General features: G+C 33.4%; 16 protein-coding genes and 1 non-coding gene across 23 annotated transcripts; 6 read left to right on the forward strand and 11 right to left on the reverse strand.

The window, feature by feature from the left end:
- The first annotated feature begins 24,638 nt into the window (after positions 1 to 24,638).
- LOC133812869 (L10-interacting MYB domain-containing protein-like) lies at positions 24,639 to 26,750 on the forward strand. 3 transcript variants are annotated; one of them, XM_062246698.1, is made up of 3 exons: positions 24,639 to 24,876; positions 25,639 to 25,995; positions 26,078 to 26,750. In XM_062246698.1, the coding sequence occupies exons 2-3, from the start codon at positions 25,639 to 25,641 to the stop codon at positions 26,624 to 26,626; spliced, it is 906 nt and encodes a 301-aa protein (XP_062102682.1). In that variant the 5' UTR covers positions 24,639 to 24,876; the 3' UTR covers positions 26,627 to 26,750. The 3 variants fall into 3 exon arrangements, with proteins under 3 accessions (XP_062102682.1, XP_062102680.1, XP_062102681.1); XM_062246696.1 differs by having other exon boundaries at positions 24,640 to 24,876; positions 25,631 to 25,995; XM_062246697.1 differs by lacking the exon at positions 24,639 to 24,876 and adding an exon at positions 24,891 to 25,090 and having other exon boundaries at positions 25,631 to 25,995.
- Positions 26,751 to 26,974: 224 nt separating this feature from the next.
- On the reverse strand, positions 26,975 to 31,291 carry LOC133812867 (protein ALTERED PHOSPHATE STARVATION RESPONSE 1). Its single transcript, XM_062246694.1, has 4 exons — positions 29,994 to 31,291; positions 29,691 to 29,911; positions 29,305 to 29,528; positions 26,975 to 28,080 (listed from the first exon to the last, which is right to left on the reverse strand). Exons 1-4 carry the CDS (start codon positions 30,691 to 30,693, stop codon positions 27,300 to 27,302), a joined length of 1,926 nt encoding a protein of 641 aa, XP_062102678.1. The 5' UTR covers positions 30,694 to 31,291; the 3' UTR covers positions 26,975 to 27,299.
- Positions 31,292 to 37,645: 6,354 nt separating this feature from the next.
- LOC133812870 (L-ascorbate peroxidase 3-like) lies at positions 37,646 to 41,331 on the forward strand. The gene is made up of 9 exons (XM_062246699.1): positions 37,646 to 37,855; positions 38,204 to 38,328; positions 38,578 to 38,627; positions 39,112 to 39,177; positions 39,246 to 39,294; positions 39,577 to 39,659; positions 39,749 to 39,828; positions 39,937 to 40,039; positions 40,950 to 41,331. Exons 1-9 carry the CDS (start codon positions 37,740 to 37,742, stop codon positions 41,145 to 41,147), a joined length of 870 nt encoding a protein of 289 aa, XP_062102683.1. The 5' UTR covers positions 37,646 to 37,739; the 3' UTR covers positions 41,148 to 41,331.
- A 154-nt stretch (positions 41,332 to 41,485) lies between these two features.
- Positions 41,486 to 45,239, forward strand: LOC133812872 (L-ascorbate peroxidase 3-like). The gene is made up of 9 exons (XM_062246700.1): positions 41,486 to 41,794; positions 42,316 to 42,440; positions 42,538 to 42,587; positions 42,696 to 42,761; positions 42,981 to 43,029; positions 43,557 to 43,639; positions 43,718 to 43,797; positions 43,890 to 43,992; positions 44,878 to 45,239. The coding sequence occupies exons 1-9, from the start codon at positions 41,682 to 41,684 to the stop codon at positions 45,058 to 45,060; spliced, it is 852 nt and encodes a 283-aa protein (XP_062102684.1). The 5' UTR covers positions 41,486 to 41,681; the 3' UTR covers positions 45,061 to 45,239.
- LOC133812868 (protein POLLENLESS 3-LIKE 2) lies at positions 45,159 to 47,481 on the reverse strand. Its single transcript, XM_062246695.1, has 4 exons — positions 47,180 to 47,481; positions 46,866 to 47,078; positions 46,599 to 46,754; positions 45,159 to 46,496 (listed from the first exon to the last, which is right to left on the reverse strand). Exons 1-4 carry the CDS (start codon positions 47,345 to 47,347, stop codon positions 45,537 to 45,539), a joined length of 1,497 nt encoding a protein of 498 aa, XP_062102679.1. The 5' UTR covers positions 47,348 to 47,481; the 3' UTR covers positions 45,159 to 45,536.
- A 4,009-nt stretch (positions 47,482 to 51,490) lies between these two features.
- LOC133812881 (uncharacterized) lies at positions 51,491 to 53,375 on the reverse strand. Its single transcript, XM_062246713.1, has 3 exons — positions 53,220 to 53,375; positions 52,250 to 52,363; positions 51,491 to 51,979 (listed from the first exon to the last, which is right to left on the reverse strand). Exons 1-3 carry the CDS (start codon positions 53,235 to 53,237, stop codon positions 51,839 to 51,841), a joined length of 273 nt encoding a protein of 90 aa, XP_062102697.1. The 5' UTR covers positions 53,238 to 53,375; the 3' UTR covers positions 51,491 to 51,838.
- A 9-nt stretch (positions 53,376 to 53,384) lies between these two features.
- TRNAI-AAU (transfer RNA isoleucine (anticodon AAU)) lies at positions 53,385 to 53,458 on the forward strand. Its single transcript has one exon. It is a non-coding gene; the product is annotated as a tRNA-Ile (tRNA).
- A 1,157-nt stretch (positions 53,459 to 54,615) lies between these two features.
- LOC133812882 (proteasome subunit alpha type-7) lies at positions 54,616 to 56,870 on the reverse strand. Its single transcript, XM_062246714.1, has 3 exons — positions 56,592 to 56,870; positions 55,569 to 55,983; positions 54,616 to 54,923 (listed from the first exon to the last, which is right to left on the reverse strand). Exons 1-3 carry the CDS (start codon positions 56,762 to 56,764, stop codon positions 54,759 to 54,761), a joined length of 753 nt encoding a protein of 250 aa, XP_062102698.1. The 5' UTR covers positions 56,765 to 56,870; the 3' UTR covers positions 54,616 to 54,758.
- A 1,445-nt stretch (positions 56,871 to 58,315) lies between these two features.
- LOC133812883 (histidine kinase 1) lies at positions 58,316 to 65,195 on the reverse strand. 2 transcript variants are annotated; one of them, XM_062246716.1, is made up of 13 exons: positions 64,746 to 65,195; positions 64,380 to 64,622; positions 63,491 to 64,291; positions 62,868 to 63,115; positions 62,071 to 62,230; positions 61,756 to 61,882; positions 61,589 to 61,678; positions 61,196 to 61,375; positions 61,044 to 61,113; positions 60,891 to 60,933; positions 60,193 to 60,333; positions 58,963 to 60,099; positions 58,316 to 58,857 (listed from the first exon to the last, which is right to left on the reverse strand). In XM_062246716.1, the coding sequence occupies exons 1-13, from the start codon at positions 64,929 to 64,931 to the stop codon at positions 58,618 to 58,620; spliced, it is 3,666 nt and encodes a 1,221-aa protein (XP_062102700.1). In that variant the 5' UTR covers positions 64,932 to 65,195; the 3' UTR covers positions 58,316 to 58,617. The 2 variants fall into 2 exon arrangements, with proteins under 2 accessions (XP_062102700.1, XP_062102699.1); XM_062246715.1 differs by having other exon boundaries at positions 63,491 to 64,294.
- A 4,069-nt stretch (positions 65,196 to 69,264) lies between these two features.
- LOC133812885 (protein EARLY-RESPONSIVE TO DEHYDRATION 7, chloroplastic-like) lies at positions 69,265 to 72,699 on the reverse strand. Its single transcript, XM_062246717.1, has 4 exons — positions 71,629 to 72,699; positions 70,823 to 70,989; positions 69,771 to 69,855; positions 69,265 to 69,606 (listed from the first exon to the last, which is right to left on the reverse strand). Exons 1-4 carry the CDS (start codon positions 72,588 to 72,590, stop codon positions 69,408 to 69,410), a joined length of 1,413 nt encoding a protein of 470 aa, XP_062102701.1. The 5' UTR covers positions 72,591 to 72,699; the 3' UTR covers positions 69,265 to 69,407.
- A 1,235-nt stretch (positions 72,700 to 73,934) lies between these two features.
- Positions 73,935 to 81,518, reverse strand: LOC133812886 (alpha-mannosidase). The gene is made up of 29 exons (XM_062246718.1): positions 80,979 to 81,518; positions 80,808 to 80,891; positions 80,619 to 80,707; positions 80,254 to 80,428; positions 79,732 to 79,851; positions 79,561 to 79,644; positions 79,397 to 79,468; positions 79,116 to 79,229; positions 78,833 to 78,933; positions 78,647 to 78,740; positions 78,180 to 78,347; positions 78,007 to 78,096; positions 77,788 to 77,853; positions 77,643 to 77,699; positions 77,323 to 77,542; positions 77,045 to 77,175; positions 76,748 to 76,816; positions 76,596 to 76,655; positions 76,360 to 76,431; positions 76,108 to 76,155; positions 75,868 to 75,987; positions 75,726 to 75,791; positions 75,461 to 75,573; positions 75,256 to 75,340; positions 75,038 to 75,148; positions 74,855 to 74,950; positions 74,721 to 74,768; positions 74,414 to 74,482; positions 73,935 to 74,284 (listed from the first exon to the last, which is right to left on the reverse strand). Exons 1-29 carry the CDS (start codon positions 81,195 to 81,197, stop codon positions 74,090 to 74,092), a joined length of 3,036 nt encoding a protein of 1,011 aa, XP_062102702.1. The 5' UTR covers positions 81,198 to 81,518; the 3' UTR covers positions 73,935 to 74,089.
- Positions 81,519 to 85,500: 3,982 nt separating this feature from the next.
- LOC133812887 (26S proteasome non-ATPase regulatory subunit 4 homolog) lies at positions 85,501 to 89,242 on the reverse strand. Its single transcript, XM_062246719.1, has 10 exons — positions 89,110 to 89,242; positions 88,840 to 88,953; positions 88,478 to 88,583; positions 87,449 to 87,563; positions 87,156 to 87,365; positions 86,760 to 87,066; positions 86,364 to 86,487; positions 85,887 to 85,990; positions 85,695 to 85,763; positions 85,501 to 85,578 (listed from the first exon to the last, which is right to left on the reverse strand). The coding sequence occupies exons 1-10, from the start codon at positions 89,119 to 89,121 to the stop codon at positions 85,528 to 85,530; spliced, it is 1,212 nt and encodes a 403-aa protein (XP_062102703.1). The 5' UTR covers positions 89,122 to 89,242; the 3' UTR covers positions 85,501 to 85,527.
- A 4,480-nt stretch (positions 89,243 to 93,722) lies between these two features.
- LOC133812888 (MLO-like protein 4) lies at positions 93,723 to 98,096 on the reverse strand. Of its 2 annotated transcripts, XM_062246721.1 has the most exons (15): positions 97,910 to 98,096; positions 97,573 to 97,740; positions 97,429 to 97,486; positions 97,108 to 97,322; positions 96,730 to 96,846; positions 96,590 to 96,650; positions 96,393 to 96,499; positions 96,077 to 96,151; positions 95,841 to 95,926; positions 95,695 to 95,744; positions 95,306 to 95,346; positions 95,029 to 95,199; positions 94,900 to 94,935; positions 94,381 to 94,448; positions 93,723 to 94,291 (listed from the first exon to the last, which is right to left on the reverse strand). In XM_062246721.1, the coding sequence occupies exons 2-15, from the start codon at positions 97,696 to 97,698 to the stop codon at positions 93,841 to 93,843; spliced, it is 1,662 nt and encodes a 553-aa protein (XP_062102705.1). In that variant the 5' UTR covers positions 97,699 to 97,740; positions 97,910 to 98,096; the 3' UTR covers positions 93,723 to 93,840. The 2 variants fall into 2 exon arrangements, with proteins under 2 accessions (XP_062102705.1, XP_062102706.1); XM_062246722.1 differs by lacking the exon at positions 97,910 to 98,096 and having other exon boundaries at positions 97,573 to 97,899.
- A 2,216-nt stretch (positions 98,097 to 100,312) lies between these two features.
- LOC133812889 (thiosulfate sulfurtransferase 18-like) lies at positions 100,313 to 102,224 on the reverse strand. Of its 2 annotated transcripts, XM_062246724.1 has the most exons (6): positions 102,065 to 102,224; positions 101,826 to 101,912; positions 101,637 to 101,716; positions 101,235 to 101,305; positions 101,067 to 101,120; positions 100,313 to 100,603 (listed from the first exon to the last, which is right to left on the reverse strand). In XM_062246724.1, exons 1-6 carry the CDS (start codon positions 102,070 to 102,072, stop codon positions 100,514 to 100,516), a joined length of 390 nt encoding a protein of 129 aa, XP_062102708.1. In that variant the 5' UTR covers positions 102,073 to 102,224; the 3' UTR covers positions 100,313 to 100,513. The 2 variants fall into 2 exon arrangements, with proteins under 2 accessions (XP_062102708.1, XP_062102707.1); XM_062246723.1 differs by lacking the exon at positions 102,065 to 102,224 and having other exon boundaries at positions 101,826 to 102,035.
- Positions 102,225 to 105,227: 3,003 nt separating this feature from the next.
- On the forward strand, positions 105,228 to 107,332 carry LOC133812890 (uncharacterized). Its single transcript, XM_062246725.1, has 3 exons — positions 105,228 to 105,599; positions 106,566 to 106,620; positions 106,909 to 107,332. The coding sequence occupies exons 1-3, from the start codon at positions 105,299 to 105,301 to the stop codon at positions 107,069 to 107,071; spliced, it is 519 nt and encodes a 172-aa protein (XP_062102709.1). The 5' UTR covers positions 105,228 to 105,298; the 3' UTR covers positions 107,072 to 107,332.
- An 898-nt stretch (positions 107,333 to 108,230) lies between these two features.
- Positions 108,231 to 111,541, forward strand: LOC133812892 (rRNA (cytosine-C(5))-methyltransferase NOP2C). Of its 2 annotated transcripts, none has more exons than XM_062246728.1 (9): positions 108,231 to 108,474; positions 108,611 to 108,755; positions 108,906 to 108,996; positions 109,332 to 109,529; positions 109,638 to 109,870; positions 109,946 to 110,077; positions 110,355 to 110,422; positions 110,515 to 110,575; positions 111,154 to 111,541. In XM_062246728.1, exons 1-9 carry the CDS (start codon positions 108,359 to 108,361, stop codon positions 111,286 to 111,288), a joined length of 1,179 nt encoding a protein of 392 aa, XP_062102712.1. In that variant the 5' UTR covers positions 108,231 to 108,358; the 3' UTR covers positions 111,289 to 111,541. The 2 variants fall into 2 exon arrangements, with proteins under 2 accessions (XP_062102712.1, XP_062102711.1); XM_062246727.1 differs by having other exon boundaries at positions 108,232 to 108,474; positions 110,515 to 110,579; positions 111,155 to 111,541.
- Positions 111,542 to 112,981: 1,440 nt separating this feature from the next.
- LOC133812891 (protein ASPARTIC PROTEASE IN GUARD CELL 1-like) lies at positions 112,982 to 114,848 on the reverse strand. The gene has a single exon (XM_062246726.1). The coding sequence runs from the start codon at positions 114,791 to 114,793 to the stop codon at positions 113,312 to 113,314; it is 1,482 nt and encodes a 493-aa protein (XP_062102710.1). The 5' UTR covers positions 114,794 to 114,848; the 3' UTR covers positions 112,982 to 113,311.
- Between the last annotated feature and the right edge of the window lie 25,474 nt (positions 114,849 to 140,322).

Below are 140,322 nucleotides of genomic sequence, written 5' to 3' on the forward strand. Positions count from 1 at the left end.
ACTTTGAAATAAAAAAATGTGGGTAAGATTGGGATGGTGGGGAAATGAGACGAGGGTGTGATTGAGTGAAATATGAGTTTTTTAATTAATTAAATTATAATTTAGGTTTATTTAAAGTTAATTAATAAGATTTTAATCAGTTTTTTTATTTTTTTAATTCCATTTTTTGTTTTTTAATTAATTAAATTTATTTTAAAAATAATTTTGTTTATTAAAATTATTTTAAAGTCTTAATTAAACATTTGTTTTAGGGTAGGTAACCATTTTATACTCTGTGTTTATGTAAAGTATCGTTTTGATATCCTGTGTTTACAATAATGCTCATTTGGTACCTTGTATTTTGAAATCGTACATATTTGGTACCCTGTATTTTAGAATCGTATATATTTAGTGCCCTAAACTTAAATTTAATTAATAACATTTTACCAATTTAATCAAACTGCTCTCAATTATATGAGTTCCAAATTCAAATTTAATTACTTAATTACATATAATTGATGACAGCTTGAGCATATTGATAAAATTTTATTTATCAAATTTGAGTCTGGGTACTAAATATGTATGATTTTAAAATACATGCTACTATATAAGCATTATTGAAAAAAGAAGGTACCGAAATGATACTTTGCAAAAACACAAGATACCAAATGAGTAAATTCCCTTTATTTTATTTTATGAATTTTGAATATATATATATATATATAAATTATTTAAAATAATAAAACAATTGAAAATCAAATAAATCACCAAAAGGAGAGGTATTCTGGGAATATTAAAAATTTAAAACGCACGGAAGGTACCAAACTATGTAACATTTGTAAACAGAGGGTATCGATTGATAATTATCAGAAACGACCAATTTTGTATTTCGATAAAACACAAGGTACCAAATGAGCATATACCCTACTTTTTTCAGGGTAGGTAACCATTTGGTACTCTGTATTTTTTCAAAGTATCATTTTGGTACCCTGTTATTATTATTATTATAATAATAATAATAATATTCATAAAATAAATAATAACTTTAATCCGAGTCCTATTAACTTTTTTTTTTTTTTTGAGAAAAGGGCCTCATTAAAACCTCAAGAGTAAACCCAATGGGATAAACCTCAAGAGGAAAAAGAGTGCCTATAAAATATATTGATCAAGTAATGTCATTCTGAATTACAACATTGATACACTCGGGGTATCCAGGCCACCAAACAAAATCATTAGAAAGAGATAAAGCAAACTTAGCCAAAGAGTGAGCAACACTATTGGCCATTCTAGGACAAAAATTAAAGGAGATACTATGAAAAGAGTTACAATAAGCAAGAATATCCCTAATAATAAATCCTAGATAAGAATGCTCGATCTTGTGACTGTTAATAGCACGGACCACAATGGCACAATCAGATTCAATGACCACCGTATGATACCCAAGTCTTAAGCACAAAAAAATACTGTGATAAACCGCCAAAGCTTCAGCAATAGTAGGGTCCAATAGATGATCCCAAGACCACGTACTAGAGGCAAGGACCACGCCATGAAAGTTACGGAAAACCGCCCTAGCTCCTGCCTTCTTCGCAACATGGTCAAGGCCAGCATCACAATTAATTTTGACAACACCCTCTACTGGTTTCTCCCAACGATGCACTTTCGGGGTTTCCCTCAAGGACTCACTGGCGGGGAAAGAGCCACCATTGGCATTCAAGTGACGATCTAGAAAAGCAAGCTCCAATCAATAACCATCTGATCAGGGAGAGTAGTCTTCTCATTAACAAATATATTACGCCGATACCAAATACGCCATAAACACACAATGAGTTTTCCAAAGTCAGTTACAGATAAAGAATCTAAGCAATTTAACAAAAACTCATAAATGTCCATTCCAGTGTAAGGAGGAACATGCATAATATTACCAACCGCGTGTCTAAAGTTACTCAGTCTATCACAATTCCATAAAGCATGGAGTGTAGTCTCAGGTCCCTTTAGGCAAAAGGGGCATAAGGAAGCAACAGAAATACCTCGATTGCAAAGATTGGAAAAGGTAGGCAGCCAGTTATTTGCACCTCTCCACAAAAATTGCCTCACTTTTCCAGGAATATTTAATTGCCAGATTTTAGTCCATATCACCGAAACTCCATTAGAGCCTGAAGCCTGGCCCATCCCCAACAAACGAATGGCCTGCCAATATCCACTTTTAACGGTATAAAAACCTGAAGACTCAAAATGCCATATAACACAATCAGTAATAGGAAGATGATAGCGAGGGATAGAGAGAATAGCAGTCGCCTCTTGCAAATTAAAAGCCTCATTGATCAAAACAGAGTTCCAATTACCATCAGGGAGAAGAAGGCTAGAGACCATTGCATCTTCAGGAAGAAGATGATTCGAACAAGACCTATCACCATTCATGCGGGGGATCCAGCGGTCATGATACACAGAGACATTTTTTCCATCTTTGATAAGCCACCTAGCCCCTGAGAGAAAAAGCTCTTTACCCCATAAAATTGATCTCCAGATGAAAGAGGATTTTTTTGAGCTAGTGGCAGTGAGCACAGAGGAAGTAGGATAATAGAGTGCTTTCATAACCTTTGCAACGAGAGAATCCGGATTAGAATAAAGTCTTGCGGCCTGCTTAGCTAACAAAGCTTGATTAAATAAGGCAAGGTCTCTAAACCCCATTCCTCCATCTGACTTGTGCCAACAAAGTCTCTCCCAAGTACACCAGTGTAATTTCTGTTTATCCACATTACCTCCCCACCAGAATCTAGCACAGAGCCGATGAATTTCTTTAATGAAACTAGCAGGAAGCTTGAATAAGTTCATAGAATAAGCAGGGATAGATTGGATGACAGATTTAATAAGCACCTCTTTCCCAGCAGCAGAGAAGGACCGAGACTTCCAACTAAACAATTTTATCCAAATACGGTCTTTGAGGGATTGAAAAAGACCTTTCTTACTCTGCCCAGCATAACAGGGAAGACCAAGGTACTTCTCATGGCAAACAACCACACGGACACCAAGAATAGCGGCCATGTCAGCAGCATCACTAGAAGAAATCCGAGAACTAAAACACATGGCAGACTTAGAAAAATTCACAAGTTGACCAGAAGCCTTACCATACCAATTCAGAAGCTGCTTAAAACGGTGACAAGCAAACACTGATGCTTTGAAAAAGAAAAGGCTATCATCAGCGAAAAGGAGATGGGATACCTGGGGACCAGTATGCCCACAAGAGAGACCTGAGAGTGCACCATTCACACAATCACGCTGTACAAGAGCAGACAAACCTTCCGCACAGATCAGAAAAAGAAAGGGTGACAAAGGATCACCTTGTCGAAGACCCCTGCCAGGAATAATTTTACCCAAAATTTCACCATTCAAATTAAAAGCATAGTCAACCGAAGAAATACAAGCCAGAACTAAACTGATCCATTTCTCATGAAAGCCCAGTTTCCTCATAAGGCTGCATAAAAAACTCCATTCAACACGATCATATGCTTTAGACATGTCAAGCTTGAGAGCAAAAGCACCGTTTTTACTTTTAACACGCCGTTTCAGATGGTTAACACACTCAAAGCCAATCATGGCATTATCAGTAATAAGACGTCCAGGGAGGAAAGCACTCTGCTCATCAGAAATCACTGAACCCAGAATCTCACGTAACCGATTAGTCATAGATTTTGCGATAATCTTGTAAAGCACGTTACACAAACTAATAGGACGAAAATCCGAGGCATATTTAGGATCATCAATTTTCGGGATAAGAGTGATAAGAGTAGAATTGATACCTTTAATATGCCCACCCTCATTCAAAAACCGGAGACAAACAGAGCTAACTTCAGGACCAACAGTATCCCAATACTTCTAATAGAAGCCTGTAGACAAACCATCCTTGCCAGGACTTTTAGAAGGATTCATTTGGAAAAGAGCCTTCCTCACGTCCTCGCCAGTATAGGGTCTAGTCAGTTGATCGTTCATACGAGAAGTGACCTTGGGAACAATAGCATTAAGAACAGGATCCATATCAGCACAAGTAGGAGAACCAGACTCGAAAATAGACTGGAAATAGTCTTGAAAGACACCCGCAAGGTTCTCTTGCCCGAACACTTCAGTATCATTCTTATCAAAAAGAGAGCCAATAAAGTTTCTTTTTTTCCGAGCAGTGGCACTCTTATGAAAATAAGCAGTGTTGTGGTCACCCAGCTTGAGCCAATTCTGCTTAGAGCGGGGTACCCAATATTTTTCTTCTTTATAATGAAGCACATCCAATTCCTTCTCAAGAGACACATAATCTTTCAAATTAGCAGCTGAGAGAGAAGCATCCAGAATTTTTAATTGCTTTTGTTTTTTCTTAATATCCTGATGATGCCTTTTAAACACAGTAGTGTTCCAATGACCAAGATTAGTGGCAACATTAGCAATTTTAGTAGCCAAAGTCTCAAAGTTATACCCCACACCGCTATTCCAAGCTGAAGAGACAATATTCACACATTCCTCATCCTCCTCCCAAGCAGTCTCATAATGAAACCGAGACTTAAGCAAAACATGCCCCTTAATGCCCTCATTAGTATGATTAAATTGGACATGAAGAGGTCGATGATCAGAACCCCAAAAGCTAAGATGGGACACAGAAAAACTAGGGAATAAATCGAACCAATTCGGGTTACCAAGCATGCGGTCAAGACGTACCTGAGTGAACGTGCTATCTTTGTGCCGATTGCACCAAGTAAACTTCGGGCCCGAGTGTAACGCCCCAACTCCTGGGACCGTTACGGTGTGCCTTGTAAACAGTGCAAAACTCACTAATCGAGTCATTTGGCCAAAATCGTGAACTATGCATGATTAGCGGTTTAGGGATTAAAACTTTGGTTAGGATGTAACGTTTCACTAGAACGTTTAGCATATACATTGGGATCCCGAAAATATAATTTCAGAGTTTATTACAGAAAATATTTACAACAGGCCGTACTAAGCGGCAAAACAGGGTTCAACCCTAGTTCCATTTTAAACCTCGGCCGTGGCGGACGAGCAGCTGCATATGTACACGTCATCACCTAAGCTCTCCAACTCAAGGATGGTCCAGCTTCCTCTTGCCTTTACCTGCACCACGTAGCACCCGTGAGCCGAAGCCCAGCAAGAAAACACAATATAACATGATATGATATCAACTATAACCATGGTAACCATTTGGAACCAACGGTCTATCCAGATAGGTGACAATAGCCAAAAAGTCACAATAATGAGCATCACTCCTTCTAGCCATGTGACGATAGGGTCACCAGGGCTTAACCGACAAGTGATCCTTTCATAAGTTTGATTAGGACAGGTGCATGGTGAATGGTCACCAACATAACCTTCCTCCCGACCCTAGAGTCGTGCAATGGACAGCGTCCCTTGGCCATGTGACAAACAGTCACCGGGGTCATATACCTTGGCCATAAACATCTGGTCATAGACCAGGCAAGCGCTTATAGTTCTCATTGACCTTCCGGTCGGTCCAGCATTAATACCCCATATGAGTCATTCAATGCCGACCTCGATTAGATCTAATCTTTAATCGGCCCGGCGTTCGCTACGCTCTGCCACTTTCGACCCTTGGGTCGGTAAAACACGACCAGTGCTCAGCCCGTGGTGAACTCAACTAATAAGTCACAGCTTCACAGATGGATCTGACACCATTGTCGATTCTGACTAATAAGTCAGCGCCATACACAGGTAAGCCATGCCACCAAACATATATCACATGTCCAATATCCATAGACAAGGTATTTAGCATGCTTTCTAAACAGATGCAAATACAATTAGGACCATTTACAACCACAGAGGCTCAAGCTCTGAACAATATCATACCCAGTATACAAAGCATGTCCTAATCACATGTTTCTTATGCATCATATGCAGTATATTCAACGAACCAACATGCACCAAGAATAGCCATGCATGTCATACTCATTAATCAACCAACATGCATCATAATAACCACGCATGTCTCATATACACAGGGTGCAGTTTTCTTACCTCAAAGTCGAGCTAGAACTATTAAAAGATCGACCCTTGAGAACGATCAACCTTTAGTCCTTTAGCGGTCACCTAGTCATAACCAAATATAGGGTTTCATCAATAAAAATGATCAACATAAGTTCCCAAATCAATATCTAGCCTCCGGGACATCAACCCCTACTTAACCGGGTACTAGGATCAACCCCGAGGCCTATGGCTTGAATCCCCAAGCTAAAAACCCCATTTTTAGCAAAATTGACCTTAAGGGCCGCGGCCCTCCCCTGCTGCGCCGCGGCGCGCCCTCAAACAGAGAGGGCTCTCCCTCTGCCAGACGCCAAGGGCCGCGGCGCACCCCTGTTGCGCCGCGGCGCTTAGCCCAGACCAGCAACCGACCATACACGAACCAGAATTTCCCCTGTGCTATTTCCTCTCAAACCAGTCATTCTAATCATCATAAAACCCCTTCCTAACATATAATTAAACCCCCATACATCACCCATAACCTTTCATCATCAAAACCCAATCATACCATCAATCAAAACCCCTTTAAATCCATACTTCCATCAAGGATCAAAGGCTGAGAATTTAAAGATCAAAACAGAGCATAACCTGAAACAAGTGACTAAAACTCACCTTGCAACCAGTTTGAACCTTCCTTAATAGCTTAACCAGGTCCACAACTTTAGCCTTTTGAATTCCTAGCTCAAAACCTCAAGATGGCCTCAAGAACACCAAAGAAGGATGAAGGGAAGGTAGTGTACGGGAAAGGAAGTGGATAGCCTCTGTTTTTGTTCTGTCCTTCTACAGCCCTCCTATGTTATATATATCCAAAACCTTAAATGACCAAAATGCCCTTAAGCCACCAAAAGCCTCTAAAATCACTTCAAGGGTAAAATTGTCCTTTCCAACCTATACCGTTAATCATAATTAACGCTCTCCAATTCCCGCTAATCTCAATATCCTCAAACACCAATAATTCATATCCTGTTACCCTAAAATCCCCGGTAACGCCATAACCATAAATATCATCCCGAGACTCACCCCGAGCCCCGAGCTTAAACCCGTTATGACCAGACCGAACACTTACATCTCATGATCGTCTCATGTCGAATAGCTCGAACCAATCCACCTTATAATGTGGCTATATTAATTAATCACAATCATGCACCCAAAATATACAATTACGCCCACAGTGGCCAAATTACCAAAATACCCTCACAATAATAAATTCTCCCATATGCATGCATTCACCATCATATAATAATATAATTCACGTAAATATCCATATAATCATTAAATATTATAATAAATCAATTATGGCCCTCCCGGCCTCCTAATCAAGGTCCTAAACCTTATTAGGAAATTTGGGGCATTACACCGAGAAACCCAAATCAATAAGATCACAATCAGATAGAGCTTGTTTGAAGTTCCTCATGAGGTAATTGGGCCTAGATGCCGCACCATCTTTCTCACTAGCAACAAGAATTTCATTCAAATCACCCCCACATAACCAAGGCCCATCATAAGACGAAGCCAACATACCCAAGAAACGCCAGAAATCCTTCCTAAGGCTAGCATCAGGCTGACCATACAACCCCGTAAAACGCCAAGATGGGGAACCAACAACATGGATGAACACATCAATATGAAACTTAGAGAAATGGATAAGCTCAACATCAACGGAGTCCCTCCACATAAGACAGAGACCACCGCTACGACCAAATTTCTCAACGACAATCTTACCGCAAAATCCAAGACGAACTCGAAGAACTTCCAATTGAGACTGCGAGCTAAGAGTTTCAGACAGAAAAACAAAGTCTGGCTTCAACATCTTAACGTGGCCAAGCAAAGCTTGGAACGTCCGGTCCTGGCCTAGACCTTGAACGTTCCACACGAGGCAATTCATAATGATCGGCGGCCTAGCTCCACCGCTAGGTCCGCCGTTGAGGTAGTATCAATAGCTTCGTCATCAACCACTTCCGGTAAAACATCCGAAGCAACAGGAAGAGGGACCAAGACCTCATCAACCAAAGAGCTCAAGAGTTGAGGTTCCGCTTGACTCTTTAATTTACGTTTAACCACACGGGGTGGTTTTTGAACTGATAGAAAATCACCACGGGATCCCATATGAGTACCAGCTTTGCGTCCCCGGCGACTACGAGAAGCAGCGGCAGCTCCAAAGGAAGCAGGGAGTATTCGTCTCTTACTTCCAGCGGCAAAGGAAGGGGGAGAAGGAGAGCTGGTCTGTGCTGTGGAGCCAAAAACGACAGCACTGTTTGACTTCTCATTGGGGGTAGTCTCATGCACGGTGGAGTAATCTTCATGCAAGCTATTATCACGTGAGGAGGGGTCCCCGTTCAAATTCAAAGCTACATCACTATTGATTAGTGAGTTAAAACTAGATACACCATCTGTCTTGTCAAGTGGAATAGGCCCATGCATGTAGTATTCCTTCCCATGCAAATTAAAATCACGTGAGGAGGAGTCTCCACTCAAGTCCAACACACCATCATTATTTTTAAATGGGTTAAAAGCCAAAGGAAGACTTTCAACGGTGGGGTCCACACTAATAACATGAGAATCAATCAAACTTTTGCCAATATTTAGAATTAATGCCCGAGCAGATTGAAGGACATAAAGGAGGAGAAACATCAAGAGTTACTTCTTTAAGAGCCACACAATCAGCATTGTCCCCATTGATATTATCTTTTTTAGTAACAGATTTTTTGCCACAGTCAATCACGGGTATACTATCCTTATTAATAATAATACCGTTATGGAGAGAAGAAATCGGGGTAGTTACAGCTTTGACAGCAGGTTCCGAGATCATAGCCTTCCCCTTCCTAGAGTGTCGGCGCAAATCGGGGCGTGGCTGGCGTACGTTACCAGTCGGAATTTTCTCCTTCCAAAACGGTTCAGTAGCAGCCCTTGCCGTCACACCACTGGGTTCCGAACCAGAACCACGATTATCGACCATACGTGAACGTTTAACGGGGGCATAATTTTTCACAGAGGGCAAGGCTTTGATCCATTCTCCATACTTGAAGCAAGGTTTCCCATTCACACTAAAAACCTTAGCTTTACATTCTCTAATCGGGTGCCCAATAATACCACAATTAAAACAAAGATCCGGGAGGTGTTCAAATTTCAAAGCAACGAGACTTTTATCCATACCAGAGATTAAACCAACCTTAACGGCACGGGGAAGGGGTTTAGTGATGTCGATGGAAATCCGAACACGGAGAAAACGACCCAAATGGTCCCCAAAAGAACCAGTCGCCACCTCAATCACAGGGCCAATGAGCGCACCAACTTCGTATCCAACCTCAGTTGAAAGACAGCAGATCGGTAAGTTATGCAACTGAATCCAGAAAGAAACATAATTAAAACACAGATCCGAGTAGTTACCAATCCCAGTTGGTTCAGCCAAAACCAACAAGGAGTGCTCCACTATCCACGGTCCGCCTCTAAGAACACGGAGACGATCGTCGTCAAGGACGAACTTAAAGAGAAACAGATTAGGCTTGAGAAAATCAACCTCAAACGTCCCCTTCAACTTCCACATATTATTAGTGGAAATCAAAACAGCCTCACGGGGAATATTACGTGCCGAAATGATACATCCGACAAGAGAACGAGCGACCTTCTCTAAACCTTTAGAGATAACGTTCACATCGAGATCACCTTGACTAGTTTCATCAGAAATATCAACATCTAAGGCGTATTGAAGCGCAGCTAACTCATCGGAATCCATAACAAAATACGACCAAGAGACCACAATCACCACTTCAGACTCAACCACTAACGGTGACAGAACTTCAAAGGAGAAGAAGGACAACCGAGAGAGAGAGCGAAAACTTAGCAATAGTTACACTTGCATTCTCCTTTTTTCCGAGTCCTATTAACTTGTATATGTATATATGATAGATTTGGAATACTTAGTATATATACACTTTTTTTACTTATTGCATACGAGAACTATTTTCTTTTTTTAATCTATGACAAACATAATATTGATGCATTCTATATATTATGATTCTCTGGTTTTTGACCGGCAAATCTTTTGTGACTTTTCTGCTTGATGATTTTTCATGAAGTGTTAAATTTGGTGAACAATTTTGCTATACTGCTTCTTAATCAAAATTAAGATGTTGTGATAATTTTGACAGTATAATAGTGTATTTTATTAAATATTTTTTTTTCTATTTTCATTTTTGATTATGTATCACATAACGACTTATTTTGTCTAGTGAATAAAAAAGAAATATATAAAAAAAATCTTATAATGATTTTGGCAGCACAACAATCCATTTTATCAAGATTTTTATTTTATTATTTAATTATGCTTCACATATTGACTAATTCTGTAACGCCCCGGATAGTCAACGCTGTACAGGACTTGCTAATCAAGTCATTTAGCTAAAAACGTGTCACTGAAATCATTAATAAACTAGGATTAAAAGGTTTTGGTCACAAAAGACACATTTCATATAATTAAACATTTTGTACAAGGGATCCCAAAAGAAACAGTGTTTAAAAGTCAGTTTACAAAACTGACAGAGTACAAACAACCACTAGTCACTCTAAGGGCAAAACAGACATTTGTGATCCTCATGTTCCTGTCACCCTTCAACCATGGCGGGCGAGCAGTGATCATGTACATTCAGTCTTTAGAGCTTTTCGGTTCAGGGCTGATCAAGCTTGCCCTTGCCTTTACTTGCACCACGTAGCACCCGTGAGCCAAGGTCCAGCAAAAAAATATAACGTTATAGTACAAACAATGATAACAATTGAAAATCCTTAAAGCATGTTCATATACTTAGCATACCACATTAATCACACAGTCCACATAAATTACCAGAAAATCAACAAACCAACACTCAGCTATTCAGCATAACAAATTCATCAATCAATAATAACAGTAAAATCACATGATACTCAGGGTCGACGCCCATAGGTCGCACCCTCTGTTTACCCCACTGACTCTGGTTTGCTTAAATCGAGCTCAGTGAATAATAAGCTGTCCTCAGCTACCAGTGGCTGAGCCGCGCCCTGTGCGCCAACGTAAACTCCGGCACTCTTAGGCCGTTCATTCACTATTTACATGGCATAATACCATCCTTCATAAAGCATTTAGAACAGGGAACCCTTAGTCCATTATAAATTCACAACCGGGTGCAATTTTCTTACCTATGTACCGAGCTTCTTGAGCACAGAAATCTCAAGCACGATCATCTAACTCGAGCCTCGCCGAATACCTAGTCACAACACATACATTGCATCCTCATTACTAACCAATTCATATTCATCTCCCGGAACCAATCCCGAGCTCTCGGGACCTCCCGTTTCCCCACGCAAGGTGGCGGAAGCGTCCCCCGAGCCCCCTGAGCCAAAACCCTAAAAACTCAAATTCCCCTGTCCTGAAATTAGCCTAGCGCCACGGCATAGCCCTATAAGGACCGCGGCGCCCAGAGGGGTCCCCATCTCCTGATTCAACTTAGCGTCGCAGCACGGAAGAACAGGGTCTCGGCGCTCATATGCGAACCCAGAAAAACCACCATTTTTAACACTCAAACCTCACTCAAAACCACCCAAAACCATCCTAATTCCACAACCCAATTGTCACAAACTTCTAGCATGTTCCCAGCAACATAATCCAACAAAAACTTAGCCTAGAAACTCACCAAAATCCCACTTCAATTTCTAAACCTCAAAAGCTTAAAAACATGAAAACCAGTCAAGAAAACACCAAGATTCAAACATTAAATCACAAATTCGAGTTTACCTTTACTGAAGCACCAATTCTCCAAGGAATTTCTGAGCTAACTCCTAGGTTCCTAGCTTCAATTCAGTCTTCAATTTCAAAACTCAAAAACCTCTTAGAACTCAATCAAAACCACATATTTTAAATACCCAAAAGTGTAATTCAAGTCTTACCTCAATCCTAGTTGAACTCCCTAACTGAATACTAGATTAATCTTCAAAACTTCAACTCAATTCACTGAGTTCACAACTGAATTTCTTAAGTTTCAATGGTTTTTCTTTGAGAGAAAAGAGAGGAAAGAGGAGAGACAAAACAGAGAGAAGGAGAGGGTCGGTTTAAGTTTTTTTCTACTGTTTTCTCAACTTTACTTAGTCTAACCTTAGTTAATTAAGTCAATCCCGAGGCTCGGGGTACCAAAACGTCCCCGAGGGCAAAAATAGCAAAATTCCCCAGTATTCCCATCTAAGTTTCCTAACCTCAAATATATCTCCAGTTATTTATTTCTATAACGCGATAACTCAAATAACCATCTAATACCCAAAATATCCCTTGACTTATCTCAAGTCAAGTATTAGGTCCCGTTGTGACTTTTCCGCTAACTAGCTCCCTAAGATCGCCTCAAGTCGCATCCTGCAGATTTACCCAATAATAATGTGGTCCTCATAGTTATCACATATAATCATATTTACGCTCTCAACAGGCTAAAATTACAAATATACCCTTTTAAGCTAAACGGGGCCTACATGCATACTAACACCTGTAGACATGCATTTCATATATATTCATATAATCACACAAGCATACTTATCATAAAATCGTGCATTAAGCTAGTAAATTCACACATAAACCAATCGTGCCCTCCCGACACAATAATCAAGGCCCTTAAGCCTTATTAGTGATTTTGGGTCGTTACAAATTCTGTCTAGTGAATCAAAGAGACAATTAAAAATTTATGGTAATGATTTCAGCAACATAACAATAAGAAAATCATAGTCTCTTCCTTTCCTCTTATGCCACTTATATTGACTCATTTTTTCTGGTGAACAAAAGAGGATTGGAGAGATTCTACCAAAGAAAAGTAGAGAGAATGCAAATTTACTTACCCTTGTAGACATTAAAAAAGAAGAACTTTGCAAATATGTAATTTTTTCTAATTGTTTTCTTTTTTCTTCTGTTTTCTCTTGTTTGCCCAAAAATCAATCATCTTTCTCGTTCTTCTTCCCTGCCCTTTTATAAGCTGATTTATTTATTTATGAATCGAAATCAACATTACTATTGAATGGTTTCAAGGCTGCTAGTAGTTGAAGAAGTTGTAGTAGTAATGTTGATTTCGATTCATAAAGCAAAGCCTTTTTCTCTCATGTAAATATGCTCTTACATTTTATTCTCTTAACCATGTGATTATGTTTTAAGGAAAAATGTTTTGATGACACAGTGACAAGGACTTATACAGTGACAAGGAACATGTATCACATAGAGTACATTAATAAAGCATACCATCTAGTTAAGAAATAGTTTATCATTGCCTTAAAAAAATTAATATATGAAATGTATCCACTTATCCTAAAACTAAACAAAAAAATTAGTTGTATAGTGACTAGCTAAATGTATGCATGATCTTGAAGTGATATTTCCTAGATATAACTAGCTTTTGGATTTGCTGAAGCATAGGTAGCCATAAATATATTACATAACAGTGTATAATGTAGTTATATAGGACTTTCCATAAATTTTCAAGAAATTCTGAGTAATTTAGGATGCCTAAGTTAAGATTCAACAGCTTATTGCACGCGTGCTTGTTTCAATATTTATACGCGCATGCAATAAGCTATTTAAATCATAATTTCGACATCCTAAATTATTCGGAATTTCCTAAAAATTTGTGACGGGTCTCTTGTAACTACATTGTATGTCGTCATATAAAAAAAATAGTTACAACTTATCCATACACCGAAAATACTAAAAATACCTATCGATAGTGATATTAAACAATCACTACTCAAAAAACTTCTACATATATATATTTATGTTAATGTCAGTTTTAGAACCTGCTTTTGTTTGATAAAAGTTATGTATCTTGTTCTGTCTGTCTTGTGGTCTATTTTATCTCAATATTATGAGTTGTACACATTAAATTGATGGGATAGTGGTTTAGTTTAACTGACATTGTTTTCTCGAGCTTGCAGTTCACACGTGACTATGTGATGTTACTTGGTCCTGTCATACTTACTATAAATAAAATATTGAGCTGATCAAATCTAACTAACTCTAATAGAAAATCCTAGATTTCAGTTTTTGGTCTTAGCCTCTTTGTTGCAGGTGCAAGAGAAAATGTTGAAGAAGAAGCTGAGGAAATCTGGCTGGGTTTTGAAGATCAAAGAGGAAGCAAAAGCTTGGATTAGACAGTAACTGAAAGGATTTCAGTCAGGTCTTTAAAGAGTGTTCAAAGTGAGTGTTCTGTCAAAGTTTTTGGAATTGTTCTTTTACTGTTCTTTTCTAATTCTTGATTTTGTTATACAATCTGAATAGATAATTTACTTTAGATTGTACAAGTTTTGCTAATGTATATTTTCAGATCTATGATAATCTTTCGTGAGTTTAGAAATTGATGTTACTTTGTTTTAATACTTACATTCATAGTGATTAAGTTTCTTTCATTACCCATAAGTAATATGAATTTGTCATTAAAGTAGCAAATCCAACTTTAATTTATATGACATCACTACTTGTATTTGATATTCCTCAATAGAAAATAAAATTGGAACGACCGATCAATTTTTCTGGCTGAGTCGCGGACAAAGTCGCTATCTTTAAGACGTTTCACGGCTCTGCCCTAAGTGTGCACGGCAGTCTATCAACCACGCACCGAGAAGATCGTTCTTGTATTTTTGAAAAATAAACGTTTTAAGATTAATTTAATTAATAAAATAATAAACGTTTAGTAACCTTTGTTGAAAAAATTAAAAATACAACACCACACCACCCAGCTCGGCTCGGTCGGCGGCACGCGTGTGTGGTGGTCAAGTGTGTGAGTCCTCACCCATGCGCACAAAACTGGGTACCCCTTGGGGCACACTCCAAGACATAGAATTTGCAACTTATATACACTCGTTGAAGAGTGTTTCAACTCCATGTGTGGTGGTCAACTATTTTTTTTTTCAACTTTTAGCAATTCACAAAAGAAAGTTCCAACAGTATTTAGGTGAAGAACAAGTGTAGCTTTTTTCTTATGGAGCTACATTCATCATTTTCTATGCATGCATTGTACTTTAGGGTTATATATTAATCATAAAACTGCAACCTCAAATATAAATTCATACAATCCAATGTAGTCTCAAATGCAACTAAATCAGCTTAAGCAACCTCATTATGCAACTTAATTATCTTAATGCAACTCATGCAATCTACTATAACATCAAATACAAATCTATCCAACCTCATGCAATCCACTGCAATTGTAATATCCAACATTTTCATAATACATTTATTTATTATAAATCAAAGTTTTAATACATAAAATGTACAACTTTACAAATTTAAGAAATAGTAATGGAAAAATAGTGTTTAAAATATGATTTTATGTTTTTAATGAGATTAAAGAAAGAGAAACTTGAGTAGTCAAGTATTGGACCCAAATGTCATATAATTTTAATTGGGGATTTTTATAAAATTAAGAAAGTTTGGCTAAAGGGCTTATTTGAAAAGAATTTTAGTATTTTGGGTCCAAGTGTAATTTTTAAAAATAAATAAATAAATAAATAAATAAAATAAAATAAAATAAAAGGCTTCAGCCTTTCATTTTACCCGAGCCCCTCTCTCTCTCTCCTCAGAAAACCCCTCTCTCTCTCTCTCTCTCTCTCTCTCTCTCTCTCTCTCTCCTCTACGTATCACTGTTGCCGACGACGCAGGAGTACTTTCCGGCCACCATTTTTAGCCACGCGCCGGACCGTTGGATTCAGAGGCCTCCGAACTATCGACCAACGCGGGAATCTAGAGCTCACTCGCCGATTAAATGCCTCAACCACTCGATTTAAGTTCGGCCACCCCGCGACTTTAAAGTTGCGATTCGGCCACCTCGGGCATCCGTTTTCCTATCCGTCACCACCATCGTGCTCCTCGTGTTGTGGGCTTCAAAACCCAATAACTTGTTCCTACATATACCATAGTTGGGTGGTGGGCCCACCACGAGCCACCGCGATCCACCGTAGACCGACGGTCGAAACTTAGTGTTCGAGGTTCCGAAGTACGTTTTGAGTCTCAGAAAATCATCGTTTGACTTATTGTGGAACCCGATCATTTTGGTATAATTTCTTTAACCTATATATTTTGATTTAATTGTGATTGATTAGAGTAATTGTTATTATGTGTATTTATGGTATATAATTATATATTATTGATATATGGAATATTTTCTGTAATTTACTGGCTGTCTGGGATTATATATATTTTTGATACAGGTTTTGATTTTGGAATTGTCCACTTTATAGCCGTTGTGCTGTCTAATTTTCTAGAAAATATTAGATATTAAATCAAGTATAAAAATACATATTTAATTGATTTTATATTAATATGGAAATTATTATGATTAAGTAATTTTAATTATTATTGTTATTATTTTGTTAAGTAAATCAAGAATACAGATTCATATATATATATATATATGAAAAGTATGATTTATAGTAAACCTATTATCTAACCATTATTATTGTATATTAATATTTGAATATTAAAATAATATCAAATATTAGTTTCCTACAGTTATTGATATTTGTAAGACCAGTGAAGTTTGGAGAAAGTATATTTATTATATCACTGGAATTGATATTATGACTAACTAATAATAATATAAATATTTATATTTATATTATTATCATTATATTGATTATTACAACTTTATGTTACAAATATGATTTCTTTTATAAAATGACTATTTGAATATATACATCCATATACGTATTGCTATTGAAGTATTTTGTTATTAATATCGAAATAAGTTTAATTATAGACGATAATTATTATTGTTGTTAGGATTATAATTATTATTATCATTTATATAGTTTCTGGTATGATTAATATACACTATTAATAGTGTATATTTACGGATTAGATAGAATTTAATAAATTATGTGCCTTGAATAAGATTTGTATGGATTTGATTGATTGACTCTTGGTGAGCCGTTTTAAAATAAGCTAAGGACCTAAGGTAAGTAAATCTCACCTTTTGTGCTTAAGTGTAAGATGCATGACTACATTGATTGTGTACATCTGATGAGTTAAGTATGGTATGATGATGATGCATATGATAAGTATGTGAAGAATGGTTATATGAACACCATAAGGGTGTTGTGTGATATGTAATTGATGAATTCTGTGATATGTGAAAGATGTCTTACTTGGTTAAGAATGATATGAATTATGTGCAAGTATGTGTTCTTATGTTGATGGATATGTGGATTACTCTATGTTCATGATTTGTTATATGTTATGATATATGAAGCGTTTAAGTTTTTAGGCTGGAAACCTTAGACCTGAGCCATAGCTCTACGTTAAGGTATAACAACGCCACCAACCCAAAGCTTCATGTATTATGACTAAAGATGTTTTGAGTTATATGAGATGTGATACAATGCCTTGATTGAATACCATCAACATCAGTCATGAACACGAACATTGGCATTTCAGCATCAGCATGTATGCATGGCATGTACATTTATGTGATACATTATTATGTGATATAAGACCATGCATATGGATATGAGAAAAGTTATGAAATGTCTTGAAAAGTCTTATGTAAAGTTAAACATTTTAATGACACAAGGCTTAAGCAAAGTGATAATAAGATGTTTAAAAAGGGTGCCACTGTTTTGATGAAGCAATCAAGTAAGTTCAGTAAAGAAGACGGAAGTCTATAAGACTTATAGTGGCTGCCCACTAGTGTGGGCTAGGTCAGAGTTGACCATTCAGATATGTTTGCCATGTTTCCGTCTTTCTCCTCCATATGTGTAATAAGTATGGCAGCTATGGCAACGATGAAATGAGTGTTATGATGAGCCTAGCTGAGATGATGGCTAGCCGGAGGAGAACCCATGGGATTCTATATGATATGTGTAACAAGCCCTGCAGGCATTGGCTGAATCAAACAGTGTGCACAAGTGATATTGGGCCCATAAAAAAATGTGAAACTAAAAGAAAGAGCATAAAAGTAAAGTTTGAAAGTGCATGAGCAATAAATGAAATGCATAAGTATATAAGTCAGCATATTAGTATATGTGCACTACAAACTCACGACATTCATGTGTATGTGTATGCATGAGATTTGCTTACTGAGCGTTAGCTCATTATGTTATTTTCCAACATTTTTCCAGGTGTGGCTTTAGCTGTTGAGCAACTTGTGGAGCACGGACTCAGTAGCAATGCAATAATGGTTTAGAGTTTTCATATGGCTGCCTTAAATTTAAAGTATTCATACGTGTAATAATTTCTTCTAATAAGTTTATATAAAAGTTTTAAATTTTTCTGTATTTCTTCGTATCATTTTATTTAATTCTTTTGGTCAAGTGCCTTACCTACTCGTAAACCCTAGAATTACGAGTATGTGGCAGACGTACCCTACCTTAGGGACGTTACAAATGGTATCAGAGCTTTGAGTTTGTAGATGCCGTGTACTCGTTATGTTATTAGATTTTGGGATCTGAAATGCTACTGAGTTCCGCCACAAGACAAGCCACACGTTAATGGTTAGTATAATTTATCCATATTTTAGTTAATGTATGTTAATGATGTTGTATAATTGTATTAGAAACTCATTGTGTGTTTGAGTTTCCATGATATAAGTATGAGTTTGGATTAAATGAATATTCTCATGCACGGTAGAGAAATTGAAGTTTGTTATTTATCTGAATGCATGCCTTTATTATTGATGTGATAAATAATTGATGATTTATCGATGTCGATGTTTGGATTGTTAATTGATATTCTCAAGCTTTGAAAGTGATCTATCAGTTCAGTTAGTGTGTTAAGGGTTAATATGTCAGGTTAGTGTTTTGGAGAGCAAAGTTTTAGGTTGTTGCTGAGAGCACACACGATAAGAGACTTTAGTGAAACAGTAGTAATATATAGATAAAAAAAAAAAAAAAAATACATAATCTATTAAGGATTGGGGTTTTGGACACGTTCTACCTCGTCAATCAACTTTTGTTGTTCAACTCTAAGGGTCTCCCCAGTAGTTTGCAGTGTCTGAAATTTTTCCTTCATATCGACTGAGTAGTTAGCAAGAAGTGTAGTTAAAGTCCCATTCTCCTTAACCAACTTCTCCTTCTCTCGAGTCAATGCCTTGTTGGCATTTCTAATGGTTATCATCTCTTGTTTTTGTGTTTCTATATACCTTTTCAAGTGGTCAACCTCTTGTTCTCTTGCAAGAACCCGTTGGCCTAGGTTTGAGACCGATGCTGCCGCCTGAGTGGTAAGAACTAAGGAATCTTTTACAGCTTGTAGGTCTGACCTATGGGATAAAATTATTTGGTCTTTAGGGGTGAGTATGCTTTGACCTATACTAATGGCCACCTTTTTATCGAGCATAGCTGAATCCTCCACTGTGACAAGGCCAGTATCAGAATAAAATTTGGGAAGCCAAACTCTGGGAAATTGAGTATTTCGTTCTGGGATGTGTACTGTAGGATACACCATTAGCTGTGGTAGGGGTGCAGAAATTTGTGGTGAAGATTCGATAGTGGGAAGATTTGGCTCAGGTAAAGCTAAAGTTAGGTCTAAGTTCAGCTGAGATGATGAGGATGCCATGGGTTGCTTAGCTTGAGTAATGGACGGAAGTAATAATGATTTGGTTTTCAAAAGCTTGAGATTGATTGTGTTTTAGTGTGTATGTGATGAATTTTATTTATAGAAAAATGTGTTGAACTGTTGGGTCATTGGATCCTTGAATTTGTTTGTTTTCAAGATAGATATCACAGATTTTATCTTGTTCAATGTGTTACGCTATCCTCTTTGATGATGAAAGTCAAACTTATTAGATGTTGTCGACATGGAAATCACTTCTATTGATTTTGCGATCCTGATTTGAACATGGAAACAATTTGTAAATTGTTGAATGAATCGAGGTGATAAATGTTATTTACTGAATTACTCTGTAGTGTGAATTACTTTCGGCGATTAAATTATAGTATATTAGCTGTTTTATCCCGAAAGTAAGATAATGTATTACTTATGTGAAGTGATGACTGAGTATTATTGGTATAGGTGTTGAAATGAGACATGTCTAACTTATTAGACATGTGAGAATTATTCGTTTTCGTAGATGAAGTGGTGGATTGGTCAGTCAAGACTTATCCCATGTTTTATTCAATGAAGGGATACTAAGCTAAGTGTGTGAATTTCCGAGTGGCCACGGTTATTTGCATTCTAGCATAGTATCAATATGCCCTTTATTATTTTATACATTTGGAAACAATTTTGATTTTTAAATGTTTTCTTAGAGAAAGAATGAGAGTCAGGCTTTTCTGAACTGGTACCTAATGAATGGCCTATCTCACTATTTCTCATTCAGGGCAAGAAGTCGGTTTTGACAACGAAAGGGTTTCACAGAGACTTGGTTTTAAAGAATAATCTTCATCGGCTATATAATTGTTTTCTAGTTATCCAATTTTTTTTTATGCCGAAAAACTTTCTATTGAACAAACTTGTTGCTCAATTTAGCATCTATTATCAAGGTATAACCAGTCAATTGCATCTGCTTAAAAAAAAAAAAAAAAAAAAAAAATTGACTGTAAGACATGAAGATCAAGGATGTTTTCATGATGATGGTCATTTTCTCTTCTTACGTTATGTGGTTTGTGTTCAAAAGTATGGATGATGAGGATTCGTTTGTATTTTCGTATACATTCATTGTAATTTATACTATTGTTATAGCTTATTTCCTTTCTATCTATATTGTAGTCCTCATGTGAGGTGTTTACACATCCTCGCCTTTTTATATATGATAAGGATTACAAGAAGTCAGGAATAAGTTTTGTTTTCGGGGTGAAAGTAAGTGTTGTGTATAAAATCTTATGCTGTGAAATGTTGTTCTGTTTATTTGTAATGGTAGTTCTTGTCTCCGATTATCAAATTTTAGTTTGAAATTTCGAGGACGAAATTATTTTAACGGGGGAAGGATTGTAATATCCAACATTTTCATAATACATTTATTTATTATAAATCAAAGTTTTAATACATAAAATGTACAACTTTACAAATTTAAGAAATAGTAATGGAAAAATAGTGTTTAAAATATGATTTTATGTTTTTAATGAGATTAAAGAAAGAGAAACTTGAGTAGTCAAGTATTGGACCCAAATGTCATATAATTTTAATTGGGGATTTTTATAAAATTAAGAAAGTTTGGCTAAAGGGCTTATTTGAAAAGAATTTTAGTATTTTGGGTCCAAGTGTAATTTTTAAAAATAAATAAATAAATAAATAAATAAAATAAAATAAAATAAAAGGCTTCAGCCTTTCATTTTACCCGAGCCCCTCTCTCTCTCTCCTCAGAAAACCCCTCTCTCTCTCTCTCTCTCTCTCTCTCTCCTCTACGTATCACTGTTGCCGACGACGCAGGAGTACTTTCCGGCCACCATTTTTAGCCACGCGCTGGACCGTTGGATTCAGAGGCCTCCGAACTATCGACCAACGCGGGAATCTAGAGCTCACTCGCCGATTAAACGCCTCAACCACTCGATTTAAGTTCGGCCACCCCGCGACTTTAAAGTTGCGATTCGGCCACCTCGGGCATCCGTTTTCCGATCCGTCACCACCATCGTGCTCCTCGTGTTGTGGGCTTCAAAACCCAATAACTTGTTCCTACATCTACCATAGTTGGGTGGTGGGCCCACCACGAGCCACCGCGATCCACCGTAGACCGACGGTCGAAACTTAGTGTTCGAGGTTCCGAAGTACGTTTTGAGTCTCAGAAAATCATCGTTTGACTTATTGTGGAACCCGATCATTTTGGTATAATTTCTTTAACCTATATATTTTGATTTAATTGTGATTGATTAGAGTAATTGTTATTATGTGTATTTATGGTATATAATTATATATTATTGATATATGGAATATTTTCTGTAATTTACTGGCTGTCTGGGATTATATATATTTTTGATACAGGTTTTGATTTTGGAATTGTCCACTTTATAGCCGTTGTGCTGTCTAATTTTCTAGAAAATATTAGATATTAAATCAAGTATAAAAATACATATTTAATTGATTTTATATTAATATGGAAATTATTATGATTAAGTAATTTTAATTATTATTGTTATTATTTTGTTAAGTAAATCAAGAATACAGATTCATATATATATATATATATATGAAAAGTATGATTTATAGTAAACCTATTATCTAACCATTATTATTGTATATTAATATTTGAATATTAAAATAATATCAAATATTAGTTTCCTACAGTTATTGATATTTGTAAGACCAGTGAAGTTTGGAGAAAGTATATTTATTATATCACTGGAATTGATATTATGACTAACTAATAATAATATAAATATTTATATTTATATTATTATCATTATATTGATTATTACAACTTTATGTTACAAATATGATTTCTTTTATAAAATGACTATTTGAATATATACATCCATATACGTATTGCTATTGAAGTATTTTGTTATTAATATCGAAATAAGTTTAATTATAGACGATAATTATTATTGTTGTTAGGATTATAATTATTATTATCATTTATATAGTTTCTGGTATGATTAATATACACTATTAATAGTGTATATTTACGGATTAGATAGAATTTAATAAATTATGTGCCTTGAATAAGATTTGTATGGATTTGATTGATTGACTCTTGGTGAGCCGTTTTAAAATAAGCTAAGGACCTAAGGTAAGTAAATCTCACCTTTTGTGCTTAAGTGTAAGATGCATGACTACATTGATTGTGTACATCTGATGAGTTAAGTATGGTATGATGATGATGCATATGATAAGTATGTGAAGAATGGTTATATGAACACCATAAGGGTGTTGTGTGATATGTAATTGATGAATTCTGTGATATGTGAAAGATGTCTTACTTGGTTAAGAATGATATGAATTATGTGCAAGTATGTGTTCTTATGTTGATGGATATGTGGATTACTCTATGTTCATGATTTGTTATATGTTATGATATATGAAGCGTTTAAGTTTTTAGGCTAGAAACCTTAGATCTGAGCCATAGCTCTACGTTAAGGTATAACAACGCCACCAACCCAAAGCTTCATGTATTATGACTAAAGATGTTTTGAGTTATATGAGATGTGATATAATGCCTTGATTGAATACCATCAACATCAGTCATGAACACGAACATTGGCATTTCAGCATCAGCATGTATGCATGGCATGTACATTTATGTGATACATTATTATGTGATATAAGACCATGCATATGGATATGAGAAAAGTTATGAAATGTCTTGAAAAGTCTTATGTAAAGTTAAACATTTTAATGACACAAGGCTTAAGCAAAGTGATAATAAGATGTTTAAAAAGGGTGCCACTGTTTTGATGAAGCAATCAAGTAAGTTCAGTAAAGAAGACGGAAGTCTATAAGACTTATAGTGGCTGCCCACTAGTGTGGGCTAGGTCAGAGTTGACCATTCAGATATGTTTGCCATGTTTCCGTCTTTCTCCTCCATATGTGTAATAAGTATGGCAGCTATGGCAACGATGAAATGAGTGTTATGATGAGCCTAGCTGAGATGATGGCTAGCCGGAGGAGAACCCATGGGATTCTATATGATATGTGTAACAAGCCCTGCAGGCATTGGCTGAATCAAACAGTGTGCACAAGTGATATTGGGCCCATAAAAAAATGTGAAACTAAAAGAAAGAGCATAAAAGTAAAGTTTGAAAGTGCATGAGCAATAAATGAAATGCATAAGTATATAAGTCAGCATATTAGTATATGTGCACTACAAACTCACGACATTCATGTGTATGTGTATGCATGAGATTTGCTTACTGAGCGTTAGCTCATTATGTTATTTTCCAACATTTTTCCAGGTGTGGCTTTAGCTGTTGAGCAACTTGTGGAGCACGGACTCAGTAGCAATGCCATAATGGTTTAGAGTTTTCATATGGCTGCCTTAAATTTAAAGTATTCATACGTGTAATAATTTCTTCTAATAAGTTTATATAAAAGTTTTAAATTTTTCTGTATTTCTTCGTATCATTTTATTTAATTCTTTTGGTCAAGTGCCTTACCTACTCGTAAACCCTAGAATTACGAGTATGTGGCAGACGTACCCTACCTTAGGGACGTTACAGCAATAACCACAAACAGAAGTTTATGCAACTAAATACAATCTCAACCAACTCATTGCAACCTCAATGAAGCCCAGTTTAACATAAAACTTTATATTTATATACTTTCTATTATGATATATGCTTTATATAATATCTCTATATTATAATTCATATAATATATATTTTTTAATTTTAAATTAAATAATTTCTATTAGGTTAAAAAGTGTATAAATTTTAATAAAATAAGTATTCAAAATATATGAAATTATAAACTTAATATTTTTCTAATTAAAAATTACACATAAATATATAAACAATGAAATAAAAAATTTACTTTAGAAATTTTAAGCAAAATAATTTTTTTTAAAAATTATTATATAAAAAGAATTAGAACCCCTTATCTTAATTCCTAATTCTCTCGACATCTTTTCTTATTTTACCCTCCAAATTATAATTTAACTTTATATTTTGCCATGTATATTTGAGCATCATAATTTACAAGTCAACCAACGACATGTGAAATGTATGGTAAAACGACATGTCGTTTTCAGTTAGAAATAGACCCCAACTGTTAGAGCATCTCAGGCTCCGAGAATGACCCTTTCTTCTCCTGCTTCCTGTAAATGTAGCTCTTTTTTCTTCGATTCATCCATTCATTCCTATCTCCTTTACCTTTTTCTTATAAAGAATTTAACTTTTGGATTGAATCAATCGACTTCATGATCTCCAATCGGAGAATCATTCCAAAATGTAGTTTTTATCGACGATTCACTCCTCAGCGCAGAGCTTCTGTTCTGGGTTTTCTTTTGGCAGGTATATTGGATCTTTTTCTCTAATTTTTTTTTTAGGGTTTGAAACTGATTGCAATTCGACCCAAATGTGCCACTCACGTTTAGTTTTTCCATCGAATCTTCGCCTCAATGGTTTGAATCAGCTTAATTCTGTTCACCGGAGATTTTACTTTCACCCATTTTTACGAATGAATGCGTATACATACGCTTTGACGCTTCCTATTTCAGATTTTCTTGTGGGTATTTCTCTCCCATATTTTCATTTTATTGATAAAGTTTGTATTTTGTATTTTTTCAAAAAAAGTTTCGATAATTCTTTCCCTTGATTATTTTTTGAATAAATAAAATTAACATCAAGAGCTGCTTTGTTTCAAATACTGTGATTCTATGCAGATATGAACCCAATTAGTCTTTCATTAGTAGTTTCATATAATAATTTGCCCATGATTGATTTTGTAAGTGAACAGAAGGCTAATTGAGAGGTCATTTTAGGGTATATTGCAGTTTCAACTTCTGTTGTGATGATGTTATATTGTATTTAAGATCTTAATCTACGTAATAACTTCATAGATTGGTTGTCTATGCTTTTTAAATGGAGAGGAAACTCATTTGGCTATTCGTGTATATCATTCTGATTTTCTTCTATGAATAAAACTCATTGCCAATATATAAATATTATAAGCTGATTGCCATGAACTCTTTGAAATGGTCATATTTTCTATGTCTTTATTCACTAACATACACAGGAAAACCTTTTTACCTTGGTTCTTGTCTAGTTGTATAGATGGCAACCCGAGTTACTAGGTCGAAGAGAGAACAATCCCAGCAGCAGGAACAACAAAATAGAGCTAGATGGACATCATATCTTACTAAAATACTTGCAGACTTGATGGTTGAACAAGTTTACAAAGGGAATAGGCAAAACAATTCTTTTGGCAAGAAATCTTGGAAGTACATGTGTGATGATTTTTATAGGAAAACAGGTCTCAAATGGGATAAGGAGCAACTGAAGAACCGATATGCAGTCTTGAGGAGGCAATATGCTGCTGTAAAAACCCTTCTTGATCGAGGGGATTTCACTTGGGATGAATCCACAGGAACTATTATTGCCAGTGAGAAAGCATGGACAGAAATCATCAGGGTATGTCTCACTATCTGATGTTTTGTATGCAAAAAAGAAAATTCTAAACCTGCCTTATGTGGAGGAATCTTTTCTTAAGCAGGAACATCCTGATGTCGAGCCTTTGAAAGCCAGTGGCTGCTCAATTTATAAAAAGCTATGCACTATATTCTCAGAATCAGCAACTAATAATGGGAAGCATGATCAGTCAGCTGAACTCGGGGAAAGGACTCGATCAAACATCGGTCAAACGACGCCCTTGTGCCTGCAGCAGGAGTCCTCATCTGAATCTGAAGAAACTGATGATGTTGTAGAAATTCAAGACACAGGTCAGCCTTCCACGCCTAGGACTGGTGTTCGAAAAAGAGGGCGGAAGGGAATTGATGATGCCATTGCTGAAGCTATATTTGAGATGGCAGCCGCATCAAAGATGAGGACAACAGCCATACAGCAATGTAATGCCACCAAATATAGTGTAACAAAATGTATCAAACTATTGGATGAGATGCAAGGTGTTGATGAGAAACTCTACTTGGCTGCTCTCGACATGTTCAACAAGCCTTCATCGAGGGAGACATTTATGTCTCTAACAGGTGACAAGCGCTTGACTTGGCTGCGTTGCAAAGTGCATGGCGCAGCCCACTTACCTTAGGTTGACAGAGAAGGAACTAGACATGTTTGCTCAGTTCAGGCCACATTGTTATGAGACGAGTTAACAACTTGATTATTGACTTTGTAAATATCTAGTTGGATAATGTTACTACAATTTTCTTTGACTTCTAGTTTGTTGAAGGATCTGCTTCAAAGCTAGGCATTTGAAAATTGAAATTGTTAGAATAGTATGTGCCGAACCCGTTTTGGCCATTTCAAATTGAAATTGTTAGAATAGTTTCTGCCACTTAATTTCTACATATCAAGATACAGAGGCAGCAGTTTATTCGAGCTGTTCATGAGAGAATTCTTAATTTGCAAACAAATAATACTAATATGAAACCATCAGTTAAAACCAAGTTTAACTTATCATTTGAGGAAAAAAAAACAAGGGGGTAAACGAAAATTAGATAACAAAGCACTACAATATCAAATGTTCTGCGACCAAAGTATAAAGTAATTCGAAACTCGTAGCTCTAGTGCATTCCAAATCGTCAACAGATAACCGCTATGAACAAAATCAGGTCAACCTGATTCTCAGCTAGAAGAGAGAAATGTTGCAACTTTGTGTTGATATTTATCTCCATGAGTCTGCTCTGCTCTGCCTACCAAAAACGAGGAACAATCTATGTACAAGAATTTGACCATTCTTCCTAAAATTTAAAAAACAATTCTTACTGTAGTAACCTTTTAACATCAACCTCCTGACCAGAACTCTTGGTGTGGTTGTATACTGACTCGAACGCGTGCATACATACGCTTGAAAACCCCACCATTCCCTCAAAGACATGAGGTAATCCCATCTGCAAGTTATTTAGGGTCATCGCCCTTGTCACGCTCACTGACTTTTCATGCTTCGTCTTCTCCTCCTCTGCCTTAGCTCGCAACATTTCCACCTTTAATCGCTTCTCTGCAACTGGGTTCCTTCTAGAAACACCAGAGGATTCAGGCATGGAGTACGGGCCATACTTGCATTCCAGTGATCTAAGGTTCACCACCTTCTTCTCGAGTTCTTTAAACACAGCTTCTGATTTCTTCTTTTGTTTATGCTCCTCCGCTTGTTGAACAACAATGGCATGGATTACCGTCAAGAAGCTCTTGATTCCTTCTGACGCTACTTTGTCAGGAATGCGATCAACTGCAAGGTGCCATTCATCACAAAGAGAGTAGATTTTCGATTCTTGACCAGTTCTCGACAGTGGATTTTTATTAAATTGGAAAAGGCTAAGCCGGAGCCAGCCTGTGAGGGACTGGATATAATCTTGTTGGGCTTTAACCATGTTGCAAAAGGACATATGCCATTGCTGTACTTCAAGCTCAAGCTGAAGAGTTGATTGCCTGTGAATCTCAGAAGTCGGTTCGGCAGAAGGGATGGCGTTGAGGTATTTGAGCTGTTGAACGATATGCTTCTGAACCTGGTGGCACTCATACATGCTCCTCCACATGCACATTAATCTGCAAACCAAGTAAAGTATTGTAATAGCCTTACAATTTTTTTTTCTCGAAAACTAGGCTCCCCTACCTAACCCTACAATATTCGGGGATTGCTTAGAACACAAAAGACTCAAACCTCAGCAAATCACATGTCCCACCACTTGAGCTACCCCTAATAAATAGCCTTACAATTTGACCTGAGACAACTTCTCAAACCATAATTCCCCAGGGCTTTACTAACTTTATATCATTAACAAAAAACCTAGTAACTTGAGTGTCACAAACTCATGTTCCAGGGCAGGTTGAAAAGTGAGAAAGTGTAAATTAGTTGGCAACAACAGGTATTGAACACTAGGATTGTGCTTTCATCCCAATCCTGCTGTATAGCAGTGCTCGATTTTTTACGTTGAGTGGATATGGAAATTATAGAAAATTTCGTTCTTACGCGATAATGTTTAACTATTCACTTCCTAGAATCAACTTAAGAACACTGAGCTTTTTTTTTGGTTTATTTTGATAGGTGAGTGGTGAGGGATTCTAGTCCCTATAATGTTAAAAAAAAAAAAAGGGTCTCTCTTAGAAACACTCAAAAAACAGAAGAAATCAACAAGAGATCTGGTAACTGTGATTGTGAGATATGTTTGCAAAGAAAGCAAAGAGACAAGGAGACATGAAACAACAAAGATAAAAGCAGTCAAAAAGCAAATTTCTCCACTGTACATTTCAGCATCATTTTCTGAGTCTTTGACTCAGAATATAAAGTTAACTTTTACTCTGATAAGCCAGATAACTACATTTTTTGGTCATTAATTTGATACATAAAACTTTCTACTTCCTAACAACAAAAATATAAATTAGGACTCCCCCAAAAAAAAAGTAATAGGGCCCTAAAAACCATTACCTAACGTTATAAGGTACCTTGTCAATGACACTCCAAGAGAAGTATGAAAAATTAGAAAAAGGGGTGTGAGTGTGACTAAAGATTCTCAAAGAGAGTAAGAGACCAATTTTTCCACCAAAAATTCTTTGGTTTCTAATAGTTCCATTAAAATGGCTTACCCTTCAAAACAAGCTAAAAAAACACTATTGTAAAACCCCAAAATTATCCATTTTCACACTAACTTCACAAACAAGAAAAGAAGCCTACTAGTGCTTTGTGATCAGAATGTACGGTAATACATAATAATACATGGTACAAAACAAAGTGAGAATTGACCAAAATTAATAAATAAAAGACTAACTAACCCTTTGACTAGGTCAATAAGCTGTGGATGTAATTCTGTCTCTCTCAATTTGATGATTTCAGTAGATGTTGACTCAATGGCTTGAGAAGCAACCATCATTTCTGACTCCAACTTCTCCACTTCTTTCTTGGTCTTCTCAGTCTTCATATAATCGGCTCTCTTCAACTCTAGCTTCTTCAACGTTGACATCTTTTTTCCATGTTCTATCTTTATGGTCTCCACACCCTATAAAAATTCAAATTCAACAAAATCACTAAGATGGTCCAGCAAATTCTCAAGCCATAAAATGTCATTCTTGGGGTTCCCAAAAGGGAGAAAAGAAACTAATGTGAACACAAAAACAAAACAAAACAAAACACAATCACATGATCATAATAATCTTCTTACCTTGACCTCTTCAAATAGTTTCTTTTCCCAAGCATAAAGCCTCTCAACGGTAGAACAATGACTACCATTGATGTTATTATTATTATTAACACTTCCACTACGATTGAATATACTACTTTGGACCACTTCATTACCCATCTTCCCAAAACCGTTTAGCTTGGGACTCGAACCCCATGACCATGAAGATGGACTCAAGCTCCAACCATAGTTATAAACCTTACCTGAAACAAACAGTAGTGAGTAATCACAGTAAAAACACTTACCATATTTTAATTTTTCTTTAAATAAATAAATAAAAATTACCTCCATTGCTACTCTGAGTAGAAAAACCAGAGCTTGGAACTTCTAACAGTAATGAAAGCTGAGCACCAGCATCGGCAGCTTTGAGTAAATACTCATCAAGCTCTTTAATAATCTCAACTAGATCTTTAGTGTTCCTTGACACCACCATGGCGAGCTCACTCGAACTGTCTTTGGAAAATCCGCTGACCACCGAAGGTGGTGCGGCAGTACTAGCTGCTCCAGTGACGGTGACGGCCACTGGTTCGGAGACTGTAGTGGTGCCCTCTTCCCATTCCTCCTCGGTCACCGACCTTGACGAAGAAGGCACAAAAGGGTCCCAGAAATCCCATGTGGAAGAAGGAGGAGGCGGCGGTGGCGGCGGCGGAAGAGCTGGGGAGGCTGTGATTGACGTCCATGTGTCTGAACTCGGGCTCATTGGGACTGGTGGAGGTGGGGGCCGAGGTGGGGTTTGCGGCGGCGGAGAAGGGTGGAGTGGCGGAAGATGGTGGTGAGCCCGGTGGTGGTGGTGGAGATGGAGATTAGCTTCGGCATTGGCGAACTGAAGCAAAGCTGAGCCGGTGCTTCGGAGTGAGCGAAGGTACATGGTGTGAGCTGCGGACATGGCTTGACGAGCTTGGACGAGCTGTTTCATGTACCTCTTGCGAGATTTACATCTCGACACAGTTTCTTCTCTCTCAACTCGTGAGTAACAGCAACCCATCTTTAGATTTTCTCACTCACAGTTGATCAAGCTGAAGAAGAAGAAGAAGAAACAGAAGAAAATGCTTTTGAAAAGGAGAAAAGAACCAAACTTTTTCTTTTTTCTTCTTCTTTGGTTGGGAAAAAGAAGTGACCCTTTAGCCAGTGGTTGATGATGATGATGATGATGAAGCTTTCATTAATGGCAGAAGAGGGTTTCCCATGTTGGCGTTTGTGCTTCTGTTCAAGCTAAAAGCTGGGTTTCTAAAGTCACTCTCTTTAAGTGCACATTTTAACGCAAATTTTGAAAATTTAAAAGAAAAAAGACTTCTTTGGGGTTTGGAGTAAAACTCTTAACCCAAGTTAATAGAACCATGAAAAGACTGAGACTTTATTTTTCAGAAAATGACAGAGCTTGGACCATCTTCATCTTCATCTTCATCTTCTTCTTCAATTACTACTAGTTATTCTTCTGGTTATGGTTATGGATAAAGAAGATCTGTACTACATTGATCTGAAAGTTGAAGAAGTGGGTTTGAGTTTGTGTTTGGAATGTGGTGAAGAAGAGCATAGCTCCATAGGACAGGTTTGAGAAGTTGCTGGGACAAATGTATTGTACTTTGGGCAGAGAGCCACTATTCCTATATATCATTTTTTTTTTATAATCTATGTTCTTAAATGCCAAAATTACCCTAATCTCATAACTTTTAATCAACATCCTAAGATTAATTAATTATTTATTTTTATATTATAAAAATTATTATTTTAATTTGACAAAATAATATGTAGCTCCCTATTATTTTGTTGTTATTTACCATTTAATATATTTTCTATTTAAAAAAAATTATTTGCAAGTCACATCACCTAAAATTGAAAAATGAATATCAATGCCAAACAATTTTTATTTGTAATGACATTTATGTGTCATTGTAATTTTATCAAAAAGAAAAAGAGTTGAAAAAATAATTATTTGACAAAAATCTAAAACTCCAAACCTGTAGTTTTTTTTTGTTTTTTTAAAGAAAAATAAACCTATAAATTTTAAATAAAGATATATTAGGAAACACTCGTTTATTTTGGTTGTAGTTAAAAAAATTGCACATAGATATTGGTATTTTATTTTAATCATATTTTAAGTTTTTAAATCAAAAGTATATTTATTTGTTATATTAAAATTTGAAATTATATTATTACTCTATATTATTTATAAATTAAAATCTAAAATTATAACATTACCAACCTGTTTTTTTTTTCTTTTTCTTGGAGATAAGAACTAATTAACAGCCTTGGGAACTTAACATGGAAATCTGAGAAGTAAAAAAAAAATTAAGAATGGTCATACATTAATGGTTTTAATTTTATTTTTTGAAAAAGACAAACATATAAAATATAAATAGTGGTTGAAGGACAACTCTTAAGTATATCATCTGCAATTTGGATTCTTAAATAAAAAATTAAAAAATATTAAAGTTACACACAAAGTATATTCTCCTACACATATTTTAATTTCTTTAATACCTTCTAATAAAACATAGGATACACATATATATATATATGTCATATAATAAGTATTTACAAAAAAAATTAAATAATACTTCTTTTTAGGAAACTGTGAATCTGTGATGGTGGAATCTGTTTGTCACAGAACATCACAGGTTGGTAATATTTCAAAATGACCAATAATGCCCTTCTTCTTCTTCTTCATAAATATTCATCTTTTTACCCCTTGTGTGTATTTTTTTACTGTGCACCAATTTTCAAAACTAGTTATCAGATTTTACCACCCTTTATTATTTTTGAAAGTGTTTTATTACCATTTATTATTGACAGAGCACTATTCACATAACTCAAATTTATGAGAATCATATTATTCATTTATTATCAATCATTTTTAATAATTATTATAAAAAATTTAATGATTCATTCTATAAAAAAATCTTAGAAGCAATACAACCTTTTAACATGTGAATAATGTTATTAATTTATAAATATCGTAATATTTGATTTTTTTATAGTAAAATAGTAAAAATAAATCATCTAAAATATTATTTTTATAAACAATTTATTAATATAAGCTATTTTTCAAAACATTATTTTTAAAAAATAAATAAAAAAATACTAGTTTACAAAGTTTTCCATTTATTACATTTTTAGGCCTTATATTTTGTCTAATTACCTATTTGAATCTTGTATTTTGACAAATTACTTTTTAGACTCTGTATTTTCTAAAATAGTTTAAATAGATCTCTAAACCCGATTTTGATGAAATTTTTTATAACTAAAATCACAAATAATTCATCAAACTAACAACTCAGAACACAAATATAGTCATTTTGCCTAAGAACTATGATGTTATATTCAATTTTTTGTTCATCAAAATCAGGTTTTTGGGCATATTTGAACCATTTTACAAGACACAGAATCCAAAAATTAATTTATCAAAAACAAGGTCCAAACAAGTAATGAGCTTGGTCCAAAAAATATAAACCCTTTCTAATTTTATTACAACTTTATTTGTGTGAAATATTGGTGGAAAAAAAAAACAAAACTTAAGTGAAAAATTGCCTAGGTGAGTTATACAAAATGGAGCTGGATCAATAAATAAAGACATCAAAACTTTATGAGCTTGGTCATTTTGGTGAACATAAGTGAGTTCATTCAAGTGGTACAATAATACACTAATGGCAAAGTCATTAAAATAGAACAAATTACAATAGTGATACTACATTATATAATAGGGGCATTATATTTTAAGTTATTTAAATATTTAAGTTATATATAATTTACATATATTTTTTAGAATATGAAAAGGAAGAAAAATAGAAAAATGTGAGTATAAATTGATAAAAAAAAAATTATATTATATATTATTTTTTTAATAAAAATAGTCTCTTAATCAAATTTTGAGGTACAAATATAATGTCCTTATATAATATTAGGGTATTTCTACGATGCAACTCACAAAAGAGGTGCAGTTTGCACCCTGTGAACAGTTTTTGGCGCAAATTTTTTTTATGATTGTATATATTGTAGTTATTTAGAGCATCCTGCAAATTTTCATAAAATTTTAAATAATTTACAGTACCGAAAACAAGGTTAAACATGTTGTTGCACTCGTCACTATTTTTTTTTATACACGTGGAAAACAACATGTTTGAACATTATTTTCGGTACTCTAAATTATTTGGAATTTTCTGAAAATTTACAAGATGCTCTAAATAACTATAATATACACGGTCATAAAAAAATCGCGGCGAAAACTGTTCTCGCTTAGCAAACAAAAAAAGGTGCACCAGTGTGCCTCTTTTTGTGAGTTGCACCAAATAAATTCCATATAATATTATAGGACAATTCTTCTATAGATGCTTCACTTTAAGCCCTACCGGTAGGGCTTTCAGTGTTTCTTAACCCGTAAACAGTTTTCGACGCGACTTTTTTATGACCATGTATATTGTAGCTATTTAGACCATCCTGCAAATTTTCAGAAAATTCCGAATAGTTTACAGTACTGAAAACTAGGTTCAAACATGTTGTAATCCACGCACATAAAAAAAATTAGTCACGCGTGCAATAACGTGTTTGAACATAGTTTTCGGTACTGCAAACTATTCAGAATTTTCTGAAAATTTGCAAGATGCTCTAAATAGCTACAATATACACGATCATAAAAAAAAATCACGTCAAAAACTGTTCACGGGTTATAAACACTGAGAGCTCTACCGATAAGGCTCACAGTAAAACCCCATAATTCCCCTAATATTATATATGTATACTTTTTAATAAATATTATTTGGAAGGATATAGTATTCATTCACTATTTATTTACAACTAACTACTATTCAAGTATATATTTTATGTACATGTGAAAGATACTAAACAATTCTTCTCCTTTTGGTGTGGCAGCCTGGCCCAGGCAGGAGTGCAAGATTGAGTGCTCTATTCCACATATGTATAGACATTTATTTTACCTATTTTTTATAATAAAAAATTCATGCAGCTTTTTATAGGTTCTTTTTAACTAGATCACCATTTATTTAATGTGGGCATTTCTATGGTATAATACACTTATTTTTATAAGAAAAAATGAAGGTATTTTCAAGTTTCCAACCAGTGTTGTTTAAATTTTTTACTAGTGTTATAAATAAAATTGAAAGAAAACCTTATTCATACTCTTAATTTTATATATATTTATATTTAGAAAGCTAACTAACACTTTTGGAAGTGGAAAAAGTATTATTTTAATATCACAATAAATAATAAAAATCGATAGATAATTAGCGAAAAAGTCGTAGGGGAATGATCACATGACATGATAAATTAGATACTCTTATGACATGTTTATTAACATGTAATCGGAATCATAATAAGTCAGTAGAAAAATAAATGAGAATAAAATATGAAATAATTAGAATTATTATTTGTATTATATTATTTATTAAAATTATTCGAAAAGATAATTTAAATTATTTTTTATAAAAAGTAAAACAACAAAAATAAAAACTATTACTCTTAATGACATTCCTTTGATAATTGGAGAGAATCATTCTCGTTCATATTTTATTTATTCCACAAGTTTTCTCATTTTTTGTAATTTAATAAATATGTGATTGATAATGATGGGAATGTGGTAGACCAAAAAGTGATATTTATAAAAATATGTACACATTTATTATTCTTATTAGATTGATTACAGTGACTAATTTGATCTCACATCTCAGTTGATTACTTTTTATATTTAGTTTATTTATAAATAATACTATATATCTTCTTCAATTTATAGCTGATGCATTGTGGGGTCAATACAAACTTCAATATTTTCATAATAATTATATATAAAATAGTATATATATTTTAATTGGGAGGCTATTATATATATATATATTTATGATAATGTGGTAACATAGTAACTTGGTATAGCAAGTCACCAATAGATAATATTTTTTTTTACATTAATTTCGAATTTAATTTTTTTTTTGTCATAATTAATATTGTTTCCAACTAATAAGAAACACTAGCTATATTTAGAAATTGACATGTATTTGAAAAATGAAAAGTTTATAATATTATATTTTCATAATAAATACACTTTTTTCATCATGTAACTCTTCTAAAAATTTGAAAAAATCAAAATTTAATTTTAAAAATATTAACTAACAACTATAATATAGATCATTGATCTTAATTTAACGATTAATATTAAAGGGAATATACTCATTTGGTACCCTGTGTTTTTGCAAAGTATCATTTTGGTACCTTCTGTTTTCAATAATGCTCATATGGTACCCTGTATTTTAAAATCCTACATATTTGGTACCCTAAACTCATATTTGATAGATAAAATTTTGTTAATATGATCAAACTATCATCAGTTATATGTAATTATGTAATTAAATTTAAATTTATAACTTACATAATTGACAACGGTTTGATTAAATTGACAAAATTTTATCTATCAGAACTGAGTTTAGGGTACCAAATATGTACGATTTTAAAATACAGGGTACCATATGAGCATTATTAAAAACAGAGAGTACCAAAATGATACTTTGCAAAAACATAGGATACCGAATAAGTATATTCCCAATATTAAATTACTATCAATATATATATAAAAAAAAAACTTTATTTTAAAATCCTTTTGACTAGAGGCCAAAAAACACAGATGGATTTTCCTCAGCATATACGAGTGAAGATTGGTCCCATTATTGCTATTGGATTTTTTTCACCTAATTTTGAATGTTTTTTTTTCTTTGTTTCGGATTTATTCTTAGATTTACTGGTTTAGTTATGTTACAGTTGTGTTTGGTTTGTGTGTTGTCTTTTTCCTTTTGGATTATTACCATGTGTAAATGTTGAGGTAAAAATTAAGCTTCAATTGGAGTTATCTAAAATAGAAACATTCAATTTGAGTTATCTAAAATATAGGATTTATTCTTAGGCAGTTTTTTTCCAAACAAATATAGAATTTACTTAATTAGGTGAGAAAATAAAATCAGATCTAAACAAACAAATCTAAATTAATAACTAGTTACATTTAGATATATATATATATATAAAAAGATATGAATAAAAAAAATCATATGTCAGAACAGTTCGTGACTATAATCGGTTATAGTTACATTTAAAAAGAAAAAAATTAAATATGAATTGCAAAATCAGATTTGAAATGACAAAACCAAATATAAAAAAGAAGGATAACAAAGAGAATGTAAATAAAACTAGAGAAAAAGAAGAAGAAGATCCAGATGGGCGAAGGTACGTCGCCGTTAAGGGTGGGGGCGAAGGTGCGTCATCGTCTTCGGAGCAGAGGTAGCATCGTCGGCGGAGGACTAAGATGAGAGAACCAAATGAGGGAGAAGATAGGAAAAAGGATAAAAAGATAGAGAAATATCGCGAGGGAGAGAAAAGAGAAAGTGAGAGATAATTTTGTGTATTTATGATTATGGTAATATATTTTTTATATTCTATAAAATTACTATGTTTAATTTTTTTTTTCAAAAATTACCATATTTTATATAATTATTTTTTATTTTTCCCATATTTACCTAAACTTCTCTTATTTTTAAAGCCATAAAATTTGACAGATCCTAAATTGGGCCGAAGAAAATGGCAAAGCCTTTTAACCCGATCACGGATCTTCAAAAGAATCGGCCCAATATTAAGAAGTGGGCCCAATTCAACCATAACGTACGACGAATCAGTTCGTTAATCCGTTCTTACACTCACAGACCAGACTCATCACACACAGGCACGAACACCAATAAAGATAAGGAACCAGCCAACTACACGCGCTTCCACCACTACACCCGTCACGCTCCATTAGCATATCTCATTCCATCACCTTATCACTCTCTCCAAAGAAAGTTCAATCCACGCGCTTTAATTGCGTAGATCCATCATCAATAAGAGATATTGTCATATATCCAAACACATACCAATATTTTCGATATAAATTTAGTCCTCAAAACCGCTCATATCGTATAAATAGCGACTTGACTTGTTCTCGATTCTTCTTCTTCTTCTTCGTTTTCTTCTCAGAGAAGCTTGTGAGGAACGAAACGTGTTTTAATGGCGGAAGCACTCGTGGTAGATGGAGATTACCTCAAGGAGGTGGAGAAAGCTCGTCGAGACCTTCGCGCTTTGATCTCCAGCAAGAATTGTGCTCCTATCATGCTTCGTTTGGCGTAAGTTCTACTGTCTTCTCTCTATAGTTTTTCTTTTCTTGGCTGATGACAGAGCTCGATGGAAGAATCTCATGTGTAACTGTGTTTTCTTGCTTCGATGACTCGGTTTCTCTTTTTCAGTTAAAATTTTCTCGGTGACCAAACAGAGTAATATCGAGTGTGTGTAGAGCTAAGATAGTAAGATTTATTGTTACTGCTTCGCAGAGATATGAGTGTTTATTTACACAAACTGTACTACTCTTAAATTTGAGAGTAGGCTTAAAGGATTTATGTTTATGTAGAGATTAGTGAGGTGTGAAGTTTAGTGACAGAGATGGTGATATTAGTGGTGTTGAAATCTTTGGTCAGGTGGCATGATGCAGGAACTTATGATGTTCATACCAAAACTGGAGGTCCCAATGGCTCAATCAGGAATGAGCATGAATTAGGCCATGGAGCAAATAGTGGCTTGAAAATTGCCATTAACTTATGTGGTGAGCTTTTCCATTTCGATCTAATTTTTTTCAGAAGCAAATTTTGTTATAGTAATCTTGTTATTATGAACACTTAGAATCTTGTGCAACTGGGATATCTGACTGAAACTAATCTAGATTTTCTGATGTTTTGACAACACTAATTAACAATTGATGATTTTAAAACATTGGACAACATGATGGATATCAAAGCACCAAAATTTCCCCCCTAATTTTTCTTACTGTTTCCTGGTTGTGTTTTGATAACAGAGGAAGTGAAGTCCAAACATCCAAAGATTACCTATGCTGATCTTTACCAGGTGATTATCGTTTGTGTTTAGAGGCTCTGTCTGTCTGGGGCAATAATAATCATTATTCTAAGAAAAAAAAATTGTGTTAGTTGAACAATAATTTGTTATGAATATGATTAATAGATAGGTGCTACCCTCTATATCTTTACAGACCTTGGATAAGATGGTATGCTGTAAAATGCTACAATTTATCTTCAACAGTCATCTTTGCTGTATGTGACATTTTCTATTAATAATTTAGAACCATTCCAATTGTAAGAATGTGGCATAGTTATTATCCCCTTATATTTTCTAAAGTTGGACCATATATGGGTAGTTATAATTAGTGTAAATTTTATGTGACCCTAGCATATATTTTTTCTTAGTTTCTTAAATTGTTTGTAGATGTGCATATAGCTTCAGCTGGTCACTCTAGCCTCTCTATAAATTGACATCGATATTTCCATTTTATAGAGTTATTCAATTAAGTTATATTCTGTTATGTTTGGTTTAGCTTGCTGGGGTTGTTGCCGTTGAGGTCACTGGAGGTCCAACTATTGACTTTGTTCCAGGAAGAAAGGTATGTTGATAAAGCTTCTTAAGTTTCATAATCACCCTTTTAGTAACTTTTTTACATATCTGTATCAGGATTCTCTGGAATCTCCTGAAGAAGGACGTCTTCCAGATGCTAAACAAGGTATTAACCACGTTCAAATTTCAGTTTTTCCAACAAGGTTACCTATTATCTAATACACAATAGTGAAACTTAATTATTGCTTATGGTTTTTGAGATTGTCTCGACCAAGTGATCGTACTAGTCAATGACCAAGTTAGAACTAGGAGGCCTAAAATAGAAACCAAAACTAGGGGATAGTGATAGAGTTTTGTGACAAAACACATCCCAAAAAAGCAAAAAGAAAAAGAGAGCTAAAGTAATTTTTGCCTAATTAATGTTTTTTTCTTTTTGAATTTCTTGCAGGAGTATCACACCTAAAGGACATCTTTTATCGCATGGGACTATCTGACAAGGACATTGTGGCACTTTCTGGAGGCCACACATTGGTAACTCTTTTTGTACTATAGGGTATCATATTGATTCATAGAAGTTAAACACACGCGTAAATGATCATGTTTTAATTTGATTTCTTTAGGGCAAAGCACATCCGGACCGATCAGGCTTTGATGGCCCTTGGACAAGTGAGCCTTTGAAGTTCGACAATTCATACTTTGTGTAAGAAAATGAATAAAAACTTCTCCTAATTCTGTAGCACTTTCATTCTCTTAAACATACAAGTACTTATTAACAAGTATATATGCTAATCAACAATATAATCTGCAGGGAGCTACTGAAAGGAGAATCAGTAGGACTATTGAAACTTCCCACAGACATTGCTTTACTAGATGATCCGGCATTCCGAGGCTACGTTGAGCTATATGCCAAGGTGATAATGTTAGAATTTCTAATACAGTCAAATAATATAAACAAACAATAATCTTCAACATATAATAAAAAATCATGTCATTATAAATGCATAAATGAGAAGTTTTAAATCATAATTCTATAGATCTTTTGCATTTCTAATACAGTCAAATAACATGAACAAACAATAATCTTCAACATATAATAAAAAATCATGTCATTATAAATGCATAAATGAAAAGTTTTAAATCATAATTCTATAGATCTTTTGCTAAATTAAAGAAAAAGATTAACACGAGAGCGGAAGCACTAACCTGAAACTATTGTTGGAGATTGTACAAAGGGATTAGATATTTCTATATAATAGGTATCTATTTGAGATAATAGTCTCTCTTTTCTTATTAATGGTATGACAAATAGAATAGAATAAAATGATACATATATATAGGAGACCACATCCTTAATTTATAATTAGTAATTTCCAATTTTACACATTGTAAAATTAAAAATTCACTTTCCTATTTCTACACATTAAATTCATGATACTTTAATACCCTATGATATTTATAACATAATTGGTCACTTAATTTTATATCACATTTTATAATAGCATTATACATTATATATATGTGCCGATAAAATAGAATTTTAATCCAACAAATATAGCTCACCAATTCTCTCATATAAGTTTGAAGTTTCCTCATGCAAATAACTTAGTTTAAAAATTGTGCATCTCTAACTTGTCTTTAAGGGAAATTTAGAACATTGTTATGAGACATCAATATGGTGTCCAACACCATTTAATGTTTCTATTTTAAATAACACCGATCATCGTATGTCGCATCAAGAGATTTGCAATATTGTTAAATTTAAGTGGGTGAAGAGTGTTTTGTGGGATTTTTAATCTGATGATCTAAAATTTTTTACGGCAGGATGAGGATGCGTTCTTCAAAGATTATGCGGAATCACACAAAAAGCTCTCAGAGCTAGGCTTCAGTCCACTTCCCCCTGGCCCCAAGGAAGTTACAAAGTGTGGTGTAATAATTGCACAAAGTGCCGTGGGAGTGGCTGTTGCTGCAGCTGTGGTGATCCTGAGTTACTTCTATGAAGTTCATAGAAAAATCAAGTGAATAATATGAATGAATAATAATAATAATAATAGTATTGGTCTAAGTAGTGGAAACATTGAAGATCATTAAAGCATATTTTAATCAAATAAGTCCTCATTTTATGATGTTGTAGTCTTGACCATATAAAACAACTCTGGCTTTTGTTCTAATTTTAATATAATACACAATGAGGTCATTATAAACATATATATATATATATATTCTCATGTAGTTATCTTAGTTATTTCGGATTATATCAGGTGTGATCTTATTTGTTCCAATAGTAATATGGGTAATATTTTATTTGCACACAATATATCAAAGACACGTTAGAGAAGGTAAGAAAGGAAGAAAACGAATAAGCAAACGAAGCTTTTTTTTTACTTTGTTCTTCCTTTCTTCCTCGAAGAGCAAATAATTAATTCCTTTCTTAATATGTTCCATTGAAAAACATTCTTCTCTTCAAATACACACACACACATATATATATATATATATATCTAATCTTAATTGTGTTCATGAAAAGTGTACTTGACATAATTTGGGAAAGCTCTCATGGCTTCATCAAGTAACAACAGAGAATATGCCAAGGAAATTGAGAAAGCTCGGCGAGACCTTCGCGCTCTTATCTCAAGCAATAATTGTGCTCCTATCATGCTTCGTTTGGCGTAAATAATCTTCTTTCTTTTCTGAAATTTTTATATACAAAATCTCTATCACTATACAAATATATATAGTGTTATTATAATCACTATTTTTTTTTTTGTATATACTCGTGTGTCTTTCCTTATGTTTTATTAAAATACATATTTAGTAGCACGTGTTTTCAATAATTCTGATATGTTATACTATAATTTAAAATCGTACATACTTAGTACCGTAGACTCAAATTTAATTAGTAAAATTTTATTATTATGATCAAATTGTTCTCAATCATATGTAATTAATTTATTAAATTTTAAGGCATGTCATATTAATAAAATTCTATTGACAACATAAGTTATCAAGTTTGAAATTTCAATAAAACACAATATATTAAATGAGTATTTACCTTATTATTATTATTATTATTATTATTATTATTATTATAAAATATGTAAAAATCAAAAAGTAGAGTTAGGGTGTATGTAATTTTCTCTTTTGTTATTTTTAAAGTCAAAATATATATACATATAAACCTCTTTTACAGGTGGCATGATGCTGGAACATACGATGCTAAATCAAAGACTGGAGGTCCTAATGGCTCTATCAGGCTACCAGAAGAGTTAAAACACAAAGCAAACAATGGTTTGAAATTTGCAGTTGATCTTTGTGGTGAGTTTACAGTACTAATTTATACAGTTTAAAGTTAATTTGTTATATAGCAAGAAAGTAATTATTATTATTATTTTTTTGGTTTGTTTATTTGCAGAGCAAGTGAAGACCAAACATCCAATAATCACATATGCAGATCTTTACCAGGTGAATATTATACTTTTTTATACACATATCATGACAATTTATGTCACATATTTGAATAACTATTATATGATTTCAATTATATATATAAACTTTTGGTATGCTTCTCAGCTTGCTGGTGTTGTTGCTGTTGAGATAACTGGAGGTCCAGCTATCGACTTTGTTTATGGTAGAAAGGTATATATATATATAAACATAGATATAAGAAAAAGAAAAAAAACTGATTATTTGAGCTCAATTTTGTCATCACTACAAGCAAATATATGCATTTTACATTGAAAAATGATGAATATTATGATCCAAATGTTAATAATCATTATTGATAGGTGACAAAAGGTATTAGGGTTAAGATCCAAAAATATTACTTATACCAACTTTTGATTGTTTCTAACTCAGGATTCAGATAAACCTGTTGAAGAAGGGCGCCTTCCAAATGCCACTCAAGGTAGTGTTTTAGACTTTAGTTGTTGTCAAATTCTCATTAAAACTTGGGAACATTAGTAAAATTATAAAGTAAATAAACAAGAAGAGATTTAATAGTACTTATATTTTTGATAGCATAAATACATAATATTTATTTTTTGTTACAAGAGTTACTTTTTCTCGTTAAGTAACAAATATTAAACTTTTTAAATATAGATATTGATGGCATAAATACATAAGTTTACGTCACTGTTGTACTTAAATACTTAAAAAAAATTAGTTTTAAAAAAGAAAATATTTATCATTTATGTTACAAATATTAAAATTTATGTATTTAAGTGCAACAATTACATAAACTTATGTATTAATGTCGCCAGTATCACTAATTAAAAAGTTTGGTATTTTTCTGTTAACGAAAAAAGTAACGGTTGCAACAAAAAATAAATATTAAATATATTTATACTGTCAAAAAAATAAGTGAAATAAGTATTTATACCGCCAATTTCCCATAATAATATTTGTTATTATTTTGATAACATGTAATTGCAGGTGTATCACATTTAAGAGATGTATTTTACCGCATGTGTTTAACTGACAAGGACATTGTAGCACTTTCTGGTGGCCATACATTGGTATGTATAAAATTTCTGTGGTGAACCACCAAAACTTTTTTTTAACCATTAAGTTTATTATCTCCTTTTGTAATGTAGGGAAGGGCACATCAAGAAAGATCAGGTTTTGATGGAGCATGGACAAAAGACCCTTTGAAGTTTGATAACTCATATTTCATGTAAGATAACATAAAAAGCTTTAACTACTTACCATAGTAGTACTCTTGTGATTTGAATAATAATAATAATGTTTCTTTGATTTGGGGTACAGAGAACTTTTGAATGGGAATTCCCGAGGACTCTTGAAACTTCCTACTGATAAGGCTTTAGTTGAGGATCTCGAGTTTCGCCGTTATGTCGAACATTATGCAAAGGTGATTGAAATTTTCTAAGATTTAAGATCTCGTTTGGCTAAGCTTTTTCTCTGTTTTTCCTAAATAGGCCCTTAATAATCTTATTTTTCATAAAATTTTCTAAGAACTAAGGTCTTGTTTGGCTAAGTTTTTTCTCTACTTTTCCTAAATAGGCCCTTAATAATCTTCTTTTTCATAAAATTTTCTAAGAACTAAGGTCTCGTTTAGCTAAGTTTTTTCTTTGTTTTTCCTAAGTGGGCTCTTAATAATCTTCATTTTCATAAAATTTTCTAAGAACTAAGGTCTCGTTTAGCTAAGTTTTTTCTCTGTTTTTCCTAAGTGGGCTCTTAATAATCTTCATTTTCATAAAATTTTCTAAGAACTAAGGTCTCGTTTGACTAAGCTTTTTCTGTGTTTTTCCTAAACGGGCTCTTAATAATCTTCATTTTCATAAAATTTTCTAAGAACTAAAGTCTCGTTTGACTAAGCTTTTTCTGTGTTTTTCCTAAACGGGCTCTTAATAATCTTCATTTTCATAAAATTTTCTAAGAACTAAAGTCTCGTTTGACTAAGCTTTTTCTCTGTTTTTCCTAAATGGGCTCTTAATAATCTTCATTTTCATAAAATTTTCTAAGATCTAAGGTCTCGTTTGACTAAGTTTTTTCTTTGCTTTTCCTAAATGGGCCCTTAATATCTTCTTTTTCATAAAATTTTCTAAAAACTAAGGTCTTGTTTGACTAAGCTTTTTCCCTGTTTTTCCTAAATGGGCTCTTAATAATTTTCTTTTTCATAAAATTTTCTAAGATCTAAGGTCTCTTTTCTAAATGGGCCCTTAATAATCTTCTTTTTCATAAGAATTCTAATCTCCTTTTACTGAGTTCACTAAAAGGAATAAATTTGTGGCAGAATGAGGATTCATTCTTTGAAGACTATGCTGCATCACATAAGAAGCTATCAGAGCTAGGCTTCAAGCAAAGTGGTGGAATGAAAGCAAAAGCAATTGGAGTAGCAGTTGTTGTTTCAATTGGTGTTGCCTTACTTGCCACTCTACTCCATAAAGGACAGTACCATATCATACCTCAAATTTGAATTATATTAATCTGTGCTTGAACATGTAAATAATATAATAAATAAATGTAAAAAAAAGTCAATAATAAAGGACAGCCTTTGTGCAGAGAAAAATAATGAGACATCAGATTATTGTTATTTTTTTATTAATAATCAGCCTGATTAAAGAGGCAAACATGAATAAAATAGAGATTAAAGAAGCTTCCTCCCTTAGTGGAATTATAATACTAATCTCTCTCTCTCTCAAAGTACTCTACTCTCTAGTACTTGTTACACAGTCATACAAAGTAGAACACTGATGATCTCTACAACAACAAATTCATCCTCTACAGGATCCTCGAAATCAAAGGAGAACAAGTATATCTCCCTGCCTAAAAACTATTTTAGCTTCAGAAATTAAATTAGTTAAAAATAATAATAATAATAAGTAAAAAGAATAGAGGAATGATCTCTCTCTCTCTCTTTCTCTCTCTATTTCTCTCTCAGAGTCGGGATTTTTAGGCCCTTGGACTGAGTGAGAGTGTGATGTCTTGAAAGACCTTAAGTCTCTTTTCAATCTTCCTTTCAATCACTTTCCCATTTTCACTTGATGGGCCTCCTAAAACAGCTGCAAGAATTGCCTCTTCAAAGTCCTTGTTATCAGGCAAGGACAACATTTCAGTCTTCTTCTGAGCTGCTGGTTCTTCTTCACTAGTGTTAGACAGTCGTCTAGTCTTGTTATTCTCTGGGATGTCTACCAATCCGGATGAAACCGCTGCAGCAACTGGCTTTGTGTTCTCACTACTTGCTTTTGTTACTCCCATTGAACTAGCTGCATTTCCTGACCTTGTTCTCTTGAGGGTCTCAGGAAATTGAGTTGAAATTGGAGGTTGTAGTGGATCTCTTGTGAATTTAGCCGAGTAAAATGGCTGTGCAGCAATATTCAGTGAGTTCAAAATACTAGGAGTAAGCTGCTGCTGTTGCTGATGCTGCTGCTTTGTTATTTTTGGCTGTGGAAGACTCAGTTCCTGAGCTACTAATATGTTAGAATTGGCATTCTCATCAGCGAAATCGTCTTGTGAGAGGGTCTTGATTGAATCTGTTGGTGGAAAAGTGACATGATCTTTGCAAGGCTGAGGCTGCCAGATTGATGATGAGCCGAGGAAAGCATCGAAAAGGCGGCTTTGTTCGACTCTGTCACCTCCCTTGTTCAACATCTCAGACTCAAGATCTTTGAGCATCTGCTGTGCCCTCTCATAGGCTTTGAGATGGGAATCAGTGCCTCTTGGACCATCTGCAATGGCAGGTTTAACACGGCGGAGATTCTCTTTGGCCTCGGTTATTCGGCCTTGTTTCATCAAGCAGATACCAAGGTTGCACATTTTGTTGTTGTCTGGTGAAATTGCCAGTGCTCTGCGATAGGCATCTTCAGCTTCAATGTAGTTGTTTTGCTGCATCAATGCCCACCCTAGATTCCCCTGAAAGAAACAAAACACAGAACACAAAAATCAGCATTATTACACATTGATTCACATAACATCTTGGAACTCAAACTAATGAGAATGACAATTCTTTCTTACAAGTAATCTAGTAGCCTCTTGCTCCACAGAGACCTGAAATTTCTTTCCTTGAGATCGAGCTGTCTTAGTTCGTTTTCCATTGAATGCTAGACCTTGCTGAATCAAGTACAACTTATGTCTCAACAGTGCTATTTGGTCATCCAATCTACCACATCTCTGCCAGAAAAGAATGATAAATTTAAAAAAAGGAAGACAATTGAAGATAAACCCAGTTTTTAGAATATGAATTAGTATGCAGTAAAGAGATCTAAGAGCTTTGTAATGAACCTTATAAAGATCCAAAAGAATGTTATCAAGAGACTCTTGAGCTTGATCTGAACACCTATGTCTTAACGACTTAATAGCTTCAATGGCTTCTTCAGCCCGATTCTGTTGCTTCATCACTATAGCCATGTCTTTAAGAGCACTATCCACTCTATCTCCAGAATTAATGGCTGCCCAGAACAGCGGAATAGCTTTCTCTGGATCCTTATCCACCAACTGAAACCAAACAAAAGGACCAAAACCCAAATGTCAGAACATAAATCAAAGCAAGAAAAAGCAGTCTTCTTCCAAAAACACACAACCCCATATAAACTTACTTGAACATTTTTGGCTCTGACATAAGGAGAATCTCCAACTGGTACCTTGTGAGTCACATGAAACGACTCGGACCGAGTTCTGGAAACTCCAAGAGGCTTGGCTGGGGACGAAGGAGCCGACTTGGTCGGTCTGAAACCAGGAGGAGCATTCCACATATCCTGCAACATCTTCTTCTGCTTCTTTTTTTTTTTTGATAAATTATTTGCAGAGATATGAGAAGACCTTCTTCCAATACGAAAATGAAAGTAGAAGAAGATGAAGAAGAAGATATGGGAGGAGAGTGTGATGAGGAAGACGGAGGAAGAAGATGAAGAAAAGAGTAGTATAATACGAGAGATTAAAAGGAAGTTTAAATTTTTCGACCGTTGGGGTTACCGTTTTAGGAACTAGCCGTTGTGAGTTTTTTTTTTTAGTTAAGCACTAGGGGAAACAAACACTATTGTTCTCCATAATTGCACTATGGCACAAACTTTTGTGTAATTTCACTATGGCCCAAGTTTGTATTATTACAGAATCTTTCCATCAGATTTTTTTAATGTACTAATAGATTCATCACAAGTATAATTAGGGAAAATAATTAAGTAATAGACAAATAAATAAGATTATTACCAAAAAAATCTTGTCTCAAATTTATACATTAGACGAATATAATTTTATTGAATGAAAATAAAGGGAATTTTGTTGTTTGGTTGTTTTTTAATTTTGGATTTATAGAAAAGAAGGCAAATGGAAAATTTACATCTCATGTGGTGTTTTGCATTTTAATTCGAAAAATCACCAATGATATTTTATTTACATAAATATTGTGCCATAATATAAAAAAAATATTGGATTTATAAAATAATATACATGCAATGAAAAATTTATGAAATCCCAATTTTTTTTTTTTTTTCAAAAGTAACATTTTGGTTGCTTAAGATACTGGTTTATTACATTTTCATAAAAAACTTTATTTTTTAGATTATATTATGGGTGCTTTGGCAAAATGACTTATTTTTTAAAGTCATTTTGCACTCTAGCTTAGTTTTAATACATTGCAAAATTGTCTCTCATAATTTAGATAGCTAGTCGAAAATTTAGACAGATGGTCGAAAAATTCAAACAGTCAGTCGAAAATTTAAGACAACTGGTCGAAAAATTTAGACAACTGGTCGAATTTTAGACAGAGTCTATTTTGCAAAAAATTATCAAAAGTAGGCCAGAGTATAAAATCACTTAAAAAATAATGTCATTTTCATCAATTTCTTTTATATTATTAAAAGTGTATTGAAACTTTTTATTTAAAAGTCAATATGTAGTATACTAAAAGTAAATTTTGCTAATAGATTATACGATAACTTGTTATACTTTATTGTTACTCATTATTTTCTAATATAAGCTTTAAAGTAACCTAAAAGTATCTTAAATAATAAAAAACTATAATATAACCTAAAAATGATTATTTGGTATATTTAGATAACAATTTTTATACAAATAAGTTTTTGAGATAACCAAAATGTATATGAAATAATATGGTCTATAAATGAAGCTTTTTGTAAAAAAAGTAACCAATCGGTATCTTATCAGCATCATAAGTAACCAAAATGTTACTTTGGAAAATCGAGAAAATGGAATTTCAAGATTGTGTGAACTTTTTCTTTTCAAGTATATTATTTTTAAAATCTGATATTTTTTTATGACGTAGGAAGACATCTTTGTAAATAAAAAGTTATATGTGATTTTTGTAATTATTTTATATTATATATATATAGAGAAATTGGTGAAAATAGCCTCTTCTTTTAAGTGATTTTGCACTCTGGTCTATATTTGATAATTTTTTGCAAAATAGCCTCTGTCTAAAATTCGACCAGTTGTCAAAATTTTTCGACCAGTTGTCTAAATTTTTCGACCAGCTGTCAAAATTTTCGACCGCCTGTCTAAATTTTTCGACCACCTGTCTAAATTTTCGACTACTTGTCTAAATTATGAGAGGTCATTTTACAAAGAATTATTAAAACTAGGCTAGAGTGCAAAATGACTTTAAAAAATAGGCCATTTTGCCAAGAAGCCCATATATATATATGAAAAAGTCCCAAAAAAAATAAGTTTGAAAAAAATAAGTAGAAATATGAAATTAGAGGCACAGATATAATAATAATGTATTTATTGTAAGAACGAAAGAAAATTAGTTTATTATAACATTATTATATTATTCGTAAATTACTAATATAAGAACTTGATAAATACCTAATTTAAAATTAAATTAGTCATATTTATTTATATAACTAGTTTAATTTAAGTTTCTACTTTTTTTTAATATAAACTTACAAAATTACACTCCTCTAGTGATAAAGAAAATTAAAAATTAATAAACTGGAGAGAGAAATTTTACTTAGAACAGTTAGAAGGAGTTATAATAAGAATCAAGAAAGGGTGTGTGTATCCTAATTTTAGCATGAGTCTTTCACTCAGATCGTGTACAGCTGACAAATAAATGCATGGAAGAAAATAGCCAAGGAGTCCATGTATTCTCCACATAGACAACACGGTTTTCATGATGGTTATCCGAGCTAGGGATGCATAAATTGATAAGAGCAAGCTTATAATATTTATAAGGCATGACTTCCACAGTACGAGCTCGACGTTGTATCCAGCTCGTGGCAACTTGGAGATATGGCGTGTCCGCAGATCCCCGAAGACCCGGATACTTTACATGGTCGTTTATGGCCAGCTTATGATATTTAATGCCCCAGATATTAGGAGACTATTTATTTCATGATCAGATCATATCCTAGTATAAATGAGAATATTTCATATTAAATGTAATAAATGTGTAAATTGGTGATTGACTCACGCGGTTACTCAAACCTGTCCAAGAAATTTCTCTATAAATACTTAAAATATCGGACAGGAAAAGGGACAATTATTCTGTAATACCGAAACTCTATCACTCGTGGACTAGGTGGATTTTATCCACTAAACCACGTAAAAGACCAGTGTTCTTGAGAGTTATTTTCTTACTTTGTTTTATCATCAAGCACTAATTCAACCTTGTTATTTTCTTAATTCACTGATGGCGAAAAACCGCGTCAACCGGGTGCAATACGAAAGTTAAACTAAAAAATTAGTATTTTTGTAATTTTTTTACACAAGAGGCATTTTTCAACTAGAAATCCAAAAAAATTGTGTGATTTTTTGTGCTAAAATTAATTAGTAATTTCACACTCATTGGTTTTGTAAAACTTCTCCCCCTTTTTTCTTCCCGGAAGCTTATGTTTGGTATTGGGAAAAAAAAATTGTTGGATCCAAAATAGTTTTTTTTTCTTTTCTTTCCACTTTTTTACTTTACTTTATTTTCTCTTTTCTTCACTACCAAAAGTAGTACTAAAGACTAACTTTAAGAAGTTTTTGTAATTTTTTAAACTTCAAGGTGAATTGCATAATTTAATCAAAACAGGAACAAATGTTATCATCTTTCTTAATTAATTGTTATTTTTGTTGATGAAAATAAAAACTTCATCCATTGCTTTAACGAAAAATTGTTCAAATAAGGTTAGATATGCCTAAAGAGTAGATACAAATCTTACACAGAAGATCTATAATGATTAACCAAGTCATTTCCAGAGGACCCTTTACATTATCAATAGTTATAATAATTATAATCATTTTAATTATTACTTAAAATGATTGGTTATTTCTTTTTATTAGACAAATGGGTGAAAATGACTTTTTTTTTTTAAGTGATTTTGCACTCTAACCTACTGACCTCTGTCTAAAATTCAATCAGCTGTCTAAAAGTTTCGATCGGCTGTTTAAATTTTACAAATTTTCAATTAGTTGTCTAAATTATGAAATGTCATTTTTGCAAAAAAATTATTAAACTAGGCTAGAGTACAAAATAACTTTAAAAAATAAGTCATTTTGCCAAGAGAACCTTTACATTATCAATAGTTATAATAATAAGAGAAGTTGATGAAAATGATCTCTATTTTTAAGTGATTTTGCACTCTGACCTACTTTTGATAATTTTTTGCAAAATAATCTCTCTAAAATTCGACCAATTGTCTAAAATTTTCGACCGGCCATTTGAATTTTTCGATCACCTGTCTACATTTTCGACTAGCTGTCTAAATTACGAGATGTCATTTTGCAAATAATTATTAAAACTAGACTAGAGTGCAAAATGAATTTAAAAAATAGGTCATTTTGCCAAGCTACCCTACTAATAATAACAATAATAAGAACTACTCAAAATTTTCCCACTTTGGTGTTATTCCATAGAATCCTCATATCATACACTATTAATAATGTATTCAATTTGGAAAGATGTCATCAATCTTAGCACAAGTGCTCCACAAACAATTCATATCTCAAGTTAAAATTCTGTCTGACAAAACTGAAAAATAACTAAAATAAGTTAATAAGTATGCAGTGTAACTTATAAAGTTACACTGTACATACTTTTTGTTTTTAAAAAAAAAAAGTATATAGATGATATACAAGAAGAACTAGTTTGATTTCTACATGTTAAAAAATCAAGTTATTAAAAGATTAAAACTAAATATTATATTGGGACATGAACAAGTAAGTGCTTCAAACTAGAGGTCCAAAACCTATCCGTTTTTATTGACTCATTGTTATATTGGACATAAACACAGACAGGAGGTAGTTGTTTCAAACTAAAGGATCCGAAAACTATCGGCTTTTTCGAGTCTAATTGTACCAGAGCTTGATGACTCACCCATTGCTTCGGGAGAGGCTGAAGCTGTAGGTGGGTGTGATGACTCTTTTTTCAGAGAAGTGGGCATTCCTGAAATCTCCTGTTCAAGTATAGAAAAGATTACATGCATATATATCAGCATATTTTTCATTTTTGAAAAACAATAAAGAGTATCATATGTAATGAAGAAAGTAAGAAAAATAAATGTTTTTTCATATGGTCTTTAAACATGTTTTTGAGATTTAGTTTTTTTTTTTCTTTCTTTCATATTGTTTTCCTCTTCTGAATATGTTTAACTCTTAGCCATAAGTTGGTCAATTAGAGATGTTCATTACACTACACTTGATACAGCAAAAAACTAGAAGTTTACCTTCATCAAATGCAACCTCAACTCACTAGGCTTAACTTGATTTCCAATGCATGCCATCACAAACTTGGAATTTTGGAACAATACATCAGCTGCAGCTTGCTTTTTCTCTTCAATCTGCCATGGCAAAGAAAAAAGTCCAAGACTGAAAGATATAAGCATCTAACTCAACAATTATCAGCACCAGTAGCCACTTGAAATTATAAAAAAATGTTATGAAGAAGACATGAAAAAATTAAACTTCTTTCTTTCTGAAGCCACAACCATATCTTAAAAGGTACCAAAATTTTATGGTTACACAATTGAGAAATGGGATGTTATTACTCCATTGAAACAAGCAGTTGAATGTTCAACCAGCCCCCATTGGACCATGTGCTTCATGGAGAAACTAATTCATAGCAGTGTGACATTGGATTTTCAAGTTTCACTAATAGGCAATTGATTGTGATTTTCCATGATCAGAAATCAAAATTCAAAAGTAGTAATCATTTAAGAATGAACTTTCTTTGAACACTCTGTACAAACAAGCCTCAAAAGAAATTCTAAACTAACACCATACAAAATGAGGTAAGAGGAACAATGAAATTGCATAAAAGTAGTGAATGAACTTCTTCCAAATCTTCTATCCAAAACATCAGAAAGAAGAAAATAAAAGTATTACTTAATCTGCAGCTAGGGATGAAAAAAAAAACCCTTCTCAGAATTTAACATCAGTCAGCAGTGATACCAATACATAAATAAATCCATGTAACAATTCCCTTAAACAAATCACAGAGAATATGAATAAAACCACAAAAGCAGCTGGAAATTTTAGAACATTTTATAAAAACCCAAAAGGGTCCATGATTTTGAGGGATTCCTGAAAGTTATGAAATTTGAAGAACTACAATTAAAATTATGCCAATCGGGTATGGACTAATTATTGCAGAATACAGAAAAAGAGTAATTTAGATTAAGGTACTCAGAATCGAACCTCGTAATCTTCTTTCATGGCAGAAACTTCGTTCGGGTTCTTAATTCTCTCTCGATGAATGAGTCAGCCAACCACAGGGAATGAAAACAGACCAGAAATTTGAACTTGTCAAGAACTGCTTTTATTTGTATGAAAATATAAAAACTTTGGTTAGATTAACATCAAGGCCTATTAGCTCAGCTGGTTAGAGCGTCGTGCTAATAACGCGAAGGTCGCAGGTTCGAGACCTGCATGGGCCATTTTTATATGTACATTTTTATCTTAACACAGACTAATTTATATTAAGAAAAATGGGTGAAAATGATTTTTCTTTTAAGAGATTTTGAATTTTTTTTCCAAATGACATTGGTCTAAAATTCTTTATAAAATGATATACATCTAAAATTTGACTAGTTGTTTGAAATTTTTGAGGAACTGTTTGAATTTTTCAATCACGTCTAAATTTTCGACAAGTTATCTAAATTATGAGAGACCATTTGGAGAGTGCAAAATAACTCTAAAAAATAAGTTATTTTTCCAAATGACTTATTTATTAATTAACAATTAGAGACTAACTATGTTACTTTTTTATTATTTTTTTACAATATAAAATAAATAAGATATTAATTTTTGTATATTATTAATAAATATTAAATGAATTGATGATTTTTTTAAAATTAATTTGTTTTTGTGCTTTAAAATACAATTGCAAATATTTAACCAAATATAATGACATACATCTAAAATTTGACTAGTTGTTTGAAATTTTCGACGAACTGTTTGAAATTTTCAATCAACTGTCTAAATTTTCGACTAGTTGTCTAAATTATGATAGACCATTTGGCTAGAGTGCAAATAACTTTAAAAAATAAGTTATTTTTCCAAATGACTTATTTATTAATTAACAATTAGCGACTAACTATGTTAATTTTTTATTATTTTTTTACAATATAAAATGAATAAGATATTAATTTTTGTATATTATTAATAAATATTAAATGAATTGATGATTTTTTTTAAAATTAATTTGTTTTTTGTGCTTTAAAATACAATTGCAAATATTTAACCAAATATAATGACACATTTTTTTTGTATCAAATTTGGAGATGATGTTAGGGATTTGGCAAGTGACTTTTTAAGTAATTTTCATTGACAAATCAACAATAAGGAGATCTTTGAATTAGATTGATTTTTATTTTTTATTTTAGTGAGGAAAAAGATAAAAGAAAAAAAGAGGCAGTGATTGTTCAAAAAGGGTGTTCAGAAATTTTAAGAGAGGAAATGATTGTGAAAATTGTCTTTGACTCATATCCCACAAATAAAAATCATTTCAAAGCCATATCCAATCCAGATGTAAGAATCAACATGTATGGAAGAGCAGTTTTAACTAGATAGTAAGTAAGTACTCCCTCCAAAATAGCCAAATCAAATGCTGATTATAGTAATCGTTTTTTAAAGACACTGACTGGGAATGCAGATTTTTAGAGTTCAAAAGATGATAAAAATAAAATAAAATAAAAAGTAATAGTAGCAAGGTGAATTTCAAGGTGAAATGGGAAATCATGTTTCCTTAGTTGAAGGACCCTTCTTTGCAGCCTCTGCGGCGGCTTTCTCTGCTTCTATCTCAGCAACAATGGCGTCGATTTCAGCTTCTTCTAGTTGTCGCAGACCTTGTTCCCTTGTCATAACTGCAACTTCTATGTTCTTTCCGCCACTTTCAACAACCTAAAATTATTCACAATCCAGATGTCAAATTCATTACTTCTGAGAGTTTAGTATGTAGACGATGGGTTCGAATGCAGTTTAAAAGCCGATTACAATCTTCAAGCAACATGTGTGAGCTACCAACCACACCTCATGATGAATTAGCCATTAGTGTCAAATTAGAAGCCTATTTACTAACCATATGAGGACCAAGACATTACTACTGTAAGAAAAAGAAAACTAATTAAGTTTTGTCTTAGGATATGCACATATGACTTGCTCTATAACAACCTAAAAGAGAATAAATGTAAATTATATAATGTCCCTTCTTTCTCGTGATTAGAAGCTTTTTCAATATTAAAAGATAGATTGTAAAATCATCCACATAATTGCCAAATCAATTCCACAGAATGGACAAGGGAAGCTTTGGTTGGGACAACCTTCCAGTGAGGACACAGAAAGGTCAAGACAGCCGTAGTGTTGAGATTAGCTTACTCTAATTTTTGAACATATTTTAACTTAGAGGTGGATTTAGTTTAAAACTAAAACTTAAGATGAAGTTCTTGTAATTTTTAAAACTTAAAGGTGAGTTACATAATCATCATTTCTAATGATTCATTTATTTTAAGAAACTAGATTAAATATGCATCGCGTGCTATTACTTACCTCAAGCAAAGCACGAATGGCGAGCTTGACGGTTTCTTGCCCAGCTGTCTCCTTGTAGTTTTTCTCAAGAAACTCACGCAATGAGTTAGAGTTTCTTCCAGTGGCATTGGCTTTCCAGGCTGAAAAAGTCCCCGAAGGATCTGTCTGATATAGTGCCGGTGCACCTGTGTATGGGTCAAAGCCAATAATCAAAGTTGAAAGCCCAAACGGTCTAACACCACCACTTTGTGTGTACTTCTGCTGAAGGCCAGCAATGTAGCGAGTTATATACTCAACAGTTACTGGATCCTCAACCGTAAGTCGGTGGCTTTGACATTCAATTCTCGCCTTGTTTATCAAGACACGAGCATCGGCTTTGAGCCCAGCACAGGCCAATGCAATGTGATCATCCAAATTCACAATCTTCCTCACCGTTCTGCACAAAAACAACCAATAAGAGAAGATAATCTTCTGTTCATCAACATAAAATGATTCCAACACATGAGCATTGCCAACTCCCAGTTCTTATCTAACATAGACTCTAACTAGTTCAATCTCCATTTCTTATAAAACTACACAATCTAAAATAATCCAAATTTCAAGGCTCATGCCTCATGGGGTAAGGGATATAGCTAAATCTCTCTCTATTTCCTGTATCCCCAAAAACTAAACATAAATTCACACACCTGCGGGCTTAATTGAGTATCAAAGTTCAGTAAGATTATGCAAAGCAGGGCCACATAAAAGGGCCAATTCCGAGATCAAATCAAACCCAATGAATTTCAATTTCCAGCAAAAGTACATTTAAAAAAAAACACTACATTTCCTTTCTTTCTTACTCCAAATAAAACCCCTAAAATCATAATTTCACAAGAACTAGATCAACCCAAACCCCCATAAAATGCAAACCCGTTTCGGCCTCATCAGACTTTATAAACATCTAAACATAAAACCCTAGTTCAAGTTCAAAATCTCACTCCACTCAAATAAAAAAAAAACGAGAAAATACCAAAATAAAACTCAGTTTGGAAAGAGAAAGAGAACCTGGAGTCCTGAAGTTTAGCAGTGGACTTCTTTTCTACGCCGAGAACGATGGTATCGGTGCCACGAACGCCGACGGCGGCGTTACCCTTACGCACGGCCTCGAGCGCGTACTCGACCTGGAAGAGATGACCGTCAGGTGAAAAGACGGTTATAGCCCTGTCGTACCTGGCCATGGTTGTGGTTTGAGCTTCGTCTTCGTTTTCTCTCTTTGGAAGTTCGATCAGATCGGTGCTCTGAGTTTTCCGTCTCCAAAAAGCTCAGCTCTCTCTGCTCTCTGACTCCTTTTTTGAGCTTTTTTATGAAACCTTAATTGGGCCACAAGCCAAGCCAACTCTATACAAAACGACACGTCGTTTTATTGACTTAAAACGACTGTAGCTTTTTATTTATGTCAAACGACACCGTTTTTCATAGTTAAGATAAGATATTTATTTGGAATGCTTAATTAATTTTCTGAGCTTCTAATTTTTATGAACAACAAAAATATTTTCTTGTTTGGTAAATAAATAATATAACTTTTGAATTAATGTAATTAGGTTTCCTTATTTATCAAAATTAATTAGTTAGGTTTAAACTATGTAGGGTCAGCCCTAAGCATATGTGAGTTAGACCTGTGTCTACGCCCCAAATAAAAGACTCCATTTTTTTTAAATGTAATTTTCCCAATGGTTACAGCCAGCCCTGGAATCAGGTATGTTGATTCTTTTATTGTGATTTTATTTTTTTTAAAGAGTGACTATATCACTATTAAGATATTAAGATTGAAGGGATTTGTTAATTCATTTTGAAGAGATATATTTATTTATTAAGACTAATAAAATAAATCAAACATTTAATCTAAATTGATTTTTTTTAAACTAGAAACAACACAAATTTTTCCATGATATGTTATATCTAGAAGGATTACACTAACTTGATGTTTGTAATTTCAACTTTGCTGATATTGTAATAGTGATTACCCCTATATATTTTTTAAATTTAAATATAGATTTATTAATGCCAAAGTTGTACACAAATGCTAAAGTAATAGAAACACTATAATTTAGAAGAATTGAAAATGACTTCTTTGTATTTTGACATAGTTTTGATAATTTTTTACAAAATAATTTATGTCTAAAATTTTGACCATCTGGAATATTATAGGTCATTTTGCAAAATATTATCAAAACTAGGTTAAAGTAACTTTAAAAATAGGTCATTATTATTCTTGGTTTGTTCTAAATGTGCAACATAATTAGACTTTTTTTTTTGGTTAAGCTAGAGGTGCAATGGGTCTTATTCCTTTAATCTATGTTTGGTATGAAGAATAGAAAATAAAAGAAGAAGAAAATGTAGGAGAGACAGAATTTAGAAAGAAAGAAGAGTAAACATGTTTCTTTATTAATTGTTTTTGTTCGTAGGAAGGAAATAAAATTAATTTATTATAAAATTATTATATTTTCCTTAAATTATTAATATAAAAGTAATTTCTCACTCTAGGATAAGCAATAAAATCATTTGTTAATTTAACTGGAAGAAACTAAACTTTATGATATACCAATGGCATGTTATTCTGATGCTTATGCACCTAAACGACACGTCGTTTACTTCTAACATTTTATGGGATATATTAACTCAACCAACCAAATTTTGCATATAGATCACCTTATTACATGTCAGATATTGTGCAATTCAAAAGAGATGCCCCACAATAATATCTATAAAATTGAACAAGGCTACCAAAGTATTAAGCCAAAATTGTGATATTTTCATCAAATAAACTATATTTTATATATATATATATATATATATATATATATATGGAATCTAAGATGATTTTTTATTCTTTGGGAGCATACAATGCCAGCCTCTTTGTGTGGAAAAATATCAGGAAAATTGTGTTATATATCATGTACATTTTAGTAATTATAGGGAGTAACATCATCTATGTATATATATATATATATATATAATTTTTTTTACATGAGATGAGAAAGCAACTTAGTCAACTTTGTCTTGCTCTTGGTAGCTCCTGGTGCTTGGTGGGTCAAACTTTATTTGAATAGTTAGACTGATTTTTTGTTTTAGTGAGTGAAAGAATGGTGGACACCATTAGCTTGTAGTCAATAGGCTTAGTTAAATAAGCATCCATGCCCACCTCCAAGCACTTGGTCTCATCAGATGACATTGCATGAGCTGTTAAAGCCACAATAGGAATATGTAAACTAGTTCCTTCTTCTGATTTCCTTATTGCTTTTGTTGCTTCATAACCATCCATCTTTGGCATCTGAAAACTCATCAAAAACAAGAAAACATACACAAGTTACTAACTAGTATTTCTTGTAGCTGACTCGTTCGTTTGATTGTTTGTTTGATTGTTTTTTTTTCTTACCTGACAGTCCATCAGAATCAAGTCGAATGGAGGGAGATTCGATTTTTCGTCTTCTGAACTTGTGCAGGCATTTTGTTCTGCATTAAGTGAGCAATATAAGGCCTCTACTGCTTGCAGCCCATCACCTACCGCGGTCACCATGGCCCCCATTTTCTCGAGCATTATGGTTGCCACTCTCTGGAGGACTGGTGTGTCTTCAGCAATGAGTATGCGTAGTCCTTCAAGAGATTTATTTTCATTCATAGCTTTAGCTGCAAAACAATGTCCTTGTTCTTTAGGAGGAGCGGTGAGGAACTGTTGAGATGCAGATATCGAGTTTCTTGACTCGGGTTTTGTGTTGATGTTTCCAACTTCATGTAACCTGGATGCCATCTGTTCTTGATTATGATGATCCTTCTTTCTCATGTTGTTTTCATCTTGGTATACATGAGTCAGTTCAACTAAGCAGTTTTTAACACCTTGGTATTTAGAGGATTGGAGTTTAGTCATTCTTTCCCTTTGATTTTCTTCCATTTGGAGTGTAGAGTTACCCAAGTCAGAGATATCCTCAGATTCATCACTACTAGCAGTCTCAAAGTGAGTTGAATCAATCTCAAGGCATTCGTGCAAATCGCCTTCTTTCGTGTTAGTTTTCAAAGCACTTGAACTACTCCTCTTCTGCTGCTCAAGATTTTTCTCCTTTATCACAGCCTCAAGAATCTGAACCATTTTTGCCTTGTATAGAGGTTTGTTAACCATCAACACATGACCTTTTCTGCGAAGCTCCATCTTTATGGGGTTCGGTGTGTCATGATTTAACATCCATGCAAACTTTGCCTTCCCAGAGTACTTATCAAGAAAGTTAAGCTGTTCCTTCCATATATCAGTGCTCAAGTCAAGTACAGCTATGTCCACAACCATCAGGAAATATGGATTCCTCATTTCGTATACATTAAGCAGGTCAGCTCTCAATTTATCATTCAGTGACAACTGTGTTTCGAACCCTTTGCTGCGAATTGAGTTACTGCCTTGGAAAAGTTCCCTGAGAATTTGTGTCAGTTCATTCCAATCAGATACTTCTATGTTGAACACTCCATTTTTTCGCAACCACTGAGACATGATCAGTCTTCCCATGCTGCCATTTAGTGCAAGCAACACCTGAATTCAAATTAAAACATTTTCAATCAAGTTTTTGTGTCCTTGATCTAAGCTGAGTAAAGATTAGCCTATCAGAAAGGCAATTATACTGACCACCAAGCCATGCTTCGCGAAATCGATTTGACAATGTTGTTCTGTGCTATCTGCAGGTGTGTTGAGAACTAAGTAGAGCTGCATTAGAGTTCCAGGACTATTTTTCTTTACAACCTTAATTTCTCCACCCATCTTATTGACCTGTCAATAATAGTGTTAATATTGCAGAAGTTGAGTATTTAATATCAACCCGCTTACAAGGCTATGACTTGCTCCACTCATTGTCAATTGATTTTGAAATGAAAATCATAGTCATACCCTCTATTCTATGCTATGTAATCTTTTATTCTCCTACTATGCAACCTTTTATACTATGTTAACTTTCATTCCTTAGTCCATTTTTCCATTGTATTAGAGTCCAGTAGCTAAAACAACCATTTGCTCTAAAACAATAGCGAGCCAAAAAGAGCTGCTAGATCCAGTTCAAGATTGGTACTCGAAAATAGTCACCATTTTGAGGGGAATATACAAGTGTCCTACATCGAATATGTGTGAAGATATCAACTCACTTATAAGACTATGAGTTACTCCACTCATTATCAATTGATTTTGAGATTGAACCCCATGAGTCTTATCACACCCTCCATTCTATACTATGTAACTTTCTATTCTCCTACTCTCTAAACTTTCAACCTACTATCTAAATTTTCATTCTCCTGTCTATTCTTAATTTAATCCGCAATGAATCTAAAACTCACCAAAGTCCTTACAATGCAGAGTCCAAGACCAGTACCACCATGCCTGAAAAAGAGAAGAGATTCAGTTTAAGTTAAAAGAAGATATAGAGTTAGATACAATAACAATAGTAATCAATGCCGAACTGTGTAATGAAAACAGTTTAGAATACATACGTTCTAGTTGTTGAGGGATCTGCTTGCTCAAAGCTTTCAAAAACAGACTCCCATTTACTTGTATCAATCCCTAAAAAATTCCAATGACATAATTCAGAAAACTTGAACAAAACACAGTCCTTTCATGTGCAAGATAGTTTGAAGGTTCATACCGCAGCCAGTATCATCGACCTCAAACCAAAGAATCTTTTTGTTGTCTTTCTTATGTGTCTCCCTTGCATGATTACCTTGATGCCTCAGCTTCATCTTATGTGCACATCTCTGTTTCTTATGTTCTTGAGGACTAAATGTATTGAAGTTCTGACACCACCCTCTAAGTATGACATGTCCCGCTGTAAATATTTTTTTAAAAAAAGAAAATGAGTTTTGAGACAATGAAATTTTGGAAAGTATTGCTCTAAAATTACTTATTTTGGTACTTGATGAGTGCCTTGTTCTGATTAGTTTAACTTTTCTTGTTCATCAAATTATTTTAAATGTATTTTCAAGACCCTTTATAGCAAGTACTGTATCCAAAAGCTCAATAGTATAAAAGTTGTACTTACATGTAGTGAACTTGATAGAATTGCTGATTAGATTTGCAAATATTTGAACAACTCTTGCAGAGTCCCCTTGAACTAATCTTGGCATGTCATCTAAAAAAACATATATTGGTTAGCAAAAATTTGGATAAATTGATGGAACCAAGAATCACAAAGAAAATAAGTCATACCAGAGAGGTCTAACACAGTCTCCACATTGTGGTTTATGCATTGAACTGAGAACATATCAACAAGCCCTTCGAGCTCTCGTCCCAAGTCAAACTCAGCTTCTTCCAACACCAGTTTCCCAGATTCAACCTATAGAGAATAAAATATTTCAAAAAAGCTATGAGATTTAAGAGATAGCTGTTACAAAACTCTGCATATTTCATGCTTCTTAGACCAATTTTTGTTTCAAGAGAAAAGAAATTTTAATCAATGCTTTCTTTCTTTACAAAATACTTGATGGAAAAAAGAAAACATATCAGCTTGTATTCATAGCTCACCTTGCTGAGATCCAATATGTTGTTAAGGAGCCTAAGCAAAGCTGTTGAGCATTTTCTGATCTGTGTCACCGTAGCATATTGTTCGTTTGTGAGGCAGTCATCACATATTAGAATGTCCAGCAATCCAATAACTGCAGCCATTGGTGTCCTCAATTCATGACTGTCATCAATCCAATAGAAAAAAATTGTCAATTATTTCTCATCTATGAAACACAATATACTTAAAAGTTTCTAATGAGTCATCTCTAGTTCAATCAAATAACAAACTTGTTATAACTACTTAGGTAGAACTTAAAGAAATTACTATTTGATAAAGCAATGAATTAAAAAACAACTTTTATTCACTCTTTTTTTGTTATCTAAACAAAGTGTATATACAGTCTATTTATACAATAAAGGGCAACGGTAATATACCAAATGCACTCCTAGATATAAGCTTTATTAATTCTAGAAGATGGTAATCCCTTGGATATAACATAACAGATTGCTATATTGGTTTCCAACGGGTTAGCAAATATCATGGGATTTTCTGACCGTTCAGAGAGGTAATTCTCTTGCTCTTTTTCTTTATTGCCCATATCCTCATTAGTAATAGGATTTGATTTATTTTTGGATAGTGAATCAACTCACTCTCAAAAGACTAGCCTATAAGAGGAGGGTGTCCAAGTAGTTATAAACCACCGACCAATGTCGATGTAGGATGCTAACAATACACCAACCAATCTCATACTTAGTTGATAAGGGATCCTAAGAGAGACAGTTTTTTTTCCAAATTAAATTAAAAAAGAAAAGCCAACCTCATATTTGCTAGGAATTGGCTTTTGTAGTTGCTAGAAGCCTCTGCCCTTCTTCTTGCATCAAGATGGCTAATGAGTTCAGCTCTAAGTTTCATTTCTTTTGATACTCCATTTGTGAGTATAAAAATACAAATGCATCCAATCACTAAAATACACAATGATGCAGATATCAGTATGACCAATGTTTTCAAAGCTCTCTCATCCACCTTCCCCATTATGTACTTTCTTGGAATAATTATAACACCCACCTGAAATAGTTAGAAACAAACCAAGTTACAAATGAAATGATAGAAACTAAAGTTTCTATACCTCTGAGTCTATATGGGATAAGATAAAATTTTGGGTGGCTACTTGGGTATATCGAAACAAATGTTTTGGGGGGTTGCCTTTTCTGACCTTATTAGAGATTGGAGCAATTTCTGGTTTTAATTTTTGGGTTTGGGGTCTATTGTGTTTGTTCTAGTTGTAACCACGGTATTCCTCCGCCATAAGTGAGGGCTCTCAATCTTATTGGGAGGAGGTCAGCCTTTTTGACCTCTGTCTCTTTTTTCAAAAAAAAAATGATAGAAACTAAAGTCCCAATAAGTACAAGAAAACAGATAATAACAAATTCAAAGAATTACCAGAGGAAGTCTCTTTAGTTTTAGAAAAAAGGAGTCAATGTAATATTGCTGATTACCAAGCTCAGCATTCTCAATATGAACTTCATGACCAGGAGGAAAATCTTTGCCATACTGTCTTTGTAACCACCCAGCTCCCATTCTTATAACTTCATCCTCAGAATCCACAGCCATCATAAGTTTAGGTCCCTTTGTTGTATTCCTTAAGAGAGGAGTATTAGTTGAAGTGGCAAGCAAGTAACCTTCTTGAGATGTTAGATAAATATGTCCACTGTGAAATTCAACAAGCTCTTTCATGAGCTGGCCCACACTATACAATGCTGTAGTAACACCAACAACAGCCACTATGCTCCTATTGGAAGCATCCATAACCGGCAATGCTGCTGAAAGCATAGGCGAACCCGAGTACTTGCTCACTGCAACATGCCATGTGGCTACACCATCAGGTACTTGTGAAAGACCAGCAATATTGATCAAATCCTCTGGTGGGATTGGCCTAGCTTTTCCCATCTTATCACCTGTGATCGGATCAAGTGGCTCGCGGTACCATATAGCAGAAAAGTTACCATGTATAGTCTGATCATTCCATTCTTTATGTGATGAAAGCATGTCAGCAGCTTTGTAAGTGTTTCCAGCATTGATTGAATAGTTTGAAAGATCAGAGTAAATGTAGAATGTATTGTTACTTCTATGATCTCTATGAAAAGCCTGAACAAAACCATTCCTGTAATTGATAGTGATTGCATTTAGAGCTTTACGACTTGCAAACAAGGCCCATGTCACATCTCTCATAGATTCGTAGAGCTGCTAATGATAACAAAGATTTAGTAAACTAAAAGAACAAATAGCTCAACTCTTACAATAGAAAAGAGTGATTTCTTAGCAAACCAACCTCAACTTGTTCAGCTTGAGTGGTAGGCTTGCTGTAACGTTTGATCACATACTCTGAGAGTTTAACCTGAGCAGTTGTGATTTCAGCCGTCGAATTCAAAATGTTCCACATCCTCAAAATGGGGCGTTGGAGAAGTTCATGGCGAAGGCCATAAGCCAAAGTGCTGAGGGATTTTGCAGTGTAGATCCTTGTGAAATGCCATGTCAAAATGGTCAGAAGCCCTATCAAAATGGCTAACATAACCTGAATAACAATACCAATCAGCACCATCAATATCAGATAAGTGTGATCTATAATAACAGAAACAACACATAAGATAACACAATTAAGGGAAGAAGATAAGAAGAGAGTTTGATTGAGGCCAACCATTATGGCTAGGCGAGCAACAAAGACGCTATAATATGAAGAGAGACAGTAAGTGTTAGCATACTGAAACTCTTCTCTTTCAACATCTCTATGGAAAACTCTTCTCCCACGAGGAGTTGTGCTCCTTCTCCAAGGGGTAGCAAAACCAGTAACTGTATCAAACACCTTTTTCAGAGGAGAACCCATTAGTGTGTTTCAAGTTTCTGAACATTCAGAAGTTTTCACAATAATGGTTTTTTCTTTCCTTCTTTTAACTTTTTCCTGCTCAGAAAGTGATGAATAGTGCTGCTGAATACTATAAAATTGCATGCATTAGCATACACTTGTATGTATGTGTTTTGTGCTGTAGTGCTGTACTGATGTATGGATATGTAAGAGAAAGAGAGAGATGGGTGTGCCACTACTAGAAGAAGTTGGAGGCAGATGTACCTCTTTGCCTTCAAAAAGTGGGAAATGACACAAGAACCAGTATATATTAAAAACACTCTCTTTCACTCCCACTCAACTATTCTCTTTCTCCTCTTTTATTTGCCAAATTCGACCGACGGTTGCTATTTGTCATCTCTTAAGGTATCCAACAATATATGAGGTGGCAGCGATATCTCATAATAATTATTAAATTAAAAGGTGTGAGACCCGATATTGGATTGCACCAATAGCGGTATGTCACATTTCTTGTGGTGGTAGTAATATCACACTTTTGTCCACTTTTTGTTTGCCAAATTCGACCAACTGTTGCTATTTGTCATCTTAAAGTGTCCAATAACACATGAGCTGGCAGCGATATCCCATAATAATTATTAAATTAAAAGGTGTGAGACCCGATATTGGATTGCACCAATAGTATATGTCACAACCTTATGGTGGTAGCAATATCACACTTTTGTCTACTTTTTATTTGCCAAATTCGACCGACTGTTGCTATTTGGCACCTTAAGGTATCCAATAACACATGAAGTGGCAGCGATCCCATAATAATTATTACATTAAAAAGTGTGAGACTCAATATTGGATTGCACCAATAACAGTATGTCACATTCTTGTGGTATTAGACACTACTGGGCCCTCGGCAATTCCCCTCGAATTAATATGGTGAATTTAGTAGATATGTGTTAACACTTGGGCCATATAAATCTGAACATTATTCACTCACAACAACTCACAAAGAATCATTCTTCACTGTACGAGAATCCATATCACCATAAAGAAAAAGGAAGAAAAAAAATATCATTTCACCCATTTGAGCTTCTTCATTATTCTCTTTTTGTTTTTACATGTACTGCCAGTTGCAACTACTTTTTTTTTATCCTGTTCACAATTGGAAATATTGGTCCACAGACTTGGACTTTGGCCAATTCGATGGGACCAAAAGTCAAAGACATAACATGAGAGAGGTTCTATTCTATGAGCAGTAAAAAGAACAGTAAGTATTTATTTATTTTGTATTAATCTTTCGGTGTGTTAATGATGGTTGTTATTGGTAGTAACTTGAGTTTAAGTGTCTAGAGTCAAAACTCTTAAACCGAAAGAGAAACCAACTCAAATAAAAAAATAATAATTAGGAGTTTCACAATTTTGGGTCCCTCTGCTTTCTTTTGATACTAGTTTAAAGTCCCAGTTTCAAACAATTATAAATAATTAAGATCCTATATTTTGTAAATTACTGAAAAATAATACTCTCATGTTAATAGTTCAGACTTAGTCTGTTACAAGAGAACAACAATGAAATTTTTTATCCTTTCGAGTTTATTGTTATTCAAATTTAAGACCAATTTACAAATTAGAAGACTTTGTTTGTAATTGTTTGAGACCAAACTGCCATTAAAATAAAACAAAATTAACTAAAATTTGAATTCTTGATTTCAAATTATTACAAATAGCACACTATTTCTTAGTGAAAAATGACACTTTCAAGTCCAGCGTTCGGACTATTTCTTTCCACTTTTCATAGTTGCTCAAATTTAAGTTGAATTTTTTTTTTTTTTTTTTGGTACCAATTTACAGAACAAATGGTATTACAAGAAAGCACTTATTTAAATCAAAATACAAAGCCATTAGGAAAAGATGAAAAAGACCAAAATTTTTTTTTAATGCAAGTGTAGTTTAATCAAAGCAAAAAACCAACGTACTCAATTTATATTAAAATCAAAATCTTTTGCATAATCGTGACAATGAAAGGAGGCCTTATCACCAAAGCTAGTGACAAATATTAAAATCCAATATGTAAATGTAATATATATTAATTGTGGTGCATGAGTGATTATATTTGACTTGTCTTGAAATGATAGCACGATTGGACTCAAAACCGGGGAGCATGGAGGCACAGCCAAAGCCAAAGCCAATAGTCAAATAATCTACTTACTTATGATGAGGAATCACGAACTAATCTAGTCTCTTCTTCTGTAAAGAATAAAAACAAAAAAGATAATTAGTACAAGAAAATTAATCTTAATCTTTCTTAAAAGCAAGAAAAGCTTAAGATAAGTCATATGGAATTATATATGGGGAATTTAATGCCATTTGGGTAAGTGGAGGTAGCTTACAAACAACCCATTTCTGATTGAGACTAATGTTTTTAGAAAACTTAAAGTATAAGCGTGCATTGACTTGGCATATATCATCCTCTAGAACACTGTATTTGTGATCCACATCACTTGTCCATATATATATATATATAAATATATGTGTATATATATATATATGTGTGTATGTATAGCTTCCAGAAAGGCTTACGCAACAACCACTACACTATCTATGTAGTAGTGCCCTGCCCAAGAGGTAAAATCAGTATACAAAAGGGCTTATATTAGGTACAATACAAAATACCAATAGGCAATAATAATGTAAGTAAATAAAGAAGAATATTTTTGGGTTTTGATCTTGTTTAAAGACTATATTCTTCTTTAACTTGTAGCTCAATTATTGGAAATGTTCAGTTTTCACGCTTTGGAATTAAGAGACCTTTTTGTAGATCATAGCTAGATAAGATAATTTATGCTAACCTAGATTATTTAGAATTGGGAAAAGGGGACCAAGAATTTTCTTAGGTTTGATTGAAAATTGATGCCCATAACTTCAATCCTCTTGGACTTGATAAGGGACAAGACGAATCTCTTCAGTCATTCAATTGATCACAACAAATACACATGTCTATCAGTCTCACTATCGGAATCAACAAAAGAATCAACAGGGCTTGCCTATGGGAGAGGTCAATAAAGCTTTTTTGTTATTATTATTAGGTTTTTTTAGGGTAGGTAACAATTTCATTGCAAAGTATCATTTTGGTACTCCATATTTATAAGTATCTTATATTTTAAAATCGTACATATTTAGTACCCTTTATTTTAAAATTGTACATATTTGGTACCCTAAATTCAAATTTAATTAATAAAATTTTACCAATTTAATCAAATTACTCTCATTCATACAAGCTATAACTACTGACAGTTTGGTCATATTGACAAAATTTTATCAATTAGGATACCAAATATCTATGTTTTCAAAATACGGAGCACCATGTGAGCATTATTGAAAACAGAGAGTATCAGAACGATACTTTGCAAAAATAACAAGCACCAAATGAGTAAATTCCTTTTTTTTTTTTATCATTTTAGTAAGTTTCACACCAAATAAGCATTTGATTCGTTACTTAAAAGACTTATTGTAAAAGACAATGAGAATATTAGTGGCCTAAAATTAAAGGTACAGACACCCATCTTTGTACCTCCGATGTTGGTGCTCCAATAATTTAAGAGAAAAGTATTTGTATTATATATTATATTGTATTGTATAGTATTGCCATTGCTATTGCTACACCTACTACTAACATAACATTACATGCCAGCATAAGTGGTAAACGCGTGGCAATCTACAAAAGATGGATTTGGGCCAATCATTCAAATGGGCTTTCTTCATTGGACAGTTTGATACTGTATTGGGGCCCACGGCCCAATCATGCGTACCAGTCAAACCCAATGAACGAAAGATTAAAAAAGTTTGTAAACAGGAAATCTCTGATATTTTTCTTGACGTTGATGCAGAATGTAAGGATTATAAAGAAAATATTAAAAGAAAAAAGAAAAGGGCACCAATGATGAAATGGAAAAAAAGAATGGCGTTTCACAGACTACCAAAGGCATAATCTCCTTACCTAACTGATATATAGTGATAAGGATTGAGAAAAGGGTTGTGAAGATAATGATGTTTAACTACTTCATACGAGGAAAATTGAAAATTGGTTCACTGATGAGTCAAATATAATCAACTGGTTTTTAGCCAACTCTCACAGGCTTTGGTCATGTTCTGTCTATTCTTATGTTAATTTAAACATATAGCTGATGAAGAACTATGAAGCTTTACTCTAAACAAAAGAAACTATTTTGTGCCTGCCATTATTACCTGGGTAGGCCTTTGTTTAATACCACAATTGTAGCGATCAATTGTACAAACGTTCCTGTTTCAGAAAAAATGAAGAGATTATATACATCAGCATAAAAAAATACAATAAAGAAGATGAAGATGGAGCATCACCATACTGTTTCTCATTGAATAAAAACAACAAAAATATTTTTCATAACATCAAAATGAACATTGGAGGACAGTATAATAAGACAGACTAGGCTTAAACCCTTGCCGTTGTCACCAGGAAATTTCCACCATTGATTACTTTGAATTCTTTTTCTTAGATTTTTTCACTTCAGAAGCTGCGGTTTTAGCAGCAGCTTTTGCTAAAGTAGTAGGTTTAAGAACACTTTTTGGGTTGAATGCCTTTCGGATTTTAAAGGCAGTCCATGCGGTCCCTATGGCATGTCCAGCAGCATCAAGTCCTTCATTTGTTGCCTTGGCTGCTTCTTTCCCATACCTGTGAGAGAAAAAAAAAATCATTTTCTTATAGAACATGTCGCTATTCTATAATCACTAACTTGATTGTTTTCCACATCTCTATTTCACTTTATGTAATCATTTTGTTTACTTCGCTGCCTTAATTCATTGGTATATTGCTCTTAGGGATCAGATGAATTGTACCTTTGGGAGACCAGTTCAGTAGTTACAGTTGAAGATGTTGACATGACATTTTTTCCAGATACTTCCACAGCATCACAGACCTTGCCTGTAAGGTCAAAATGAAACTATGAATATGGCACATAATAAAAACAACAAAACTGTTCAATGGACATAATATTCCTCTTACAACATCTAGGGAAAATTACAGATTACATATTTTAAAAATATATATATAAATTAAATAGACATATCTGGTCCCTAGTATCCAACTCAACAACATTGACAAGAATTACCAAGGCTGCATCTGATATCAGAAAACTGAAAACTCAAATTGGAAATGGGTTTATCCCTTTTTGGACCCATTGTTTTGTCTCATTACCTGTTTGGACCCTGTGTTTTGACAAATTATTTTTTGGACCCTATGTTTTGTAAAATGGTTAAAATAGAATCCTAAACTCAATTTTGATAAAGAAAAAATTGAATATAACAACACAGTTTTTAAGCAGAATGATTTTATTTTTGTTCTGAATTGTTAGTTTGATAAATTATTTGTGATTTTAGTTGAGAAAACATTGACCAAATTCTGGTTTAGGGTTCTATTTTAACTATTTTACAAAACATAGGGTCCAAAAAGTAATTTGTCAAAACACAGGGTCCAAAAAAGTATAAACCCAATTGGAAATCATCATAGCGGAAAATTGGAACTCAATTTGTACTCGGTGGGGCTGCAAAAAGCATTTGACTGATCCTAACTGAAGAAAAATACTTTACAAACTTCTGAATTGGTTGGGAGAGTAAGTGTGTGAGTGTACCGTGTACAAGTCCCCCATAAATGTATCTTATTTATAAAATAAAAATCAGATAAACTCGTCTCAAGTGAATGAATTGATGGAAATTTTAATCATGTTGTTAAATGCAAGAGGAAAATTAATGGGGTATACATGAGAAACATCAACACACAATGCACAGTCACACTCCATATCAATCAACACTATACAAAGAACAAAATAGAGAGTGAAAATAATAACTTAATAAATGAGAAGAAAATCAAGCGGATGAGATAAGCAACTTACTAAAGCCATCCAGTGACGCAAGTATAATTTCCCCAGGAAGAAGGCCAAAAAATTTCTTGCCCACTTTTGAGTTTGCCACTGAACTCGTAAAGAATCCAGATACTTTCACAACCCCTGAAAGGACTCCATTTGCTACTTTCTCTGTCATTTTGGTCATCTTCTTGACCCTGCACAGAAAGTCAAGCTGATGAATTGTAATATTCAGACACAATCAGAAAAACGCAACTTAAGACAGTGAGGAACGAAAGTATAGTGTGTGTGAATACAATATTTCATTTTAATTCAAGTTCAATCAAACAAAATTAAATTTGAATTGATGCAACAATAAGCTAGTCAGGAAATCAAATACAAATTATACAACTAATACTGGTTCCAGTTTTTGGAAGATGTAGCATGGAACAAGGTCCAAGATCCAAACTGTAATCCATTGTTGCGACAGCTGAAACTAAATTATTCTATTTTTAGAATATAAAGGGAAAAATATAATCTGAAAAGTGTACCATTTATAGCACTAGCCTAAACAATGACTACAGAGTACGTTATGTTCAATACAAAAGCAGACATTTAAATGGAATATTCCTGATGTAGGAATCGTCAGAACAAGACACACACACACACATATATATATATATTATTTATATATATACACATACATACAGTACGTGAGACAAACTATAAGATTCACATACAAACAAACAAAATTAAACAACAGAACAAAACTGAAACCCAATAGAACAAAGAGAAATATTCAAAACCCAATTGAAAGACGAAAGCAATAGCATAGAAATCTCCACTTCATATCATACCTTTTAATCCTCCTCATGGTTTCCGGACTAATCTCCTTCTCCTCTTTCAGACTCATTCTTCTTTTCATAACTTCGTTCCCCCATTTAAGCCTATCCACCGTCACATCGCCACACCACAAAATCCCCCTGATCACTTGCCCCGACCCAGCAGCAATGAGCTTCGCCGCAGTGCCGCTATAGTCTTCTACGTTGGGAGCCAGAGTGGTCCAGTACGCCGCACTCCGATCTTTCATCAACTCCTTTGTCTTCTTCTCCTTCTTTAAATCCGCCGGCGAGGTCTCCAGGGCCACCGACCCGTCCAAAACCTCCGACCCCTTTTTCGCCTTCTCCGAAACCTCATGCACAGAAAAGCAACTGTAATGCTGCAAAATTCCATCCAACTCCTTCACCAACCGCTCTTGCCCCTTCGACGCGATCGTCAACCCGTAATTCAACAAATTATCAGCATCATCAGCAGCAGTTTTCCCCTTCCGACCACGATCCTCGTCCCCCGAATCTGAATCAGATTCCGAACCGTGCTCCCTCGGGGTCCGAAGCGAGAAGAAGTAATGCGAATCATCGAGTTTCACGGCGGCCTCGTCCCTGGCCAAGGGCCATTGGATCTCATCGCCGACGCGTGCGAGAACGGCAACGATATTATCCCCCTGACGAAGATGAACCACGGTGAAATCGCCGGAAGCGAGCTCCACGCTGTAATGCTTATCGATGAGATGAAGAATGGCGCCGGGAATTCTGACGATGACCTCTTCAACAGCTTCCGGTGGAGCCGTAGGTGCGGAGGGTTCGGTGAATAGATTCTCGACGAGGTCTCTCATGTCGATCGTGGGGTAGAGATTCGAAGACGAGGAAGAAGAATTAGGGTTTGGGTTTGGGTTTGGGTTTCGAATAGTAGGATCATCGGGATTTGACCGGATGACCTCCGGGTACATGGAGTTTCTGTATCTAGGGTTTTCGGAAGCCATTGATTCGAATGTTGAGGTATTGGGGACTAGGGTTTATGTTACTTGGTGAAGAAGTAAAACTATGGCAGTTGCAGCTGAGTTCTCGGATAACAGAATTCGATGGGGTGACCGTTTTAAACTCTCAAGAACCTCGCGCGCTAATACCGGTAAAAATAAATAAATAAATAAACTTTTTTATAATAAAAAAAATTAATAAATTATTATTCTTCTAAGACTCTTGCCCGAAATTTAACTTTTTGATAAATAAAAAAAATTCAAAAAATATAATTTATTAAATTCAAAAAGAAAATTTGCGGTCAAAATAAATGTAGCTAGAACAATTGATGTTAAAACTTTTTTTTTTTAATGATAATGTATATATTTATAAGGAAATTGTAAGGTAAGTTATGATGTCACATCATTGATGTGGTTGGGTTTTGTTTTAAGCACATAAATAAACTTTTATTTTAATTTTTCTTATGATGGTATTAATTATAGTCATAATATTACTCTTATAAAAGTTTTGAAAATTTTAAATGATTTACGGTAATAAAAACAAGGTTCAAATTATCAATTTTTCTATATGAACAAAACAGTCAAAATTAATTTACGAGCCTAAAACAAAATCTTGTTTTACCAGTATTTACTAGTGTCTTATCGTAATGTTCTTTTGATTTGATAATAGTTTCTAAGTCTTTCAAGCCACAAACGTGATTACTTAATAAGTACCCAGTTTTAAAATTAGTTAACTAAAATTAATTATTAAATAAATTCAGTTAAATTTTACTCATTATTATAATGACATTTCTCATAGTACTATTGCTTATACACATACAACTTAAGTATGACTAAAGGGTATAATTGGTATATTCAAATAAATATTGAATATAAAATTAATTTTTTTTTTAAATGGTTAAAAATTAAATGATATCTCTGAAACTGGACGATTCTTGTAATTTGTACGCCACAAACCCATGTTTTCTTGAGAATTTATTTGGGCTTAAATTTTCTGTTCTCTTTTTCAAGTGTTGTTCTATGTATTATAGTTTTTTTTTTTTGTCTAATTTTTTGAGTAACTCCTTGTTTATGGTAGTATTACTTATAAAGCATATTAGTTTGTGTAGTCTTTAGCTAGAAATAAATTCATTTGAATAAAAATTATCCCTCCATACTTTTGTTATTTTTTCATTTTAATCTACAATGTGATTATTCATACCAAAAACTTAATGATGTCATAATTTTAATATCACAACTCTAACTTAGTCATAATTTTAAGTTAGAGTTTTCTTTTCTTTTCTTAATTTAAGAAAAGTCAACTTTTTCTTTTCATAATTTAAGAAAAGTCAACTTAGTTTCACTTTCACCTTTGGTTGATGTCACAACTTGGCTCCATTATTGTACTTATTGTCAACATAGATAGACCTTGAAAAGTCAAAGTCTTAGAATGTATTGTACAATGTGTGCCATTTATTGAGTATTTATTAGCCTTAATGTAGAACAAGACACAATAGTATTAGTAACTAAAATTTCAATAAGAAAGTGCGTATTTCCATGGGACCAAGCTCAACCACAAGAGTTGAGCTGCTGAGAGGACCACCTCGAACTGGTGTCGTTTGGTGTCTTTTGCTGTCGTTTTCCTTCACTTTCCATGCCATTTTCTTCATCTTTGACTTCTCTTGGTTAGCTGACAAGCTCACTTCCTTCACCTCCTTTATCTAAAATTTGTACACAAAATATCATACATACATCATTAACCAACACTAACATGAAAAACTATGTCCTATTTCAGATCAAAGAAGATTCAATGTCATGTCGGTAACAAAAAAAAATGGATGAATACGCACTGTTTTTCGAGCGAAAATCTTCTTGAGTTCGACAGTGGCCAATTTCGAGTAATGAGGATCTTCACCAGCCTGAACATTCACATCATGAAAACCAAAGTGTTGAGTTTGATATGTGATCAATATGTGGGGTTTGTGTGTGAGGGTCGGCCCTGGGCATAGGCGTGCAAAGGCTTTGTCTAGGGCTCTCGATCAAAAGAGTCCCAAATTTAGAAAAATACTATTTTATTTATAGTTATTATAAAAAAATCAAATTTTGTATCGGGCGCCTAATGTTTCAGGGCCGACCCTTGTGTATACGTGTTGTTACCTCGTATAGATGAGCGAGACGAAGAAGAACACTTTTGTCATCCAACTCCTGCAAAAGGAAAAAAAATAGGATTGGAGACAGAAAGAGCAAGAGTAGTTGTATGGAAAATAGAGGTGGGTTTTTGATAAGATTACCTGAAGAGTAATCAAAGCAACATTAGGAGGCAAGCTATAATTTGAATCAGAGCTAGACTTTTTGGTTGAATAAGAAGCTTTCCAATCCTCAACTTTCTGAACAACAACAGATATTAATTCATATTAGAATAGTGTTATTATTAAGTAACAGATAATTAATCCATATATGTATAATGTGAACACCTCATGTGTGAAAGCTAAGAGAAGTGGTGAGTAAACTTCTTGGCCGGTCTTTCGGCGCCAATGTGCCCCGGCACCAAGCTTGTTGATGCTCACATAATAATTTCCTCGCACCTGAATATAAGAGAAATCAATAATGTATGAAAGAAGTAATTTTGATAAGAAGATTAAACTAGGCACTTTTAACACCATATGTTGTGATTTGTTATGAAATAACTTACCGTTAGTCCTTCGCACGTATCTTTAACACAGACTGTCTCATCAAGGGCTTCACCAACTCCTCTAGAATCATCTTGGATCATGCGCCTTTCATTTAAAAAGCAACAAAAGTTTTTATCTTCTAGAAAAATTAAAAGGTCAACTCCATAGATGATATTTGAGGTGACTAGTATATTGCTGAGAATATGAATATGTGGAAATTTTTACCTGTGCAGCATCAGCTCTAGTTGTCCATCTGCAATGCTGGCTCCCCCAGTGGCACGATCAACTAATACCGATAATTCAGATTTCTTATCCGCCATGAAAATTCCAAGATTAAGCTGAAGAAAGAGGAAAGCCAAAGGTTATAGAAGATTATTACTAGTATTAGTAGAAATATAAGAGTTCATTTAAGTTAGTAGTTGTTCATATTGTTTCAAGAAAATGGTAATACTTGTTAGTATCATATGGAGCAGTGGTTAAGAAAATTTACTGGGTAATAGTTTCCTGCTACAGGCTGAGTAACTGAAAGAGACCAATCTTCTCTATAATCTCGAACCTGAGAAACCATTGTCAATGATCATATATATCAAGATAGCAAAACCAGTAACTTATGTTTAATAAGAAATACTTACTCGTTTCAGAAAATCCCTTCCATTCGAATCAGTGTAGAAAACTTTGTTCGTTTCCATATTCGCTGTCAATCGCGTGATGACCTCTTTCCCAACACCGTCATCTGTGGGGATTGGACCAATCTTTCAAAATAAAGAGTTGTCAGAACTACACACACTAAGTCTATATGTCTCATTATTTGCTTGATCTATATGTTTATATATATATATATATTTATAAAGATCTGGTATGTTTGTACTCACTGTGAATTCAACTTCAGCATGTTCTTTGTCCTTGTAAAGCCTGGTAACCTAATATGACATAAACCGAAAAGTTATGGTTACCAAATGAAGGCTTAAAAATGAAATTATATTTTGTGAATGGTCTGATAGTTCCCAAGAGCAGAAAATTGCAATCTGATTGTGTTTCATTTTTGTTTGATACTATTATAAAAAAACAAGTTCTGGTTCTTACATTATGGCCTAAAATGTTATACCCAAAAATATGTTAATAACCTGATAGATCCATGAATTAAACTCTTGGTGAATCTCATCAACTAAAGCTCCACGAATGACCTTTAGTGGAACCTGTAAAATGCATGAAATTATAATACAGATCAGAAGTCAAGACCATTAGAAGCTCTCGGTTGATTTGCTGTTTTCAAACCTTATTATCATAAAATGGTCTGATAATTTTTTATGGAAAATAAATAATAACATATATAAACATTGAACTGCAAGAAAGTGCTTACTGATCTTGAAACAACAGTTGGAGGTGCCCCATTAGGCCGGAAAATATATGCCCCTGAAGCCTGCAAATCAGATCATTTTAAGTACTGAAGGCATCGCTTGGACAAATTTTGGACTTGAATAACTCGAAAACCATAGCACATGAAGTGCTTACCTGAGAATCATCAGAATCACCAGTGCTTGAACCATACCAGAGATAGCTCTGTTGTATTGGTACATCAACCTTGTAATAAATGACAATCAAATGAGCATTATTTTAGCATGCAAATTTTTTTGTAAAGTCAGAGAAAAGAAATAAAAAAGTTCTTTACAGATGTAAAATTGACATTTAAACTTAAGTTAGCATACCATTTTTAGTGCCCACTTGTGGTTGGCTTGTGTGATTTTATAATATGTATCTATTGGGTTAAGAAATATTTCCATGGTTACTTTTTGAAATTAAACAACTTACCTCGGTTTTAGAATTGTACATCCGTTTTAGTTGTCCTGAGGTAGACGAAAAGGTCAGCTTTAAATCTCCAGGCCCAACTTCAACGGTATCATTTTGTGGAATCTTTATCTTGGAGAGTAAATGCCTGTTTACTGCAATAGTTTGGAAAAGAAACCAGAGCAATTAAACAATTAAAGCCTCTTCATGCATAAAGTATGCTATTTTATCTTAATGGCGATCTTCATAAGAATCACCTATATGTTCAATAGAAATTGACTATCAAGTTTGAACTCAATTACCTGTATTAGATGCCTTTGAGACAAAGTAAGTATTCCAACCAAGCGGTGGTACAGAAACTTGAAAATGAAGCCAATACTTTGGAGCTTGTTTTGGTGATTGTCCCAAGTAAGCTTGTGCATAGAACTTTCTCAAGTTCTTTGTAACATTGTCTAAACTTACATACTGTGCCTTAATTGTATTGCCTGAAGAATCTTTAACAACGAGATTGACATCATTAACCTGGTGGAAATTGTGATTCTCAGACCATATTGGAGAGAGCATTCTATTCATTCAAATATTCTAATATATGATAATGTGATCTAAGCAAACATATACTTACCGGTATTTTAACAATGTCGGTACGAGGCCAACCAAGAGGATTATATGCCACTACAACCTGAAATAGTATTAGTAATTAAGACAATGAAACATTGAAAATCTCACCTTAGTATCCATTGAAGGGTAAGGAAATCTCAAAATTTTACCAAACTTTTCCCTTCTGGAATGTCTTCCTCTGTTGGTGGGCAGTAACTGATATTGAGTAATTGGCACTGTTTAAATCAATGTAAAGAAGATAAGGACAATGGAAATAAGTAGAACAGAAATAGCTGCATCAGTGTAGAGAAATTTAACGAATAGAGAAATTTAAAAGATTGAAGCAATTTATTAAAAAAATGATATGGAGTATGTTTAGTTAGTCTCACCTGGGAAAATTTCAATTCCTTCCCTCCACATTGATCTCCTGGTTTATTCTTGGCTAGGCAAGAAAGAGCAGAATTGACCACAATTTCTGCCTGTTAAGATCAATAAATTAGATCAGATACCAATGAAGAATTTAGCATAAGGGAAAAAATATAAAAGCATAATAGTTGCCCACCTCAGAGGCACCAATGGCCAGGCGCTTTGCATAGTCATCTGTTGTGTGTTGTTTAGCAGTACCAGTCACAGCATCATGGTGCTGTGCAATGCCTAAAGCATCTCCAAGGCCAAAAGTGTTGGGACCCGAGGGTCGCTTTCCCACCAGGAATTCAAGTTGCCTTGCCGCCTATTTTGTATAGATAGAAGATCTCTTTAGATACTTAACAAGATTTACATGAGATTCAAAAATTAGGATAAATAAAAGAAGCCATCCTAATCAAACATGAAGTACAATATTTATGTAGTTAACAAATTTTCGATCAAATCCACATAAGAAATACAATAAGCTTTCCAGCATTAGAATTTTATGTTAGTTTTGGTGATTAAGGAACAAGAAGCACAAAACAATAAGCTGTTCAGTAGCAGCATATTCTCTCCTAATAAACCAAATATTACTTCTACTGCTGAGTGAATCTAGAGCAATACCAAATAATATCCGCTCAGCAAACGGACATATCGCTTTAGACCTGGGCGGCTAGTAAAGTATCCAGTCCAATAAGCATTTTTGCTATCTGCATACCTGTAATCGATGAGAAAAAGACGTGTGTAATAGAACTCAATAAGTCTAGCTTTGTCGAAAGAAAAAAGAGAAGTACAACAAGGGATGCTCACGGAAAATAATCATCAGTTTTCAGTGGCCATGTCTCATTTGCTGCATATTTAGCATCAGTGTACTTAGATGGTGTTGAATACAAAGCATTAACTCGACCATCCTGATAAATTTACATAGTTTAAATAAATGCAAGTTATAACTAAGAACTGTGCATGAACCCTGAACAACATGGAACATGACAAGAAGAAGAAGAAAATTCCTCAAGCATCACTTAAAGCAGATCAGAGCTATTTCAGCCAACTTAAATTGGTATAATTAACTGATTCTTCTAATTTAATTTACCTTGTTAACATAGTGAATCAACTTGTCCATTTGCTTAAACCATGACTCGGCATACTGGTACTGGAAATCATCACCCATTGTCCACATGATGTGGTTTGTCCTAGTCACATTTGCCTGTGCAGAATGATCATTTGAGCAATGTAAATTAATTATCTTTTGTTTGCTTTAGTTCTGATATTCAGCAAAAATATTTGCTTAATAGTAAACTAACAAGTAAGAAGCCTCCAAGAATTACTATACACTTTGCTTCTTAATAACGATCGTAGAGCTAAAATGTTTACTTGGATTATGGCAGCATCAATAAAATCTTGAACCCGCCTTTGAACATTGAAGTCAAAAAGATTAGGATTATCCTGCCATTTTTACATCAAAAAAAATGAGATACATGGAAATAATTTTTGGATGCCTTTAGTAGAAAATCATTAGTTTTGATTTCAATGACAACCTGGACAGGGACAAAGTCATCAGACACTTCGAAATGAAAACCATCGGGAGGACTATAGTGAATTGGAAAGGCATTGGTAAAAATCTGCAAAGGTCACAAACATCAGAATACCAGAGCATGTGACTAAAATTCTATAGAGAAACTAGAATCACAACAGTTGTGATCCCAAACCTGAGAAGAAGAACCAAAAGTTTTGGACCCGCGCCATATAACTTCGAGCGATTTATCTCCCTTGCGCTTTGCTCTATCCTGATAATCAATCCTTGCAAAATGTACAGACTCAAACCCAAGCTTCAAGAACAAGTGAAAACAAAACTACTTTAGCCTTTAGTCAGAACTATGCATAGGACACAAGTTCCTTCTTTGTCATCATAATGGAAATAGAAATTTAGTCAACTGTAATTCCCAAAGGAGAACAAGTACTTAAAACTAGTGCATTGACCACAAACCCCAATTTATCATGAGACCTTGCAAAATTACAAGCTAATTTATGACAGATTATAATAAAAAGTAATTGGTGAAAATAGACCCTTTTTTGACATCATGGTCAATGTCGAGAATTTTCGAGTTTATCACATGGTGTCTGGGAAGTCCTTTGGCAAAAAATTATTAAAATGAGGCTATTGTGCAGAAGTGAATAAAAAGAAGCCTATTTTTCTTTTGTTCTTTTCTTTGAGGAAAAAGGTTATGAACCTCAGCACCAAGTAGGTAAGCTTGTACTGCAGAGTGTCCAAAAGGGTCAATTTGCCACCCAGCTCGAGGAACCTTGTTGAACTGTGTTTTTATGTAATAATGGCCTAGTGTCGTTTGGTCAACCATGTCAATATAATGTGTGGTTGCTTCGTCATGCATGCACCAACCACCATTTCTGCACCAGAAAACTCCAATAACATGAATACCATACAGAAAAAAACAAAAAATGCTTCACAATCTGAGTACCAAAGATTAAAATTTTACACCAAGTACAGTTAAAAAAAATGATATAATGATAGATGATACAACATGTTACTCGGTAATTCATATCATATGAAGCCAAAAGAGATTACCAAGCTACCTACATGAACTCCAATTGCCCAGCATCCACAAGTTTCTTCACTTGTTCTTGTTTATATGAGCTTTGTTCTAGCCACCATCGTTGGAAAAACGCCTATGTTTCACACAATAATTTGTAACAAAAACAAAGTTTTGGTTAATATATGACTGTGTTAAGTTAAATTAAGAAGCAGTAATGATTAGTTAAAGTGTACCATCTCAGCAAATACAAATTTCCTATTTGGGTCACGAAGCAAGGATTCCACAACTGAGTCCAGTGTATTCTCAACACAAGCTCCCTAAACAAACATACCAAACAATCAAACATTTCTTCAAAATTTCAAAACCCAAAAACTAAAATTTAACAAACATTAAAGGTAGAAAACCTGAATGCTGTTGTTGGATCCAACATAGTACTGGTCAACGGTCTTCAACCAACCCACATCATCATGAGAATGAGGTACCAAATGAACATTCAACTTCCCCTGAACGACAACACCCTTAGTGTCGTACTTGACAAAACTTCCACAAACGACATAACTCCTCACCAGAAAAGCCACCAAGAGACACTGCAAAAGAGAGCTCAAAGGACCAAGCTTGCTCATTTTGTGACAACCCCAGAAGATTATTTCCCCAAATTATGGTTTCACGACCTGAAATTTTCGACTTTATCTAGCCAATAGCAGTGAACAGAGACCCACTACCTCTATTCCGAATACAGACAAATTTGAGCCATACTCCTCCTCGGTTTGTCCTATGGGATTAGCTGGCCGGCTAAGACTACCCCCTATGCTATTCAAAGTTGGAATTTTTATAATGGGTCGAAGGAGAATGAGACAATTAGCAAGAATTGAAGCTTGAGTCCCCATTTGAAAAGTCTGAAAATGGCTACTCAGAAGTGAAAATTTTTATTAATGGCGGAATCTAGTTACCAGTGGGCACACCAGTGAGTTTTTTTTTTTTTTTTTTCTTATGGCGGAAGGCGGTTGCTGGTGATTGTGTGTGGTCGAGACTAGGTGAGACTGAATTTTGTGATCGTTGGATGAAACTTTGTGGAGAATGATTGGTGATTCAACGGCTGTAAATGTGCGACTATGTAAGCCCGAGCGCTTTGGATTATTAACCAGTAACTGCTGTGGACTCCACGTACTTGTACGAATATTTTTTGTTGGGATATAATCTTTTTGGACCAATATTTTGTATTATTTTTTGTTTTTACTTTCTATTTTTAAAAAATTGTTTTTATATTTTACATTTTGTAAAATAATTCAAATTGTCTTTAAACTTAATTTTGATGTAAAAAATTTGAATATAAAAATACGGTTTTTAAGCATAATGATTTTATTTTTATTTTAAATTATTAGTTTTGTGAATTATTTATGATTTCAGTTGGAGAAAAGCTAAGAATTACCCATTTTTATAAGTAGTTAACTAAAATTAGACACTAAATATATTTAGTTGAACTTTACCCATTACTATCATGAGACTTTCCAAATTACTCTTATTTGAGCGCATGGTTCTAAGTGTTATTGTAATGTGTATTATATGTGTCATATTATAGTTAAATTGGGAATGCATCTTAATTGTAGTGTGATTAAGGAGAAAAAAAACATATAATTGAATGAGTATAATGGGTACAATAATTGAAAATTTGGGTACTAAAATAAAAGTTAAAAATAGTGGGTAAAAATTAAAGTGGATCATTTAAAATGAGTACTGAGTCTAATTTCAACTTTCAGTTAAGAAAATTTTGACCAAAATCGAGTTTAGGCTTCTATTTAAATTATTTTACAAAACACAAAGTCTAAAAAATAATTTATCAATACATAGTATCTAAACAGATAATGGGACAAAATAAAATATCAAAAAAATATAAACTTTTTTTATTATTATTAAATTAATTATCTAACAATAATACTAAAATTACACTTCATGAGTATAAATTGTTTTAAATGTTAATAATTTAGACTATTTGCCACGAAAATACTAATTTTCCATTTTTTTCATCTATGGCCAAAGGCCAAAGTCTTTAATATTATGTTTTAGTCTATTATTGTTATATTTTTTTAGGGATATTTACATTATATTTACAATTTATTACACTTACATCCAATCTCATGCAAAAATTCATAACTTTATGTTTTAAGTGTGGCTTATTTTTATTTTTTAAAGCCTCAATTAAATCTTAAAAATCATAAATAAATATACTATAGTTTCTTATAAACATATTATTTTTTAAAATTTTAAAATAAATTGAAATCATAATTAATATTAAATAATTTTTTTACAAATTTGATATAAATTAAAATTTTAAAGGAAACTTTTTTATTTTAAAATATATATTAAATTATTAACGGTTAAATCAACAAAATCTATTAAACAAAAATTGGCTAAATAATATGAAGAATTTTTTGTTGATTTATTTTTTAATAATTTAATATATGCTTTAAAAAAAGTTTCTTTTGGATTTTAATTAATTTTAATTTTTACAAAAAAATATGATTTTTTTAGTAATTTAATTTATTTCCAAAAAATATAAAACTATAATTTATTTATATAGTTATTAAGTTTTTTAATATATTTTTTTAGGTCGCACCAAAAACATAACATTGAAACTTTTGCCATAATTTTTTTTTTGAAAATATAAGTGCAACAAATTTAAAAACATTAAGGACTTTTATTGTAAATATCTCAAAAAGATAAAGCCGGCTACACTAAAATGTATCATTAAGAAATTTTACCGTCGAAAAAAATAATCAAAAATGCAAATACAAAAAAATTGAAAATATTAAGAATTTTTTACATAAATATCTCTAATTATTTTATTTTATATTTTGTAAATGTATCTAATTAGAATGAATAATTTATTTTGTTTGTAAGGTCATTTAGTCTTGTGAAAGTTGTGAAATTTTTTTTTTTCTGGTTTCTTTTGACTAGTATGAATGAAGTTAAAAGATTAAGCATTATCATATAATTAGTAAAAAAATGAATATTCTTTTTTATTCTTTATTTAAGCAACTATTTTTTATTCTTTGTTAGTGCAAATATGACTGTTTGAATTTGAAAAGTACAAAAATAAAGTATCTTTTGTGGGTTGGAACTTGGAACCATCAAGTTACTTTTCATTGGTTTATAAATTCAGTGGAATGGTATATATTAAGAAATAAGACATGATTCTATTTTCTATATGGGTAAGTTGCAGTGATGATATGTGCAAACACACAAATTACACCAAATTTTTAAACACTAAATTGGTCATGTCATCTAAATTTAGAAAGAAAAACAATTCTTTATTTACAATTTGACCCAATAGTTTTTAAGAAAATTCTTAGGTGTTTTTGGCTCGGGAAATATTTTTGGTGAATTTTTTTTTATGACTGTGTACATTGTCATTATTTAGAGCATCCTGCAAATTTTCAGAAAATTCTGAATAATTTAGAGTACTAAAAATAAAATTCAAACTTGTTACCTTCCACGAGCATAAAAAAATTAGTCACGTGTGCAAGAATCAGTTTCGAACCTAGTTTTTGATATTATAAATTATTCAAAAAAATTTAAAAATTTGTAGAATACTCTAAATAACTACAATGTACACGGTCATAAAAAAAAATACGTCGAAAATACTCCACGACCCAAAAACACCAAGGAGTGCACCGGTGTGCCCCTTTTTGGGAGGTACACCGGAGAATTCCCTTAGTTTTTAATCTCTCTTTCAGAATATTTCTTTCACAATTATAATATGTTGATCTCACCTCTTTTGGTCTTCTCCAATTTTTTGATTTATTATGAAAGAATTTTCAATATTTGATTCATTCCTTTCAACTAGTTTAAGGCATAAAAGCATGAAATTATTAAAAATGATGATTATTTTCCAAACTTGAGTGAGTTTAATAAAAGATGAGATTGAAATTCAAAAAGTTGAAATCATTCAACTCACATTTTTCTTATAACAATTGTACAATTGAAGGAATAATAATAATAATAATAATAAATATATTTTTTTTAAAAGTTGGTTGCTTTGACAATTCTTTTCTATACACACATTGCTCATCATGTCACGTGTCTTACTTACTATGCTTTGTTTTCAAATATAACCAAACTTTCATTAAATCAGATCCCTTTCATTCGATTTTTAATATTTTGAATAATTTGTTGGAAGGAATACATTCGTTGTATCAAAATTAGATCAATAATCTTGATTCACTTTTTATCAACCCTAACCATGTTTGTGGCTCATGATTTGGACGTTTAGGATAAGACAAGCCAAACCAATTAAATTTTCAGGACCAATAAGCTTGGTGCTTATATGAATTATGAAATTTCTTTAGGTCCTAAAAAAATAGTGCCTTCCATTTAAAGTTTTGTCGATGAAGATTGAGTTTTAAAGGTGATTTTTCCTATACAGGCCTATATATATAAATATATATATAGCATGCATGTGAGTTGTACCATTTATATAATTTAAAAGTCAAAGCAATAAAATGTCTACATCATTAGTTTAGAAAGAAGAAAAAATGGGAGTCATTTTAGAGAAAATGAAATGTGGTCCATAAAATCTTGTTTCTTGTTCTTTCACTTTAAGCAATAATAGACACTTACCATGAAAAGAAAAGAAAAAATGCATAAATAGTCAAGTAACGGATATCAATTATAATGTCGAAGCAAAGCAGAGTTCTATTTCAATTATGTACCACCATACTTCTCAGAACAATACTCTGCTAATCTCAAGCCTCATCGAGAGACAAACGATAGTTAACAAGAGGCACCAAAAATACAAACATTTTTAATGGTGCAAATGAAGAGAACCCTTTTTTTATCTGCATTGTATAAACATCAATATCCACAAGTCAAGATCAAGTAGTAGAAATAATTACAATTCAAACACTAAGTGGGTTTTTGATGTCAAACCTGGCATGGAAAAACAACTCTGAATAATCATTTATCATCTTCTTTTGATTCTTTGTCTTCACTTTTCTTCTGGTCACCCTAAAAGATGTAATTTTAATTTTAAAGAAGACAATCAAAAAGTTAATCAAAGAAATCTTTGTGTACATTAGCAGGAAATATTGATATTGATTTATGATGATTATAAGCAAACTCACCTCTGATTGGCTTTGCATGGAAGCCAGCAAATCTTTAACTGAAGGATCGTTTGGATCAACTCCCGGAAGCTGCAAAAGCATTCAAATTATACATATTACTGAAAGATAGATGAAATGTTTCATTCAGTCTGCCCGGAGGGAATCAGTAAAAGAATTAAAATATACAATAATGTAGGTTGGGAAAAAGATTACAGAGGCAAGGATGGAAGACACAAAGGACTGGTCAGCCAGCAATTTGCCCATATCTGCCTGGTTAGAGGAATCCTTTGCACTTTCCTGCACCGACAATTGAAGAGCTGCACCACGGGGTTAGCAACTCAGCATATTTCGATAAATAATATCCATCTCAATATTGGCGAGAATATAAATACGTGCTAAGCAAATCCTATATTGATTCAACTAAGCATTTGTCTATTTGTTACCACAATCAATTATTCAGAGCAAAATGAATACAATGAAATTGGTACATTCTGGCTATTACTTTTTCAAGTCACTCAGATGACATGTGAACCAAGAAGGCTTCCCTCCTTTTCAGTTCAATGGCAGTTCAATCAAGCACCAAGAAAAGACCCCAAAATCCATTTTTCTAAATAATGAGAACAGCTAGAGAGGAGAGACTAACTGTGCACCTATGCATTGAAAAGAATGGCAGGAAACAAAAGGACCTACCTAGGGCCAATTCTGGGTCATCTGCAGCTGCCTCTGGCATATCTGTGTCTCGCGCATCATGGCCAGATGCAGGGTCATCCATTGACATTGCAAGGGCCTGCTGCAGTAGAGCATTCTCATCGTCCTGTTGCAAGTTATAGGTGAATTATCACCCAAAAAAATTGCAAAACCAAGCAATCACCATAAAAAGAGAGTATATCCAAACAACTTATGGATCCAATCAAAACAGCACACATGTCACCACCTTCCCCCACTCCACAACTCCGCAAAAAAAAATATTGAAACTCCATTTATAAATGAACTATCAATTCTTAAGTACATATGCAATCTCATTAAATACTACATATAAAAGTGAATTATCAAATAACTATGAAAAACAGGAAAAATGTGACCAACCGTTAAATCAGCTGCCTTAGTGTCAGCTCCAGAAGTTGCAATGGTGGCACGCTCTGTCATAGTTGCATCCTGTGAGCTGGATGGTTGTTCCCCCTCTTTCTCTTCCTTAGTTGCCTCCTCTGCAGCCCTTTTAGCAGCTGCCTCCTGCCTAGCTCTCTCTTCTTCCATTGAAACTCTAAGAGCAAGCGCCAGCTCTGGATCTAGGTTGGGATCCACTCCAAAATCAAAACCAGCACCTCCAGCTGCAGCTGCAGCAGTTGCTGCTGCAAAACTTGCACCTTCCCCATCCCCAGTGAAGATGGGAGTACTGTAATATGAAGAGAAATCACTCATATTCTACTCAAGAACTTAAGTAAACCCAAATAAAAGAAAAAAGAAAGAAATCAAAACATTTACCTAATAAGCACATCAGACAGAACATTTGGACCAGGTGGAACATGAACAATATGACTGGTGTCATTGTTGTTAACAGAACCAAGAAGTGCCTCTAGCTTCTCATTCTTTCCATCATCTTCTTCACCAAAATTAACAATATCTAGTGCTACACTATTCTTTTTTAACTTCCTTCCAATCATTTCTAAAATCTTTTTTTCATGTTTTATGGGACTGCAAACCAAAAAAAAAATGAAATGAGAATTTATGAGATTGGAAAATACATGGAAGATATCCAAAACTCAAAGCCGTAATACCTTCCAGCAAAGACAATAATTCTTTGTTGCTGCTTCTTGTTCTGCCGATGCTTGAGAGCCAACTGAGCCACCTGGATTCCAGCAGCCAGATTCATCTCACCACCTATTTCTAAACCTAAAGTTAAGAAGGAAAAAAAAATGGCGTATTACGTACAAAAATGACAGCAAAGTAAAATCCTTTCCAGAATTATTGCTGAGCATGTTAGCTTATCATGTGTACAAAATCTCTATTTAAATAAAAGTGACGGTGCAAAGATTTAAGTTTAAGTTATAACATCTGTGTTCACATATTACATGCTAATAAGAGATTATGAAACTAGAAATGCATAACAATAAGAACGTACGAGACTAGAAAGACAATGCATATCATATATTTAAGTAAATAAATACCAATACAAAAGTATGACTATCCAATCCATAATATCAAATGAGCATATATGCAGCTAGTTGACTTCCTCTAGATTGCTGTAAGACGGAGCTTCTTTCTTGAACGCTCTATGTGTCTCAAAACACTCAGAAGACAACACTAGTACAAATATATATATATATATAATGGACTTGGCAAGCGGAAAGGATGAGTGATCTAGCAGTCAAATGCAATAGTTTTCTAGATATTGTAAGGATTGTAATTGTTTAGTAATCGAAGTGTCTATGAGAGTTGTTGAAAACCATAATAATTTCAAACTATTCAATTGTTATTTATTTAATATTTCATTATTTCCTAGTCGAAAATCTAAGCAAGTATAACTTTATTACCATACATCCTTTCCTTTATTCTGAAGGCAAACGTTCACAAAGACAGAAGTTTTCTTCCTTTCTTATTTTATTTTCCTTGTATCATAATTATAAGGGAAGTCATATATTAGCATTTGTTTATTTCAAATATGTATATATATATATATATATATACATACGCATTTTTCGAGAAAGTACCAATCAATTCAGTAGATATGTACATAAAGTACAAAACATTTACTCGTTACACTGTAAGGAATCCAAAAACCCAATGAAGCAGGTAATGAAACTAACCATGCATGCAAGCTAGAATCTTGCCAAGATCACTAGTTGGAGTCACCAAAACACGAACCCCTTTCCCAGCCATTGTGAGAACTCCCACTGTGTTCTCTGGGTTAGACTGCGCACAAAACCCAAATACATTCGTTCAGACATCTAAGCACACAGCAAAAGCAACTATAAAGACTTCATCTTGTTCCCATTTAACAATCAAAAGTAGAAATCCTATATGTAACTCCAGTCCATCACCATATAAAAAACAAATAAAACAACATTTATCGCAAGATTTCAAATCATCTTCTATTTTCCTATACTTTCTTACTAACCAAACAGGTAATGAAAAAGGTCAAACAAAAAAAACTCAAAAGATTTCCGACCTGGGTTTTAGCTCCACAAATAAGGTTAACAGCATCGGCCTGAGCTTGAATCCTAGAAGGGGAATAATCACCGTTACGCATCCATTCCGAATTGTCGATACAGATCATCGTCGCCTACGAATAATGAACAACAGAAACAATCAGACAATTGAAACAGAAAACCCTAATTTTTCAATACGCAGTTCGAATGAATTGAAGTTCCGAAATCGCAAACAGAAGATTGAAATTGAAAATAGGGGTTGATAGAGTAGATGAAATTAGGGATTTTACCTCGAGCACCATGGCGGAAGATTGGAAGTAGAGAGAAGGATCCCTAACTGTGGAGAGAGACAAACAAAGGTTTTTAGTTTTCTTACATAAGGAGGTTTCATCAGTGTTCTAATAATAAGCAGAGGAAGACAAGATCAGGTACGGGCAAGACTACCTGTACCCGATAAAGAAACCACTTATATTTTTCCACGTAATTCATCATTCTTACAAGTATTATAATTTTTTTTCTATGATTTTCCGTATTTCAAGTTTAGAGTTTTTTTCCCATAATTTTCTATAAAAAAAAATTATTAAAAAAAATTAAGATTAGAGTTTTTTTTTAAGGGATATGTATTTTGTAAAATTGTATATTGTGTCCAATTATTTTCGAATGGATAAAATAAAAGTAACCCCTTCCTTTTGAATATTTTAAATTAATAAATTTTACTTTATATTTAAATATTTTAATAATTAAATATTTATAATTATATAATAAAACAAATTTAAGTTTTAATTAAATTAAATATATATTTCTCACTACTCTTTTCTAAATAAACTCTTTATAGATTTTTTTTGTTCAAAACAAGATTACATTTTCTTAATTATTTCTAGTACAAAATTGTCCATTAGTAAATATTTTTAAAAAGCACCCTAATAATTTATTAGATAAAAAATTAAAGCATCTTCAACACACTTAATTTATTAATCCCAAATTTTAATTTTTTTTAACTCAAAAAATAGCAAATACAAACACAAATAATTTAAAATTAAAATACTTTATATTACGCTTTGTAAAATTACCATATTAAATGTCCATACTAGTAAAAATTAAAGTATTTAAAATATTATTGATAATCATTTAAAAAAATTATTCTTTAACTAATTAATATGCAAATAATATAATACATATTTTTTAGAGAAGTGTGTTATAAAAATAATTATTTTATTTAGGGAAATTTGCAACAAAATAATTTTATTTATGCATTATTGTACTCAAAATTTGACGTATTTTTGTTATTTTCGTTCATTTTCTTTGACGATGAAAGTAGCTTATTGATGGACCAAAAACGGGTATGTTTTAAAAATTTATACTCGCAAGCACACGAATCGTATATGGAATATAGTGTTCGTGTAAATACGATCGAACCCAAATGAGTTGTCTAAAATAAAAAAGAAAACTATTTTAAACCAAAATTAATAAATTCTAACATATCTCCAAAGATTGATGAGTTTTAATCCTATGAGCATAAAATAAAAGATTGAAAATAAAACTATTTTAGAGAATAAAAATAAGCCAATAATTATTTGAAAATAAGTGGTAAAAAGAAAGATTATTAAAATACTAGAATCCACAAAATGTAAGTTTAATAATATTTATTTGTATATTGATTCTCAAGTTTTAGTGATAGTTAAAATAAATCAAACTATCGTTTTCCAAATATATTTATAAGTTTAAGCACAAATTACTTCTAAAAAAATAGGATTTTTCTTCACTTTTCAAAAATTATAATTTCAAAATATTTAATGTGAATCAACCTAATGAAACAAAAAAAAAATCAAATAACATTATTTATAAGGCAAAATATAATATTTTTGTTCCAAGCATGGATGTGTACAATTTAATGACACATCTTACACAAAGAATATTATGTTTTTTGCAAAATGAAGAACAAAATGTATATTAGCTAACAATCCAAAATATGAGATATTAAGGATAAAAGACATATGTGAAAGAAAAAAAAATCATAAATTTTGTTGCATTACAAGGGAAATCAACATACAACATAAATATTACCTAGTTACAAGTTGCTTCATCATGATCTTAATAATCTTATGAAAATGATTAGAAGCACATAACTATAGTAGAAATTACAAAATAAATGACATATATACTTGCAAATGCTCTTGAAAAACCCAAAATGGAAGAGAGAATGGCAGAGAGAAAATTGGAGAAAAGAATATGGTAACAAAAAATTAAGCACCCCAAAAATAGTCTTGAAATTCTATATTTATAGCCAAAGTGAGATTATTAAAATAATCAATTTAAATTAATTAAATTGATTAGATTAATTAAATAAAATAAATATGGTATGTATAGGTAAATTATAGGGTGTAATGATGATATTGTGGTGAAAATATATAGAAAAATTGGTAAAAAGTTGGCATTTTGGACATAGGGGACAAATGGTACACTTAGGCAATTTATGGGCTCAAGAAAATTTACTCTCAATGCTTTATGGGCTTGGCAGCAGCTGGCTAGCCATTGGGTGCTGGCGTTGGGCCGAACTGTCTTGGAGAGAGCTGCTAGCTCTCGTTGGCCCGTGTGGTGTTGCTGCTGAGGGAAGATGGCCTTGTGCAATCTTTGTTATTTCCTCTTCACAAATGCCAATCTTCTTTCTTTCTCTTTATTTTTCAAAGATACAACATAATTCCTACAACATAAAAAATTAAATTAAATCACAATTAAATATTTTCAATTATAAATAAATCATATTAATTATTTGAAAATACTTAATTAAGACTTAATTTAATTTATCAATAAAGATCAACAAAATTGCACTTTTATTTTACCTCTAACTAAACTATATTAATTACACAGAATTTAAACTACAACATATTATAATATAATATCTATAAAAATACACAAAACTATATAAAATCATGATAAGACTAATAAATTTAAAATTACTTAAAAACTTAATAAATCAATTAAAAATTCAAAAACTAAGCAATAATTAGAATATAAATTATGGGACAATTACTCTATTTTGTAGAGTTATCACTTATGTCCACTGTCTTTAGCAACAGTTAAAAAACTTCTATTACTTGCAGCAAAAATGACCTTATTTATGTATTATTACACTAAAAAAGACATTAATCCAATATATTGCACTAAAAAGACCTTCCATCTACTTTTAATTTAATTTTTGTAAAACTTTAAATTTAACATTTAATTCTTTTAAAATATAATAAGCTTTAAAAAAAATAACACGTGTATATTTTTATGTCTACATATTTAAAATATTTTTATACCTAAATATTTATAATATTTTTATTTATGTGTATTTTTTTAAAATGAGAAAGCAGAAAAAAAAAATGAGCATAAGTTACAAATATATATTTTATATCAATTTTTAATAATGCCCCTATGTGTTTTTTATTTTTCTATATATAATTAAGACTTTAAAAAAAATTAAAGGACACTTTTAAAACAAAACATTTAAATACATGTTTTAATTTTTTTCAAATTTTTTTAGTTATATTTTAAAACAATTAAATTCTAATTTAATTTTTTTTTAATTAGATTAAAAATGGATGAGAGGTTTTTGTAAATACAATATATTGGATTAAGGTGTTTTTTAGTACAATAATCCATAAATAAGTTATTTTTGCTATAACTAATGGAAAATTTTGTACGGTTGCCAAAAGAAAGTGAAGGTAAGATACTTCCAATGCCAAACTTGGAATTAAGGTATTTTTTAGTATAATAAATCATAAATGGATATTTTTGTTACAAATTTCCATTATATTTATTAAAAATATTTATGTCAATATATTTGTTGACTAGCTTTTCCATCAATTACTAAAATAATTAAAAGCTTAAAGAAGAAGAATATCAAACATCAGATTTTACGTAGTTCAAGCTATTAATTAGTCATAGTTCATGAGTCACTTATATTGTAGATGAAGAACTTGCAAGACTCAAATTCTCTTAGAATTCAAACAATGTATTTGCTCACTCTAAAAGTTGGGGATCAATTTACAAGTGTTGCCCTAGCCATATTTAGAAGTGACTTAGGGGATGAAGCTCATTAATTAGAGCTGATTACAACAATCGTTCCCATAATGGAATTAGATATCCATAAATGAAGATTTACCTACGCTAAATAAGTTGGGGGCTCATTAGATAATTAGCACGCCCAATACTAGGATGTCAAGCCCATTGTTTTATTGGGAAAATGCCCTCTGATACTTTCAGAGTGGTAGCTGCACGTTTTCCCATGTCAGATAATATCGTGGGATATCCTTTTTGCCGCTTGTACGAAACCGGATCGGGATATCCTTTTTGCCGCTTGTACGAAACCGAAAACACGATCCCTGCAGCCACTAGATGTCAGTCAAGTGTCTTTGGTCCCAAGTGTCTCTTTGGTGACACTTGGCAAGCGTAACCCTTCATCGGAGGAAAGGTTCTTGTAGTTTAGATAAGTTAATCACGATAAGAGAAGTCTCAGCGAGTTACTTCACGACCACATTCTCGGGAATTAACTCTTATCGATAACAAGCCTGACATCTTCTGCGAGAGTGACAAGAACGACAATCACCGATTAAGCCTGACATCTTCTGCGATAGTGACAAGAACGACAATCACCGATTATGTTCGATCTTCTGAGGATGGCTAAATGACATGATCATTTAAGCTACGTTGTCGTGAAAATACAGACAACAATATTAAAATAATATGTTTAATAAAAATTAACTAATTAAACAATACACGAAAAAGATTATAATATATTTGTAAAGATCGTTTTAAGTACAAGAAACAAAGTTTGATTTGAGTTTTCTTCTTACAAATATATTATAATTTAAATACAAGAACAATTTTTTCAAGTTTTTTTGTTTTCAAGTCGTGGTACTTCTTCCCTCTCTACCTTGAAGGTAAGAATTCCATTAAAATCGTTTTAAGCCCAAATACAAAATTCTAATTCGAACATTCATGGTACAACAACAATACACTGATAGTATATAATAGTTTTAAGGAGATATTACATCGTGGTTATTAACATTACGATGTCTAATTTCATACTCGTTACTATGAATATCATAAGGTGATGGTAACTGGTCTGAGTTTTCAGGATTTATTTCATAAGTTGTTCTCTCTCCCTCTTCAGCTCTCTGATGTGGGAGATTGATAATGCGAGATCCTGCAGAGCTTCCTTCTGTGCTAGTTGTGGCAAAGTCATCACCAGTCCGGACTGACTCGGTCATCACAGAATCTGATGATGAAGTTGCTGCTTCACTCGGGATGAGTGGAGTAGTACTAGTTTGTGACATGGTATGCCTGGCTTTAACTCTTCTTCGCCACCCTAACAGCGATTTTCTCACATTATCAGATATTACAGTTTTCTTGAACCTTGAACCCATCTGAGTTATGATAACATAGAGTGGGAATGTGATGAAGCTGCACCAGAACTGGGATATCACCCTGCAATGCAATGAGAATTATTATAAGAAGAAACTACACAGCAATGAGAAATAGAAAAAGAAAATAAAAAAGAGGTATGCTGTTTATACCCAAATGACAAGCGAATCGCAATAAATTTACGGTTGTTCATGAAACAAGAAGGCTCTTTGATTTCCCACTGAAACCGAAAAGAAAAGAAAAAAGCATTGTTTACTAATGGGTTTATACATTTTTAGACCCTGTGCTTTTTCTCATTACCTGTTTGGACCCTGTGTTTTGACAAATTACTTTTTGGACCCTATGTTTTGTAAAATTGTTAAAATAGAACCCTAAACTCAATTTTGATGAAGAAAAAATTGAATATAACAACACAGATTTTAAGTAGAATGATTTTATTTTTGTTCTAAATTGTTAGTTTGGTAAATTATTTGTGATTTTAGTTGAGAAAACATTGACCAAAATCGGATTTAGGGTTCTATTTTAACCATTTTACAAAACATAGGGTCCAAAAAGTAATTTATCAAAACACAATGTCCAAACAGGTAATGGAAAAAAACACAGCGTCCAAAAATGTATCAACCCTTTACTGATACAAGAAAAGTATAGAAATTTTTTTTTAAATTTCTTACCAGGGACCAAATAAAAGTAGCCATTTCAAATGCATTCTGCAGAAAAAGAAAAAGGAGCAAAAGTTTCACTAGTGTAGTTTGTGGATAGTGTTTGAAAAATACTAAAGTGAATGATAGTGAGTTACTGACCTGGAAGGATATTAGTTGTATCAAGTGCAAAAGAAGCTTAGGTCTTTTAAACCAAAAGAGCTCATCCCTCAGCTTAAACTGGTGATTTTCCATGTATGGACAGCGATCCATGATTTCAACAGCTAACTTTACCACCACTCGGTGAAGTTTAGTACCGATGAGCAGGATCAACTACAGTATGAATTTCAATGAAAAGTGGAAGGGAAAAAGAAAAAGAAAGAAACATTTTGGCAGGGTGATAGAAAATGCAAAAAAGAGATGTAAGGAAGTGACTTACAATAGCAGGAAAGAAAGAAAGCCAAAAATAAATATTGCTTCCTGAATCAAGACACACCGTTTATGCGATTATAACTCCATAACTAAAGAAACAAATTTTTTAGATGGAAAACACATCACTATAATTCAGTGCCTAGGGAATAGAAAGATGATTTTAGACCATATAAAATTCAATGTTTATTTATTGTTCATTAAGTGGCAAAAAAAATTATGCTGTCAGTAGCTTTGCAATAAAATGGTCTTGAATTGATTCCTAAAATATGTGTTTCAATTCAATCTAACAAAATAAAATTACTTATATGGAGAGGGAATGACATTATATCTTAACAGCTATGATGATCAATCATGTCACTTTATGGTGTAAATTACTCAAGACTTGCAGAGAATTACCATGAAAATCTAGAAAGATGCAGCATATGGTGTATATCCATAGAGGAATACTGCAAAAGAGGGAATTTAATTATTTTGCTGAAAAACAAAGTAGAACAATCGAATGAAACTTTCAGGCTTAAATATGGTGAAGGGAAATGAAATACCTGATGCCCACGATGTCACGAAATTCTTCCTCCATGCTTCGAAGCATATAATTATGAAAATCATATGACAAAGGAAGTTGATGATTCTGCAATAAGAATTAAGAATCAGCAACACTCGCAATTGATAGATTAGTCATGAATTCCAGCACTGAAACGGAAAGAAGGATATGGTTCTACAAAATCATTCAGCTTGCATATCCCTATCTCTATACAATATTTAGCTAGAAGAAACATACAGTGATGAAGCCCAATCGCAAAGCCATGTAGTCAGATCGGTTAATAGAACTCCAAAACTGGCGGCTGAAACAAAGCTGCGACATTGAATAAACACAGCTCTTGAGAAAAATAATAGTTCGAAGAAAGTTCAGTTTAGACAAAACTTCACTAATATGCTTCAATCAAGATGACTAAAAAATAAGTCCAAGAGTGTTCCAATTTATTTACTTGTTTCAGATAGTATTATGCTTGTTTTTTCATGTATGAAATAGCTTGAATATCTAATTAAAATGTAAATCATTAAGTAAAACCAGAGAAAGAGTGGCGTGAGAATACCAGCCAAACTAGAATCCCATGCTGGCTCCATGGATGAGATGTATGATGATCAATGAAAGTAGACATTCTCCTCATTCTTGCACATTTTGGCAGAGCTTCTGGAGTTTCTGAATTCAGCAATCAATCTTACAGTAATGACCCTATAACAAGCTTTATTACAGTTGGAAAACTCAGCTTTAACTAGATAAATTGTGTACCTTCTAAGGTCTGAGTAGCTATAGCTTTAGCTTCATTTTCCCATACTCTCCAGCTATAGATCTGCATAAACTTAGTCCTCAATTAAAAGGCATAAGTGAGCATTATATAGGGCATAAGCTGGAAGAGGAGATATCTCAACCTTGAGCATGGCTAAAGCAATGGCAGCAAAGCTGTATAAAACATGTGTAATGCCAAGAACAAACATGGAACGGTGAAGCTGTTCGAGACTTTCGTATGAGGCGAACGATTCGTGACCCTAGCCAACAAAACAACCGGTTTTGGATAAGTTATTTGTACAGGAATATAATCATTTCATTAGTAATCTTTTTGTTCTTCCAAATTCCATGTAATATTTCTCAGTTCCTACTTTTCTTTGAATGTCATCAACTCTAACAAATGATTACCACTAATTGTACTTCCATTGAAACATAGAAATGAGAACTAATACGCCATGATTATATGAACAACCAAAGCAGACTTATTACTCCAAATTGTGAAACGAGTGAGAAAGAAGTACCTCAGAACAAAAATCATGAGTTGTAAAATGCTTTTTAAAAGCAGACTTATTCACAAACTCGGAGCTTGAAGAGAGAGCATCATTAACTGCATAAATTTCTTCTAATCCACAAGGAAAAAATCGGCTACTCAAAACTGATGATTTAACACAAATCTTGGCCACAACAACGATCCAATGACCCATCAACAGTGATAAAAGCCCAAAAAGCATTAGCTCTGCTTGAAGATTAAAACCAAATGATTATTATATGTACATTATTAACAAATATTCTAAGTGGAAAAACATAACCCATTTAAGGACACCGATTTTTCTAATCCTAACCTTCTTTGATCTTTTCCAGTGCTGCAAAAAGAGATTTTCTCTTAGTCCTATCTAGCCACTGTTTCAAAAAAGAGACTGACATCAAAAGAAGAAGAACAAGAAAATCAGGAAAGAAAAAAAGAGAGAGAGAGAGATTCTCGTTACCTTTCCAAACCGCTTTAGAGAAATTTGGAAGAAGAACCCAAGAGAGACCATTACAGCGATCACAGTAGCGAAAGCCCATGTTGGGGTTTCAGACAAAGACCTTCCTTCCCTGACGTGTTTCTCCATTTTCGACTCAGACAAAAAACTTTATTTGAGCTAATTCTGCTTCTGGGATTTTCATAAATCAGAAAACCCAGATGAGAAAAAACAAAGATAGAAAAGTTTAGTACTTCATTGAATGGAATGCAGAGCTTGTTGGGGGCCATTAATGGCGTATATAGAAATAGAATGAAGAAGAGAAGTGGGTTTTTTGTGTGCCTTGAATTGAAGAGCTTACCATCAGTAAAATTTATGAAACATGCATGGCCATGGGTTGTCAAGAACAACCAGTTGGACACCATGACCTACTAAATGGGTCCCTTGAATTGATTTCATTGCATGCTTCGAACTTGTAATCTCTGATGAACGTGCTTGTGTCAAATATGGATCTTCTTCCATGGAATGAAATGGTCAAAATTAAAAGAACAAAGAAAAAACACGATTTATTGTCTAATTTGATTGAAATACCAAATTTGCCCATCGTTTATTCACAGTGCATTGTCACTTAATATGGGCTTTTGGGAATTTCATTGAGAAAATATTCAATTATGATGTGAGACAAAAAAACATGTGAAGAATCTCAACACAAGGAAAAAAAAACATAGAACATGACAACAAATAATCACAAGTACCAAAACGATTTGATTTTAACAATATGAGTACTATAGTTTTTATTAATTACTAAGGGGGGTTTGTTTTTAATAATATTTTGCATGATAATTTTTTTTACAAAATAATATTTTAAATACTTATAATATACTCAAATCTCTAACCTGGTATAAAGGAAAGAAAATATAGGAAAACTAGAAGTCTTAATTATTTAGTATGTAATAAATAAAATTAATAATTTAGTATTTTCTCACTTATGTGTTTTTATAAAAAAAATTGGAAATATATTTTGGAGCCCCACCTAATATTTTTTTCTCTATACCAAATAAGAGTAATGCCTTATTAAAAAGAGAAATTTGTGAAAATAACATTCTTTTTAAGTGATTTTGGACTCTGACATATTTTTGATCATTTTTTGTAAAATGGCCTCTGTCTAAAATTCGACCAGTTGTCTAAATTTTTTGACCACCTGTCTAAATTATGAGAAGACATTTTGCAAATAATTATTAAAATTATGCTAGAATGCAAAATAATTTTAAAAAATAAGTCATTTTGCTAAGAAACCCTATTAAAAATTCTCGACACTATATAATAAAAAAATACATATATTTTATAAAAAATTCTTGACACTTAGTCAAAAAGGCAATTGTACAAGATTATTTTTCATATATATATACAAAAAAAAATTATTTTCCACCATGATTATATTGCCAAGATTATTAATTTTTTTTAAAAAAAAAGTATGTTGTATTTAATGAATTGGGGTAAAGCAAAGAAACATAATGGAGTTGTTTAATCTTAGATTAATTAGTTGATCAAATCAAACATGTCTTTTTGTCAAATAAATGAATGGTTCATGGTTGGTAGGGAAACTATGCCAAACTAAATGGACAAAACCTCCCAACTGCCCATCTTGTCATTCAATACATTAATTATTATTATTAACCTTATATAGTCCAACACCATATAATGAATATTTATTTTTACAACATACTTGGACTCTCTATTTTAAAAACTATTTTTTTATAAATTGGTTTAAAATAATTCCCTACACTCAATTTTAGTGAAGTTTATTTCTACCATAAAAGTTTATTTACAGGTTCATCAACTTGAAAAACATGTACATCTCCAACTGGTTGGATGTGTATTTTTACGACTTTATGTTAAATAAATATATTGACCAAAATTGAATTCAAAGTATTTTTAACCAATTTACAAAATTTTAAAAAAGATAAAAACAAAATAAAGGATGGAAACGATTATATAATTAAAAGAGAAAATCAAAAATGATATTCTCTAAGTTTATTTATTTTAATATAAATAAAATGAGCATCACTATAACAGTGATTATAATCACTACTTATAAGTATTTTTAGTATATAAATAAGTTGCAACTACATGACGGTGTATAATGTAATTACAGAGAATCTCCTATAAATTTTTAAGAAATTCCAAATAATTTAGAATGTCGAAATGAAGATTCAAACAACTTGTTACATACGTACTTGTTTCAATATTTATACGTCCGGACAATAAACTATTTAAATCATGATTTCAGCATTTTAAATTATCCAGAATTATTTGAAAATTTGTGAAAGGTCTCATATTTTGTAAAAAAAATAGTACCGAAAATAGTAAAAATACATTTTAACAACTACCCACAATTTTTACTTATAAAATATAATAAGTGTTGTTCGATTAATATTAAAAAAGAAAAAATAAACCTCCTTTGACTAAGTTACAATCTCAATTTTCTACACAACAACTCTTTCAATTGATGTGTTGTGTTGTGTTTGGTAACTTTCCAGCTCAGTTTTTATTTTTTTTAGTTGTAGCCGTAGGTAACTTTTTTTGGTAGTAAATTTTGGTAATTTTTTTTGAGTAAATAATAAGTATTTTCTATCTATGAGATATGGCTCTTTTTTCTTTTCTGGAATTGATTACGGCAGTGACTCATTCTTGGGCAATAGATCCTTCAAATGCGTGGAAATTAAAAACGACAAAAATAATAATGTCGTTTTAATAGCGCAAATAACAGAAACCTCTTAATCATATCATATGTCGTTTATGAAGTTAAATGTCGTTTAGGAAAGCACTAAAGAGAATTTGCAAAACATGTACCTACCTATGTTTTGTCTACATGTAATAAATGCTTTCCAACATGTAAACCATAATACATTACTTTTCCTATTTTCAATTTTAATAAATAAATATTTATATAAAAAAAATCCCACTAAAGCTCTTCTTTTGGTTTTTGAGTAAGAAAACCATTCTCCACCCAAGCAAGATAACCTCCTCCCATGTTGATTGAAGTCTTAAAACCCTGCAATTTCATATCCACAGAATCAGACTTCTATTTTTAATATCGAATTTCACATATTTTAAAATAAAATAGTGTATACTTTTAATATCGAATAGTGTATGAAATTTGATATACTATATCAAATGATATTTCACATAATATAATGCACCACTAATAATACAATACTCTTAACATTATTTATTTATATTTATATACATAGTGGTAAACCCAAAAAGTAAAATATACCAAATATATATTTTCAAAAAATTATATAAAAATATAATACTATAAATATAAAGATACGATGGCTAAATTTTCTATAAAAGAACTAAAATGGAAAAAAGAATTACATTAATTTTTTTTAAAAAATAAATAAATGAGGGACAGCTGCCCCTAGTATACAAATAATATATAAATATTTATATGAAGATATATTTAAGAATTTGATATTTAGGTAACATGAAAAGCTTGGTAATTTACTCACAGCATTTTTCATTTCAGCAGCTGCAGACAAAGATCTGACCCCACTTTGACAACCCTGTAATATAATAATAAATAATATGGTAAGCAAAAAAGTTAAACATAGAATTTTTAATATTTATTATTTACACAAAAATAATATTTTGTCACACTTGAAATTCACATTTATTACCACAACAATCTTATCTTCTTTGCTGCAAGCAGATGAAACCTCCTTCAAGAACTCTGGATTTTTCACCCTACCTGAAATGGAGGCCAAAATAAAACTCAATATACATTTAAATTTGTAAGAAATGAATATAAAAAACCATATTTTCATATGGGTCATTTAGTAAAATGACATATTTTTTGAACTCATTTTGTATTTTGATCTAATTTTAATAATTTTTTTGCAAAATAGCATCCGACACTGGTAAAAAACAGTTAACCGAAATTATTAGATAAATGATCGAAATTTTAGACAGAAGTCATTTTGCAAAAAATTATCAAAACTAAATCAGAATGCGAAATAATTTCAAAAAGTTGACAATATTCACCGATTACTCTTTTCTTAAATTAAAAAGAAAGAAAGTACCTTCTGGTGTGTTAAACAGATATGGAATATTGAGAATCTTGGGTGATTCAACATGACCCTTTTTGAACTCCTCCACTGTCCTGTTACATATATCACTAAACTTATATAAACATATTCCTAAATTAAATCAAACTATATATAAAACAAAAATTAAAAATAAATAAAACCCAATTGAAGTTACATATGTACCTAACATCAAGATATGTATGGTCAGAATTGATTAGAGCCTTGGCTGTTTTGACATCAATGGTGGAGACTTCTTCTGCTCCTCCTGAGCTTGAGACCAGAAAAAGAAGAGCAAGAGCAAGAATAATACCAAACCAAGAAATACCCATGTCAAAATATATGCAAAAAAAAATAATATTCTAGTTATGATGATTTTGTAAGTTAAAATGATAATATATGTATATATATATATATATATATACCTTCCCATGGGGAAAAAATTATGATAAAAGTCAAAAAACTATGGCTGCTATTTTTGCTTGGTTTGGTCTGAAAAAAAAACCAACAACAAGGGAAAACTTGGGGTGCACCTGTTTTGGGGCTCTGTTTTGGATGTGGTTGGACTTGGAGTCATGAGCATTATATGGTAAAGTAAACTAGGAAAGCATTTATGATATGTGTGATGTGTCCAAAATGTACATAAAATTATAATTAATGTTACAAAGCATAGGTGGTGGTTGACTGTGTAAGGGTATAAGGGTAATTCAACAGCAAAATGAGAATGAGAAAAAAAAATAAGTTACTATATTTGCACTCTTGATTAAGACTTCATTTTTATTGAAAATTAATTTATAATATATATATTTTTTCACATTTTTTTATTTTTTTTATATTCTAAAAAATACATAGAAATAATATATATTTTAAATATTTAAATAGAAAAAAATTTAAACAAAAAAAAAATATAAAAACTTGTTGAAGTAAGAGTTTTTTCTAAAAAATTATGAAGACAAGATAAAATAAAATTATTGAAATCAACAAAAAAAATAAAGAATGTCAAAAAATATTGAGACAAAGTATTAAAAAAAAATTCATTAATGGGATGCCTATATATATTCTTGTGGTGTAAATATAATAAAAAAAGTTATATTCACAAATCATCAATCATAAATTTATTTATACCTTAAATTAAATGTATTTTATCCATGAATTAAAAAATAAATTTATTTATAATTATAATTCATGAACCAAAAGTATATATTAAAAAACAATAAATAAAGGGGATTTAGCAAGTGTATTGGTTACAACATTATGAGTCTACACCTTATATATTTACTAGATTATGGATTTTATAAATTTTTTAAAAAATAAATTATACACTCAATTTATTAAAGTTTAGGAATTAAGGTTTTTGAAATAAAAATTTTGATTTATATTAATAATATAAATAATTAAAGAAAAAAATAAGAAGATTTAATACAATCTCAAATATAATTTTTTTGAAAAATTAATTTAAAATATAGTAATTTTATCTAATAATTAAAATTTTCCATTAAAAAATTAGAGATTTAATTATACTTAATTTAAATGTGTACTTATTCAACTTAAAATTTTATAAAGTGAATTAAAATTTTGAAATGATTTTTTTTCTGTAAAAATGCATCATTATTTTGTTTAAGGTTCTCATCTTCGTCTCTTTGGTCATTTGTTTCTCTTGAGAAAGTGAAGAAAGAATAAACAGAAAACAAATCATATTTGGAGATATTTTGGTTCCATTACTCATCTAGTTCGTATTTCATTCATTAATTTTATTAACGCCAATAGACTGGACCCTTCAATCTATTTTGACTTTGATGCAACCCCTCGTTATATATGATATTTTTTTTCTTCTTCTTCTATTGTTGATCTCTTTTCATGGCGTTCTTCTTTTTCTTCTTTTTTAAAAAATTATAATAAGATCCATTGTGTTTGATATTATGCTGCCTTGATGCTAGTTGAGTTGGGTTTTTTTTGGGTGAAAGTCGAAACCTAGTTGTGAATCTCAACATGAGGAGATTGAAGCCGAGATGGACTGGAAGGTTGAGAAAGTGGTTTGGTCTCTCTCTTTCAGTAACTTAGTTTGTGTTGTGTAATGTTAATATTATTTTCTGTGTGATTATTCACCTCTCAGATATATGGGATTGATCAAATTTAATGGATAATTATATCAAATTGAATCGATTAAGACAGGTTAATTAAATTAGATTGGTTATAAAAATAAAATATCTAATGAATAATTGAATCAGATCGAATAAACTAAAAATATTAGATGTGAATTGATAAAGACTCCTAATTATTATCTTCTTTCCTTGCATTGTATATGGCCATTATGATTGAGCCAATTTGTAAATTATAACTAGGTTGTAATTCTTTTGCTAGGAACTAGCTATTATTTTATAGATAGAAACATCAATAATTACAAGGTTGAATATAAATTATTTTAAGGGTTGTAATTAGACTACCCGATATAGCTTGATAAGTATTTTCGAATTACTTTATGAAAATATTTATTCATAACATACATTGAATTGAATTTTGGATTTCTTTACTAAAAGAATGGCTATGTAGGTATTTATTACTATCTAGAGTCATATTTATTTATAACATTATGAAATAAATTAACATATTTATAAATTACTAAAATGAGGGCACTTGCCTTCTAACTAGCAATATGTGCACACACAAATTATACATAAATATTACATATTTATAAATTACTCCAATCAATAATATTTATTTAAGAAGTAATGCTAGGCACATATTCATTTTATACACTAAAAATCAACACAATAATATAACATGTATTCTAAATTATACATAAAAATAGTGGGCCCCACTTAAAAAAAATGAGTAATAATATGTGTACCTAAATTATAAACTTAAATGTTACACAAAGTGATGTGTCAGTTTAGCCTAGCCAATCATATTTATCAAAATTAAGACTCATTTTTAAAAAAAAAGTAGTGTCATGTCATTGTGTGTAATATTTTAGTATATATTTCGGGTGCACATATTATTACTATGAAAAAATAGAATGATTTCTACTTAATTTTAAGTGTATAATTTAGGGATGTGTAAAAGTTTTTGCAAACTGCAAAAACCAAACAAAAAAAAAAACAGACAAAAAGTACAACTCGAATAACTCAACAAAAATTTAAACCGCCAAATTATTATATTGGGTGATTTAGAAATTATACCACCCCGCCCAATTGAACCTGAATAAACCGATTAATATATTTTTTTTAATTTATACATACATATATATTTTAAAAATTTTAACAATAAATTTAGAATAATACATATAAGTTTTGAATATATATACTATATTTTTAGCTGTTGAATCTGATTTTTTAAACATTTAAAAGAAAAACTTAAGATTGGTTACCTGCTCAAACCCCCTAATATATTGAACGAGTTAATTATTTTTTTTAATTGGATATATTAAAGTTAAATTTTTACAACCTAATATTAAATTATATTATAAGTAGACTAAAATATCCTATTAACACCTTACTATAATTTGTAATTTGTCTTTACAAATATCATTACCGCACGTGTCAGCTCCTCATCCGTACACACCACAAAATAAGAACCGCCTCTTATTCAGATTCTCAAACTCAAACCCTAAATACCCACTTCACCTCTCAATTTCTCTTCAACACAATTTCGAATCGAAAATGTTGAGGCTAACGTCCAAGAGAATTCTACAAGGTCTAGCTTCACGGTCGGCGCAGTCGCCGGCCGTCCAGGTCCTGCCACGTCACTACCACGAGAGGGTCGTCGACCACTACAACAATCCCCGGAATGTTGGATCGTTTGACAAGACTGATCCGACCGTTGGGACTGGCCTCGTTGGAGCACCAGCGTGTGGCGATGTCATGAAGCTTCAAATCAAGGTCGACGAGAGCACGGGCAAGATTGTCGATGCCTGCTTCAAGACCTTCGGCTGTGGATCAGCTATCGCCTCTTCCTCTGTCGGTTAGTATTTTTTTTCCCTATTCATTGTGAAAATCATGTATTTAGAACTTAACTTTCAGCTGGGTTCAAAGCAAAATTGTTTGTTCTGATTGTTTACATATGCGGTGATCGAAAATTGAGCGTTCCCAATATGTGGGAACTTATCCGAATTGAATGTTAGTTTACAGCATCTTGTTTTATGATGTTGCTGATCGAATATGATGGTGTGAAAGTAATTTTTAAGGGTTTTGATTTGTAGTAGTTTTCATAGCCATCATTTTTTAAAAAGAAAATAAAAAGAAGCCTCATTTATCCACGCTTGTACGAATCATGAGATAGCTAAGCGAAAATTTGATGTTCTTTTCGTGTATGTAGTTTGTAATGGGTTTTATACTGATTCGTGATCAGTTTGCATACAAATTACAATACGAGAACTTATATTTTTGGTGAAGGTGCTGTTTATATTCTAGCAAATAGAGTATGTCTTCATATAGGTAGCTAAATATGGGAAAGGATTTCTTTACCGTTTATGGTTTGGAGCTTATCTCTTTCTCATCAAGGGTCTGCATGTTTATAGAGATCTTTGATTTTTGCTGTGTTGTTGTTGTTGTGAGACAAATATTAGGCATATTTTTTCCAATAGCTCTTGCTTTGTTGTTGATACTTAACTGCTAGGCCTGTGTCTCTGCACCCTGGTTAAGCGGTAAACACTCTTGCTATGCCCTAAGCATATGTTGCATGTGCATATCGGCAATGGGTGCTGACAGCTTCACACTATGTATTAGCCTTTGTCTGAGGCATATCGTGTAGTTTTCTTTATCAAAAGAAAACGGAGAGATTGCCTACCAAATGATCTAATTAGGAAACTTTTCCTTAATTTTTTCCACTAATGCTTTGGAGTTCCAAGTTGTGGCTTGATGTTATGAGTTTCTGGTGCCTATAAACTTGATTGTTATGTTTCTTATTCATTGGGCCTTCTGCTTTCAGCTACTGAATGGGTGAAGGGCAAACAAATGGAGGAAGTCCTGACCATTAAAAACACGTAAGTTTGAGCTAATCATGGATTTGCTTTTTATTTGATTGCTATTTATGTCTTTGTATGCTTATCATGTTAATAGTTTGGTTATTGTATTTTTTTTTTAAGCTTGAAACTTACTTTAGGATTTAGGCACTGTAACATTTTGCATCTTATGAAGAAATGGATAGGAATCGACAAGAGAAAGGCCAAATGAGTTGGTTAAAGGACTGCAATAATCGAAATAGATTTACCATAATCGGTCACGTCTTCACCATTCTTGAGTTTCTGAATGTTCATTTCAATTATTTGCAGAGAAATTGCGAAGCATCTGTCACTCCCTCCAGTTAAGCTACACTGTAGCATGCTCGCCGAGGATGCTATCAAGGCAGCTGTTAAAGACTACGAAGCTAAGCGCGGTACCAACTCTAAGGCCAGTTCAGAGGCAGTGCATCTTGAGAAGGCAGCGGATGCTTGATTTTGTCCACATGTAAAAATGATGATGAAAATATCTTCAACTGGGTTTTCTTCGTACCTACAATTTACTTGGTCCTTACAAAAATAGGTTGTGCTTTGTTACAGCTTCTGAGTAGGCTCTTGTCTTCTGTATGTAAGATATTCCCAAAAGAAAAAATATTGTTTCATCATAATGTAAATTAGATATTAGTAAAGTTTGAACTTTGAACATTTTGTGGGTGTATCCACATTATTGTCAAATGAATAATGGTTTATGCACTAATTGAGATTTTTGCATCGAAAGTGAGAATAACTATTGAATCTTGGTTACCCATTACTGATGTTACCATGAGCCTTATTTAAAATCTTATGTTACCTCGACAAGATGGTTTTTTGTTATGTGAAAATTTTATTGGAAAACTTTTGTGACCGAATAGCAACATTGGCAGTCACAAATAATAGTATTTAATACAAGTAAAAGAAAATTAATAATTTTGTTTTGTTTATTTTGCATTGCAATTGGAATGTCTTTCTTCCCATAAAATTATACACTTTATTTATTAAAATTTATGAATTAGGGTTTTTGAAGTGAAAATTTTGAACTTTTATTAATAATTAAATAAAAAATAAGAAGACTTAATACAATCTCAAATACTGTATAGATATTTTTTAAGGATTATTTTTTTTTTTAAATTAATTTTGAAATATAATAATTTTAATTTTATATGTAAAACATTTATATTTCCAAATACCCAAAAGAATCTTTAATAACAATAACAATAAAACTCCCTAATAAGTAATTCAAATGTAGAATAAATATTTAATGTTCTAATTTATTTACAAATAAATGACATAATATATATATTTATTTGATTATATATATAATTATTACTATATAAAGTTATGCGTGACTTGAAAATCTTATAACTAATTACATTGTAGAAGTTATTCATGGGCCAAATTTGAACCAAGTTTTTTTATAATAAAATAGAGGTTATTTTTATATAGAAGTTTTAATGTATATGTTTTTTAATTAAAAAAATAGAGTACTAATTTTATTTAATTAATGAATTAAAATGTTTAGTTATTTAATAATAATAATAATAAAAGTGCTTTTTTTTGGGTTTCAATTTATTAAGAGTGTAAATATAATTCATGCAAAACGCATTGTCGTTTTGTTTATGGTTCGCCAGCTTCGACTCCTTGGTCCTCCTCCTCCGTTTCCCTTGAGAAAGTGAAGAAACAACAGCGAGAAAAGAAGTCATCTTTGGAGATTTTTCGGTTCCATTACTTTTCTGGTTCTCTTTTCATGGAAGAACAAACATCGAACTCACCCTTACCAGATGCATTCGTTAATTTTCTTGACGCCAATGGACTCGACCCTTCAATCTATTCTGCCTCTGATTCAACCCCTCGTTACATAAGGTACTTTTTCTTCTTCTTTGGTCCCTTTTCATGGCTTTTTTTTTTTCCTTATTGAAACACTAATAATAAGACCTGTTGTATTCAGTTCTATGCTGCCTTGATCCTAATTCAGTTGTTTTTTTTTTTCTGGGTGAAGGTTGAAACCTGGTTGTGAATCTCAACTTGAGGAGATTGAAGCTGAGATGGACTGTAAAGTTGAGAAAGTGGTTTGGTTGCCTGGTTTCTATTCTCTTCCTCCAAATGTTCAAATCGCTAACTCAAAGGCATACCGTGAAGGAAAGGTGAGGACCATAAAAGTTCCCTCTCTCTCTCCTTTTTGTTTCTTCTTCTTTCAGTAATTTAGTGGAAAACCCATAAATTTATTTTGGTAAAGTTTTGATTATCTGTTGTGTAATGTTAATATCATTATCTGTTTGATTTTCATCTCTCAGATATATGGGATTGATGCAGCTTCTGGGGCTGCTGTTTCAGCTTTAGATATTTCAGCTGGAGATCATGTTCTTGATCTGTGTGCTGCTCCTGGTACTATTTCCCTTTTTCCTATTTGTTTTTGTACTTTATTGGCTTTAACTGCTAAGATTATTGCACATTTTTTCAATGTGTTGCATCTTGTTTGCACCTTGTTGAAGAACCTTTTTTGGGGGTATTCTTAATATGGATGATTTTTACAGATTGAATCATGCAAGTTGTTTTTAAAGTTATAATTTTGATGCCTTACATAACTATATATATATATATATAAGTATACCTTAGTGGTTTGTTTATGAATTTGGTTAAGGTTATTTAATTTTACATTTATGTTTCTGAAGAATTGCCTGCTTACTTTTGTTTTCTTTATACATTTCTTTTATCTTTAGGTGCTAAGCTTTGCATGATATTAGACCTTCTTGGTGACTTGGGTTCTGTAACTGCTGTTGATGTCGCTAGGCATCGACTAGCAGCTTGTAGGACAATGCTTCAGAAATATGAATTGGGCGACCACTGCCGACTTCTTGTTGCTGATGGAACAACTTTTTCTCTTCTTCCTATCAGGGATCATTCGGATTCTAAATCATGTAATTTTTCAGGACATTACTAGTTTACTATGTATGTTAAGCTTCAGTTCTGTGATGTTGTTCAAGTGTATATTTTGATGTGTTATCATTCATTCTAGAATTATGCAGGTGAATCTGTGCTCATAGAAGATGCTGAAAGGTTTAAAGAGTGGACATCCAGGAGAACATGGAAGGAGAGGAAAAAAGCAGCTAGAGATAGAGAGAATGCTGCTATGAATCCAGGGATTCAGGAGCCTGAGTTACTCTTCTATGGCAAGTATGCTGGTGTGGTTGGTCTGAGTAAAGATGAGTTGTATAAAACTGTTTGTGACAGTGAGATGTTGAGCTGTGGCTATGACAAGGTAGTAATCTATTTCCTTATAGAACTCTATGTCCATGGAGTTTGACTTTATGGTTTATTGGTTGATTTAAATCAGGTGCTAGTAGATGCAGAGTGTACTCATGACGGATCAATTAAACACATTCAAAAATTTGAACATTGGGGTTGGAAAACTCTTCAACGTCGAGTATTGGATGCAGAGAGAACCGATAGTCTGACTGTGCTTCAGGTAACTAACTAACTTATTCTTCTATTCTATTATATGTATTTCTTAATCTTGTTGACTATGCACTTTGTTAGTTTAACTGCAGCTCCTTGTGTTTAATGTTCACTCAAAGTTTTTCACTTGTTTCCCGAAACAAACAGTACAATTCATCGGTTGCTCAATGAACGATCAATGCTAGAAAATTCTCTCATAGCGCTTTGCAGCAAGTGGTGTTTTGTTCCTTCCTAGTTTAAAACGAGTTTTAGACTTGCTATCACATATATTCTTCTGTTGTTTGCAGTTAAAACTCTTGAGCAATGGTTTTAGATTGCTAAAAGCAGGCGGGCTGCTTGTCTACAGTACTTGCAGGTGCACTTCTTTTGTTATTTTCACCCCATCACCCGTGTATCGACTCTCATATCAACCGTTTCTCACTGTTTCGCTTTTTTTCTCTCAATTAGTTTGACAATCGCTCAGAACGAAGATGTGGTAGAACAATTTCTGAATGAGAATGCTTCTGCCGCCGGTAAGTTTCTTTTATGTGTTGAATCTGTGATTTTGCAAAGTATGATTTTGGTGCCTTCTGTTTTCAATAATGCTTATATAGTACCCTATATTTTAAAATCATACATATTTGATACCCTAGACTTATATTTGATAGATAAAATGTTGTCAATACGACCAAGCTGTAATCAATTATATGTAATTAAGTAATTAAATATAAATTTGAAATCTATATAATTGAGAACGTTTTGATTAAATTTATAAATTTTTATTAATTAAATTTGAGTTTAGAGTATCAAATATATACAATTTTATAATATAGGATATTAAATATGTATGATTTCAAAATACAAGGTACCAAATGAGCATTATTATAAATACAGGATACCAAAATGATACTTTGAAAAAATACAGGAAATCTAATGGTTACCAACCCTAAATAGAATTATGCTTATAGTATCATCACACTGGCTGAGTTGGTTCCACATTTTCCTGTGACTGTGTTAAAACTACTCTGATGCATATGATTTTCTCAGTGGTACTTACTTGGTTAAGTGTTTGAGAACACTATTGACTTTTTGTGGCTTGATCTTGCAGAGTTGCAGGAGATAGTTGAAGCCAAAAGTTGGCCTTGTAGAAGTGGAGGAATACCAAAGACCTTGCGCTTTGATCCCTTAACATCACAAACAAGTGGACTCTTTGTAGCTAAGTTCAAAAAATTAGTCACTTGATATAATCCAATATTTATTTACTTTTTATTCTTTGTAACAAAGATTTTAGCATACAAGTGTGCTAGTATTAAAGTTTTGTTAAACAACATGGGCAATTTGGTATGAGGCTTAAAAGATTTGGACTTGCAAATAATTAGATTGAGCTCAGATTTGGACGTTGACCCTTCTCAAGATATCCTCGTAATAACTTTCTTAAACTATTCAACCATGGATGAAGTTATTTCATAATCATATGAGAATCTTTCGCCTGACAGACCAACTTCACACACCCATTCTTCTCTTTGTTATTGCTTTCATAATTGCATTCTATAAATTGTTTTATTATAATAATAAGGGTAGATAAATATTTGGACTGTGTTTTTGTAAAGTATTATCTTGGTTTTTACGAAGTATCATCTTGTTAATGTATGTTTATAAATAATAATTATTTGATATCTTGCATTTTGAAATCGTACATATTTGGTATCCTGCTCTTACATATAGATTTCGATAATGAAGATTTTGATCTCGAAATTCAAGCTCGTAAGGTGTAAGATCAAAATAAACATATTCGTCATGTAATCAGCATTAATGAAAAAGTTAAGGACAGCCTCGCTGAGCAGTAAATGCGACAATATCGGGATTGGTGAGTTCGGAAACTACGTGGTCTTGAAAGCCACAATGACAGTAGTTCAAACACTTGTTACTTGATTTATTTCCTACCATCAGACAAGATAGTTTGAGCTCAAGGATTGCGAGCTTGAAAATGATGATATCGACAATGTTACTTGTTGAGAACATAGGCGAATTGAGGTATCGAGGTCGCGATGGGTGAACGGTCTCAAATGAAGTCGTGTGAATCTAGTGTTCAAGCTCGTAAGCTATGTGTGAACATGTTTATTGTTATAGAATCCCTATGTTTAAGGGATCATATGTAATCTGTTATTAAATCCCAAATATCATGGGATTTATACGCGTACATAATAACCATACACGTTTATTTGCATTTAATTAATTGATTTGTATCATAACTCCCCGAAATCTGTGGGGAGATATTCGGTAAACCACTTTATAAATAAAGTGGAACAATTCATTTGTACAGAGAGATTTGGATTGGGAAGTCTATACATAATTGCTTCCAGAAAGCTTTGAGAGAATTCCAAAAAATGAATAACACAGACTCGTAGACTAGACAGATTTTAACTACTGAACCACGTAAAAAATCGTGGTTGTATTGTTTGTTTCCTCTTGCATTTTTGTTTAATGACTCTTCATTTCTAAGTTAACGAAAAACATCGTCAATACCGGTATTTTAAAATTGTACATATTTGATACCCTATATTTTAAAATTGTACATATTTAGTGCCCTAAACACTAATTTAATTTATAAAATTTTACAAATTTAATCAAATTACTCTTAATAATTTAAACTACAAATTATATATAAATACTGATAATTTGAACATATTGATAAAATTTTATCAATTAAGATAACAAATACCCGTATAATCATTATTGAAAACAAAAAGTACCAATACAAACTTTTCAAAAACAAAAAAATATCAAATAAGTAAATTTTCTACTAATAATAATAATAATAATAATACAAAATTCTCTCCTCCCTGTTTCCGTCACAAAATTTCAAATCACAGTTAGATGATACGCGTCGAACATGCAAGTGTTTGGTACGTATTTAATTTTGTTCAACAAATAATTATAATAATAAATGTCCCAAATTAACATTACATAACTAATAATAATGCCACACATTTATGAATATGAATACATCACCGGCCTATATTCTTTAATAGATTTTATGGAGCTGGGCCCAACTCCTATCTACTCACTCACTCACTCACTAACTGGTCCTATTTTTTAGATTTGTTTTTACAATTACAAAATAAACCATATTTTTATAAATCCAGATTACCCTTTTCTTTTTTTATCAGGATTAAGCTATAAATAGATAAATAACATAATTTTTATAACACTAATAGGATACTCACAATTAAGTTTAGGACAAATATTTTTTTTTTAAAAAATCTTAACACTTACCAGGCGAGAATCCAACACGGGAGTTAGCTAAGTCGTAGCTGACACGTGTCCCCTGTTGCTGAATATTCCCAATAATGGACAAAGACGACGTCGTTGGAGCGAAAGCGAAACAGAACGTTCCGGACGAGTCGACGGGGACGAGATAGTTGTGAGCTGGCAACGCCAATGATTTCCCTCCCGCGAACAAAAACGACACCGTTGGGACTTGTACACTCGATAGCGACGAGAAGTCGTAGCACGTGTCGAACAGTGCCACGCCACTCGTCGGCCGCAGACTCGGAGTCATCTTCTTGAACGCGTCGCGGAGTGACTCGTAGATCGGCGCCCGAAGCCGAGTCACAGCGGTCCCCGAGTCGACGATGATCCCGCCGTTACCTGACTCGTCGACCTGGAAAAGGTCTGGCGATACCGAAATCGTCTCGCCTCCGACGCTCATTCCGACGACCTGGATATAGTAAAACGTCGCCGTTTTCCCGTTTCGGACCAATGGAGCGGTGATGGAGTCGCTGGGAGGGGCCGAGTTAAAGTCGAGGGTGGAGGACGTGTCTGAGTCACGATTTACGAGGCAGTAAGAAAACGACGACGATTTGGTCTGCGAGGTGAGTGAGAGTGGGCCGCCGCCTAGCCCGATAAGACCGGCGGCGGCGATGAATAAGCCTGCGTTGCTGTGGCCGCAGCCCAAGGCAAAGCCGTTGATGGACCCCGAGTTACCAAGCGACACCGTTTCCGTGACAAAATCGCCGACGGTGTAGGACCCATCGCCGTAATTGACCTGGTATAGGCACTTGCTGTTTCGGCATGCGTTGGTGGAGAGGGCCGTGCATTGGCTCGACTCGCAGGTGAGAGCGCTGTAGGAGGATGAGGATCCGGGTTGAAAAATCGGGTCGGTTTGTTGGTAGCAGTCGGAGCAAGGCTCGCACTGCAACCAGTTGACGTCACTACCGGTGTCGATTGCCATGTAGTACTGCTTAGCCGGAGTCCCGACTCCGATCCGAGTGAAGTACTCGCCGCTTCCCTGGCTTACGCCGGAGATTACGGGCGCAGAGAGGTCCTCGGCTTGAACCTCAATCTCGACGGGTCGTAGATCGGATTTCCGGACGTTACCGAGTGCCAGCTCAAGCTTGGCGTTGAGCGAATTGACTCGGTCTGAGTCGCGGGCGAGTCGAGAGAGGACGAGGCTCCTGTATTCACGATGGTTGGAGCTGAGGAGCGAGTCGCGCGGGTGGAGGTGGAGCGAGAAGGAAGAGGTGAAATTTGCAGGTGGGAGTGATGAGGCTAACTGTTCGTCAAAGGGTTTTTGGGTTTGGGGGTCAAAGGAGAGGACGGCTTGTGCGAGCTCGAGTGAAGATGAGACGTCGAGGGCTACTGTATTGGGTTTGGATTCTGGTAAGTCGCGAGAAAAAGTAGTTGAAACGTTGAAAGACAATAGCGAAGCGAAGAAGAAGAAGAGCAACGAAGTATTTGCCGCCATTTTCGTTGCGGGGTTCTAGAGCATAGGGCTCCAAGAGAGACGATAAAGATGAAAATAATTTGCCATATTTTAAAATATATAAATAGTGAAAAGTAATAATAATGGGTTGTTGTGATAATAATTGAAGTCAAGATTAGGACTAGTAATAAGAAACATATGCATCTTTAAATGATTCGTGTACTAAACATCATGAATTAGTGTAAGTTTTTTTTTTCTTTTATTATTATTTTTATGGTAGTATGCTTTTTTGCTTTTTTGCTTTTTTGCTTTTTTGTTTAGTTAGTTGAGGCCCTTGTTGCCATTAAGGAGGCTTAGGCAACTTTTTTTTTTGATAATAAAACCTTTTATTAGTAAACCTTTGATAAGTTTGCCTTGGTTCTTTAATAGGTATACAAAAAGTTTTTTTTTCTTAATATAATTTTTTTGTTTCCTCAACTCTTGGTATAGTCAATATTTTTCTCGTGCTAGTATGGAAGTTTTGCTTATTTCTTTATTTTGTTATGGCTTGTTTTAGACTTCTTGTTGCTTTGCACCATGAGCTTGAATATGTTATGGCTCGATTTTGGTCGGATATTTTGGGATCAAAATCTAAATTGCATTGAAAAAAGTGGTTTTAACTTTGTTGGTTCAAGATTTTCAAGAGTTAGAGTTTTCGTTCTTTAATCCATTTTAATCGGGTCATGATTGCTAAGCAAGTTTGGCGTATCCTTTCTAACTCAAACTCTTTTAGTAGTCATTTGCTTAAGGCTTGTTATTACTTTCATGGTGATTTTTCTATTGCTAAACCTAGTCGCGCACCTCCTTATACTCGGAAAAGTTTGATTTGGAAGATTACCAATGATAACTCTGTTCTTACTGTCCATGAATACCATATCTCTAATTTTAGGTATATTTCTCATACTTCTGGTACTACTCTTCCATATAATAAATTCTTTTTTCATAATTCATAGTGGTTCTTGTTGTGAAAATAATCTAAATCTATCATATCAGTTCCTGAGATGTTTTCAAATTGAGACGTTATTTCTCTCCCGATATTGTTTAGGCTGTTTTATCCATTACCTCTGGCACCTTAAGATCTCCCTAAAATAGAACATTTCATTTGAACAGTTTGCCACTATGTTATTCCATTTGCTTATAATTTGGTGTCTCAAAAGGTTCTTAATTCTCTGTTAACCAAGATTTTCGGCAACTCTATTAATGAATAATATTTACTGATAATAATAATGAAAATAGAAGATTGACACGAGGTTTTTACGTGGTTGGGGCGTTAACTAGCCTTAGTCCACGAGTCTATATTATTAGAGCTTGAAGAAGCTTTTACAATGGAGTTTTCTCTCAGTATCTGAATAGAGTTTTTCTTTTCTCCACCCCAAAATCCAGAGAGAGTTTACAGTGCTCTGTAGCTTATATTTATAAGCTGATGGGAATACCGGATCTGGGCCGGATCAGACCCAGGCCCATCGAGGAAACGGATACCAGCGACCTCTCTAGTGGAGGCCCAATACAAAAAGATATAAAATACACGAAATTCAAACCAGCTAAGGCCCAATAGGTTGACCTTAGAACTACGCCTCGCCCAAAAAAACGACGCTTTGGTTCTCATCACTTCGAGTCACAAGGTTGATTCAGGAGACAAGACCAGTTAGAGTACTTGGCTGCGCAGTCCTGACACATCAATGTGTAATCCCGAGGTGACCTTTTCTGCAGGCGAAAAGTGGGGACAACGCCCACGCGGAATGAGGTGGCCTCAGGGTCCTGGACGCTTGGCCCCTTCGACTGGGGATGAGGTGATCCAGGTCCGTTTACCGTAGTCCCGCTCCATTTACCACAGGCCCGGACCGTATCAGGGTCCGGGACCAGGACGCGTAGCCGTGATGATCCGAGCGCTCTGGGCATCGCCCGGACTACCTTCGCTGAGGACGGACCCGGAGGGACATCCCGGACCCCTCCAATGGGCCCAGTCTTGAGTCCCCGGTCCATACTCGTCCCTTTGGGCACTCTCCAAACTAAGAGACCTTGGGCCGGGCCCACGTGCTGAATTGGCCTTCTGACGGCGGGCCGAGACGAAGGCCCAGAGCCCATGCAGGAAATGGGGATAACATTCTCCCTTATGTTTTTATTATATCTTATATTTTGATTATATCTCTCATGTGGAAATTGTCTCATGCTGTGCTGAATTAATCCAGAGCTAATTTTTTTTGGAAAAACACCAGTTTCTATCATTTTAATATTTTCTTTAATTCTCATTTATTGGGTGTTTGTTACCTTAGTATTTTTAGGCAAGAATCTGTTCAACACTATTGACTTTGAAGTATTTCTCTGTCTTATTTGGGCTAGTTGGAATAATATTTTCTTTAAGAAATCTGCTCTACCCTTTAAGGATATTGCTGCCTAGGTTATTTCTTACTTGTAAAGTGATAAGAGTGTTAGGGATATCAATAGTTAAATTATAAATGAGATGAATTCAAGTAAACGACATACAAGAATTTATAGTGCTTCAGCCCTAAGAGTTGGCAATGACCTACATCCACTTGCACTTTATTAATAAAAAAGATCTCAGACTCAAGATTAGAAGAACAAGATTTATTTAACTGAGTTTCCTAAGCCCGAGAGAAAATACAATTCGACAGAGATTTTGTATGTAAAGTGTGCATGAGAGCTAATGACTATGAGAGATATCTATTTATAGAGTCTCTGAGTGGGTCGTGGGCATTACAAGCATGAAACAGGCCCAACATGCATAATGTGGGCTTGTTACAACTGAATATATAATAAAAGGATATAAAAAATATATTTAAATATCATTTACATAAATATCTCATAAGATTCGGGACATTCTGGTTGATTTAAGCTTCCCTTTAGCAGGTAATCCTTTTGAGTTAGTTGTATCACCAATACGCCATCGAGAAGATCCTTGTTGTCAACCAGACACCTTTTGAGCAGTGATCTGCGAGTAATACTCCTTCATCTTGTTACTTGATTAAAACAACTCCTTCACCTGCCCTTGAGCGAAAACGATCAGCACCTGCAAACCGACCAGCATGGATGAATTCAACACCAGATGCTGCCACGAGTCATTTTCACATGCTACATCATTACGTCCAACTTTGGGTTAAACATTTGCCCCTAAGTTTATCTTAGTGCAACCAGCACTAGATAAACTTCCATGCTTCGACCAGGCTGATACCTTTTCAAATTCTAACACATCGAAAAAAGCATTACCATTATTTTGAAATAATGATGACATTTTTTTATAAAGAAAATGATAGTTTTCTGGTTCCAAGGCTGATTGGCATCACTTTATGCAAAGTAGTGATGATTTTTCTTTTTCCCGTGCGGTTGATGTCATATCTTTGTGAAAATAATGATGACCATTTTTCTTTGATGATGACATGGTTGTTCGCATGTGGGCAAGGATATATATAGCCTTGCCTTTCCCACTTCTTTCACTTTATCCTTTCTCTTCAAACTCTCTCTTTTCTCCAATAAGCCTTCGAAAACCAGAAACCTTCCTTCATAGATTATGGATTTATAACCTGGAACTCAGCGATTTCTCCTTCAACGCGCATCCCAACCCTAATCTCGATGCGTCACAGTACACTACAAACTTCCCTCCCTCTGAAGGAAGACTCAACACAGGAGCAGTAATCAGCCGTCGCTTCAGTTCCTGGATTCTACTCTCACACTTGTCTGACCATGTGAACTTCATATTCTTCCGTGTCAATTCTATCATTGGTGAGGCAATCTTTGAAAGTACTTCCACGAACCGTCTATAATATCCCGCTAATCCAAGGAAGCTCCTAACCTCAGAGGCGTTCCTAGGCCTCGGGCAATCCCTAGCTGCTTCTACTTTGGATGGATCTACGTTAATCCCATCTCCACTAACAATATGTCCAACGAATGTCACTTCTGGTAGCCAGAACTCACACTTCTTAAACTTAGCATACAACCAATGCTCTCTCAATCTCTGTAATACCTGTCGGAGATGCTGCTCACGCTCTGCCTCTGAACTGGAGTAAAATAAGATGTCGTCGATGAAGACAAACACAAATTGTTCCAAGAAATCCTTGAACACCATGTTCATCAAATCCATAAAGGCTGCTGGGGCACTGGTCAAACCGAACGACATGACCAGGAACTCATAATGCCCATACCTCGTATGGAAGACCGTCTTCATAATATCCTCGTCCTTGATCCTCAGCTGGTGATAACCAGAACGAAGATCAATCTTCGAGAATACCGTCTTTCCCTACAGTTGTTCGAACAAGTCATTGATCCTTGGTAAGGGATACTTGTTTAACTCACTGTAGTCTATACACATTCTCAGAGTCCCATCCTTCTTCTTCACAAATAAAACCGGAGCACCCAATGGCGAGAAGCTAGGTCTGATAAACCCCAAATCTAGAAGCTCTTGCAAGTGTATCTTCAACTCCTTCAGTTATGCCAGAGCCATCCTATATGGTGCCCTCGACACTAGCTCTGTGCTCGGCGCCAACTCAATGACGAATTGAATCTCCTTGTGCAGTAGCAATCCTCCTAAGGAAACACATCCAAGAACTCGCATACTAGTCTAGTCTCTCTCGGCCCCACTGGCGTAACCCTAGTGGTATCTACCACACTAGCTAGAAAGCCTATACAACCTCCTTATAATAGGTCCCTAGCCCTCAACGCTGATATCATAGGAATGTGGGGTCTATGAATAGCACCCACGGAAACAAAGGGGTCATCACCCTCAAGCTAAAAAGTCACCATCTTCTTCCTGCAATCTATAGTGGTCTTGTACCTGACTAGCCAATCCATTCCCAAGATCATGTCAAAATCTTCCATACCCTACTCAAGACCAACAAGAGCTAGTAGAAATATCAAAACCTAAAGCAAGAATAACAAGGGGTAAATTTTTTACTTTTTATGGTCATTTTTGTACGGTTTCTATTTTTAAGCAATGTTTTGTGTATTTAATGCTTAAAATTTATTATTGGTGATGTAATAAGGCTATGTTAGTTGCTTGATAATCTTTATGATGCTTGTATGTTGATTGTGAAAATAAGGACCCAAAATCCCTAAGGGTTTTGTTGAAAACCCTAAAACCAAAAAAAGGGTTTTGAGCCTTGACTTCCAAGGGGTCAAGCATTGACTATATAACTGTGATGTTGTTGAGATGGAGTACATGAATTTGAGCTTTTGAAACACTAAAAAACACTTAGAAATTAGTGAGTTATGCTATTTCAAAGTTTAAGTAAAAAACTGTTTTTTCGTATTCTTAATTCCAGGACCAAGTTTGGACAGCCAAAGTATAGGGAAAATGAACCCAGTGTTTGCTAAAATTTGTTGGAGATGTTCTTGGCATACCCTAGTATGCCTCTGTAAAATTTGGTAGCAAAATAATGAATGGTTTGAGAGTTATTAAGTGCCAAAGTTTGGAAAAAATAAGGAATTGAAAATAAGGTAATTTTTACTTCAATGTATGAAAAATATTTTCACCAATAAAAAATACTCTTTTTGACCTAATATTTTATAGAGGCCTAAATGGCATACCAAAGATTGAATTGGGAAATTTTGGTAATAATTGGGTAAGTAAATTTCAAGTTATAACCTAACAAAGTATGTAATTAAAAATGTGGAAAATGAGGTTTTCACACTTAGTGAGAATTATTTTTATTCTTTCTAAAAATAAAATATTCAATTTATTAATAAATTAAAAGAGGGTTTAAAACCCTATATTTTGAGAAAATAATTAAGTAAATTATTTTTAGTAAGTAAACTTGATTAATTGACTTCGGAGAATTAACTAGTCAAGATAAGCAATTATTAACAAGTTTTCCTAATTAAGTTAAAATTAGGCTATTTTCTTAAAACGACTTTTAGAGATTAAAACCTTAAGGAAAATTAAGATATTATTTTCTTGAAAAATAATTGAGTAATTTAATTAGTATTTTCTGGATATAATACCAGCTAAAATCTTTTATATATTTAACCGACTTGTTGAAAGTACGGGTTAATAACGGAACTTTTAAAGAAAAAGATTTTTAGCGAATTATGAGAAATATTATACCCGAGCCTAGGATCGAGATCATAGGATAGGTCTCCCAAAGACTTAGGGTTTAGTCTCAAATTTTGCGTATGAATTTCTTGAATGAGTTTAAAACCAAATAAGGATCTTTAATCCTTACAAACGATTTTGAGAACGATCAAACTGCCCAAAATAATAATAATGAATTATGAGTGTCATAGTTAATCCGAGTATACTGTATGGATAATTACAGTATTGGCTAAGCATAACTAGACTGTACGTTGAAGGGTGAAATTCTGCTAAGAGCTAAGGACTCCAAGTAAGTCAACTTCTATTGTGTGGCTACAACATGAAACGACTAGTGTAATGTATGTTAGTATAGAGACACATGCACATGTATACACTGCCGTAGAAAGTTTACATAGAGACGTTAGTCTAGTAGGTGCTGATTTAAAAAATATGACCGGTAGATATCTGTCATATCCTAGACAGTAGATCCTCGTCACACTGCTTGTTTGATTTTATTATGTCGGGTTCACTACCGCGACGAGTGGCAACGAGGTGACGATTGTTGGTTTAAACCTAGGGGCGCCAAAATGAATGGGTCCTAGGGGCCCTCATGCTTACTTAATCATTGAACGGTTAGAACCCGAGCAAGTGCTCTGATAAGTTATTCCCGGTTAGCAGCCGTGAATATTAGCCATTCAGTGAGAGTGCCTAGAGATATTAGGGGTTGCCAAGTTTGAGTGAGGTTGAACACCCTAGGGGAAACTACTTGCTAGCACCACTGATTAACATAGAAGTCTATGTAACCCAGCGTAACTTCGATTACACTCTTGAATAGTAGCAATGCCCTAGGTACCTTGATGGTTACCCTTGTGATGGATTTACTCTTGGATAAGTAGAGATGCCCTAGGTAACTCGATAGTTACCCTTGATGGGGAAATTTATTGGCTAGATCTTAGTCTTAAGACTCAGTTCTCCCTTATTGATTAGCAAATATGCTGGAGGGCATGATACGCCCAAATTGACGGAAATTGTCGAGCGTTGGTCTCAAATTATATTTTTACACATTATATCTGTTTGCTCTGGGATTTTTTGAGTGCAGGGATTTATTTGTTTATCTGAAATAGCTTGCCATTAGTTATCAGGCATAACCATAAGTTTGTCAGAACGCTTTTGCGTTCTTGAAATTGATTGCTTAGAGTCTGGATGGATCCAGAACTCTAATTTGTTGAGCTAATTTTATCAGTGGTCAGTGACATGGCTAGTGACCACCTATCTTTTCTACATACTATTGTTTTAAAGTTGAACTTACTAAGAGTTTTTGCTTACCTAGTTGTTCCTTGTTGTAGGTAAAAGAACAAGGGAAAAATAGAGCAGTGAACGTTGGAGTCTACTTTGTGGATGTACATGTGGACCAACCTTTTGGGAAACTGTTTTGTTTTTGGAAATGTTGTGTTATTTTCATAAACAAAGCTCAATTTACTTTTCATAAACTATGTTTGTATTGAATATTAAGTGTGGCCATACGACTTTAAAAGGTTTTTTTATATGGGTTTTTGAGACAATTTGTTAAATGAAAACGTTTATATTTATGCATTATCGAGTCTTAAAAATCTGAAACGTTACAGTAGCCGTCCTGGTCCCCCTTCCTCGGACACTGCCGAAAGCTGTAGACATATAGTATCTCATATGAGGAAGGTGCAAGCCAATTCTGGCTCCTATACAAAAACGTAGAGCCCGGCCAACACCCGATATCCATTCGGGGACAGCTGGAAAGGAGCTATGCTGACGAACTTGAGGAAGTCAACATAGTACTGGTGCAATGGCAGGGTTGCACCATCCTGGAGATGAGAGCCCGTGGATGCTCTCATGCGCCCACTCGTCCTCCCGAGACAAGCGCACCAACATCTCACGTGTGTCCACTCTGTAGTGGGTAAGAATATTCTCCAAGGCCCCCAAATGTTGGAACTTGCTGGGGATCACCCCTGCCTCAAATCTTGTGGCAGTGTAGGGTTTGTCCGTTGGCATCAGACCCTCATTGATTTCTTCCTCCGAGATGCCAACTCAAAGGGGTCTTATCGCCACCGAGGCGGGGCCCTCTCGTACAACGAGGGCTTGACTGGTACGAGGGCTTGATCACTCGTTTTCCCTTCTCGGGGTGTTGCCTAGCTTTTCGGGCCATCTGAAAAATCTCAGCGTCGAAGGTGTAGAACCCTTGTTTGTGTAGTTGGTGGAGTTCCTCAGACATCTGAAACAACAAACCAAGTTGTTAGCGCCTTGGCCCAAAGAAAGATGTGTGACAGTCAGAATCTCGTGATCCGTAAGGGGAAAGAACGGATAAAGTTGTGTAATTCCACACCGCCTGGGGAAGGTTAAGTGTGATGATTCTAAGACTGTGTAGGTATGGGACTACACAGTTGAAGAGAGCTTAAATAGATTGATGGGTACTACCTATATTAACAAGATGCTTCTTCTTTTCGGTAGCCCATCACTTAAGAACTCCAAAGTTAAGCGTGCTTGACCTGGAGTAATCTCAAGATGGATGACCTCCTGGGAAGTTTTCCTAGGAAGCGTGCGAGTGAGGACAAAGCACGCTGGAAAGACTCGTGTTGGTTTGTAGGGCCAGTCGTCATTCCAGGAAGCAGCCATAGTGACGTGGAGCATTACAAGATGTGTCAAAATGAGAACCCCTAAGACTACTGCTCGGGGAGAAGAGAGGAAAGAATGTCTAAGGACTTGGGGTGTCCTCGGGGCCAAAGAGTCGACATCGAAGAACATCGTCAGAATCTGGAAATTTTTCAAATTCCGGTTGAATGCCCGGAAAGACAAAAGTTGCATAAGGTGTGCAGTAAGCCATTTAGACCACCTATAACGTCAAAATATGTCTAAAAAGACCTATAAAAGGTCAAAATAGCCCCTCAAGTGCCCCAAAAAGCACGTTACTAAGCATACACCTAAACTCTCAAATGAAACTCGACGCAAATGCGAAGCTGAACACAAAACTAGTAAATACTTACTCAAGATATAGTGTCGATATGTGCTGAAATGAGTCCGAGCTTTGAAGAATTGATTGTCGGTCACCCATAAATAAGACGATTCTCGCCAACCATCCAGAATTGCAGAGAAACTCATAAATGGTTGAAGGTCTGGGAAGCTTTAGAAAGAAGAGAGTTTTTAGATTTTGAATTTCGAATGGTTAAGGTGAGTACTGAGAGGCAGTTCTCGAATTCTTATACTCATAGAACTTGGGGTGGAAGCAACTCCACCCCGAGCGTCGAATTACGGACGACGTAGGTACTCAAAAACAATCCAACGATCATGATCCAAAAGGCATGGATCGTGATCATTAGCATTGGAAAAATATGCCTCGGGCACAGGGCAAAGGGACGCCTAGGGTACAGATTGAACGTTTTGGGTTGTGTAGTTGACCCCTTATTAATTGCACGAATTGATGGGCCCAACAATTGGGAGTCAACACGAAGCATGAATTTCCAGAGAGACGTCAAGGGAATCCCAAACGTCTCCCCCTAAAGACCTTTAATATTACTCCTCTTAGTCTAAGTCTCCACTAGCCGAGGACGAGTGAAGACTTGGGGGGGGAAATGTTGTCCGTGTTTTTACCACCAGACACGTGAAAATTAGGAGTAATTAACGAGAAGACAAGACATGATGTTCTCGGAGTGTGAACTCTGCCAGGTACCTCGAACCGGCCAGACGTGGATGTCTCCAGTGGAGGCCACCCACCGAGGTCCGTCCTCGAGGTGTTGATGTCTCCAAGTGTGGCGATGTCCTGAGGACCATTTTAGAGGTCCTCGCGCCTTCTTCAGTCAGCTCTCCTCTAGGTCTAGGATTTTTTTCCTCGAGATCTAGAAGAGTTGTCAGGTGTCAATCACTGCGAGTATGAGGCCTTAGAAGATCGTCTGACAACCTTTTGGAGAGCCTCAAGTAGTGGTATCAAGTCGTACACTCAACAAGTAACATTTTCCACTACGCCACCTGACATGGAGAAACTTGCAGCCACACCTTGACACTGTCAAAGGCATGTTCCCCATAAAGCTAGTTAACAACTTTCTGCAATGGGCCCGTGTAATCCGCCTGGCCCTTAGTCTTTATTTAGTGCAACTCTTTTTGTATTAATTCAACATTAATACCCCAATAAAGGGTAAATTTGTATTAATAATACATGATTGATATTAATGACCCTGACCTCTATAAATAAGCTGAGGCATCTTCTTGTAAAGGGTCCAAATTTTAGAAAGAGAAACTATGTAACTCGGTGCAATATATATGCTGCTGGAGAACCACCATTGAAGCTTGCTCAAACAAGCTTCAATCTCACTAAATACGAGAGACTCGTTGACTAGGGCTATTTTATAGCCTGAACCACGTAAAATCGTTGTGTTCTTTTCCATTATTTTCTTTAAACTCTCGGATTAGGTTGATAGAGAAAAAAAACAGTCAACAAGTAAATTATCACCATTATAAGTAACCAAGATGTTACTTTTGAAAACTCAAAAAAATGAAAATTTTGGGATTTTGGGAATGTATCCAAGTCAGGTATATTATTTTTTAAATTTGTATTTTTTTGATGATATGGAAATGTATTTTTGTAAATAAAATTATGTAGGTGATTTTTGTAAGAATAAATAGAATTTTTACCCCCTGAACTTTTGACACTACCAGATTGTGCCCCCTAAAATATAGGTCTTATCCCCGTTTCTACCTAAGTGTACGAATCCACATTCTTAGTTTATAGGCCACCTTCCAGGGACTTAAAGCCCAGATCAGACCCAGTAGACAAAGACAGAACGAACATTGGGAGCCCAAGTCTCGAAAAAGCCCAAAGGTACTCCCGAAATAGAAGCCAGGGCCATCGTCCCGGCTAGTTGCATTCCCCCGAGACCGGATCCACCGGTCCCTCCCGGGATACAATGAAAAGGTTGTGGCTCGAAGTCCGAGATTAGACTGGGACGGCTGTGGAGGGTCCCAAGTTCTGGTAAACGAATCGGGACCCGGGTAAATGAAGATGGATGTTGGTATATGGACCTGGACCTGATGGGCGAGTTCAGCATGATAAAGTATCCCCGATACTGACATCATCCCAAGAAGTGTGGAGCTATGCCCCCATAGTTAACCTACAGAGGAGGTTACATCGGGAATGTACGCCGTCGGTTCAAAACTGTACTGCCACTACACTGACAGATCATGTCCCCCGAATCTCCCTCGAAGCCCACGACACCTAGACTGGAGCAGCAGTTTGTCGTGAATCTCATAGTGTGGTTATGTTTGGGCTGGCCCAATGGGCACTGGTTAATGTACGTTTTATATTTCAATCATTTGTATTGCGCCTCCATCAGAGAGCAAATAATATTTACACCCTTATTGGGCCCGGATTAGTCCAGCCTAAGCCCAGTGCACTCGCTTGCCTATAAATATGAACAGTGGTATACTGGGGAAGGGGATTGAATTCTCTTCGAAGAGGCATACACTCTGCTAAAATTCAGAGAGTTCATTACTTAAGCTTAAAAATGCTATAATACAATTGACTCGTGGACTAAGGCTCTTTAACGCCCCAACCACGTAAAACTCCTTGTTCGATAATCTTTATTTATTACTTTCTAAGCTCTCTTATCTTTTTGATAATTCTAGTTTCTGAAAAACTCGGTAAACAATAGGGTCGGTTAAAATTTTCCTCTAAACTATTGATACTATTAGATCGTGCCCCATGTTATGATTTGCATAAAATAATTAACATTTTTGCCCCCGAAACTTTGACAACTATCAAATTGTGCCCCCTTTAATTATAAAAATTAAAAAATCTATTTTTATATTAGTCTTAAAAAATTAAAGAAAAATTATTTAAAAAATTCAATAAAAAACTAAAATTATTTATAATTCCTTTTAAATACATTTAAGTTTTGAAATATTTTTTAAAAGAAAAAGTAAATTGTTACAATTAAAAAAACATATTCCATTCTTCTTCCTTATTTTTTTTTATTAATTTTTCTAATCACTTTCTATTTTTTCATTTTTGCCCCTAAATTCATTTTAAAAATTATATATATATATAAAATATTACAAATTTAAAATTTACTAATTTTAAAAAATATATATAAAACTTAATTAATTATAAACATTGGGGAAAAAATGAAAGAATAGAAAGTAATTAAAAAATATAAATTAAAAAAGAATAAAAAGATGAGAATATGTTTTTTTACTTGTAACAATTTAGTTTTTCTTTTATAAATTTTTTAAACTTAAATGTATTTAAAAGAAATTTTAAATAATTTTACTTTTTTATTGATTTTTTTAATATTTTAATAATTAATTAGAAAAATAAAATTTCAAATTTTTATAATTAAATGAACCATAATTTAATAGTTGTCAAAATTTAAAAGATAAAAATACTTTATGCAAATAGTAAGAAGAGTTAAAATTTGATAGCATCTATTCATAATAAATTTTAATAGGCAGTATAAAAATTAAAAGAAAAAAATATATCTTTTAAATTATTTTATGTGATATGTATATAATATAAATTATCCAACTGTTAACTGCCACGTGTCCTACAAATAAAGCCGGGAAAAATATCAAATCAAAGGGTCACGGACCATGCCGACAATCACGGATGTTTCGACCCACTTTTGCAAATATTTAAAACTATAGCTGTTTTGGAAAGTGAGACTCAGAGAGAGCACCATCGCAAAAGTCTGTGTTCGTTTCGATAAAAGAAAAAAAATCTATCATTGCTTACGTAATGTGATGTCCTCCTCGTATGTGGACCCCACCCACTTCTTAGCGCACGTGATACGTTCCCTACCCATTTATAAAAAATTAAACATAATAATGCCACTTGACTCAACTGTGAAAAAACATACTACATTTATGAATACAATTAACACATCACCACCCTATATCTATATTCTTTAATAGATTTTATGGACCTGGGCCCAACTTCAATCCACTAACTAACTAACTGTTCATTTTTTCTAGATTTGTTTCTACAATTAGAAAAGTGAAAATTATATATTATATAAGATTTTTAATAATTGTGAAAAATATCACTTTTTTTTTTAAAGAAAAGTTAATGAATGACTTTTTTTTTTTTTTTTAATTTCACTTTTATGAGTTTAGTTTCTCATAGTTTTGTATAAAAAATTGGTTATGTCATAGTTTTACTCTTAATCAAGTTTTATTAATTTAGAAGGGTATGTTTGTAATTTGATTATTTTTTTAGCTTATTTGATTTTTTATATAGCTATTTTTATATGAGTAATAATATGTGCTAGGGGTGTTCGTGGTGCGGTTTTTCTTTAAATTTTTGGACCGCACTGCATATGCAGTTTGAACAATTTTCCAAACCGCAACCCACACCGTATAGACCTCAAACTGCATAAATCGCACCACAAAAATGCGGTGTGGTGCGGTGCGGTTTTGGCGGTTTATACCTATCGCCAAATAATTTAACAATTAAATATTATAATTAAGAAATATTCATAATAAATCTCATAACCATAGAGTGTTTAACAAAATAATTAAATGTACAACAAGCTAATAAACTTTAAGCAAAACAATAAAAATATAACAAACTAATAACAAATAAAAAGTGTAATATAAAAGTAAATATTATTTTAATTAAAGATGAATATCTTTAGATTGAAGTAGAATATGTGCTGGCATCCTATGAGATATATTATTTTTTTTCTAGATATTGTGTATATTATATTATACTATATAAATATTTATGCATTAACTTTAAATGTAGTAAAATTGAAAAAAATAATATAAAAAAGTTAATATATATAATGACGTGGTGCGGTGTGGTTTGAACCGCATTTATAAAATTTAAAACCGCAAACCGCACCGCACCGCGCGGTTTGGCAAAAATACAAACCGCAACCGCACCGCGAAGGGTTCTAAACGACAAATTACGGTGCGGTGTGGGCGGTTTTATGAACACCCCTAATATGTGCACTCAAAATATGCACTCAAACATTACACACAGTGACGTGTCACTGCTTTTTAAAACAGTGGGTCACAGTTTTAATAAATGTGATTGGCTAGGCTAAACTGTCACATCATTATGTATAATATTTTGGTGTATATTTTGGGTACACATATCATTACTCTTTTTATATTAAATTTTTCCATGGTTGTTTTGCAAATTTTTTATTATTATTTTTTTGGTAATATGAATTATGTTTATTATTATTTTTTTATATAAACATTTTTTTCCTTTTTTTTAGGTTGTACGTTTTTTTTCAAAGTCTGGGTAAGGTAATCGGTTACTTAATTTATTTTTGTAATTTTTTGATAATATGTTTGTAATTTGATTATTTTTTTAGCTTATTTGATTTTTTTTTATATTAATTTTATATAACTATTTTTATATTAAATTTTTCAATGGTTGTTTGGAAAATTTTTTATTATTTTTTTTTTAGTAATATGAATTGTGTTTATTATTTTTTTTATTAATTATAAACATTTTTTTCCTTTTTTTAGGTTGTATGTCTTTTTTAAAAGCGTAGGTAAGGTAACCAGTTACTTAATTGATTTTTCAAAGTTATGTAAAAAAAAATCCTACAATTAGGTTAAATAACATTTATCCAGTGGGGTAAACATTTACTTGTTTGATTTTTCACAATTATGTAAAAAATAGTCTTAGAGGTTAAATAACATGTATCGGGAGGGGTAACCAGTTACAATGAGATGAGTAACCTATTGCCGTAAGAGGGGTGACGAGTCACTCATATTAGAAATGAAATGAAACATCACATTTGAAGGAAAAAAAATAAGAGTAAGTATGATTTAGTCATAATGGGATCAAATATTGGACTCGGGGTGAGCCTAGGGGTAATTTGGTACTTAGTACATTACCGGGATTGAGCGGGTAATGGGAAATGATTTGGTAATTATTGAGGATATTAGAAGTGAGGGGAATTGTGAGACGTTAATTGTGATTAATGGGGTAGGTGGCAAATTACAAGTTTTCCCTTGAGGGGATTTGAGAGAGAAGGTTGGCTCTAGGGGTATATTGGTCATTTCCCTTAAAAGTTAGATATGCTCAGCCAAGGGAAGGTTGTGGAATGTACCAAAGGAACATGGCACACTCTCTTTCTCTCGGACACACTTTCTCTCATATATCCTCTTTGATTTTCTTGAGGGAAGCTTGGAGTTTAGAAGAGTTGAAGATAAGTTTGAGCTAGGTTCTTGATTGGGTAAAGCTAAGGGGCAATTCAGTGATTGAGGTAATGGTTCTAAGCTTGAATTTTGAAGTTATTCCTCTGTTTTTATGTTGTTTTTAAGCTTGAAAGCTTGGTTATGGAATTGGGTTTTTGGTAGCGTTTTGAGTGTTTTAAAGCTTGGGTTTTATTGCTGGTTTGGTGATAATGTTGTATTGAGTATTGGTTTTAATTTTGGGATTGTTTGGAAGTGTTTTTGTGGTGAGTTTTGAGCTGAGTAAAATAGGGGTGTTGGGTTCGCGGGGTCAAGTCGCGGCTGTGTTCTTAGGCGCTGCGACCTATGCGAACCCCAGAGCTAAGATGGGGCTCTGTCTAGATAGCGCGCTGCGATCTTCAAGGGAAAGTCACGGCCCGCCCCTGGCACCTAGACAAGGGGCTTTCTGTCTGGGAGGCGCGCCGCGACCCTTGGGGGCAGGTCACAGCCCGCCTAGTTCTTTTGAGCCAATATTGGTTTTAAGGTCTAGTTTCAAACCTTAAGGCTCGATGTAATGCCCCAAAATCCCTGATGAGGTTTAATGGTTAGATTAGATATTCTGGAGGGCCATGATTGATTTATTATGCTATTAAATGATTATATACATATTTATGTGAATTATATTATTATATGATGTTAAATGCATGCATGTGGGTTCACATTTCATTATAAGGGCATTTTGGTAATTTGGCCCGTCGAGGGCATATGTGTGCATTTTCATGCGTTGGTGAATTATTAATGAGGCCACATTATTTGTTCGAGCTATTCGGCATGAGACGATCTTTGAGTGCAAGTTAGCGGTTTGGTCATAACAGGGTTAATTTCGGGGCTCGGGGTAATTTGATGATTAGAACATTACCGGGAACTAAAGGGTAATAGGATATGATTTATTAACATTTGAGAATATTGAGAATAACGGGAATTGGAGAGCTTTAATTATAATTAACGAGATAGGGGAGAAATGACGGTTTTGCCCTTAGTGGTTGTTAAGGGTTTTATTTAAGCTTGGGGGTATTTTGGTCTTTTGACCTTATGATATACATAAACCATTGAAGTTGTAGAAGGCTTAAGAAAACAGAGTAAGTTTCCTTCTTCTCCCGACCAGTTTTTCTCTTCCTTTTCTCTTTGAATTTTTTAGCTTCATTTGAGGAATCAAGCTAGGGAGTTAAACTTTGATGGTCTAGGGTTGTGTTCGACCTTTGAAGAGGATTCCATACTAAGCTTGAGGTAAGTTTTTCACCATAGAAACTCTAGTTCTTTCTCTGTTTTCATTTGATTTTCAGCTGGATTTTTAAGGTTGATAGTTGAGAATTGATGGGAGTTTTTGGCAAAGGTTGACTGGGTTACGATGCCTAGGACTTGTAGAGTGGATATTTGAGTTCTTTTGGGAGTTTGGAATCAGGTTTTTAAGGTTGGAAATGGAAAATTCGAAGGATGGAAAAACCAGGGCAGCTCAGCCTGGTTCTAGCGCTACAGCTCAGCTTGGTTATAGCGCTACAACTCAGCCTAGTATTATCGTGTTTAACGCAAGCCGAAAAGATTAGATCTAATAGACATTAGCATTATCGTCATAAGCATGAAATGCTTGACCAACCTTAAGTTCGATGAAAAACAAAAGCGCTTGTCTAGTCTAATGGCTAGTTATTTAGAGCCAGGGCCAGAAGGCCCAGGTGACTGCATCGTCACATGGCTAAGGATGCGGAACCCAAGTTAGTGACTCACTCATCAGTCACTCATCTGATTCAAGTTAGTGACTTACTTAATAGTCACTCATCTAGTTTAAGTTTGTGACTCCATAGTCACTCATCTAATTAGGGCTACACGCCCCATCATGATTATTAGAATCTCGTTATTATCTGATTAAGGCTACAAGTCCCAACATGGTTACTAGAATCTTGAAGTGATATTCACTCATCTGTTTAGGGCTATAAGCCTAGTATGATTATCATAATCATCATTTGATATTGTATACATGCAGGAATGAGTTTTCTTGTTGAGTCTTGGCTCATGGGTGCTATGTGGTGCAGGTAAAAGGAAAGAAAAACTCACCCAGTCTTTAGTGGAGAGCTTAGGTGGCGATATGTACATATGCGGCCGATTGACCACCACAGCCAATGTGTTTCTCAAAGGAACTAGGGGTTAACCCTATTTTTACCACATAGGTCGGTGGGTTGTAACTTTTACACTGTAATGACTATTTTGAATTGTAAATAACTTGTAAACATTTTTATGGGCCCATGTGCAGTTTTATATTTTAAATAAAACATAACATTTCCTTTTTATCGATATTTTTTTTCACCTTAGCCTATTAATAACACCTAGATGCATGTTTATAACCAAATGACTCGATTAGCGAGTTAAGCAAGATTCAAAGTTCACAGTAACGGTCTTGGAGTAACCAGGGCGTTACACTCGGGATCGAATCTACTACCCAATTTGGTAGAATTCGAGGTCCCGAGGGCTGGGACTTGGTCCGAGAACCTTTAATTACTCATTGATTAAATAAATTTCTATTAAATCTCAAGCATATAGCTAATCATATTTATAGTGACATAATCACAATATTATATGTTCAAAAATAAGTTAGTTCTAAGATTAGTCAGTACACATGATTTACACTGACTTGCCAATTTACGATATGATATATTTACACATTGTAGTGTTATGTTCTTTTCAGAACATTAGCAAAATAGATAAGATCGGATGTATTTGTTACATTGGACTTGACCGATATTGACAGTATAATGTTGCGTATGGTGTAAGTATTCTTATCATTATTTCTCTTTGAATTCAATTTTAGAAACATGTTCTAGGTTATCTCATATTAATTTGTTTAATATTAGATCTACATGAAAATAAATAAAGATCCTGTATAAGTTTTCCCAACAATTTCACATTAGGCACAATTGAAAATAGAGAACCTAAGGCAAAAAAAAAAAAGGTTAGAAATCCAAGATAGAAAAGCAAAACCTTTTTGTTGGGTGGATAAATGACCTCTAAATAGTGAAATATGTGAAGGATTTTTGTCAGACAATGACTCCTTTGGCAACATGGATGGGTTCTTTAGATGGGGATAGCTTCATCATCACAAATGGATGCTCTAGAAGGTGAGAGGTTTGCTGCCAGGATAGGATCTCTGGAAGAAGAAATCTTCGGCGTCGAGAATGGTTGCTCTTGATCGTAAAAAAGATGATTTATTTTCAATGTCGAGTCTTCAAAACTCTTCTCTTTTCTTAACATTTCCACCACTTTCACCTAAGCCCCAACAATTCCAACTCCCCCGCCCCCAATCAAGCAAATATATATATATATATGCATATCAATTTCAACCACATATATGAAAAAAATTAAGCCTCATTCATAGATCAAATAAACTAGAAAAATGCACACAAAACCCTATTTTGAACTGACCCAAGGCCACCATCACATGCGAAGAGCTTTGTGAGCTACTGTCTGCGAAGAACTCGACCCACAACCATGGAGAAATTGAGTCATTGTCGCTAGCCTTGCGCTTGTGCTCTGTGCCTTGTCGATTTCGTCGCCGCCAACCGAGGAGAATGAGAGAGATGGAGAGTGATATTTTATACAACCAATAAAAATTACAGATTCATGGAGTATATCAGAAGGAAGAATCAACATATTTCTAATGCCCAACCAAAATTGCATAAACAAATAGATATAAGAACTTACCAAGAACAAAAAAACTCCACGAAGCTGGAGACTTCAAAACACGACCGTCGAGCCCCAATGGTAGGTCGAACCCATGAATCTGGAGACTTCAAACACTGCATCACCAACCTCTAACCCCAACCCACGAAGCCACCCCATCGATTATTCACGAAATTTTGTGTTCCAAATAGTTCTTTCTCATAGCGAGGGAATGTATGCTTTATTTGGGGAATATCAAATAAAATAAACAGAAACATGACAAAATAAAAGGGAGAGCTAAAATGGTTGCCGGTTGCTTTTGGGTTTATGGGGATGTATCAGTATTTTTACACTTTTCAATTTAAACATTACCATCCAACCTAAAAAAATAACACATCCAACGACTTAAAATCATTGAGGGACTAAATCCTTCAAACTCAACTGAGAGATGGAAGAATTGCCCCTAAAAAATACATATAAATAATATTATATATTTGCACCCCAATATATAATTAAGATACCTCATAATATATATTTTCAAATTATGCTCACATTTTTTTATTTTTTATATTCTAAAAAATACATATAAATAATATATATTTTAAATAGAAAAAATTAAAACAGAAATATATATATATATATACAAACTTGTTGAAGTAAGAGTTTTTTCTAAAAAAATAATGAAGACAAGATAAAATAAAATTATTGAAATTAACAAAAAAAAGAAATTGAAGAATGTCAAAAAAAATATTGAGAAAAAATATTAAAATTAAATTTTTGTAATTAATGGGGTGTTTATATATTATTGGGGTGCAAATATAATAAAAAAAAATTATATTCACCAATTATCAATCATAAATTTATTTATACCTCAAACTACATGTATTTTATCCATGAATTAAAAAATAAATTTATTTATAATTATAATTCATATATTTTTTTAAATAAAATTGAAAGGGAAAGCCTCTACAATAATTAAAATACAATAGGAAAATTTCATGAACCAAAAGTAAATATTAAACAACAGTAGGGGAATTTTTCAAAAATATGGTTTTTATATCATCAATGTGTAAAAATATGGGAACTATACTTTTTTTTAATTTGTATGAGAAATTATATTAAAGAACAAACTAAAATATGAGAAACACAATTTTTAGCTAATTAAAATATGAAAATGTCACATTTTTTTTATCATAGTTATGTTTTGTTTGATTTTGAAAGTAATTTTTTTTTATTTTTTTCAATTTTTTATCTTTTCCTTTATTTTTTTAATTAAATTTTCACTTTTTTTTTCTTTTTTTTTCCTTACTTATTTTTTCTTCCATTTTTGTCTACTAATTTTTTCCTTCATCTTTTTTTTCTTTTCATTTTTATTCATTTATCTGTTTTTTTTTCTTTTCATTTTTTTTTGTTCATATCTTTTCATTTTTTTTCTTCATTTTTGTATTTATTATTTTCTTCTTCCATTTTTTTTTCTTTTTTCACACATATGAGTTTTTTTTTTCTTTTTCCATGTTTTTTCCTTTTTTTCATTCATATTTTCTTTTTTTCCATTTTCCATTATTTTTCTTCTTCTTCTTTTTATTTTTATTCATTTATCTGTTTTTTTTTCTTTCATCATTTCATTCGTTTTGTTTTTTTTTTCATATTATTTTAGTTTTCTTTCCTAAGTTTTCTTTCCTTTTTTTTTCTTCATTTTTTGTACTTATTATTTTCTCATTTCATTCTTTTTTCACACATATTTTAACATTACATAATTATTTTACTATTTTTTTATTTATCATCTTTTATTATTGTAATTTTTTATAGCTTTTTCCAGTATATGTAAAAAAAATCAAATCAATTTTTTTCAGCATTTTCTTTTACTGTAACCCTTATAGAAACACCAAAATTTGGAAAAGAAAACTAATAACAATATGAAAACGTAAATATGTAACCAGTTACCCTAATAGAAACATTCAAATCTAGAAAAATAATTATATGAAGAAGATAGGAGAGAAGGGAAATGGGGTGCATCTGTTTTTTTTTTTCTATCTTCAGATTTGTGGTAATTGGTTACCTTCAGGTTATTTGTGTGTATATTTTGATGGGTAACTAGTTACCTTCAAGTTCTGATGTGTGTGTATATTTCTGGGTTATTTATGGTAACTGGTTACCTATGTTATTAAAATCATAGTTACTTCTTCTTCCTTTTTTGATGAAGTGTTCTTCCTCTTTTTTCTTCAAATTTGATATTTCTTTTCATATTTAATATGAGTAACCCGTCACCCCTCTTATGGTAACTGGTTACCCCTCTTATGGCGGAAAGTTACTCTTCTCAGGATAACTGGTTACCTCTCTTGGTACTTGTTATTTAACCTAGCTCTAGGATTTTTTTTACATAGTTATCAAATATCAATCAAGTAACTGGTTACCTTACCTAGGATTTGAAAAAAAGAAACGTACAATCTAAAAAAAAGAAAAAAATGTTTATTATAAATAAATAATAATTTTAAACACAATTCATGTTACAAAAAAAAATTGCAAAACAACCATAGAAAAATTTAATATAAAATTAGTAATATAAAAAAAATAATAATCAAATTACAAGCATACCCTTCCAAATTAATAAAACTTGATTAAGAGTAAAACTATGGCATAAACCAACCTTTATACAAAAATATGGGAAAATAAACCCATAAAAGTGAAAATTCTTAAAAAAAACCATAAATTAACTTTTTTTTTTTTGAAAAAAAACCATATTTGTGCAAACAATAAAGGGGATTTAGGTTACAACATTATGACTCTACACCTTATATATTTACTAGATTGTGAATTTTATATATTTAAAAAAAAATATACACTTAATTTATTAAAGTTGAGGAATTAAGGGTTTTGAAATAAATTTTTTGAATTTATATTGTTATCCCCATTTCCTGCCTGGGCCCGGGACGGTGGTCTAGGCCCACATTCTGGGCATTTGTATTTGGGCCCAGCCCAGGCCCGCTTAGCAGGGGAATGACCGGGAGTGACGGTCCAAGTGTGGGTCCAGACCCGGACGGTGTCTGGGAAGGGATGATCCAGGACAATCGTCCAGGAGGAGTATAGCCAGTCGGGGTTACGGTCAAAGTGTACGAACGCTCCCGGAGCCTGGTAAATGGTCCGGGCCTGCGGTAAACGAAGAAGGACAGAGGTAAATGAACACGGGTCAAGTCCTCCGGGTTGGCAGGAAAAGGCATCCGTGACCCTGAATCCGCCCCATGACGCGTGGAGGTTGTCCCCACTTTTCACCTGCGGAAAAGGGCACCTCGGGATTGCACGCCGCTGGTTCAGACCTGCGGCTCCAGTACACAACCCGACTTTGTCCCCTGAATCTGCCTCGTAACTCAGAATGCCCAGACCAAAATCCCCATTTTGTCGGGCGAAATATAGTTCTTGGGCTGCCCCATTGGGCCTTGATAACTCTTAGTCTTCTTGTATTTTTATCAGATGTATTGGGTTTCCGACAGAGAAGCCAATGGAATTTATATCCTTGTTGGGCCCGGGTCATCCCGGCCCAAGCCCAGTGCTCCTGAGAGCCTATAAATACAGGTGACAGAGCACTGAAGAGGAGAGAGCTCTAAGACTTGTATACTGTTACTATGTTGAAACATAGAGAGAAACTCCATTGTAAAAAGCTTTCCAAGCTCTAATACAACTAACTCGTGTACTAAGGCTCATTAACGCCCCAACCACGTAAACATCTTGTTTTTATCTTCTAAATTCCATATCGTTAATCTCGCCTACTTTTCATTAATATAGTTTCCGAAAATCTCGGTAAACGTATATTAATAATATAAATAATTAAAGAAAAAAATAAGAAGACTTAATATAATCTCAAATATAATTTTTTTGAAAAATAATTTAAAATATAGTAATTTGATCTAATAATTAAAAGTTGTCATTAAAAAAATAGAGATTTAATTCTACTTAATATAAATGTGTACTTATAAAACTTACAATTTTATAAAGTGATTTAAAATTTTTAAATTATTTTTTTACGTAAAAATGCATAGTTGTTTTGTTTAAGGTTCTCATCTTTGTCTCTTTGGTCCTCCATTTCCCTAGAGAAAGTAAAGAAAGAACAAAGAGAAAATGTTGAGCCCAAATGATGGTGTTTTAATATTTATACTCGCAAGTGCACGAATCGTTTCGGAATATAATGTTCATGTAAGTACGAGGTCGAACCCATGGGAGTTGACTAACATCAAAAGAAACTATTTCAAACAAAGCGAGAAGATTCTAACCTAGTTCCAAATATTTGATGAGATTTTGTTTTAGAAAAATAAAAGACAAGTAATAAAAAGATTTAAAATTAGATAGAAAAATGGTTTTCAAATGAGATAAGTAAAATAAGATTATTAAGATATTAGAATCCACAAAATGCAAGTTCAATAGTATTTATAAGTATATTGATTCCCAAGTTTAGATATAGTTGAAATAAATCACACTATATTTTTTTTTCAAAATACATTTTCTATTCAAGCACAAGTTACTTTAAAAAAGGTAGAATTTTTCTTCACTTATATAAGATATAATTTCTAAGCATTAGTTGTGTTACAACCTAATGAAACTATAAAAAATCAAAGAGATTATGTTTAGGCAAAATATGATACTTATGCTCTAAGAATTAGATGTGAACAATTTAATGAAAAACATTTAATCAAAGAATATCATATTTTTGCATAATGAAGAACTAAGTGTAATATGCTTTAACAATCAATAATAGATGAAAAATGCATATATTTGATAGAAAAATCCATAAACAATATTACACAAATGAGAAATCAACATACAACAAAAATACTATCTAGTTACATTTTGCTTCATCATCATCTTAATAATCTTGAAAAAAGATTAGAAGCTCATAACTAGATTGAAATAAAAATTACAAAATAACATACTTGACATGCTCTTCAAAAGATGAAAATGGTAGAGAGAAAATAGTGAAAAGAAGAGAGAAAAATATGAAGTGTAATAGAGATTGAAAAGATGAAGAAGAGCCCCCCAAATGGTCTTACAAGACTCTATTTATAGGCAAAATATGGAGATTAAATTAATCAAATTAAAATAAATAAATTGATTAATTTAATTGTGTTGGGAAGTGGTAGGATAAATAGAGTAAGTGTAAGAGTATTGGAAAGATGAAATGTTTGGTTGGATGGAAGATTAGTGAAAAACTAAAGTAAAAAAAATGAATTAGGAATGTTTATTGAGGTAAAAAAAATAGGGAAGAGTGAATTGATATTTGAGTGAAAAACATTGGGAATAAAAGTGTGATTTTTGGCCTTTTGGTGGCTGTGTTGGAGCTGGATCAGTGCTATGTTTGGCTGCTTGGGGGATCGGTTTGTTGGCAGCAGGGGGCCAACGGCTGGGATGGTGAATTGGGCCAAGTGAGCCTGGTGAAGTGCTGTGGCTGGTAGAGGGAATTGGCTAGGCATGAGAGGACAACTGGCGGATGGAGTTTGATGCTGGGAAGGAGTGGTGGATTGCTTCGGCTTGGTGCTTGGGGCGTTGCTGGAGCTGGGCAGGATTGGGCCTGGGCCCGTGTGGCTGGAAGGAGCAGCTGGCAGCAGAAGGCTGGGCTCGGGCTGGAGCAAGAGCTGGGCCGGGCAGGTGGGCTTCACTCCTTCAAAAATAACACTTTTTTTTTCTCTTTATTTCTTTTTTCCTTTTCTTCACTCTTTCTTGGCTCTTCAAGAACCAAAAACAAAACCATTTCCTACAAAATAAATATAAATTAAGTTATGATAAAATATTTTCAATTATAAATAATTCATATAAATTATTTGAAAATATTAATTATAACTTAATTTAACATTTAAGTTCAACAATACCTATTTATTCTTTTATATAAAAAAATTATATTTAAAATTGCACAACAAAATAATTATAAAAATCTATAAAAATTAAAATAAAGCTAATAAATTCAAAAAGTAATTAAAGCTTAATAATTTAATTAAAAACTTAGGGCTTGAGTGGTTCAGTGTTCAAAAACAATGTATTTGGATAGTTAAATTGATTTGAAAATACTTATTTTGAAAATAATATTTTCACTTTTTAAAATTTTGATTGGTTAGTCATTTTATATTTAAAATGATGTGGGCCCTTCTGAAATGTAAGAAAATGATAGGAAATGATAAAATATCGTTTTCAATTTTTATGTGTAAAAGCATACTCATTTTTCAAAACTTGTCTTGGATTTGTTTTTTAAAATAACCTACCAATGAAAGATTATGTGAGATTTTTATATTTTAAGGATTCAAAAACATAAAATTGTATTTGAATGACAAACCAATCATTCCCTTAAGAACTAAATCATTTTTAGCTTAAAAAATGTGGTAAAATAACTCTAATTTCTAGAGTTATCAGAAAAAAGTCATATTTGGAGATATTTTGGTTCCATTACTCATCTGGTTCGTATTTCATTCATTATTTTTATTAACGCCAATGGACTCTACCCTTCAATCTATTTTGACTTTGATTCAACCTGTAACGCCCCAACTCCAGGGACCGTTACGGTGTGCCTTGCAAACAGTGCTAAACTCGCTAATCGAGTAATTTGGCCAAAATCGTGAACTAAGTATGATTAGCGGTTTAGGGATTAAAAACTTTGGTTAAGATGTAACGT

Source organism: Humulus lupulus, chromosome 1 (assembly GCF_963169125.1).
Source record: "Humulus lupulus chromosome 1, drHumLupu1.1, whole genome shotgun sequence".
Taxonomy (NCBI): domain Eukaryota; kingdom Viridiplantae; phylum Streptophyta; class Magnoliopsida; order Rosales; family Cannabaceae; genus Humulus; species Humulus lupulus.

Excerpts from the sequence above, each read along its gene's own strand:
- LOC133812869 (XM_062246698.1), top strand. The coding sequence starts at position 25,639 with ATGGCAACCCGAGTTACTAGGTCGAAGAGAGAACAATCCCAGCAGCAG. Across the intron at positions 25,996-26,077 it reads CATGGACAGAAATCATCAGG|GAACATCCTGATGTCGAGCC; the intron begins GTATGTCTCACT and ends TTTCTTAAGCAG.
- LOC133812872 (XM_062246700.1), top strand. The coding sequence starts at position 41,682 with ATGGCTTCATCAAGTAACAACAGAGAATATGCCAAGGAAATTGAGAAA. Across the intron at positions 42,441-42,537 it reads ATTTGCAGTTGATCTTTGTG|AGCAAGTGAAGACCAAACAT; the intron begins GTGAGTTTACAG and ends GTTTATTTGCAG. Across the intron at positions 43,993-44,877 it reads ATGTCGAACATTATGCAAAG|AATGAGGATTCATTCTTTGA; the intron begins GTGATTGAAATT and ends AATTTGTGGCAG.
- LOC133812888 (XM_062246721.1), bottom strand. The coding sequence starts at position 97,698 with ATGGAGAAACACGTCAGGGAAGGAAGGTCTTTGTCTGAAACCCCAACA. Across the intron at positions 96,500-96,589 it reads AGCTACTCAGACCTTAGAAG|AAACTCCAGAAGCTCTGCCA; the intron begins GTACACAATTTA and ends TGCTGAATTCAG. Across the intron at positions 95,200-95,305 it reads TTTCTTTCTTTCCTGCTATT|TTGATCCTGCTCATCGGTAC; the intron begins GTAAGTCACTTC and ends TTCATACTGTAG.
- LOC133812890 (XM_062246725.1), top strand. The coding sequence starts at position 105,299 with ATGTTGAGGCTAACGTCCAAGAGAATTCTACAAGGTCTAGCTTCACGG. Across the intron at positions 105,600-106,565 it reads TATCGCCTCTTCCTCTGTCG|CTACTGAATGGGTGAAGGGC; the intron begins GTTAGTATTTTT and ends TTCTGCTTTCAG. Across the intron at positions 106,621-106,908 it reads GTCCTGACCATTAAAAACAC|AGAAATTGCGAAGCATCTGT; the intron begins GTAAGTTTGAGC and ends AATTATTTGCAG.
- LOC133812870 (XM_062246699.1), top strand. The coding sequence starts at position 37,740 with ATGGCGGAAGCACTCGTGGTAGATGGAGATTACCTCAAGGAGGTGGAG. Across the intron at positions 38,628-39,111 it reads CCTATGCTGATCTTTACCAG|CTTGCTGGGGTTGTTGCCGT; the intron begins GTGATTATCGTT and ends TGTTTGGTTTAG. Across the intron at positions 39,829-39,936 it reads TTCGACAATTCATACTTTGT|GGAGCTACTGAAAGGAGAAT; the intron begins GTAAGAAAATGA and ends TATAATCTGCAG.
- LOC133812887 (XM_062246719.1), bottom strand. Across the intron at positions 85,764-85,886 it reads TGTCTTCCATCCTTGCCTCT|CTTCCGGGAGTTGATCCAAA; the intron begins GTAATCTTTTTC and ends ATGCTTTTGCAG. Across the intron at positions 85,579-85,694 it reads CCATGCAAAGCCAATCAGAG|GGTGACCAGAAGAAAAGTGA; the intron begins GTGAGTTTGCTT and ends TACATCTTTTAG.
- LOC133812889 (XM_062246723.1), bottom strand. The coding sequence starts at position 101,971 with ATGGGTATTTCTTGGTTTGGTATTATTCTTGCTCTTGCTCTTCTTTTT. Across the intron at positions 101,717-101,825 it reads CATACATATCTTGATGTTAG|GACAGTGGAGGAGTTCAAAA; the intron begins GTACATATGTAA and ends TATATGTAACAG. Across the intron at positions 100,604-101,066 it reads CTGCTGAAATGAAAAATGCT|GGTTTTAAGACTTCAATCAA; the intron begins GTGAGTAAATTA and ends ATGAAATTGCAG.
- LOC133812886 (XM_062246718.1), bottom strand. The coding sequence starts at position 81,197 with ATGAGCAAGCTTGGTCCTTTGAGCTCTCTTTTGCAGTGTCTCTTGGTG. Across the intron at positions 78,348-78,646 it reads TGCTGAGCGGATATTATTTG|GCGGCAAGGCAACTTGAATT; the intron begins GTATTGCTCTAG and ends TATACAAAATAG. Across the intron at positions 76,432-76,595 it reads CAACTGTTGTTTCAAGATCA|GTTCCACTAAAGGTCATTCG; the intron begins GTAAGCACTTTC and ends TGCATTTTACAG.
- LOC133812885 (XM_062246717.1), bottom strand. The coding sequence starts at position 72,590 with ATGGCTTCCGAAAACCCTAGATACAGAAACTCCATGTACCCGGAGGTC. Across the intron at positions 69,856-70,822 it reads TGCGTCACTGGATGGCTTTA|GCAAGGTCTGTGATGCTGTG; the intron begins GTAAGTTGCTTA and ends TTGACCTTACAG. Across the intron at positions 69,607-69,770 it reads ACTGAACTGGTCTCCCAAAG|GTATGGGAAAGAAGCAGCCA; the intron begins GTACAATTCATC and ends TTTCTCTCACAG.
- LOC133812867 (XM_062246694.1), bottom strand. The coding sequence starts at position 30,693 with ATGGGTTGCTGTTACTCACGAGTTGAGAGAGAAGAAACTGTGTCGAGA. Across the intron at positions 29,912-29,993 it reads TACTCAGAGTAGCAATGGAG|GTAAGGTTTATAACTATGGT; the intron begins GTAATTTTTATT and ends TGTTTGTTTCAG. Across the intron at positions 28,081-29,304 it reads CTTATTGACCTAGTCAAAGG|ATTAATGTGCATGTGGAGGA; the intron begins GTTAGTTAGTCT and ends CTTGGTTTGCAG.
- LOC133812868 (XM_062246695.1), bottom strand. The coding sequence starts at position 47,347 with ATGTTGCAGGATATGTGGAATGCTCCTCCTGGTTTCAGACCGACCAAG. Across the intron at positions 46,755-46,865 it reads TTCTTTTGGATCTTTATAAG|AGATGTGGTAGATTGGATGA; the intron begins GTTCATTACAAA and ends CTTTTCTGGCAG. Across the intron at positions 46,497-46,598 it reads AAGAGGCTACTAGATTACTT|GGGAATCTAGGGTGGGCATT; the intron begins GTAAGAAAGAAT and ends TGTTTCTTTCAG.
- LOC133812883 (XM_062246715.1), bottom strand. The coding sequence starts at position 64,931 with ATGGGTTCTCCTCTGAAAAAGGTGTTTGATACAGTTACTGGTTTTGCT. Across the intron at positions 64,295-64,379 it reads CTCAAGCTGAACAAGTTGAG|CAGCTCTACGAATCTATGAG; the intron begins GTTGGTTTGCTA and ends TGTTATCATTAG. Across the intron at positions 62,231-62,867 it reads CAATTCCTAGCAAATATGAG|TCATGAATTGAGGACACCAA; the intron begins GTTGGCTTTTCT and ends GATTGATGACAG.
- LOC133812891 (XM_062246726.1), bottom strand. The coding sequence starts at position 114,793 with ATGGCGGCAAATACTTCGTTGCTCTTCTTCTTCTTCGCTTCGCTATTG.
- LOC133812892 (XM_062246727.1), top strand. The coding sequence starts at position 108,359 with ATGGAAGAACAAACATCGAACTCACCCTTACCAGATGCATTCGTTAAT. Across the intron at positions 108,756-108,905 it reads AGGCATACCGTGAAGGAAAG|ATATATGGGATTGATGCAGC; the intron begins GTGAGGACCATA and ends TTCATCTCTCAG. Across the intron at positions 110,580-111,154 it reads TGAGAATGCTTCTGCCGCCG|AGTTGCAGGAGATAGTTGAA; the intron begins GTAAGTTTCTTT and ends TTGATCTTGCAG.
- LOC133812881 (XM_062246713.1), bottom strand. Across the intron at positions 51,980-52,249 it reads TGAGGTTGCATTTGATGAAG|GAGATTTCAGGAATGCCCAC; the intron begins GTAAACTTCTAG and ends ATACTTGAACAG.
- LOC133812882 (XM_062246714.1), bottom strand. The coding sequence starts at position 56,764 with ATGGCCAGGTACGACAGGGCTATAACCGTCTTTTCACCTGACGGTCAT. Across the intron at positions 55,984-56,591 it reads GCTAAACTTCAGGACTCCAG|AACGGTGAGGAAGATTGTGA; the intron begins GTTCTCTTTCTC and ends GTTTTTGTGCAG. Across the intron at positions 54,924-55,568 it reads CCATTCGTGCTTTGCTTGAG|GTTGTTGAAAGTGGCGGAAA; the intron begins GTAAGTAATAGC and ends GAATAATTTTAG.